At 43.4% G+C, this 144179-nt stretch overlaps 1 protein-coding gene and 1 long non-coding RNA gene across 5 annotated transcripts; one reads left to right on the top strand and one right to left on the bottom strand.

Moving 5' to 3' along the window:
* The first annotated feature begins 34158 nt into the window (after positions 1 to 34158).
* Positions 34159 to 109271, top strand: LOC144721043 (zinc finger E-box-binding homeobox 2-like). 4 transcript variants are annotated; one of them, XM_078598346.1, is made up of 9 exons: positions 34159 to 34332; positions 93088 to 93357; positions 95149 to 95214; positions 96963 to 97214; positions 99495 to 99655; positions 101319 to 101421; positions 101997 to 103828; positions 106328 to 106520; positions 107113 to 109271. In XM_078598346.1, exons 1-9 carry the CDS (start codon positions 34239 to 34241, stop codon positions 107820 to 107822), a joined length of 3681 nt encoding a protein of 1226 aa, XP_078454472.1. In that variant the 5' UTR covers positions 34159 to 34238; the 3' UTR covers positions 107823 to 109271. The 4 variants fall into 4 exon arrangements, with proteins under 4 accessions (XP_078454472.1, XP_078454471.1, XP_078454473.1 ...); XM_078598345.1 differs by having other exon boundaries at positions 34159 to 34635; XM_078598347.1 differs by lacking the exon at positions 34159 to 34332 and adding an exon at positions 80049 to 80213.
* On the bottom strand, positions 76102 to 79447 carry LOC144721044 (uncharacterized). Its single transcript, XR_013585832.1, has 2 exons — positions 78817 to 79447; positions 76102 to 78464 (listed from the first exon to the last, which is right to left on the bottom strand). It is a non-coding gene; the product is annotated as an uncharacterized LOC144721044 (long non-coding RNA).
* Positions 109272 to 144179: the final 34908 nt, after the last annotated feature.

The following is a 144179-nucleotide window of genomic DNA, read 5'->3' as shown; positions in this document are numbered from 1 at the left end:
CATGTTCATATGTACTGTAAGCACTGTGCCATTGCACAGATGCCTTGGTGATGACACCACGATTGAGCAGTTCAGCGGTGCTGGGGAGTTTTTTTTTGTCGCTGTGCGGTGTGGAGTGCTTCAAGGCATTTGTGTGGGAGTGCTTTCATGCACGGATGTATGTGTGTACGCGTGGCCCGGACGATGTTGTATTTAACGGCCTTGTGAAGCGCACAATTAAATGAAATCGTAATTTGATTTCACAACACAATAGATACATGGGACAGAGCACTAATTGGAAGGGCATAAAAAATTAAATAGGACACATGCTGTTTCGAGCATTACAACAGCAATTGATTTTTAAAAAATTCCCCTTGCTAATTTTTTGCATCACCAATCCAACGTCTAATGAAAATGAAATACTTTAACAAAAATTTGGAGCTTTGGAACTTTTATGTTTGTAGAAATATAATACGATTAGATTATACCTGTCAGATTTCTTAAGATAGAATTAGTTAGGGTATGGTCCCTTTAAAGGTTGATGTAATCCAAATTGTAAACTGCATGTCTCCTTTGAAGTGGTTGCAGTCAAAAAAGGAATAACAGACGCATTGTAGCTTCCTAAATGGAGTTTTATCTTGATACTACTCACATCACTGACCAGGTAAGTGAAATAATTCAAACCTTGCGGAAACATCTTCAGGGACTGATTGTATTCTCATAGCCGATGCCTTTCTTGAGCGGTTGAGGAATACACAAGCATAACGCCATTTTGTGTCTCCACATACACAAATAAATATGCTGTTCAGTCAATCAGCCTGTTCGCATTCTTTTTCGAAATTATCAAGCAGCATTTGTCAAAACTGGTCCAAAGTTTCCTTGCCTAAATAAACGCCGCTTGATAATATTGGTCTCGAAAGCCAAGGGGCTGATAGACTGAGATATATATTTATTTTGCATAAATATGTTGAGACATAGAATGGGTTTCTGATTATATTTGTTTTAACCCATGATTCTCCCCTGCAATACATGTGTTGTGTGCAGTTTAGCAATTACAGTCTTTTATAATTAAAATCAGCCACTTATTTACCGCAAAAGAAGGGCCAGCACAAAAGGAAGATACCATAGTTTTACTTATGGAGAAAATGCCTTACATTTAAAGAGAGAATATCTGAGAGAAGTGACCCCCAGCTCGAATTGTATGGGAGGCTATGGGTGCTGATTCGTACTCCCCGATCCATGAAACGTTCTTATGATATAAATATTATTATCCTTGCAAGAGGGCCTTGTTCGGAGTGACCTTCCCAACAATAACATCGACACATTTTGTTAACATATGTATTCACTTATTGCTTCACGAAAGGTCACTGACGTAATATGGCAGTAGATTTAACATGAAACTACATTGTCCGTATCTGATCAGAAAGCTAAACAAAATAAGCTGGATTATGGTTTGTAGAAATTTAATGTTTTCCGATTGAAAGTCAAAGAAAATACTAGCCCTTCAACAGCAACCTTTCTAAAGCGCACAATGGCAAGCCTTATAAAAACACACAACACTATCATTTATTCATTCCATTCACTAATGCCTTACTACCTCCCAAACCAACACTTCTTACCAACCTTATTACCTATAAAATGCACATTCAAAGCCCTGGGAATGACTTTACGTATATGCGTATACACAAGGGTACTTAAAAATGATTAATTACTTAATTTTAGCTGTGTATTTGCAATGAATACCATACGATTCTGACCATCTAGGCCTCAATTTGGGTTGGTTACCTTTTTATTTAATGCTATTGAACACTGTCATTTAAATTACACATTTTTGAAGAGTAATAATTGTATGGTTAATAATATATTTATAAAACAGAGAGGATTTAAATAGGGTAACAAATAAGCCTACTAAAAAGGATTCCCCAGCTTAAAATACTCGCGTATCATTCAAAATCTGATTATAATTTTAAATCAAAGCAAATTTAAAATGAATGAAAATAAATCAGATGAAGCATGAGTTTGGATATGTCAAAGCTGTCTGGCCTGCATACGATGTTGAATTTTATTATTTCTAAAGATGCTTTGCTGGTGAAAATGATTGGAATCACAGGGTCATTGTGCAGAAAGTGAATGTGCATGCCAATATGTCAAATAGCCCACTGCACATGAATACAGTGACTGCTGTTTGGTTACAGCTTTTGCCTGACCTGTCTGGAGGGGCATTTCTTTCTCCCTAGATTTCCAAATGCCATTCCATCCCACCTCAAATTTTAGCCTCTTCTGTTGGTTATTGCTTTGGAGAATATTTTCCCAAACCAACAATTTTCTAAATGGCTCCAAAGATGAACAGTTCGAGCAGAAATGCCACATGGTCTGTTGATCAATGGATAAGCCATGCCAGCAAGTATTGGATTAGGAATAAAATATGTATACACTACATATGTGTGACAATAACCTGGGTAAGGGTACTCTCAAATAGATGAAATGAGAATATTCATTTAAGTATGTTTCTCTCACTACTGTATTTAAATACTGTATAGACATTAGCAAAGTGTCAGAAATAATGTCAGTCTTTTCCGCTCAGCAATGGACATTCCTGTAACGTTCGTTTTGATTTTGCATGACATATTGACAGTTTATCATGCAGTTGTCAATAATGATGGGATTTTGAATTGGACAATGCATGAATGTGAATGAAATCAGAAGCTATGCCAAAATCCACATCTCTCCTCTGACTTGCAGCCAAATTGGACCAGCATCTCTAATAGTGCGATAGCTTAGCTTGCAAAAATGTTCATCCACTGCATGCGTTTTATCACCATCGACAACAATTGATGTGTGTGACTTGGGCCACGCCACATGGATAGTTAACTTTAAAGTTGAACAGACAGCACTGTTTTTTTCTCCCAAGTGCAATTCGTAGCTTGCCAATTGACCTTAAGATTCGAGCAAGCTGGTTGGTATTGAACCAGATTTGACTTGCACAATCACACCTGATCCATGCTATCTCTGCCCCCTATGCTTTGCACGTATATTGTGTGCATCGGGGGGGGGGGCGGTTGGAATATGCCAAACTACAAGGAGCACAACATCATAAACGGCACAACTCGCTGCTGATCCCAGGGCAAGCTGCCCCCACTCCTGAACATGCGCGCATCGAGCAGCAGATGTTGTTGCTGTAACGAGGCCTCGATGGGATTGAGCGAGGCTGCTTTGCCGTGACGCGGCCAGTCTAACAAGGCTTCTCGCCTAATTATCCCTGCGCTGGAAGAAAAAAAAATCACCCCACTACAGAATCATCATTTGAGGACCGGCTGAGAGACACGTTGCATTGTGCAAATATCTTGCAACGTGCTTACAATAGGGGCCTTCGCCGTATTGTGTCCCACTTAAATAGAAATATAGTTTGCATTTTCCTTTTTGGTAAATTAATGTGGGTGCGTAAATAATGAAATTAAGGGAATAATATTTATTTTCCCAACTGTTCACATTTCATTGGGAATTTGCTTCGGGATTATAAATAGGTGCTTCGGGGTTATTTATTTATCTTTGCAATATACACTGAGTTTGTTTCCACATTAAATACCGTTGTTTGTAGCACATCGCATGCATCGATGTGAGTGACGAAGCTTTGCATAAAACACAGCCGTATATAAATTAACAAGACACACACCTGTAACTACGCAAACCTGTGTGCGAAACATTCGCGTTCGTTCATTTATTTCGGAATAGGGCAGTGAACATAATGGATGACCCACATCCGTCCAATATTCTCACTTCGAGCATCCCGACCGATCAGCTCTCCAGTCTGAGAGGCTCGCACCCATAGCGTGCGGACCAGGGGTATGCACTCCTCAATTGTTGGGCACACGTGTGACTGTGTCCATGCTTTTGTGCACACGTGTGTGCCAATGCATATTTAGGCAGCGTTTAAGTACTTGATCAGAGCCATAGTACCTGAAACGTCATTAACTGGACATTTATAATGTCGGATGTCCTTTTTGCTTTTGAACTGTTACCAATTAATTTCAACTACCGTGTATGCATAGAACTGTCCTGGCTTGAGCTGGAAAATACATTTTTCATCGTGCTTTTTGGCAATATTTTAAATCAACAATGCCATATTATGACCCATTATAACATCAGCACGAATTAGATGTGGAGGAATTTGCAACATGCTATCAACAGTTGTATTTTGCTTTCGAGCACAAGAGTTGACCTGTGTTTCTTAGATTGTTATTTGAAATGCACTGAACTGACGTTTAAAATATCATCATCATCACTGTTGTTAATTTCATGAACCAGAAATGGCCGTTTACAGCTAATCTGGCCATTTTACACCACGACATCTGCACACCATGCAGCAGATTTGTCCACAGTGATGACGTCGTCCCGCTCTATTTCAGACTTTGCAGCAGGTGGATCGCTTCACTATTCTGGCAAATCGCCCGATGATGCTGGTTAATGTAATTAGCAGCGAAACAGCGTAATCAAATTGTAAATGTTGCGAATTTACTTTCCTACACACCGGTGGGCTGAAGTAGTAACTAATTGGCGCGTTGTTTACGTGACAACCCTTACTGGCTGTGTTGGTCGGTGAAGGGTTACGACACATTTAAACTTACGCGATCAAACCCAAAAACCTTTATTATGGATACCATGTACTGTTGAAAGAAATGGTCTGAGACTCTCTGCGAACTAAAAACAAGCCTGTGTTCTGCCACTTTAAAAGAAAATAGCTCGTTAATAATGCAAATGGTGGCATCGATTGTTTAATACATTTGTGCAACTTTCGTTGAAGTAATGTTAATTCAGAAAATATTTTCTGCATATTATATTCAATAAAGTATACGTTCTGCTATGTCAGGCTAGTATTTTGACTTAAGTCTCGAGCAAATATAAGCATCAAGCCACTACAATGTGGAGTGGGCAATATACATTGAAATAGGTGCCATGTACAACATGAAATAAAACTACGACAGTGTAGATAGGTTTACTTTATATAAAAATGCGTTTATTTAGAAAAACTTTTTGATTCGTGAACGGTTTGTCTGCTTTTCAATAGTTACTAAAGAGTAACTATTCATTTATAATGCCCCTTTGTGTACCGTATAGCCTCCAACTATAATGCACTCTATCGCTCTCACCATCTCATTTACGTCCTAAAAAGGGGTGATTGCCCGAAACGTCGCTGGTTATACATTTACCTTTTAAGTCAGTGTCATTGATGAAGGTGCTGTGTTGTTGTCGTCATAATCCACGGAGGAAGCTTATTCAAACATATTGAATTATTTTTATAGCGTCTTGCTCTTTACTCAATTTATATATTTCTGTGGCTGAAATTTACTGCCAGTAGCACGGCAAATAGGCCGTAACGAATGCACGAGAAGGAATTTTCTAAAATGTCACAGCTGAGTTTGAAAGCACGTGAACAGTAAGAGAGACTGGCTGTTGTTTACACGCTGTGTGCGTCTATATATGCTGCTCAGCTCTGGGAACACTCGTGTCCATTTAAACGCCGCTGTATGAGAACCAGGTGGCCCCCACAGGCACAGGAAGGAACACGGGCCGATTCAAACCACGTGTGGACGAGCTTTGCTGGCAGGTTATCGCAGAGCCCCCCCCCACCCCACCCCTTATACTCAACCAATAGGTAACACGTGCCCATCATACACACTTACAAGTTTGAAGAATTTGAGATAGCCTGCATGTACTTAAATAGCCCGACACGCTACAAAACATACAACCTCCTTCTCTCTACTCCCCACAAATATCCTTTATGCCGGTATCTCTTCGACACCTGCTTAACTCGTTCCAGTCTATGTCATATTTTTTCTACTCTCCATGTTTCCTAAAGCCAACGTGCACATAATATAGACAGATGCTACAACAACGAAGCTCAGGAATTTTGGATGGTCTGCATTATCATGATTTTGTATGGCTACGTCTCTGCACACACACACACATTCCACACAGTTGTAAAAAAAAATCATCCCCCCAACACATGCTGACAAGCATGCACCGACACACACCTTCCTCAATATAGGTAATATATGCCCGGGTGGACTGAGTTACAAAGCTCGAGGAATTGCAGACACGTTACATCCACTGAAAGCACCCTGGTCCACTCTAACCTGCCCCCCAGCATCCAGTCTGATTGCAAACCGCCGTTGGGAACCCCACCTCGCCTGTTAGGTGACACCTCTGGGCGATGCCAGTTGATGCTAAGGATTTTTCTTTCTTTCGTGAACACCGTTTCCACCCGCGCAAAGGACACGTGGATTTAATGGTAAGGAATATTCTGCGTTAGCACAGCAACAGGGCAAGCAGATGTTAATATTTAACTTATTAATTTAGAAATATTTGTGTGGTTCCAATATGCTGCATACAGATTCTTTACAGTCAATGTTGAGAGGTTTTTTGTTTGGCAAGTGAAAAAAATATTGTGATGGACTCATTTTGGTCGTGAATTTGGCACACAAAAGCTTCATCTCAGGAAAAAATGCAATGCGATATTTGAATGGCTATAAGAAACATTGTGCATTTCTCAATATTATCAGAGGACCAAAAGAGACGCTTCATGCAATACTCAGCTAAGACTCAAGGCTGAAAAATCAAGGTCTCTGGAGCACAAATCCATAAAGGAAGGGGTTTCAATAATCACAATTAAAGTCGTAAATTATAAATTCACAACAAGCAGATACTAAAGCCATGCCTTAGATGACCAACATTGATTCTGAAATTGGCAACACTTTAGTGGCGAAGTGCTGCCACTTCAGTGGTGAAGTGTTGCCTACAATGTTGCCACTGCCAAAGTTACTCGAAGCAGTTTTAGAGGAATTTAGCAAAATGTGAATTCGTGCTAATAACTGTGTGAATTTCTATTGGGAATTTCTATAAACTCGTGCAAGAACTATTGCTTTACTCTGTAACAAAACAGTTCCATACATGCGTTGGTGATGCATCTTAAAGTGCAGAGAATGTTAGCAATCTCCTAATGTGACAGTCCTGATTGTTGGAATATTTATGGCCACGATGTATTATTAGTTCAGCAGAAGAAAAAAAAAATTGGAACAAACACACACTCTATTGACCAAAGAGTCTTGGTGGGAATGAAAATAAACCAGCAATGCTGAGGCTGAGCATGATTCAAGGAGTGATAATACTAAATTGAACGTGATACTGACAGAATGCAGACATGAATGCAAGTTCTTTTCGAACTTTTGCTTTTCTTAGTAACTGTCTGTTGAGAGACACATTTCCATATGAAAATTATATAAACTGCTGCTACATGTGCAGCACATGCATAGCGTTATATGCATTAACCCAATTGTAAATTACTCTGGTTTCTTATAGGTGGATAAGGCTCGTGTACAAGCATGCGTTCGTAAAAAAAAAGCTGAGTGTTTCCTTGCCCTTGTGTTTCATCAAATTGATATTGTCCAACCTGGTTCCATTTAAAATAGGGAAATACCAAACTATATACATCATTTAGCAGGGACATTGAAACAAAGGTAATGTTTTTACAACCCTACAAAGGATTGTTTTGTTAAAGTGCTTTAAATTGCACCCACGAGTCAAGATCAAGGTCTCCAATAAAATTATTTATGTGTTGAGGAATTTAAATGAAAAACGAGTTGAATTTTGTCGTCATTACAGGCATTAAATGTAACTAATTGGCTGTTATCAGTATAATCAACATGATTACACATGATTCAAGCGTTTATACTGTTGCATTTTCAACAAGTATATTCTGTATATAATTCTGATTAGTATTTCAGCATGCAGAATTGTAGCTACTGGTCTGGATTTGCACTCGCTGTTTGGCGAGCACCTTTTGCACGGTAACCTGCACACAAGGGTGGTAGTTGTGGCAAGCGAGATGCCTGTCTGCTCATTGTTGTCCCAGCGAGTGCTGATATGGACACCACACACCACCAGACTCTGGTTCTGGGCCAAGTTAACCGAGGAGAGGTGACCAGCAAAAGAGAAGCGTTTTTAACTGATGTGCTTGACGAGGATTTTAATATCGCTTCGTGGACAGTGGCGCTGTACTCGCCACTACACCACAGAATTATAATCAGAATATGTATTAATACTGGAGGAATCCGATGTGCGATCAAGCTCTTTTTTCAAAGATGTCCAGTAGTTTCACTGCACTCCCACACACACACAAGACCCACATTTGTGTGGGAGGAAACTAAACTATCCTCCCTCTGCATTGGCCCTGTATAAAATTATTGCTTGGTGAGGAACTTATTTTGGCATCTTGAGGTCGTCGTCTTTCACCAGTCCCTATTCGTATCAGCCAACACACGAACCTCATTTATTTTCCTTCTAAAAATTATTGAATCGACAAATTTTTCCTTTTTTTGTGAGGAAAAAAATGGCCGGGCAAGCCAAAAGAGAATAAATATTGTCACATTAAGATCTTTTGACTGTTATACCACTGTTTTATTTGAATAGCGTTGCGTCTGTATTTTAGACACAATATTTTTTTAAAGCCTGGGCTTATTCATTGAGAGGCCACTGAGTTATAAAAGTGCTTCATGAGGCCAAAAAAAATCAAGTTAATGTTTGTGAGCTGTTTGTGAGATAGCTCTCCTGGGTTTAGGGCTCCATGGCAAGCAAACATTTGTCCTGGCCGAGGGCCCAGGTTTGCATCAGGTACTGGTAGGAGGTTGGTGGTTGTGTATGTGTGGGCGTATGTGTGTGTTGTGGGGATCTTTGTCTTTTTTTTTGTGGAGAGCGATAGTGTTGCGGTTAGCGTGCTGCACTACGAACCCAGTGGTCCAGGTTCGATTCCCGCTCACGGCCAACACTAGTTGCAATTAGCTGAACCAGTCCTGGGCCTCCCCAAGGTCGACTCAGTCTCAAATGAGTACCTGGTGTGGTGTGTAAACATCACCACTGGGGAGACAAAGGTGGCTGGGCGTGGTGCTGGCCACCCACCCCCACGTGTGCCACTAGCAACGATTGCTCCAACAGTCTGTGAAGGCTATATTGGGGATATTTGTCTTTGTATATGTGTCCACATGTGCGACAGGAGTGGTAGTAGAGTGGTTAACACACTATGTTACGAGCCTGGTGACCCAAGTTCGATTATTGCTCACAATATACATCGCTGACAAATCTCTGAACTGATCCTGGCGCTCCGTTAGGTGGATGCCATGCCGGCCTTAATAGGTGCCCGCTAACAGCGCTGGCCTTTGCATTCATGGGGTATAGGTGACGAGGTTGCTACAATCTCTGCAAACGGAGCATATTGTCACTTGTCTTTATGCTTTAAATGTTGAATATTGTGTGTGATTCACAACCTGTAGTGAATAGCGAGTCGTAATTGTTTTTGCATTGTCCCCTTGTATATGCGAGTTTATTCAGGATGCCCTTTGTTTTCCTCCCACACTCAAAAAAAAGTACTCATTAAGGAACTGAGCAGACAACCCAATTGGAGGACCTTCCTAAAAAAAAGTCTTGAGACTCAGCGAGGCTCTTTCTTGGGTACATAAAGGGCTATTATTGTTCATAATTCGTTTGAACAATGCACATCACTCACAACGTGATTAAACAGCTCTTGCGCGTTCAGCTCTTATGTATATATTCAGCCTAAAATTGATCGAGTACCTGTTGTGCGAGTGCTGAGGAGATGGAGGTTTGCTGGGTGTGGTTCTGGCTCCACCGTCCCCCCCTTGTGCATTGTTGCTGGCAACGAGTGGTCACTCGCAGCACTTGCCCCGAACAGTCTCTTCATGCTAACAAGAGAGGCATTGTCACTGTGTGTTGATGTGTGTGTGTAAACGGTGCACGTTTGTGTGTGCCTTTGTGTGGGGGCCAATAGTGCAGTGGTTAACGCACTGCTTTTAAGTCCCACCAACCTGGGTTCAATCCCAGGCTATGCACACAACAGGCAAATGCTATCTGAACCTGGTTTGAGCTTCCTATAGGTCAACTCAACCTAAAACGAGTAGTTAGTGCGGTAGATGTCATCACTGCTGCCAGGGTTACGGCTGGCTACACCAATCTCGTGTGTGCCAAGCTGGCCTTAATAGGTGCTCGCTAACCGCACATGCCGCAAGACTCTGAAATGCTACCATGCGTGTGGTCTTTGTATCTTGTATGTGTACAACCACAAATAAACTGGGCGCGTACGCAAGTACATGCGTCTCACCCTACATACGCACATGTGTACACGTTTGTATTCAAGTCGGCGTGTGTGCGTGTGTGGGAAAGAGCAAGTGTGTGTGTGTGTGGGGGAGCGACCCGAGTTCGATTCCCACTCACTGCCATCACCAGTGACGATTATCCGAACCGGTCCTGGGCCTCCCCTAGGTCAACTCAGCCTCAAATGAGTACCCAGTGCGATCGGTAGAACAAAGTTCGCCAAAGGTCGGCCAGGCGTGTCGCTGGCCACCCATCCCCTCTCGTGCCACAGCGCCGGCCTGCATAGGGCGCTCACGAATAGCAAACTCGCCACCAACAGTCCGTTCAGTCTACAGCAAGTGTGTGTGTGTGTGCGGGCGGGCGGGCGCGCTGTGCACACGTGCATTCGAGAAGGTGTGGAGTAGTGGGAGAGCCATACCAGGGGTTAATGGAAACCATCTGGTGCCAGCGGGCGTGCAGACAAACACACCTTCACCAGCACGCCTTCGCGCCCGCGTGTGAAATGCTAAGTGCAAACCGCCAGCGTTAGGTGAAAGAGCCCCTTGCTTGCTTGCAAAGGGGCTCGAACCGAGCGCCTTCTGAAATGCCCCACCTTTGCCTTAAGAGAACTGGGGGTAAGCCTGTTCGTTTGGCCTTCTCTAGAGGGTTATCAACTCCTTTTATTATTAAAATCACGCGGCGCTTTCTACAGAATATGCGTGTTCTCGCAGTCGTTACACGGTGTCGTTTTAATACTGCTCAACGTGAACGCTTATCCACTTGCAACAACAACAAGAATAAAAAAATTCCCCCGAGTGTTTTTTTTGGGTTAACAGCAGCGGTTTAGGTAAAGTAGATTTAACACTAAATCGTCCATACAATAATTGAATGCACAACGGCGCAATTTTCCAACACCTGTGATGCCCCCACAATATAGCTTGATTGCTGCATGTATGCAGGTGTTTGAATTGATTGTGGAGAAATACACTTTTCAGAGGATTACATTGCATGGCATCATGATCCCCTGCAGCTATGCTGCTGACAAAAGACTCATCCCCCTGGGCCCTCACCTTTGTGCATTTAAATAAGAGACATATAGCATTATATATATTTTTCTTGTAACACTAGCGGAAACAAATCACAACCAATATATTAAACAATTTTAATACCCCCTTACTAGTTGTTTATTTCCCCGGTATTATGCGGCTCTTTCAATTCCACTTAAGTTATGTTTCACGTGAGGCAGATGCCACCTGGGTTTGAAAAGCACTCTCAGTATTTCTTGGTACAGTTACTTTGGCTGAAACAAATGACACAATAATACAACTTCAATGCCAATCTTCAAACCATCACGGGTGCTTAGGGTTCATTGTTGCAGCAAACAAGATTTGCTATGCGCTCTCTGTTCCTCTGAAACTGGTTGCGTCCCTTTCGAACCTGCGAGAGCTTGTGGTACAGATGTCCGTAGTGATGTGGAACTCTCAATGTATTGGGGTATAGCGATGCCGGGAGACGTTGCATTTCAGTTGTGCACTCTTCAATACATATGGCGAACAATTAATCGGGCAGTAAACACTGTGAAACTAAGTGCAATGTATATGTGCTGTATGCAATGATTTATTTAATTTCACTTTACACTTTAATTACATTAATGAAATAGTTTTAAAGTTAACAAATTTCCAATTTTGCATAATACCACTGACGAATACGAAATTGCAATACTCATTTTATCCAATCCTCTCTGCGTTTACCATTGCACAATATTTTATTTAAATGCTTCCATCTGGCCCTGTTCGTACGTTCAGATGTTCCACTCTGCCAAATGCCAATAACCTAAATGCTGCGCTGCTTAACCTTTGCAGTTTAAACCCCCAAGGTTGTGAAAGCTCGCCAAGTGCCTGAGTTATTTGGTAGCAAACATTACAGGAGGTAAAAATAACCTTTGCTGCCTCAATGTGTCTAAACTCTAAACAGGGCAGCAGTTCTCAATTTGGCCTCTGTAATATTGGACTCTTTTTTTTTTCTAAGTCACCAAGTGGCTGTACGTGTACTAACGTAGATGTTTAAATGTGTGTGTGTGTAAGCTCATGAGAGCTTCGAACGCTGCACTCTAATCCCAAAGACTCAAGTTTCCACGAATGGCCACGGTGCAGAACACCATTACCACGTTGTGTTCAAAACAGGCCCCGGGCCTCTTCTCGACCAGCTTGGCTTCAACGTCGGTGGCTGGTGCACAGTGTCAAAAATCACCACTGGGAAGACCAAGGCAGCTTGGCGTGATGATGGCCCCACCGTGAGATTCCTGCACTAATAGGTGCTTGCGAGCAGTACTTTCCTTGGCAGTATACAGGACTAAACAGGAGATTTTCTGTCGCATGTTTGGCGTGCATGCGCACGCATGCGTACGTGGGAGGTTCGTGAGAAGACCATGTATGGTGATTGGAGGTATCGCACATGGGTAGGAGTGGAGGGGTGGCAGGAGGTGGTGGGGTGAGATGAGCATGGTGGTGGTGGGGGGTGAAATTGAAGGGAGGTTATAAAACAAAACAAGGTAGGTGTGGAGGGAGCTCTGTCGTTGACACGCCAAACTATCACTCAGGCTTATTAGGCCACTGTGAAAAATGCCATCACTTCCCACCTAGAGTGGAGTGGGCACATGCTAGCCCTCTCAGGAATGCCATTCCACTCGCTGCGTTCTCACGCAACTACACTCACCGCACCACTGAAGAGGTAGTTACCATGGAAAGTGTGGCGACGGTGAAAACCTAAGAGTTTTGAAAAATAAAACAAACTAATATGCAAACACGCGCGTACGTAGGCACACACTCACGCTGATACAAGTGTTCACTGTCTCAGCTGCAAACAAATAGCATTGCTATCAAACCTAAATAGACCGCAGTTCTTTTGCTCCTGCTGGTAATGCAATTAACTCCTGGGCATAAGTAATGGCAGTGTATAATTGGCATTGAGGGGTGCAATTTATGCATCAGGTTGGCTTACGTTACACGTAGTCTTTATGAGAAATGTTACCAATAGAGCTTGCATAAAAATTCCATGAGAAACATAATTCTAAGTGTCTGAAAAGTCAGCAAAAACCCTATCCAATACATCTGCTGTATGTTAGGTTAATTTTTTAACTGCATCAGTAACACTGAGATTCCAGAAACTAAATTAACATGTTACTCCAATATTAACACACATGTGTTATGGGCCCGAGTGAATTAGGCTAAGCAGATTTTTTCCATCCCAGTAATAACTCTGCTAATGCTATGAATTCTATGTTCTGTATACTACTGTTTAGTATGGAACCATGTTTGCTGTTAAAATGTTTAATATAGTTTATTTAGAGGGAAACATGGAAAGTTCTCATATAACAGTGATATTGTAAAATTATTGTATGGTAGTTTGTTTATACATCGTTGCAATTATAATGTGTTTTATTATGTGTCCCATCTATTGAAATGTATTAGAATGCAATTTGTCAAATAAAGGTACTGTGTATGTGTTTGCAGACACTGTATCTTGAAAGCTTGCATCTCTAAGACACTCCAAAGTAATGGTGCATACATTACCTCAATGAAAGTGAATGATCGTGTGTCTGGGCAAGTTACATTTTAAGGGTAAATATTTACAATAATAATTAGACGTCTTGCCAGTGTGGAAGAGCAGGCTAAACTATCCCCCAGAAGGGCTCTTTAAAGCTCCCTCTAGTGGAGGTCATTCTGCCAGCATTGGCGTGATTTACCAATTGCAGTGCTGTGCCTTTACCCCTTAGACCTGTTTAAAATAGTCATACTTATGTTAAACCCCATGTCATTATACTGCTTGATGAAGCCCTCATTCTCTCACCCTGTTGGTTATGCTACGTTGTTTAACCGTACTTCATCACAATACTCAGTGCGAATTGGTGAATTGGGTGGACCCGAGACTGGTCCAGACATCACTCATCATTGATGTTATCCATGGCTGAGAATTAAGGGTAAATTAGAAGTAACAATTGGTATATGCAGGGTCACTATACAGTCAATCGTGCTATGCTTGGACCATGCCACTCACAGTCCTGTAATAAATTGACCATGATTGTTTTTTAAGGCAGTCAATATGGGTAGCGCGGTGGAGAGAACGTCTCATAATAATGTGGACTTTCCACCAATGGATTGGGGCCATTAGAGATAAACTGTAAACTATAAAACTGTAAACTATTCTTTTTATTTGACCAGGTAAGGACCACTGAGTTATATAGCTCTTTTTCGGAGCGACCTGGCCACAAATAATAACTCAACAAAGTGGCTTATCACGTAGACATTCATAGCAGCCAAATGCTCTAAAGGCATGCTGATTCTAAAGGTGAAGGGAAAAACCGGAGGACCCAGAAAAAAAATCCACGCGATCATGGGGAGAACATGCAAACTTCAAATATACAGGCGTTAGGGTCAGGATTGACCCCACGACCTCCTGTATACCAGGCGAGGTAGTTAACATCTCCTAGCCACCGTGGCGCCAAGATGAGCACTGCCTCATGCTCATTTGAGCAATGAGGCACTTTGACTTTGACATCTTAAATCACTGCCATATTTTACATTTCCATATATAATTAGTGAAGAAAGCAATATCATATGCCATCATGTAATTTACTATCCCCTCATATTAACCCATCTCAATGCCGGCCACTAAGTTGTGTTATAGTTACAGGGTATATATATGGAATTACAGGAGGTGGATTATTATGCCACATGATCGTGATAGGTGGCAGCTTGGTAAGGCCTTCATCCAGCAGTGGATTGACCATGGTTGATGATACATTTATTATTTTAATAATCTGGTTGAGCAATGTCTATTTTTATAATCTGGTTGAATCTGTCTTGAGACCAGTGCATTTTTAAATCTCAGAACCTTTCATCGTGCACACGCACCAACTATGAGCAGTGTAGTGGTCTTAGTATTGAGTAGTTGGGCTACGTCATCAAGAGGTTGGTTGTTTGGTTTTTTCGGTAAAGTCACGTAGGTAAATTTTTTTATTTTTTTACCTACGTGACTTTACCGAAAAAACCTAAGAATATGAATCCTTGCAGTCACGAAAGCTTCAAATCTAGGAGGTTGGTTGTTTGGATCCTGGAAGGGAGGGTGCATGGCGAGCAGAGGAAGCTGCCTTCAAAATAGGATGAGCCGCACAGCACAGCAACATTAGTGTTTGTGGTCAGGGAAGATCATTCTAGAAGCGTATAAGACAGTATGATGAGAATACATCTGTGTATTTAATTCAGTCCTGTCCTGGGGTATGTTGTCTTAAATATCAAGAGTTTATTTAGGTTAACCGTATCGTTCTACAACTCATGCTATATTTCGATTTAAAGCTTTCGTGACTGCAGGGATTCATCTTCTTGGTTCTTTCGGTCAAGTCACGTAGAAGGGAAATAATAAAATAATATAAATAAAACATAATAAAGTAATAATATAATATATGTTTAATTTATTTTATTTTATTATTTCCCTTCTATGTGACTTTACCGAAAGAACCAAGAAAAACTCATGCTATAAAAGATATGTACTGTAACTTCAAAATTCAAGCCTGTACTTGCGAATTACGTGATGTGTGGCGCAAGTCTATTACTCGACAAGCACACATCGTTTTACTGGGGGTGAGAAACACGAACTTTGAGTGTTGCACCATTCCAGACCTACAAAAAAAGAACACAATCATGACAAGTAATTAAAAAAATGCCCAGGAAGCCACTTTAGTCTGCACAGGTTATAGACGACGTGTAGGATATGTTTTGTTTAATGTTCGTTCCACTGTGGATGGGGATTTGAACCTCCTTTTGGTCGCAGGAATGGAGTTCATCATCTGGCTTGTATCAGACACAAGGAAGCGGAGGGAGACGTTGCTGATCAGTGTCATTAAATTGTGCAGTGGATGGACAATAGCAAGCCTATGTCTTAGCAGAGATACTGCATTGCACATCTAGGTAGCCCTATGGGCGCGCCACGCTTTGACATGAACCTCATGGTGCGCTGCTATTTCCTTCATTAGCGTAATGGTCTTCCCCATACACCTGCAAAATCAGGTGACATCTGATTCCATCACATGCCTAGCTGGTTATGCCCACTACACCTAATCCAGGCGTAAGCTCATGTGACCACTGAACTTGCACGCGCACCGGGAGCCCTTTATAGTCCACGATTGGCCCGAGTCCAAAAGGTGTTTGCTTGGCCTGCCATTTGTAAAGCACCGATTCCCAGAGTGGCGATAAAGCTTCTTCATTTCTGCCAGCAACAGCTGATAAATATTAGCCTGGCATTTCTCGGCGTCGCCGAACAGCAGCGTCTCTGTGCGAGGACTGTGCGGCCCTGTGGAGTGCGTGAAGCGCTATTTGCAGGAGCACTGCGAAGTGCTTGTTCCGTATGCCCTGCCTTCCAAAAATGCCACGCGAAATCGACTTCAACGTGTCGCCTATCAAGCTCAACTTGCGGAGAAGAGCATTTAATTATTTTTTTTTGGGGTGGGGGGGGGGAAAGTGCATCAGTTGAACGCACGTGCCTACACAAGTTTACCCTCTCTCTCTCAAAAGCACACGTGACTGCACGTTCCGTTACACGCAAATGTACGTACATGTGTCACTCGTTTTTTGTTTAAACTGTTACCCGCATGATAGCGTTTGCCGTAATTATTTATTCACGTATGCTTATTTGGGTTGGAGTGATGGTGCAGTTAGCATGTTGTACTGTGAACCCAGTCACCTGCGTTAGATTTTCTGGGCATGAATAAGATCAGCAGTGACTGGTATCTGAACTGGTCATGGTCACCTTCCTCCTCCTCCTCCTCCACGTCCTCCTCCACCCCCGATCCACCAATCTGCACTGACCAGCGTGGTGATGTATGATAAATACAACCCTCATGCCCAACATGGTCCAATAATGGATGACAACATTTCGTAAATTATTATTCTGAGTAGTATAGCCTTGTTTGCTTATCTTTTTAATATTTCCATTAATTTATGTGGACAATAATATTACATTGGGGAAACTAAGCGACATGTCTCGGACCATGTTCGTGAGCATATGGCAGATTTGAAACATGGTAGGACCAATACTTCTGCCGTGGCTGATAATTATTTTAATGCGGCTGGCTCACACTGAATTTATTTCTCTAAGACGAAGGTACTTTGCAAGCCTACTTGCTATCAACAAAGTTTCGTTAATGAAGCCATTCATATATACAGACACAGACACAATTTCAACCGAGAGGATGGTTATGAACTCAGCAATCATTGGATAGATGTCATCAAGCCATTTGGGTCATGAATTGATTTGTGTTTTCTTGTCAACCTCCACCGTCAGCAGTGTGGGTATGTGGAGCGCGGTACAATGATTGCCTAGCGTCCCTTTGATTGGTGGAGACCCACTGCCGGTATCGTTGTTTTCTCTACATTAACATTAGCTGCCCCGCCCATGCTGCTGACACACTTGGGCTACGCCCATCTCTAAACCTTTATAAACAGTTTGCCTTTAGAGGCCAACCCCCCTTTTCCTGATGACGACCGCTTGTGTTGCGATCAAAACGTCGTGGGTTTTGTTTTCATTTTTATTTATTTTATTTTTTATTACCGAAAGAACCAAGAATACGTCTACATTATAGACTGCCAGTACACTCACTAAACTTAATAACCATTGCTACAGTCGACATTATAGACTGCCAGTACACTCACCAAACTTAATAACCAGGCTACAGTCTACATTATAGACTGCCAGTACACTCGCTCTGATTAAGCACCAGGCTACAGTCTACATCAGTGCTTTTTTTTCTCCCTTTATTTTGTATTTTTTTTTTCTATCTACGTGACTTTACCGAAAGAACCAAAGAATATGAATTCCTGCAGTCATTATTTATTTTCACTTTTGAAATTGTACCCATGTCCATGGTTCATCTCTTTAAGAGTATTGTTTTCTTCACTTGATTAAAATTATATACAACTAATACCTTACCGTGTCTAATATAGATGTGCACTCTTTAGCATACCACATGTGGTTATAGCTTTACACGAGTGTGTGCATATATATACTGCCAATGATATCTGTATTGGATCTCAAATGTTCTTGAATTAATTAATTGGTTCACTTTGAATGGTAAACCCACAATCATGTCCACTAACAAAAATAGCATCCTTGTACAAAGCTCACTCTGATGCAGCTGCTGAAATATTAATCGTTAATTAAAACAAACAAAACCGTGCAGTCGCAGTGTTTTTGTAACAGCTGTGCATCGCAAAGTTATGACCTGAATATTTTTTTAGTTACAAATATTACAAGTTAATTATATCTTTTATATAGGTCAGGCGGCAGGAACTACAATTTGTGCGAATGCCAGCCAGCCTGCTAAGTGTAACATGCAGGGCCGTATAACAGAACAATCTGGCACGTAAGATGTAGTCTACCAAGGTTTCGTATTCAGTAAGATCTTAGCAAATAGGTTTGAAATACCTGAATGTAATCTGTACAAAAACACATTTTCGGTCTAACGAAGGCTGGTTCAATTATGCAGTTTAATAGAAGCCTTTTACATCAACTGCACATTTAATGGCTTTTCATAAGCTCCATCCCTCCTGCTTCTTTAGGCATAATTTGCCAATGGAAGCGAAAAGGTCTAAAGAAATATGCACCACCAACCAAAAGTTCTCATTTGCGCTTGTACAGTATATATATAAATCATCATAAGAAAGAAAGAGTCTACCCACTGCTGGATGAGGCCTCCCCAAGCCACCGCTGCATCTCATGATCTCGTGATATAACGGATTGTCGAGCTCCTACACACGAGATGATTGTATCGTTCCATCTCTGCGGTGTACGACCTTTGTCTTCCACTCCAACATTACTCTCGACCCACGGCTATCATCTATTCGAGTGACCTGTCCTGCCCAAGCCCGCTAACTTTTCTTCACAGTCGCAGGATATCAACATGATATCAACATGATGTTCTCGTCCTCTCAGTGTCACCCCAAGCGTGCATGTGTCCATGAGTCTTGGCATACTTTGTTGAGCAAATTGTTGCACGTGACATTTGTTTTGCCCATATTTATCTTCAGCCCAACTTTGAAGCCTTCTTTCTCCAAGAAGTTAATGCATCCTTTCCTGCATTTCTTTTTTTTTTGTTTATTGGTTGTGATAATCAATACGTGATTGGCAAAAAAAGAGATGGCAAATATATTCCCCGTTTATGTTGATGCATTCATTTTTCCAATTTTTCACAAACATCTTCTCGTATTGCTTTGAAAGCGCGCGTTCCTGTGTCGCAATGATCACCGGGGACAGGCAGAAGAGTAATAGGCCAGCCAAAAATGTTCTGCAAGCCGGGTTTAGGAGAGGTTTCTCTACCATCGACCCTATACATATTGTATTATAAATCAGACTTCCACGTTCTCACAGACAAAGGTTTATATAAATAGATAGTCAATGATTATTCTGGTCATTATTTAACATTTTGTAACACATTTGAAGTACCATGCTCAATCAATTGTTCAATCAATCAGAGCCATTTGTGGACATTCCAGATTCATATGACAGGGACTAATCGAATATATACCATACGTAAATAATCACTGATATGATACGTATTATACATTATCATGTTACCAAAGCATCCATTTATTCACAACCTAATATCATTCCACTGATGAAGGCCTATCCATGCCGTGTCAGTCATGGTGGTTGTTTAACCATATTTCACCATGTTGGTCATTTCAGGTTGGTGAAGGGGGGGCCCAGGACTGGTTCAGATGTTCCACGCCTCTGATATTAGCTGTGGTCAGGAATCAAACTTGGGACCCTGGGATCATAGCACACTATGCCAACCACTGCACCACCCGTCCACTCCAAGTATACGTTATGTACATTTATAATACATGATTAGCATTTAATATGTTCTCAAAGGCATATCTTTAGAAACGTCTTTAGTTATTCTGGCTTCGTCACAGTAGCTGCAGAAGTGCCAAGTCCAAAGTTGATGACATGAACACAGCTGTCAGGTTGAATGTTTTAAACAAAAGCTGATTTTGCCACAGCAAGTCATTCTCTGCAGAGAATGTACCGAAATGGGACCGCACGTCCTCATCGCTAAGCTACGGCGATGAATCCTGGCAACGTTGATGCATTCATAGTGACCCTTGGGTTGAACGTGTGTGGAGTAGAGAGGGCCACACACGTTCAAACTGCACGTGCCTGGCCTTAAAGTGTATGAAGTGATTGAGACCGAAAACACTTTAATTGAAGATGGCATTCATTCTGTTGGCAATGGAAAAAGACGAACTGTATAAAAACCTTATAAGCAGTTAAAAGCCTCTTCAGAAAAAAATGTATTATCAAATAGCATGCATTGGGGATAAATTAAATCAACACAAGGAAATATTATAAACCCATATTGAAGCCCAAGACCAACATACTGTCAAGCCAACATTGAATCTTAACTTCCTAAACTCATCTTATTTCCATTCCATGTTTGATAGCTATATATACCCCAGTTGTGGCAGTTGAGAGTAACGGGGCTGTGTTTTTTTTTTGTTCAGACAAAAATGGAACGACCCATTAAACTTTGCATGGGAGCAGATCTTGTCTCCCCGTGCATAAAGCTATCGCTGTCTCCCATTCGTACACGAGTTTCACTTTCCCAGCGAGGAAACAAACCACCTCCGGCCGTCAGGCAGTCAAGAATCCGAGCACACACGCACGTGCACGCCAGTGTTGTCGTGCTGCCAACCTGGCGAATGCACACCACTTAAATCATACTCGCTTAGAGAGATTTAGGCTTGGGAAAATGTTGGTCATTCTGAGAATACCCCAGGGTTGAAGCTGAGAAAGTGTGGTGTCTCTACCCTCCCCGCTCACCTCGACTCCGCAAATAAACAGCCGTCCACATAGCACGGCCCTTCACTCACCATAAATCTGATTATTATCGTCTAAAATATCTCCTTGTAAGCACAAATGTGTACTTGTGTCTTTTACTAAGAATGTACAACAACAACAACAAAAATGCACGATGAACAAAAATAATCATCAGATAAATATCGTTCAGGACTGTAATATAGAAAATGTTCCTTACCAGTCTCCAAATCTGTGAAACACCATTGCCTGTGAGTAAGAGCACAATAAACTTGACACAGCGATAATATATGCAGTGCGGTACTGTGATAATTATCTTGCATGCAACCTTTTAAAATAGTAATTATTATAGTAACAAATGCATGGTGATGTTTATTACATTTGGTTATTGCATTGTCAAAGGTATCGGCAGAAAAAATGTCTAAATAAAATTCCCACTGCGCCAGCCTTGTTAATAGCGTACAGTACTGTGCTTCTATAAGTCAAGCTCAATTTAAATGTTATTATTAAATTGTGGATAAATGTTTCATCCTGTATATCAAGCCGTGGGTCGATCCATGTTTGCATGTTGGTGGAAACATGCACAAATCAGTTGAAAATATTACTGATTCGGCCAAACATGAGCAGAAACCGTTATTCGTCAAAAATATGAATAAGGCTTTTGCTTAAAAAAAAGCACGTTGAATTAAATGCATTTGAAAGTGCATTGCATATTGAATGAATGAAATAATGCCTCATCTAAATAAAACAGTTTAGAAAATGTCCTACGTTTGCTCTGGACTTCATAACAGCAGGACATACACAGTGGCAGAGGTCAGCCTCGTTGTGCCCAGTTTATTTAATAGCTCAAGGAATATTTATTTTTTAATTGCAGGAATGTCAAAATATTTCGTTTTGCTTCTTACATCTGATGTGGAATACACAAAATTGGCATGACATGTAACCCCTTAGCGAATATTTCTCTTCTTCTCTGTTCTGAGCAATTCATGTCCGCGCTTTACTCCAGAAGCATAGATGTTGACAATGTCACAATAATAAGAAAACACAGCTATCGTGAGGAGTTTTGTAAGTGTTTGTTTATCTGTTTGTTTATTCTACGTATTCTCCCAGAGTCTACACGTGAGATGCACCATTTTGTTTACAGTGCGGTAATGGTAGTAACGTTAGGTCATGTGCCATTAGACATGACTCATAGGATATGTTCTGGATGCATTATGTAAACATGACATCGCATAATAAATAATATATGCAAGGTTAAGTGACTTACTAAGCCTGAAAGAATAGCAATGGAGCATATTTTTTTCAAATGTATATCCCATTGTTTCTGGCATGTGATTTTTATCCATAACGAACATGCATTTCTCCCCTCTCCCTTTGATTAAACAATCTCATTGTGTGATTCTCAAACTCTTTAACATGACATTTTAGGTAATAATTTGGACAGTGTAGCGCACGGAAAATACATGCTCCAATACATCTACTCTACAAACATGACTATAATTAAGCAATGAATGTAGTCTAAGATTTAGTTAAATGGGAATGTTTTGGATAGTAAATCAAAGTTAAAAGTTATTATTATTTTTTGATCCAACAACTCTTATGTATATATTACAGGTCTGCATCATCCGCTGCTTATCTGAGATATTTCATATATATGTCCATGTTGGCTGAGCCGCATTAAATGAAAGCATAAACTTGCTACCGGACACCGTGCTATGGCACTTAGCACACGGTCAGCAACACCAACGAACAATGGAAGTCTTTACTCTCCGGTTCGTTTCGGTAAAGTCACGTAGATAGAAAAAAGAATAAAAGAAAACAAATCAAGAATGAAAGTCTTGTTAATAATGTTACAGATTGATGTCTCTTAATTGCTGGATGGAGGTGTTTGACCATGGTCAGTGTGGTGTTGCTCAGGACATCTGATCTCAGGACAAGTTCAGATCTCACTCTTGAACTGGTGATAAACCCATGGCCAGCAATCACACTCAGGTCATTGGGTTCGTTGCAGCGTGTTCGAGTACAGGCTAGTCCAGATGTCTTGTGACTCCCCCATTTAATTCTCGAAAACTTGATATTTTTGAAAGTAACGTTTATTCAAAACAGAAATGAATATGCAATGGGGAAAAAAATGTTAGAGGTCAATTAATTGGGTGTCACGAGACATCTGGACCACCATGTACATTTCGCCAATGATACCTCGATCAATAGCATGACAGGAGAATATTGGTTGGACTCATCCGATGAGGACAGTAATCCATATCGTCTTCGCCCCATCCCCAATCCCTCACCCTTTCTTTCTCTTGTTTTCCAGTTCCCCCACAGCATCAACCACTGCACGGGGCTCTATCCCCCCCCCCCCTTTTTACGAAAACCCAAAGCCCCGACCTTCCTGTGGAGAAACTGGCTCACTCAACCTGCCCTTCCCCTCCCGAGCACGTTAGGATGAGTGATGGGGCTTCCTGCCTTTCTTCCTGGCTCGCTGCAAGGTAACACAATGCTCGCGCTGACAGTGCCGTTTCCCTTGCGTGCTGGGAAAACACCTCCACCGAACTGGCCACGACAACGAGGCGTCGTGTATATTATAAAAAAAATAACTTTTATCGCTTTTAAGAGAAACCAGCTCCGGAGGGATTATTTGAGGAAGCTTCTGCGGGGCAGGTTACCTGACCGCACTCTGTAATGGATGTGGTAATGCTGCTTATGTCAGCTGTTAGCGAATTACAGCATTCCTTTGCGCCCGGTGACTGTGTTCGGGGCCCGTGAGACACGGAGGCATGCAGAGGAGCACTGCTTTGTCTAGAGGGAGGGAGGGCTGGGGAGGAGGAGGAGGCGTGTGGGAGGTTTGGGGGCGGGGGGGGGTCGGCAGGGAAATGCAGCATCACCATGGCAAACTTAGGAACTCATCTGCTTATCATGCCGTGTGTTGCCCGAGGAGGCTATCCGTTACTGCAAAGTTACGTGCCTCTACAGTAACTTTTGTACACATCTGGGTGCCACGTCCACTGTGGTTTTTTAAAAAAGAGACCGTTAAACACTGCAGTTATCCATTGACCTGTTTAGCATGAAGTTTATCCACTCCTCCACGATCGCTTTGCGGAAATTCAAGGGTGGCCATCTTATGGGAAGACTGGATCCAGTCATGGCAACGTTAAACTCCCACTATTGTGGTCCAGGGTCACGAATGGACACGAGCACACCACCATTGCCCGTTTGACTTGTTTAGCTGCTTAGAATGAAGGTTTGCGAGTAGGACAAAACAATTCAAAACGAACATTGACTTCTCATGGAATATTGTAACATGCGACTGACCACCACTCGCCGCTTAACACAATCGAATCTCGAGTACTGCACCTGCTATATTTGTCATAGTAAACGTGCAATCCTGCAGATATTCGCTCACACGACGAAACGCTTCCACGAGAAGGAGCTCTTGAGAACCCACCTAGGGTGTATTTGGCCAACTGTCATGGTGGAATAGGTACGGAGCACCTTACCCCATCGCACAGAACCTGCCGATTGACGGGGTAACCATTCCAACTGCTAGCTGTACAGAGGTGGGATCTGCGACCTCTGGATTGCAAGTCCAGTGTGCTAACCATTGTCAAATGGCAGCATCCCCATAGCATCTGCAAATTGGACCTATACCAGTATTAATCACCATTGGTCGTGCATTATGTGTAGGCCTTCGCTGTGATTTAGTGACAACAAAGCCACTGAACGTGTTATTTGGTCACAAATATGGCTGTTACGGTGCAATGTACGAAGCGATCAAACTTGAAGTCTATTTGGGCAATGGATAAAAGAGCATACGTGTTTTATAAATAAAAGCCCCATCGGACAAAAAAGCAATTTGCGTGTTATAATCTTCAATTAGCAAACAATAGCTACAAGTTGATGGACCGTCTTGAATTCAATAACAAAATAAGTCCGACCACTGTTTCTCAGTGAGGGCCTTAACCTATACACTGGCCTATAATGCACGTTCCAAGTTCACCATGATGGATGAGGATACGAGTGACAATTGAAGAGTCCCTTTATGCTCGGCGGTGGGTCTTCAGGGGGGCGGGTGGAGGGGGTCATAGCGAGACACCCTTATTTAAAACAGTGTAGTTCACAATAAATGTCTCACACCTTTTTTGATGCAGCCCAGGGGTGACACGTTAAATGTGTTGTGCACCCTTTATTTATAGATGTATCGGTCACAATTGCCCTCTCGATACATCCGCCACTGTGTAGTATACCAGTCTATTCACAGACACTCGATAGTGAAGGACGCTTATTAATTGAAGTCACTGCAGATCATTACGCCACCGAAATGTGGGGTTGCGGAGGAGCTCAGCTAATGGCAATGTGGCATCTATACATCACTTTTTTTGCACGTATTTACATTGCTATAAAATGTCACGTAACCCACATTTTATGAAAGCGAGTTTCAACATTGCTGGCAGTGCATTTAAAAACTTACAGAAAAAAAATGACGTCGCCTAAGTGAACAACCTAAGTAAGTGCACACGTCTACAAAAACAAAACAACCGTTAAAAAAAATAAACCCACGCTACTTGATTTTTCAATGTGACAATGTCAATATGAGACGTCAACCCGTAATATTTCTCTCCTTACCTCCTACTGGTTCAATAATGAAGTTAAATGTAATTACTGCACATATCAAAGGACTATTATTGGGAGTGAACTGCCTATTACAACTTGAAAGGAATTCCTTGCCAGCTCTTGCCTGCACTGCAGGTTCATTGGAGTATCACGTGGAAAACAACTTCGCCTTATCTACGCCATAGCAGACTGTCCTTGCGTTTCACATTATTATTATTATTTTTATTTTTTCTCCTTCAAATGCAGTCCATCTGACCCGCACGCCATCAAGGCTGTGCGCAGTGGTGTACCTTCACACGTATCGCAAAAATACTGGCAGTCACAGACGAACATAAAAGACGTATTTTAATGCTAATACAGTCGACACTGCTGTAAAGCATCCAGCTATGCACAGGATGATAGGATAGATCCTTTACTTATTACAATAGCATTATGCTATTTAGTACACTTTTTAGTTTCAAATATAGCATGATCTTTATTATGCTTACTCTTTGGTTCTTTCGGTAAAGTCACGTTGGTGGAAACATTTAATAAAATAAAAAATAATAATAATATATCACGACGTTTCTTTATTACGCTGTTTTGCATAGATTATGCATGCATGCATTTGTAGTGCATCCATGTGTTGTGTGTAGCTTTTGACAACATCGGAATTCGCCGTCTGTTGCCAAATCTTGAAAGCCAAGCAGGTTTTTAGGCCTGGATAGCGCTTGGATGAGCAATCACCATGCACAACAGGTGGCATAGGCTCTGGGGCTATGTCACACGCGGTCGAAGGCAGTGCAGAAACATCCATTGTTGTACTGTACGTCTATTCTCTCCTGCCTTTCCCAACTCAGACTGACCAGCACGGTGAAGTAAAGTCAAATAACCCTGAAAACATGTATGGCATGGGGAGGTTCTCATCCAGCAGTGGATTGATACACACGTGTGTATAAGTGCCATTTAATATCTGGTGTGAGCCCATTGAGATATTTTTCAAGGGGAAGGAGGTTTCTTGAAGAAAAAAATGTTTAAAAGTTCATGTTTTCATCATTTAATATATTAATACTATATTATCAAGCACATATTTCTAAAACACAATTGCAAGTACCCAAATTTCACATTTTAATCCCAACCTTTCTTTAGGACTTACTCTCTATGAGAGAACAAGTGTGTTCGTGCTTATTGTTAGCTAATTGAAATCTAAAGACCGTTCTCAAAAAACCCCAAAAACACCTTGACCGCTTCTCGTCCATATACTTTACTCGATACTGGAAGGATCATGAACAGGCGTTAGGCCTCTGGTCTGTCAGTGAATCGAGCCGCGGCACACGGCGATAGGTCTGATTGGGGCAGTTCCCTCCTTTAATTTATCGCATTCCTCCACAGGGAAAGAAGAGTGGTTGCCACTTTCTGCCTCTCGCGGTACAGTTATTCACCCTTACGCACGTTTTTAAATAAGCAAACAGCCCTGCCATCGCGCGCGTGTGTGTACCTACAGCGCGCTCGGGGTGTGGAAGAGGTCTTGTTTCCTGCAATGACTTGGAACATTCCAAATTAAATATTCCGAACCAAAGCAAGCCACGACGGCCTTTGTTAAGTTTAACTTTGTTGAGAAAGTACCCCTTTTGCTTAATGTCCAGTACATGTAATCCATCCACTGTTGTGCAGAGACACAGTACACAGCATCCACATTGGCATTATAGACGTAAAATGAAATTGACGTTGAAAGTAAGAATAAACGAATAAATAGCATCGCAATAAGTCACTGCAGGCAACGTTGTCGCTAACATGCCTTCACCGGGTTGTTCAGGTGGCCACTAATAAATGACCTTGAACCAACGCGCCAAATGCAATTTCAGGATCCCATTGTTTATATTTCTTCCCCAACGTTCGTAAAACATTTTTTCTTCCAGCAGATAAGGTGAGCACGCACACACGCACGAACTGGGAGTGCTGCTATCACCTCTACAGAATTCAGAGGAGACATTCCGAGCGCACCGCTTGCCCCCACCTCAGCCGTATAAGGACATCACTGGGAGGTTTCTTCAACAACAACAACAACAACGAGAGAGAGAGAGAGAGAGAAAGGCCACGAGTGAATTAACATCATCCCGTTGCATTGTCACTCGCATGTGTACGTGAAAGATTCCCCTCACTGCTATGCAGTAGAGCCTGATGACTGTTGGCATGTGTATGTGGTAGCACTTAGCAGGCGGGGGTTTTGACGTGGGACTTCTTCTCCTGCCGCCGAAGCCAAACTGGATTTAGGCAGCTAACCCCCATAGCCTCAGATGTTACCATTCTGGTATCCTTTCCCAAGTTAACAATCCAGCACTCACTAATTCACTCCAGTCACCCGGTCAGTCCCTTATCACTTTTCTGTAATATTGGTTTCGTAAACCTACCGCAGTGGTTACTTTTTTCCGTGAACCTCACTCATCGATTCCTTCACCTATTTTGAAGACTCGATGTTCAATCCGTACTCTGTTCAACCACCACGCAACTGGTCACAACGCTTCGCTTTCCGCTCATTATACCTCGCACTGCTCATCTTTGAAATTCCCTCCCATCGTCTCTTACCAGGCTCTTATACCTTTACTCAAGCCAAGAAACTTGGTCGTTATGAACTTTGAGAGTGCTGTTTGTTGCTGGTCACCTGATGTTTTGTGCATTTGGGCTACACTGAAAAAACTATGCTGAAAGGAAAAAAGTTTACTTGTGCCTCTTTTCCTGTGTTCCAAAAGCGTATTGCGATTAAGATAAAGCACGTTTGTATTAAGTTGAACATCTTGCCAATGGAAATGCTAAATCTGACATTGAACGATGGCTTCATGATCAAATGTGTCAATGGAGCACTTGTGAGTGCTTGCACTCCTTATGTGCTCTCTTTATGTAGCGGGGGCATTTCAACATTTTACACGACATGCCATATATATTCATCGTTGCAAACCACTTGAATTCCCAATACCGGGGAAAGGTGCATGTCAACAAAGTCTGACGACCTCTAGAGTGAGTGGCTTGCTTTGCCTTTTCACTGAAGCAACATATTCTACATCACGAATCTCCACAGCAAAGCAAAGTGTCTTGTATGCCCCCTTTCTTTCCTTCCTGGTTACGTTGGTCATTCGAAAGTCCACAGTAATGCCAGTGTCCGAGATGCATGCCTCTCTGTCAGCCAAACACATTTTTCCATGTGTATGTGTGTATGTGCGGACACATTACACGATGGATGGGAGGTATGGTAGTTTAACAAACGCGTGGGTCGGCGTGGTGGGCAGCACTATAAGGAATGGCTTGTTAGCTGAGTTCATGGGAGAGAGCAACACGTTGAAAAATGGTTTACAGCTTCACCTGTTCTAAGGACTGACAGATATTTTAAAAATGTTGATACATTTCAGGCTGTGGTAGAGACATTACAAATGGAATCCACAGGAGTGGCTAGAGTGGCATAACACAACCAATATTTGGTTTCTTGCATGACACTGCAGCAGTTGCCTAATCACACACAGATGTGTGATATTCAATGAATTATGAATAGGCCACAATAATTTCCACAATGTTTTCATACAGCGGAAAGGGAGCGCTGGAAGCGCTGGTAGCATTCGGCGCTCGGCAGCCCGCGGATAAAAACAAATCCCCGTGTTTTTCTGAAAACTGAGAAATTACTTGAGAAATGTTCACGTAAAAAAAGTAGAAAAACGAATGATACATACTTTTTTTTCTCACCTGGAGTGATCATTAACTGGCGGTAACTGAATTATGTATTAATGGCAGGTTATTACCGCCGTAGAAGCGCTTTTATTTGACTCTCATCACCCACACACTCCTGCAACAAGCTCACTCTAACCTCCACGAGCTTATGTAACAGACTCTCATTAGTCGACCTTTTCAAGTGTCACATACAGTATTCAGTTGGCACATTCCAGCCGGTGTGTGACTGACGACACTGAGTCTTATGACTCCATCCACAGCGGACACACCGCACTGCGAGTGTGTCATACTTGTCAAGTGTCAGAGCACTGCATGTCACTTTACCGGCTAATCCGCTGTGATAAGACCGAGTTGTTAATACAATAGTAGGACCGAATACAACTTAAGCAACATGATGGTTCAGTGGTGATGTGCATGGTAGTGATGGTGATGTGATTCTGCTGTACCCCTGGTGCTTGTGCTGAACATGCTGCTGATGGTGTAGTTTTTGTCCTCGTTGTTGTTAGTAGTGGGTGCAAAGCAGTGGCGTAGCGGTTAGTACATCCAGGCTTAAAGTCTGGGAATTCACCACAGTACCATATGCTGTCTGGACCTTCCCTAGATCAACTCGAAACTAAAATAAGTCCATGTTGTCAGTGTGTGAACATCGACACGAGTGATAAAAGGTGTCCAGGAATGACACTGGCCACACCACCCCCTCGCGTGCCATGCCAGCCTAAATGCGTACTTGCTAACAGCATTTGCTCCTACAGTCTGTAAGGCTAAACGGGAGATTTTGTCTCTCTCTCTCTTTGTCGTTACAGCTGTCTCCAACCTCAATGTCTTGCTCTCACCTCCCACCTCCAACCTCCCGCCCCCATTACTCCCAACCTCTCCTCGTCCTCCCGCCCAACTCCTGTTCAAAGCGTTCCATTTTGTACACCAATCAATACCCAACAGATTCGCGCGAGGCACATTATCCAATTGACGTGCGAGTTGAGCGCACGGCGAGAAATGGAAACGCGCATCGTGGAGGGGGGCCGCAACGTCCTGGAGTTTGGTAACCGCTCGTGTAACACGCCCCGCCCGTATCCAATGGCACAACACGGGGCTGGGTTTGACGGCCCCCTTTAACGTGAGTTACTCGCCTCACCGTCGCGAGCCCCAATGGCCACGAGATGCCCCATCTGATGAACTGCTGTGTGGGCTGCCAAATTTTTGACAGTAAATATTTCAGATTTACGAGAAATGCAAACAATGAACGCTCAAGCATTCTTAGCTGCAAGGGCATGGGATATGAATTCTGCGGCTGAAAAATAGCCGTGCGAACATATCGTCACATTAATAAATATGTGTGGAAAGTTAGATTTGGGAATATTACAGTATACTGTAGTCTCTTTTTTATTTTGTACAGTGTTTATTTACAATTATTAAGTAGAACGGTGGTGCAGTGGTTAGCGCAGTGAGCGATGGACGTGGCGAGTTAGATTTCCCAGGACGGCAAACATCAGTGGTGAGTTATATCCGAACCGGTCTTGGGTCAACTACCCCTTTCACCAATCCACACTGACCAACTTGGTCCAGTAACCCTCATGACTGGCATGGCCTATGGAGCCCTTCATCCAGCATTGGATTGACAAATGACTGTCAATTATTATATTTAAGTGGAACCTATTCACAACGATCCTCTCCTTTACTGTGCTCCATTTATTTGTCCAACTCTCTCATCTCAATGGGCTCCGTCCAGGCTCAAACTAAATTTAATCGAACAATTGCTCGAGTAGTGTGCGTTTTTCCAGCTCTCAGGTACATAACATATAATGTACGTATTGCACATTTAACAAAAAAACAATGCACCAATACTCGAACGAATGAAACAATTCGCGATGCACTCTGCAGTGAATGCTTCTCATTTTCCAGGAGCAGCGGTAACAATGCAATATCAAGCACGCTCCCTTCAACATCTGTCTCGGCCAGAATCGAATTAAAGAACAGATTCTGCGAATGTTACTGCAATGCACGATAGGGCAACGTTTTATGATGGTATTCCGACTGGACGAATTTGCGCACCTCTAGATACGTTTTTTTCTTAGACCGCGTGCAATGCAAAACGTAGAAATATGTCCGTTGCAATTCGAGTTTAATATTTGCGACTTTATAATCAATGAACGCGCATGCTTTAATCTCGGTTGAGCTGTGCGCAATGGGTCTATGGCTACTGCAGAGGTTTTTGAAGAGTTTCTTCTATTGCATTATCCGACGGCTCGTTCACTCTTTTGCACGATTTTGGAAACATGTAAAATACGACGCGTGAGATTACCACACTGCAACATCGTGACAGCGAGGCGAGGTTTATATCCACAGTTGACACCTCCTGCTAGGATAATTCATACACACAATCCTCCCGCAAGCTCAAACTATGGACGGCCGTTCTCGCGGTCACGTGCGTTGGTGCGAACATAGCGATTGTTGAATGTCTTTCGAGAGGGCGAGTGGAGGATTGAGGGGCAGTTGGGTGACTTAACGCGCTCGTAATGTTTTTAAAACGCCACGAGTGGCTTATTCTGCGCTTCACGCTGAAGGGTAAAACGAGTCCCGCCCACCCCCCCGTGAAATGACGCGACTCGAAAGAGTAGCGTTGGAATAAACTCAGGGACTGCTTCCACGGAGTAATATTCTCATACCCCCGGTTTGCGGGTTCTGCGTCACATTCAGTTACGTTAAATACATCTCGCATCGTCCGGAAAATGTGTGTGTGTGTAACTAGAGCTGTTCGAATCTGACCGACACATAAACACATCTACCGGATTATAAGATGGACTCACACATTTTACTTTAAATTAAGGGGGGGGGAGTGTGTCTTCTAATCCCGACAATACAGTCATAATGCGCAGTTATTTGTGTGTCCACTGTTGGATGAAGGGCTTCCCAAGCCGTAATTCGAGCTGATCAGTGTCTGGGAATCGAACTGGGGTCGAAGGGTTCACGGAACAGTGTTCTAACGACTGCACTACCGCTTAACTCCAGAGAGAGTTGTAACTTCTGGTGATGTTTTTTTTTTACTTGCCATGTATATAGAAATTTTAAAAAGTATTTTTTTTTAATACACCATATGTGTCCACGGTTTAAGATGCATGTATACAGAATGATACATTTAAAACGATGTTGATAGAAGGAAAGGACGTTTATGTTTAAAAAAAGGCTAAATATGCACTCAGACCTTGGGCTAAAACATGTTAGAATCCTGCATTCGGTGCAGCACATTGCGACGGCACTTTCAAAATGAGACTAAAATAAGTTTTCGTCAATAAAAGCACAAGCGAAGACACGCTGCCAATGTCGTTTTGACACCCCTCAAATGCGATATATCTGTGCAACACACCATGTACGATAACTCGCAAGGGATTGACCCATTTAAAAGCACATCGACTAAAATACACTCGCGTCTGTATGCTGTTATTAATGCCTAAGGCGATACGAGCTTGCAACAATCTCACACGGAAAATAAGCAAAAACGTGCTTGAAATAACAGACAGAAACAATTTGCTAGTGCGTGATTTCCAAGTAGGAAGATTATAAACGAAAAGACCAACCATCACGTAACAATGGTTGTGCACTCAGAATTAAACTTTTAATGTTAACAATCCAAATAGCCACTTTAAACGCATTTGTACAGCTAACATAGTTTAATTCTGTTTGCAATTGCACTTATTAATGTATCCGTGATACACGTGCAGAAAAAAAAATCAGTGCGCAATGCCCTACCGTGGCTCGCTTATTAGCACCAAATAAATGCACAACTAATGCCCGACACGGAATATTACAGCGACTATTCCACGGATTCCTTTGGCGCGGCTTCCCCTCTTGGCTTCGCGAAGCAGTTGTCATCTCCAGAAGTCCCATGGCACGTACAGCGAACAGCGGGAGCAGACGAAGGAGTAGGAGGAGAGGGGTCAGGAGGAGGAGCAGCAGCAGCAGCAAGAGCGAGGAGGAGTGCGCGCTCGTATCGACTGGTGGTGGAGTCACGGGTGCGAGACGCGCATCTACCACGCTCCGTGCGTAAACGTCGCTCGCTGCTGCCCCGCATCAGAGACGCGCAGTTCGCTCGCTCGCTCGCGCAGGGGAGGCGACGCGCCGCCCTTGTGAGCTGCGCGCGAGTAACGGTGCCGGGCGGAGGTAGCCGTTACCACAGTTCGCTTTAGAGAGAAAGGCGCCGGGGGGGGGAGCGAGAGACAGCCAGAGAAGAAGAGAGAGTGTGTGTGCGTGCGTGCGAGGCAGAGGGCTTAAAACACACACAAAAAGAAAACTTTCCGCTAGTGTATCCGCTCTACGCATCCCCTCTCTCTTCACCCCGATTGTGCGCGCACCCACGCGTGCGTGCGTGTGTGCGTGCGTGGCTGCGCGGGTCTGTTTCGAGATGACGCTAAACATGAACGCATCGTGAGCTACTGCTCAGCTTAATTAACTCGCTCCGAAAGCGTGCCTGCCCTTTTTTTTTGTACCGTTGTTATTTTGTTCATTAATTATTCGGGGTTGCTTTGCGTGCGTGTTGATAGTGCGCGGCTGGCCTCCGTGCGAGCCGGCTTCATCACGAGCGAACTAGCGAGCGAGCGAGTGAGCGTAACGATTGAGTAAGGATACTCGTCGGTATTAGTAACTCTGAGCTATAGTGGGGCGGGCGGGCGGGCGGGGGAGAGTACAAAACAGGCAAGACAACAGCACGGACGCATCCCCGTCCGAGGCTCTGCTGTATTTAAATGAGTTTGGCAAGCGGAGCGGGGCGCGGTCAACGCGAGTGATCTGCAGGGCGGCGGCAGCAACGGTGGGCGAGAGGGGTGGGTTAGGTGGGCGAGTGGGTGGGTGGGTGGTAGGAGGGTTAGTGGTTGAGGTGGTTGTTGGTGGTGGTGGTTGGAGGTGGCTGTGTGCTGGGAACACCGCGCGCAGCAGCTTCCGAGAGCTGAGAAATGCTCCGAGTTTTATCAATGAAGCAGCAGCCGATCATGGCGGAGGGACCGAGGTGTAAGCGACGAAAGCAAGCCAACCCGAAGAGAAAAAACGGTGAGTTTCCATCGAGCACGTGCTTATTACTTTTTGTTTTTTTTTGCTTTTTTCCGACGTACAGCGCTCGCTTTTTTTTGTTGTTGTTGCGCCGTTACCTGTGAGACGACACCGCCGCCGCCGCCGCCGAAGCGTTCCACGCACGGCCTGAACCGCGCGCTAACGGGACGGGAGGTGAGATGTGGTGGGTGGGTGGTGGTGGTGGGGGGAGAGTGGGGGGAGACCCCACGCTTCGCTACGAACGAGGTGGCAGCGTGTTGAAAACACGCAAAAAGTGCCACGGGCAGGAACAAACGAACGCGGGTAAGAAACTCAAAAAGTTTTGATTCGAGTTGCGTCGTTGTGGTTAGTAAAGTGTTAAGTTGGTGTTCCGCTGCGGGTGGGTTTGCTCCCAACGGCGGATAGCGGAGCGGTGAGTGCCCGTTATGTTCCCAATTGCTCTTCCGTACGTTTAAAGCCCCGCGTCACGGGGGAAAAAGAAAAAAAACCTCCGAGTTAGAGATGATGTTGTGCGAGAAGCGGGTGACGCTGTGCGGTGTTGCCGCTGTTTGTGTGTCGAAGCGATGGTGCGCGTACGTGCAAAGTACCGTGGCATTCATTCCCTTTGTAATTTCATTTCGTATTTCAGTGTGAGGCTACGCACGTTCTTAAACCGGGATTTCAAATCGGCGATGTAAGTTTGTGGCGAGTAGTTGTGCGCACATATATGCGTAGCCTAATAAATAATTGAGACGAATCTTTGACATAGTCACGTTATCTTATGCTACAATATAGGGGCACGCGTGTACATACGAAAGCCATGGCGTGTGCGTGCCAAAAGTGCGTTTGTTTCCGTACGTTCCACGTGTGACATGCGCGTGAAGGGTCCACGCGAGCCGGCTAGCAGGCTCGGAGCCGCTATCCACTTTCGAATAGCGGTCCCCTAATTCTCGGGAGGGGAGGAGCGGGGTACATTCTGCCGATCCAGCCCACGGGTAACCGGATACCTCTGCGCTGTCTCCATCTCTGAATGCCCCACGTCTCTTCAACCAGTCGCTGCCCCCCCCAAAGCCACCCGCAGCAGCTCCTCGCGACAAACCAATTTAAATTTTGGGCCGAAGCAAAGCACTCAAAAAAACAAGAACACAAAATATATCCCCACGATCGCTCCGGGCAGGACGCTGTTTATTTATTTTGTAGTTGCCGTCCCGGCAGTGTTGGGGCGCTGTCAGCGCCAATTGAAGCGAACCAGATGTGTGATGGAGACGGCTCGGGCTCGGGTTACACAGGGGGGAGAGAAAGGGGTCTCCGAGACCCCGGGAGGGACGGGGACCCGAAGCTTCTGTGGGCACCGCACACAAAGACAAAGATCCCCCGCAGAGCCTTGGCAGGCTGTTGGGGGCAAGTGCTGCTAGCGAGTAGCACCTTATGAAGGCGGGCACGGCGCACGAGGGAATGTGTGGGTCAGCACCACGCCCGGCCGCCTTTGTCTCCCGAGTGGCGATGTTTACACGCCGCAGCAGGTACTCATTTGAGGCTGAGTGAACCTAGGGGATGCCCAGGACCGGTTCCGATAATCACCGCTGATTTCAGCCGTGAGCGGGAATCCAACTCGGCCCGCCTGATGTCGCAACACCGTGCGCGAACCACTGCGCCACCGCTCCCACCTCTCACACACACACGCATGCAGGCAGACACACCAAGCGGACACCACTTTTGCAATCACGCCTCGTGGCGCAGTGCAAGATGCACGGTGTGTGTGTGTGCAATGTGCGTCGTGTGCATGTGTCTGATAGTGTTTGTGTCTGCCGCTGCGTGTTTGTGTGTGCGTGTATGCGTGAGCGAGGCATCAGATAACACGAAAATAACAGTGGTTGTGTCGTGCCGCGCAAGGAGGAATAAAAGCCCCCTTTTTTGGGCAAAAGTGATGACCGCCGCTTAATGCTTGTTGCTGCCCAGTGTAAACAATCCGATGCGATGCTCTGATTGGAATTAGCCAAACATCATCAACGGCGGCAACGACGAGTAAGTGATGTCGCTGCACTGTACAATGAATGGAATTAAAGTGGACATGAACGCTGGGATGTTTAAAACACACGAAAAAAGTCCCGTGATTTCTTTTCTCACAAGTGGGTCCGCCGTGCTAAAAGCACCTTCGGGTTTTTTTTTTTACAAAGTGATCCGCAAGTGATTATTTTAAATGACGTTAATTATAGCAACTTGTTAACGAACCAACGGGCTGCGTGTATATTTGTAACGCGTCTACGTGCACTCTATTTCTGCCAGGGCGACCCCCCAGACGCAGAGTTGTGTGCATTGCACCACCCCGCCTGTGACATGTTTGTCTTCAGAATTTCGCGTGGCGTACACAAACTCTCGCCAAGAGCCTCTTGTGCCGAACCTGTCCCGATCGATGATTGCAAAGTTGATCTGAAACGTCTCGCGCGGACGCGTGATGCAAGCTGCACAAATTTGTACGTGCGAGGGATTTGCCCCTGGCAGAAGCGACAAACGGAAGGGAGACTTCATGGCGCGCTATTGTGAACACGTAAACGTGACATTTCGCAGCAAGCTTTCACAGAGTGTCGTTACACTTCTGTTTTACCTTCGCGAGGTTACTCGTCAGTATTATCCGTACAGGCGAAACGCGGTTTTCTGGCGCTACATTTTAAATAGGTGTACTTTGTAATTGTTTTTGTTCACTACGGTAAATACGTTTCGCCATGCGATTAAATGTAATACCACAGCAGTAGAAGTAATAATACAACTACTGCTGCTGTTGCTGTAAATATGCCACGCCTCCCAACACTCACAACCCCCCGCTGTCCAGCAATATCGCCAGCAGAGGGAGGCTCGAAATGCTTGGCAATGAAGCGACGACGGTCAACTAAAGTTTATTATCAGGCGCGTCCCTCTCTCCTCCCGAAAGACACACCGACAGCGTCGATACAAAGGATCGCTGGCTGAGGAAGACGGCCGTGTAGGTACCCAGCTGAGCCTTGGCAAGCTACAACTTCAACCGGTTTACTTTAAGTCACATTAAATGTGTTCTATTGCAATGTTATCCTCGCTTTATTTGTGGACGTGCGTTTTTGCAGCGAGGCTAGTGCGAAAGGGGCGGTTGTCTGTAAGGCGATTGTCTCTTTGTGCGTTGTGCTCATGATTGCCTCCACGTTCATTGAAACAAACAAAACATGAATCGCACATTATGACACGCTAATCTAATCTCATATGGGCACGGTGCTGTGATCGTAATATTGAACAGATTTTGAACTCGTTGGTCAAATTTCCATGTTCAGTGCATATCTCACCAATTAGATGAACAAAAACATCCGTACGCACGAACGCGTGCTGCGTGTGGTTACAGACAATACCTACACCACCAGAGGTGGACATTGCATGGCCTCAATAAGTCAGGAGGAGCGGGTTTCATGTGTGAGTGTCCCTCTGGCGTGCATTGCAAAGCTGTATTCATATGCACACATACAACACTTGAGCATCAGATTACATTCACGAATTTCTCTTATCGACTACCTGCGCTGCATATTTAGCGCATTGTTCAGAAAACTGGAGAATGTGGTTATGTATGGTGGCTTTAAACAAAAGAGTGGGCCTCGTATGCAGTACACCGAAAATTAATGCCAGCTTTAATTTAAAATGCAATTATGCGCAATGTATCTAATCTAAAGCACGCAATTAAACATATACGTATGTCCGAAATTGCTTTGGCATTGAACAAGGAACCGTGTTTTAAAATAGAGATGAGCTTTCCAATATCATCTGCTAATCCAGCAGCATTTGGTTAACAATCCTGACACTGCTGATGAGACCCAGAAAGTTAAAACCGTTCCAGAGTTTGCTTTAAACAAATACTGATTGTTAATTTTGGTCCGGAAATATAATAATATGGTGATGGACTAAAACGTATTTGTATTTATATAGGAAGACACAAAATGCATATCTCCTCATATTTTCTTTTAACTAAAAATAGAGCAGGCGTTTTGAGATTGTAACGATTATCGTAAGACACTTTAATAGACCCTTGGTAGAAGTTCCTCAGTTGCAGTCGTGAACGCTAGTATATATTTTTAAACAACAACACAAAAACGCGTAAAAAAGCACTCAGCCGTTATGTATCATACCAAAACCATCAGCGGTCCCTGCATAATGCACATAGGCTGAGTGCTTTTTTTGCGCGTTTCTTTTGTGTGTGTGTGTTTCGCTTGAAACTCATGGTTTTCCGGCCCGCACTGGGGTGGGCGAGGAAACAGCGTGTGTAGCCGTGGCAGGTGCGCGAGAGGGTTCGTGCCACGTGCTGCTTCTGCCGCGGAGAGCCCGGCCCGTGGCACGAGAGCGCGCGGCGTGGAAGAGGCGCGCGCGCGTGTGCGCTCCTCGAATAACGCAAAAACCGCATCGCCGCCCATTGCGCCGAAGACTCATTGGAGCCAGGGGTGGGGGTCCGAACTTATATGCCCGGGAGGGTGAGATATCGGGCGGTGCCATCAGTGGGGTCTAGTGGGTGTGAACGCGTGTGCTTTAACAGGATGCACAAGTCAGCGCTGTCCGTAGTCTATAGCAAGTGTTGGCCTGCGGCAGTTTTGTCCAGAGGGAGTATAAAAAGCCCGGCGTAGGGACGTCGCTTTGGAGTGATTTATACAGAAGTATGCTGATTGTACGCAATGTGCAGCGCACGTGTGTTGTGTATCTTATATTGTGGATAAGTAAACATGCCCACGATTTCATATGCACGATCTATAGAATGTTTGTACGAATCTTTTCAAAAAAAATTATATGAAGAGGAATGAGTTTGCCGATTGGCGATTGTTACTCCTGTGCACTGTTGAATGACAGTAGTTTGCCTTTATGTGCATTGTTTCAGTGTGTGCCATTTTTACATACTCCTATTAAAAACAAACAATGCCTTTTCTTTTCCGACTTACTGCTGGCTCGGCTTCTCTACACCCCAACAGTAACTCTTGTTGTGAGTGGCTGCGAGTCGTTGCCACCAAAGCTAGCCGGGTAACTGGCTGCACGGGATTTTTCCATGGAACAAATAAGCATTGAATTGAAACGGCAGCAAAAGTTCGGAAGACATTTCATAGATAACGACATGGAAAGACGTGGGATTAACTATAACAGAAGATTGCCTGCTGTTCATTTAAAAAAGCTCTCACTTTTCAAATTGTGCTGCTGTTAATGTAATTATTTTGGCAGAATACTCTTTAAATCCTAGAGAATATGAAGAAATGTTAACCTCGCATTTTATTACGTAAAAGAAGAAGATTGCTTTCAGGAGGATTGTGAGATGAGGATGACAATTACAGCCGTCTCTTATTCTCCGTTGCAGAGCAACGGATTCTCTAATCGTCCATTCTAAAATAATCTTAGTAGTACGTGTAAAGTTCACAAAACTGCACGCGTTCATTACAAACATATCACGTGTGTGAAATGGGTACTAGCAGAACGTAATGATTGTGGACACGCTGGGAGTTGAAACGCGTTTAAATGTTTCTTGCCATTACGTTACGCTCATCGCAAATCGTGAGTGTGCGCTTTGATTATGGCAGGAGCTGCATGCATTTCGAGGTACCGGTGCATGCATTGCTCCCACTGGCATTGCTAGTGTACGGGTGGAGAAATACACGAGTATTTTAATCACAGTGTCTCTTTCTTTGAACGCAGTACTCGTTAAATTATAAAACATTCGTCCTTGGACAAATAGCACCGCGCTTTAACTTACGTGGCCATCTCTATTTTGTGTGCTGCTAAGATCAGAGGTCAGGTGTCGTACTATATACGAACTTGTAACACGAGCACAATTTCACTACGCGAATATGTTTGAGAGTGAAATCCATACACGTAAAGTCTATCACCTATCCCACGTATTCGAGCGCATTCGAGAATATGTCAGTGAGTTTGCTGCGCTTTTTTTTTATGTTCATATGATTTGCCGAGGACGTATTCGTGAAAAGCATTGGATAACGGTACGCAATATCAGACATGCTCTCATGCGTATTTCTTTAGCTTTTGTAGTAATGCACAATACAATCGCACTAATTTTATCACTGAGAATGATCAGCCCCAGAAAGGCGAGACTGCAAATGAACATGCTGTGCTTTGCGTTGTGTTCTTTATTTGTGTGTTACTTTCAACAGGATTTGACCCACGCGTGTGTGTATATGTATATTTAATTGTATTTATCGCAAGCAGGATTATCTTTTGCTTGAATTTTTTGGGGGAAAAGGACTGGTACACTTAGGATTGTGCAAATGGTGATACTGAGTGGATATTTAGCGAAATAATACAACTTAAGTAATATTTATTATTAAGTGTGTTAGTGGGTCACGTATTTGCATTTGTATTCACGTAATGATAATAAAATAAACTCTAATCATGAGTTATTAAACAACTTACACGAATGGATATCAGCCGTTCTTCGTAGTGCCATTGGAAATATGGGCACTTTGAATCTCTTGGGAATATGATTCACTGACGCACATTTGAGTGACAAGGAATTAGAATGTTTCCATGGAAGGATGGGCTCGTAATGACTGTCACGCCGTCTCCCCGTTCACCTCAATGGCCATTCCTGTTATCATCCCAGGGCCGGCTTTCCACGGAAGGAAGTTGTAACTCTTTGTCATTTCAACTCAGAAGCAACTCCCATATTACCATCAATTCCTCTCACGCAAACGTTCCTTGGGGATTGTATAAAAAAATGTTTTGCCATGTATCTCGATCACAAACTTTGACCCCATCATTTTTTTCAGGGCATCCATGTTAATTTTAAGTATTGATAGGTGGTATGTGCATCACCGCACATACGCACCGCTTTCTGCATTCTCATACCTAAAACTGCGTCCATTCAGCGGTGTTTTTCGACCGCAAACACATTGCGTGCCTACCAACGAATGCCACGGCAATGCCTTGTGACCTGTGCTAAGCCTTGGAGCCTGATCTCCTTTATACCCTTGGTCTGGCCAGGTGTAGCCTTCGGATGAAAAAAAATCAGCGTTGCCTCGCAGCGCGCATAAGCTTATGCTATAATCCCCGGTGGCTGTATGATCTGCTTAGCTCCCAAGCTCTTGTGTGTGAGGCAGTCTGGGGTCTTGGGCATGGGGTTATGGGGGTTATGAGAGCTGTGGCGTGGGTATGCATTGTCTCATGGGTATGCTTGCTTGTCTACGTGATCCCTTCGCCAACCGTGCCCCTTTAATATCCGAGTGGGTGCAATGTGTGCTCACCGCACACCGAATGATTAAAATCCGGATGACACGGTGAGCACTTGTTTCAGCTGCCCTTGATCTAGGAGAATGTTCCTCATTCTATCTGAAAATCCCACTGGGTGACGCGGAGCAAATACAACATTACGAGATGGTCAAACATTATGTTTAAGGGATTCATATACGGTTCGATTGAGATTTGATTCAAGAGAACCTTGTGTGTAGTTTAGGGTCGCTGTGAATAGTCCAGCATACAGACCTAGCAGAGAGCTGCTGCAAAACAGTGTCCTCTTTAACTGGCTGTTGTCATCCCCGCTCAATCATTTTCCTTGCAATATTGCAACGTTGGAATAAATTATGAGCTTTGACTACATGTGAGCAGTAACTTCACACCAGATTATACAAATATATATGCGTGGCGTTGAACACATGGCAACGTGCAAACCTAGCATGTCATTGTGTCGACAAGGACTGATATTATATTCAACCAAGTTAAATTGCATTTCAAAGTGTTGTAATAGGGAGTGCTGCTGAAGGGGTACTTTATTACTGTATGGCTCAAATTAAGTGTAATGAGTTTTTTTTTGCACTCTCTCAAATGTATAAGCCTGTTTTTTTTTATTCAATATATCTTTAACACTGGCTCGGGGAAAAAGTAGTGTCCTCTGTTCGACAACTTTCAAATCAAAGCATGTGGGAACTTTACTCAGTATGGTTTCGGAATGTATGTTGAACTTTTTTCGCACCGCACGTAACCAACCGTGCTAATCGGAGGTGCGGGGGAAGGACAGCAAACTAAAGACAAAATCAGAGTCATCATCGGTTCGACTGCAAAGTCCTGCAAACCTACAGTCTGGCCACAAAAATACACGCCAAGAGCATGAGTTTGGGGGCATCGTGGGTCAGGTTAGGATGGACGGTGGTTGAGGTTTGCTTGGTATTGTGGTTTTGACAGAGGGACCCAGGCAAGAGAGGGAGGAGGGGGGTGTGTGCGAGTGGAGAGAGCCACTGGAACATTTTAGGAGAAATAGCGAAGGTGCCTGCAGCCATTGTGTGAACCTCCCTTGGTTACAAGCCCCCACAAAGACAGACAGTTGGTGTGGAAAGGAAGGTGAGGTGGTGGGGAGGTGGGAAGCCACTTTCATGAGCCATCTGCCAACACGGGTGGCTGGCTGGCTGGCGTGTGTGTGTGTTTTTGCAGTCTGCTGATGTGATTGCTATCCTGGTTGACGTTTGTGCGCTATTTGCGGCACCGGGGTGGAATGCCTTTGAAGGCGGGCTTGAGACGGTAGCAGGAGGTGCATCTGATGTTCCGAGGCTCATTAGGGCTTGTGGGCGTCTCTCCATCCAAGCCTTGGCATCACATGAGATCTGACAAGCACGGCACTCTAATGCTAACAAGAAGTAGGGAGAATTTTTATTATTATTATTTTGAATGGCATTTAATTATTTCATTTAAGTTTATTATTGGTATTTTGTAAACAGTGTACACCATGCTGCGATGTAATGTCATGAGGTCTGCTCAGTTATTGGTCGCTCTCAAGTCTTGGAAGATGACAAGCTCCATGTGCCTATGATACGGAGAAACATGTGAATGCCCAACTTGTTCTGTTGAATGACATTCATCTGCTGATTAAAAAGAACCCGACACATTCCATAATAACCCTGTAGTCAAGGTGCCAATGACGAGGTAAAATATAGTTTAACAACCGGCAGTTTGCTCTCTGTTAAAAAAAATGGATCGCTGCCTGATCAGAAGTTACAATCGGCTTTTCTCAAATAAATGCTGCTACCTGGAAAGGTAAGAAAAGAATGAACCTGCACACATCATCGGAATTGTCAAAACAGAAGCCCGCGTATCATGAATGTCCACGGCGTTTAAATACTTGCGCGTATGCATGTGTTAGGCAGTCTTGCATTGCTGCCTTGCGAAAGGCAAATCTATGCTGGGATGGTTCCATGATTCAGATGACTCCTGATGCGTAAACACCTTGTGACAAGGGGGAGGATGGTGGTGGTGGTGGTGATGGTGGTGTTGGTGGTGGTGGTAATGTTTGGGGGGGACGGGTGGGTGGGGGCAGAGGGGGGGCCACTCTCTTGGCGAGCTCTGAAAGGACCCCATTGTGGGGGCGGCTCCGCTGGCGGTATCGCACGCATTGATTGTCCTGGGGGTCTGGCCAGAGCCAGCGTGTGATGCTAACGCGCTGTGAAAGGCCCAAAGCATCACCCCTCCATGATGCAGGCTGGCAGCAGTTTGCCTTTAAAAAAAAGAGATATATTTCGAGTACAGCCTTTAACAAAACAGATAACTTGAGCTACGGCTACTGTGGATGCCAAAAATATTGATGTTTTTCTGGGTGTATTTTTAATGTACTATTAATATTCACAATTACTGCCGTAATGGTTACAAAATTGAGCATGTCTTTGGAGCTGTAATTGTCACCGTGGTTAATAACTTTGTATAATTGTTTCTGATCTAACAGACAACTGTGCATACGGTGTTTCGGTCCAGAATGGGCAGCTAGTACTTCATGTTTCAAGAGCAGTGGCACGTGATTTAATGATTTATATTGTCACTGTAATAAAAGCTTCGGTTTAAATCAATGCTGCAGAACACAAGAGGACATGCGGGAAAGCGGTGTGTTCTAAATTACGAATTATATTTATTATACCTCCAATGTTGGCAATGAACTGTTTTTGAGAATACCATTCTATTAACTTTCAAATAATTAGGCACATGTAAAAATTCCCAAAATGATGTCAATTTAGCATTTAGATGCAGGTCACAATGATTATATAGCTTAATAGGCACAATACGGCAATGCTGCATAATATTAATAACAATTGAGAGTTTACATAGGTCAAATATGTGTTTATTATGTAATCAAGATCACACATCTGTTTATTGGCAACAGCACTACTTTAAAACGATTCTGAGTAATTTTATAACGGATGTGCGGGCATGTGTAACATTTATATGTGTACTGTACAATACCAGTTAAGAAGCCTTCATCAGAACCTATTAGCATCGGTACGTAAGTGCCACAAGTAATTATTTCCCACAGATAGATCTTATTAACCCCTTTGCAAATGTAATTTGTCTGCAGTGAGGGCCCCAGCTATTGGCTCACTGAACATGTTTTGATTTTAAGAACTCGTTACTAGCGCTTGATCCCCACTTATCTTACCTATAAACTATATATTTTTTTATTTTAGCAGGTACAGCCAACTGAGCTGCATAGCTCTTTTTCAGAAGTAAACTGGCCACAAATGAAAGCTCAACGAAGTGGCTTATTACGTGGAAATGTATTGCAGCCAAATACTCCAAACGCACGTTGATGCTAAATGTTGAAGGAAAACCGTAAGAGAGAAAAACCCACGCCACCACGATGAGATTAAACTCCAAGTACACAGGTGTTCAGGATTGGGATCGAACCCATGACCTCCTGTATACCAGACGAGGTAGTTAACATCTCGCCACCTTACCCCTCCTCACCACTCCGCCCCCCCCCACCAACCCTTCTCTTCACCACCCCCCACGCTCATCATCATCATCGCTCGCCCCTTTAGAAACGGCGGCCCCCCCGCACCCCACCCGACCCCGCCCACCCAGGGCAGGTTCCACATGGCCTCCTCTGAGCTCCACGCCCTGACTCAGTGGCCCCCATTCACCCTTCCATCAAAAGGCCGCCAGGAGTTTACCATTCACGTGGCCATTTTCTCATGCCCGGTGCCCGCGCCTTGTTTTCCAAAGAAGAAGACGAAGAAAAAAAAGGGGAAAGCGAGAGAGAAGGGAGAGAGAGAGAGAGAAAGCACGCGGAGGAGGAAGGAGCGAACGAATGGGACGCAGAAAGGAGGAGGGGGAGATGGAGGAGGGGGAGGAGGGGGGGAGGGCAGCCGTGGGGCAGTGGAGGGGGGGCGGCAAAAGGTCCGATGTTTAAGCGTGGGGCGCATAGCGGGTGCTGGGGTGGGTTAAAAGCGATGTGGGGGGTGTTGCTGTGGGGATTTCATTGTCAGTCCCGGTGGGCGAAATGGGGAGGGGGGCTAGCAGAGGCGCCGAAATCTCCCCCGACGCTGTCTCTCTCTCGCTGTGTCCCTCCCTGTCTACCTTGTGGTGCGCCCTGTGGATGAGAGAGATCTCTTCGCGGAAGGACCAAGACCCGTTAGCCTCGGAGCATGGAGGTGGTGAAACTGGCATGTCGCGGTGACAATGACAACAGATGACGAAAGCAGAATGCAACGCGAGGACTTAACAAATGCCATTTCTTACTGTTTGCCGTAGTGTTTTAGTTTTGGCACTGCATTACACTGCTTTAATTTAGCGGTTAGCATTCATGCCGTCGACTAAACATCGAACTCCGCTGGGTGTTTAAGGAAATATTCGTGAAATTATGATAGTTTTCGTTGCATAATTCCACCTTTTTAAATTGACCGTACTTTTATCACTGAAAAACTAAATAAATTATTGACATTTGTAAGAACTACTACTTAAATGCACTCACGTGGCTCAATAACAAAATACTGCAATATTTTCTCGAACAATTCCACGTCAATCATTGCAAGGAAATCTGTCCTTGTGAGCTGTTGCTTGTCAGTCGCATTTGGGCAGTCGGCACTTTACTCATTAAAGAAATCTGCTAAACCGTTAATATGTCACTTCAAGTCTCACACGTCCGCGCCGTGTGAATAAACTCATTTGTTTAGTGTCCACCCCAACGGCGAATCAGGGCCGATGTGCCGGCTTAGAGGGACTCACTTTTCATTCTCACAAAGGAAGCAGTGCTGGAGAGCGCTCGTGACAATCGGCCCTTCTCTTCCGCTCATAATTACAGGCTCCGCGAGGTGAAGTAGGCTCACACGTGACCCCCCCGTCCCCCCCCCTTCCTCTGGGTGGCGACCTGCCCGCCGGGCTGTTTCCATACCTTTGACGTTCCAGTCCAGCACGGTGCGAGATAGCGGGTTAAAACACAGAGGCACATGCAAAGACAGAGACAAAATGACCCACCCCTCCCCTCCTCTCCCCTATAGCCTGTAACAGACTGTTGGTGCAAGTGCTGTTAGCGAGCACCTATGGAGGCTGGGCACGGCACACGTGGGCGTGGGTGGCCGGCAACCACGCCCGGCCACCTTTGTCTTTCCAGTGGCGATGTTTACACACCGCAACAGGTGCTCGTTTTGAGGCTGAGTCGATCTTGGGGAGGCCCAGGACCGGTTCAAATAGTCGTGACTTGTGTTGGCCGTGAGCGGGAATCGAACTCGGGTGGCCGGGTTCGTAGCGCAGCGTAGCGCTAACCGCTGCCACTCCACACAAAGGCACATGCAAGCGGGCAAAGGCAAACTCACTCGCACGTTCTTTCACGATCGCAATACGTGCACAGCTGCCTGGAAATCCACCCTTGCATGCAAAGGCACGGATTAATGGATACGCATGTAGACTTTAATTGGAGAACACTTCCGCTGATTTTTTTAAAAGCACAACTGCTGATGACAATCGACTAAACTTTTGTTGTGAACTGTCAATGCTCGGAGTTGAGTTTGCTATCTCGTTGAGTGAACGCCTGCCCTGTGGCTTGTCTGAGCTTCTGAAGCCAAGTCCTGCGGCATAAGTGCAGCTGTAAGACTCGATGGATTGGCAAGTGATTAAATATTAGCTGCAAATCAGCACTGACAGTGGATGCTCATTTGCAATTTACTTACGAGTGCTTTGTTCTTCGCGAAAATATGTGCATCGCTGTTGTTGTTCAAGCACGTGTTTGTAATGGAAATAACTTCGCAAGGAATATTGTTTAAATACACACGCGTTTGATCATACCACTCGGACTGACGCGTTTATTTCACTACCACGATGAGGAAGTGCCTTATTACGATAAAAAAAACAACAAAATATTGCAGCCTGAAATGAAGTGACAAAGCGCGCAAGAATGCAATACCTGGCCCGTTATTATACATGCGTGTGTCACCGCGGTGGCATCGGCGTTCCTCCGTGCGCGAGTGGGGCTTGTAGTTTATGGTTGCTGTAATCGGTGCTCCCAGAGGCCACCCTTTAATGACTTCCACATCCTGTGCTCTCCCCGGGAGAGGGCTGATTTTACCCGTGCTCTCTGGCGTGTTTATTTGTCCTGGGCCTGAGCAAGCAAGGGACCCCGCCGTGAGATTCCAAACCGGAGCGGGGCAAATCGAGCAAAGTTTTGCCGAGAATGTGGCACGCGGTGATGCAGCACGAGAACGCAGAGCGGTCGATACCTGAACACCTGTGCGCTGGGCAGTTAGAAAGGCAGATACCATTTCGGCTTCACGTGAATATGCTGAAACAGCATGAATATTGGTGTACTGACTTCGGTTTGTTTTCTCGGCCGTGTTTTGTACCATCTGCTCTGGACAATTTGAATGTAAAATAAACCTCTGTGCCAGGTCGTCACTTTAGAATGTTAATTCACGCATGTCACAATGCTACCATGATTAACTTCCATGTCCTGTCTCTACAAAAAAAGAAACATCGCACCGATTTTTTTTACTTTGTCGATGCCACTTATTTTTGTTATGCGCAATATGTATTGAAAGTGTTCGGTTTATCTATAGATCTGTATTGGCATGTGGCTCTACACATTCAACACGAGCATACTTGGGGTGCCTTTGTCAATTTAGTGCTGCCATGAATTGTGAAGCTGAATTGATAGTATATGAATTTATTTTGATGTTTCGTGATTTCATGGTGACTTGCATTTGGTGCAATGTCTGTTTTCGTTGCTGTCAAGTTTTTGAGCATATTTCAAAGGCACGTGTGTGCACATATTTCTTAATTACATGCTTGTAAATTGAGCCAGACCTGCCGGGCCATGAGGTGACTTTTTTTTATTTAACTGTAAGTATACAGCATCTGAGCACGGCACAACATTGCCTAATTAATTGTGTATTCACTTGTAGTTAACAATAAGATCACATTTCATGTAAAGCGCTCGTAAAAAAGGTACCTGTAACAATGTGGCGCGGAGTATTTGGAATTGGAGTCATTAATGTAATTTGCTTATATTAGACTCTATGAATGCTTTGGATTCCATTCCCTGAATTCCATACGTGCTTTATTTTTTCTCTCTCCTAAGCTCGCATTCACGTGAAGAGCTCTTTAGCGTTCAAGCAGCGGTGAGCAAATTCAGATGTAAAACCATTGTTTTAAATGTAATTGGATTTCAATGCCGTAAATTGGGACGTAAAGTAAAACGTGGAAGAGTGCCAAAGCAGTACTTTGATACTGCAGAAATTATTTCACGGACAAAAAGATTGTGTATATTTTTTAACAGCCACTTTATGGGTATGCAATATACATTAAAGGGATTTTTAGCCCCAGTAATACACATTTAGTCTTTAACAAACTTCTCTGGGGACTTAACTTGAAATTTTCATCACTGTTTCATGAGCTGAATGGGATTTTAAATATTTCATTGGCCGTTTTTTGAGCATGGGGAAAGAGGTCATTTATTCCTGGAGTCAGAGGTTGCATGTTGGTGGGTCAATAGATCAACTGTCAATCCCCGTGCCTGATGTGCGCTGCACTTTGGGGAGAAAGAGGGAAAAAAAATCTAAACTAAAGAACTTAGCAAGTGATGAATTACTTTAGTGTTCCATTTGTTGCCACAGCTACCGCAGCTGCTAGATAATTTGCTACTGGCCTCCAAAAAAGGTTATTTATAAGGCAATGAAATCACCTAATGTTTGACCAAAATTGTTTAGTTTTAGCAAAACAAAAGATTCTTTTATATCGAATGTACAGGGCATATATTCAGGCTCTTTTGTCCGAGCTTACGACGCCCACTGTGACTTCCTTGTATGGGGGCCATTGGTGAGCTGAGGCGTTGGTGGGGCAAGGCGAAAAAGACGGCCATTGCTCCTGGCTGCTGGTTACGAGACTGTCACTCTGCCGTGGCATGGCGCAGATGGGGGGAGGAGGAGGAGGAGGGGGGGATACAGAGGCGGTGGCCAAGCGACGGAAAACGCGAAGAGGGTAGCGTTTGAAAAAAAATCAATTCCTGACGGACGTGGACAAGATGGCGTGACTTGAAAGGTGACCTTGCTGAGTTTGGGAGTAAACCAGCGCTTCAGATAAAGTTTTGGGAACATTCCGTGCTGTTCAGGGAACAAGGAGTTTCCTCGTAGGTACCGTCTGTTGTGGGCGCATTGACGCAACAGAACAACACGTGATTGTCGCTTGTCTGCCGTGAATAATGGCACGTGTGGAAAAATAGCACGAAAGTTACTTCACTTGTTGTATAATAATAACAAAAACCCATTAGCGACTCATCAAAGAGTTGGGCCTGAAAAAAAGTGTTTTTCAGTACATCGTATTAACGTGGAAAACAACAGTTTGTTATTTTCCGTCGTGCATTTCAATCAATATAGCGTTCATTGAACAAATTGTTTATTGTAGAAATTGTATATTTCTTAATTCCCTGCACATAAAATTGTGCCCTAAAACTGATTAATCTCTCAAACAATTATTTAAAATTAATATATGTGGATAGTAATTTTTATTACCGTACAAATTGGTTTTCACCATTAAATAGATTAACTACCCTGGAAAGCAAGTATAATTGAGATTATTTATGATGTACCAGGATAGGTATACTGATCTTTCTGACTGCAGTATTATGATGGATTATTGGAAGCCACTGAGGTCACACCAGGAATGGATCTGTTTTGACGTCGTGCTGTTCAACAAAGGCAGCTTGCTTGCTCTAATTATTAAAGCATGCACTCTGCTGTTGCCAGACCACACCATCGCGATTCACGCGAACAAAGCATGCGCCACCATGGCTGGACATTGCGGACACTGAGCTGCTTAAATCCTCGGCAAATTAATTCTGTTCGGCTGGGAGAGCAAGCAGTCTGTTTGGAGATGACAAGCACGCAGCAAGTATCTCACTCACCACGTGCAAGCGTTCGCAACCCATAATAAATGGACACACGCGTACAAGGATTACACTCACTTGCGTGCGTGCGTGCGTGTGTGCATGTGATCGCGTGTGCGTGTGTGTGTGTGGACGTGCACGTAAGAAAAAGTGTTTGGAAGCTTGACGGGCGGAAGAGGGAAGCACCACGGGTTAAACGATGGAGCGTGGTTTAAAAAAAAACGCCCAACACAAATGGTGAGCATTTTGCTTTTGAGCATGCCGCACCACGCGGCAGACCCAATCGATAGCCAGTTGTGTAAAGCCCTCTTGAGGTTAGGCCAAGCTTGTTGTTTTAAAATGAAGCAATTTAAAGCGCACTTTGAGCACTGTACACCTGCCCAGTGATCACGGCCTGTAGAGACCGGACACTGATCCGGAGGTGGGGGTTGTGGCTGCAGCCCATTTCCTTGTAAGTATAAGCATGTGCCAGAGTGGATACATCAGATATGTGATTGCCTCTTAAAGCACAGGTGTCAGCCTCTAATTGTGGAGAACTACACCTCTCGCAGTGTAAGTTTGTGTCATCTACCAATGTGCCCTTCTGCTGTAACCTTCTTCATCAGGCACTGCTGTGATTCGTTTATTAAATATATTTTAAATAAATGCGTTTGTGTTGGAATATGAAATGATTTGACACAATAGCTTTGCAGATTGTGAGTCCATAAACAGCTTAATTGCAATTGTTATTTTTAGATGCTTATCAGTTTTGCCAGTTGATACAAATCACTGCATGAGTGGGGGAGACCAATCCAACGTCCCTATTTAGTTTAGATGCAAAAGCGTATTAAATTATACAGGAAAATGTAATAGCTTTCCACTTCCTTATGTATGCGCAGTGGTTGAGTAATGCTTGAATTTGGCCATCATTTCACTTGGGTGTATAATAATAGTAGGACTTTCTTGGTGGTTGTCCTTTAGATACTATGTGTTGTACAGGAGTAATGTGGAATTTACATGATTATCTAAGGGCGCCCATGCTTGTTATACATGGAGGCACTTTGACACAAATTTGTATTTCTGAGGTTTAATGTTTAGACCGAACGGAACAGCTGGCAGTGTCTGTCATTGCTTGTGGATGTTTGTGTATGTTACACGCACACGAGTTCATCTGTGACACTCAAACGGGTTTTGTTCGGTTACTGTTGCATTGAGAGATACTGCAGCGTGGCAATACGTGAAGAGACTCGCTGAGTCACGGACACAGGGGCTGTAAGTAGCCCCGTCAGCTGATGATGAGTCAGTGCAGCGTTAGCTGTCTCTGGAGTGGGTCTGACATCACGGCTCAACTGATCTAGCCGGGACGTGAGTCAGACGACAAATATGGGCCGCATTAACCCTTTGAGGTCTCAATTTGTCCGTCGAAGCGTTGAAGCGGAATAAGGACTGGCCATTCTTGCATGCATTTTTCTCCATCGAAATGCCATAACTCAGACCTCTGTATACATATGGCCGTGTACAAATATCCATCAACAACAACAACAACAACAAAAACCCCACGTGGTTCGCTTTAAGCCAGCAGCGATATAGGGCCATTTGGAAACGATGAACGAGTAGCAGGCGGCAGTCAACAAATAAAAGCAAAATGAAAAAGCAAATATGTGGATGGAAGGATTAATGTGATCCTGCATTGGAAACCAAACGCTGGTTGCAATGAGCGGGCCCACGGGAACGCAAGTGCTACATTACCTCTTTCGCCACTCCCACCACAAGGCTGCAGACGGCAGGGACCACGAGGGACGCATGGGGAGACGGGGAGAGAACGGCGGAGGTGTTGTCATGGAAATGCCATCCCATCTCAGGTCATGTCCTGGGCTTCTCCCAAGCTAAATCACACTAAAAGCATGGGGCGGGAATTTTGGTCATTTTTTCCACCCCCTTTAACCGCCCCCTGGGACACGAAGCTCTCATGGTAAAGCCTATTGGTGAGACCCTGCCAAATTGAGGATGGGACATACAACAGCTTGTTGTTGTTATTTTCCCCCTTCTCGGTATCATCAGATGGCCTAGTGGTGAAGTGCTTACAGCAAAGAAACTCACGGTTGGAGAGTAAGTGAGTTCAAATACCAGTGGTGGTTGACTCAGCACTTCATCCCTTTTCAGGGGTCAAAAATTCAGTGTTTTGTAAAGTTAACAGTCACTGTTCATGGATAGACTTGATCCCGTCATAGGAATTTGGAATTTACACTCCCTGCTCAGTGTTGTAAACAGTACGTGAGCATCGTCCCATGGCCGTTTAATTAGGAAACCAGAGATTTAAAACATATCCTTATCAGTTCCTTAACATCTACAGTCTGTGATTATTTCATACATTTAGAGGGCATTTTTATTGTTTACTCTAGATCAATTATTAAATGCCAAACAGAGGAAAAAATGTGATTCTTTCCCCATTTGTAATTACATTGTTTCCAGTCAGTATTCATCGGGCTGTGATTATGCCTAAATTATTCATAAAATAAATTATTGATGTACAGTATAATGGCCTTAATTTAGTATTGTCGCTTTAATCTTCCAGAATATAAAACAAAGAAAAAAAACAGCTTGCATCTGAGCATACATCTTACTTCAGAAAGTTGTGCTGTAATGTGGCTTTGCACTCGTAATGATTTTGGCTTGCATGCAGCAATGCCATGGCGAATTCAGCATTAATGCTGGCGCCTCCTAGTTTAAGATAGGCCTTGACCTCAGCCGAGGCATGTCCCAACATGCGTTTCCCAGGAGTCCGCATGAGTTGGAGCCAGGATTATTTGTGTTCATGCCTCTTTATTAAAGGCACCAATAAAGTGGAGAGAGAAAAAAAATGTAGGGAATATACAGCAGAATAATAATTCGGTGTACGTATCTTTCAGAGAGATATACAATCCACTTCTGGATGAAGGCGTCCACTACGCCATGTCGATCACGGGAGTTTCACCATTCTTCATCACACTGCTCAATGTGGGTTAGTGAAGGTGCAAAGATCTGTGTGGACATCATTTGCACAACTGAGGTTAAAGCTGTGGTTTGAATTCGAACTCGGGTCCGCCAGGTTCGTCGCGCAGTCGGATAACCACTGTGCCCACTGCTGCCCGAGTATGCTCCGCACAAACATGAAGTGTCCGCATCAGTGGTGACGATACCGTCACCACTGATGCGGAACTAACGCATGCCTGTCACCAGGTGGTGTGTGGTTGGTGTCCACTTGCTGAGTTATAAACAACGCAAGCCCCGCGGTTGAAAGTTGAAGAGTGCATGAAGCCTGCAGATCTCATCCCACACAAATCTTTGCCCCCTGCCCTTCCTGCACTGCACGCTATGTTTATGTACGTAAAATCCTCCCGCCTTTAAATCTCTGTGGCAGGAGCTGTAGCATGCAACAGCACCTAAATAAAAGCCACTAACTCAGACCTTAAATAGTCGTGTCTCTGCACAACGACCACATTCAATAATTCATTCAGAAACTTCTTTGTATGGGTTATTTGCCACGGGGGTACAAGTACCTTGTTTATGAGGTGACCCCGCTGCAGAAGCAGCCATGCAGTAAAATGGACATCAAACGCAGTGTGCAGATGTATCGAATCAGCAAACAATGCATACGAGTGACATCTTATGGACTGCATAAGCAGAATACGCTCCACTTTAAGCGGTGTCCCATGCGATTTTAGGATTTATAATGCAGTTTAGTGTTATAGTATTTGATTATTCATATCTGTCGCTTGTGTTGGGGTAACATGTGAGTACTTCTACTTATTCAACGATGTCTGGCTAGTGTGGAAGAGTAGGCCAAATACCCTCTAGAGGTGCTCTCTAGAGCTCCGTCTAGTGAAGGCACTTCTCCCTACGGTGACTTGACCAAGCAATTGAAGACCCGCTCCTTGACCATATCTGGCTAAAACATAAACTTAAGGTAAGTGAATGAAATAAAAATATAATATGAAATAAACATAAATCAGTGGATTTAAATGTTATTTATATAATTTGTGCACTTTTAGAAGAAGAACAAATCGCATTTGTAACTTTACAGGATAAACATTGTTGAAACAAGCCCAGTTATTTCGCTACAAATTTGATCATTAAAAAAGACATTTAAAAAATTCTAGTGGAAAATTATCAATTTCCTGTCACGATGATGGATAATTTAAAAGCAAAATATGTTGAGTTATTGTGTGTATGTACCTGTACTCTTGAGCGATAGAGTAGCAGTTAGTGCGTTGCACTATCATCGGAGTTTGATTCCCGTTCAAGGCCAACACCAGTGACAATTACCTGAACCTATCCCGGGTCTCCCCTGGGTCGACACACCCTCAATTGAGTACCTGGTGCAATGTGTAAACATGGTCACGAGGGAGACAAAGGCGGCCGGGCATGGTGCTGGTCATTCACCCCCTTGTGTGCTGTGTCAGGCTTCATAGGTGCTCGCTAACAGCACTTTTGAAAATGACTGAACAGCTCTCCTGTGCCATTGTTATGTGTACACAGCATTGAATCCCCCAGATGGTAACAGTTCCATCTCGTCATTGCTACCGAGCTAGTCCTGCTCGCACGGTGAACCTGGTGTGTGATTCCTCGCGACAGGTGTGGCTAATGGGGTGAATGTGCGTGCAATACTATAAATGCATGCTTCATTTAATTTATTGGGCATGCCTGGCACATAGATTGTTTTTAATCAGTGGCAGATCAGTGTGTAGGTTAATCTGCAATGTGTGTCCTGCTGTAGTTGGCGCGATGTTACAAGTGAACCATGAGAGTATCTTCGTCTTCTTCTCAGCTAAAGTCATGCTTTTGAACCTGCCCTGGTTGTTATCGATCTTTTAGCGGTTTTGGTTCACGTAGTGGCTTGTTTAAAGCACTAACGTTCTTGAACAGCCATTGGTAATTGGGGAAATAGAACTGTCAGGAACATTTTGGATACCTGTATTGCATTACGAGTTAATTAAACTAAAGTAAATTAGTTCATTGTAGGACAGGATATTTGTTTGTAAATCTTAAAAGTTAATTATGCAGATGGTTACACATATATGTTAGTTGCTATCAAACTTTCAGTATACCGTACATTATTTGGTCTCTACAGCTAATGGTATAGAAATCTATCCATGATATGTGTATAACGTTTCTTAGTGATTTTTTTTTTTTACAAAAACTATACACACAAAATAGCACGGAAAAATAGTACACAGTACAATGTTATCCATTGTTTAATTCAAATGTATTTATACAGTCATTCTCTGGATATCGAATTTTTTTTTACCATTTTATAAGTGCAACACATTACCAATTATAAAGAAACTCGAACGAACTTTGTTGGAACATAATATGGTACAGTGATGCAACCGGAGGGAAAATAGCCCCAACAAACTCGCAGGATTTTCATCAATTGCTATTCTTCTAAACGCTCTGTATCAGAATATTTCTATTCAAATGTTTTCCATATACATAGTTCACATACTGCTGACCCACTTATCACTGATCTACTTTGACATCATATTGGTCCCAAGCCAATGCACATGCATCGCATTGCTTTTACAGCACAATACAAATGGATATAATATAGGATTATTAATTGCTACTGCACAGTAGTCTTCAACATGTTTTTTTTATGTTATACGTTGAGGCTTTACAGAATGGCTAAATCTGGCTTTCATTAAGGACCAAATAGGCCCCATATTGGTTATATTTGGCTGAATCCGATCAAGTGATTGCAGGAAACAGAGAGAGGGCGAGAGGTGAGGGGTGGTACCACATTTTATAACCCTGGTTGACACATGCATCCATCTCTATGTCAGTGATCACGTGTGCATCATTACAATAGCGTACCTGAGTGTATGCGTGCAGACAGCGTGAGCAGTAGCCCAGCAGTTAGCGTAACCGCGTAAATGAACCCGGGGTGCCTGAGTTCAACTCCCGGCCATATGTAAAAATTGGTAAGTGATTATCTGAATCAGTGCTGGGTATCCTCAGGTCGACTCAGCCCGTGAATTAGTACCTGGCGCAGTGGTGTTCACATGTGCGCTGCGGCGATAGAGGCATCGGGGAATGGAGTTGGTCACACCTCCGCATGGGTTGTGCTGACTTTAGCAGATAGTGTCTTAAAGTACTCGCCCACCCCACAATCTTTAAGGGAAAACGGGCGATCATTGTCTTTGCAGTTAGACATTCTGTTGTGGATGTGCAAGCCATGCGGCCTGTATGTTTAGTGTGTTCGCGTGCATGTGAAGAGTCTGTGTCAGAAAAATGTACAAGGCATTTTCTCAGTGAGTGCTACAGATTTAAGTTAAAATTTTTTCTGAACTCATTACGAAATATCTGACCACAATGGAAAATATCTACCATCAATAAAAATGTAAATACTCCTTCGCAAGGTAATTTATATTCCTTCATGGCATCGAGTGTAAACTCTGAAAATAATTAAGACATTATTAAAAGCTACCTGAATATTGTTTTTTTTTAGACTGCAAACTGCAATTGAAACATCTACATCCTTCAAACTTTATAAGATGTATTTCGCTGTTCTCCATAGTACAATGAAGTGAAGGAGAGGCTTGCATCTACACGTACTGTGTGAGAATAGTAAACGCAATAATTAAACTATTTTACAGCCCTTGTGGTGTACAAAGGCCTCCACACTGCGTGTTGGTCGTGGGGGTTGTTTGACCATACTTCACCATACTGGTCAGTGCAGGTTGGTGAATCAATATGAAGACTGGTTCATATATCCCTTGCTAATTATGATTTCCTGTGGTGAATGAAAGGTAGCTATGACAGATGCTGTTCTCTAATAGTTGACTCACTACTCGTGTTACCCATGGGCCGGTATCAAACTCAGGACGCCGGGTTCATGGAGTAATATGCCAACCACTCTGCCACCACTGCAATGGGCATGCATTGCCTTAAATGTTATATCAGAAAGATCATCGCGAATTTTCATTAAAATGGTGATGCTATTGCATCTTCACAAAATCTATCGGGATCTTAACACGTAATTAGACGCTGATATTTAAAAGTGTCCATTCCGACGTTCCGTGCACTACTTGCATAATCATCCTATCTCCTAATAGGGACTTTTTTTTTCTATTGTCGATATATTTAATGGTTATGAAAGTGTCTTCGCTTGTAACCATTTCTCCCATCTGGCATTAATTACGTGATTGATTTTAGCCGGGCCCTAAAACTCAATCTGTGTGATACCCAGTGACACAGCTGAAATAACAATCTCTGGAGACCTGGTCCACCTGCACTGATCTTACATTTACTTGCCTTTCTCCAGCTGTCTGTGTGTGTCCCCTCAGAGCATTTTGGCCTAATATATATTTTCAAACGATACAACACTTTCTTAAAATCTACACAAAGTTATTTGTCCACGTGATTTTCATTGAATCATCTTTTTTTCCAATCAGAAGCTTGGTTCTTTGCAGAGCATTGCTAAGCCCTATTTCAGAAACCGTGTTGTGTGTCTGGCTAATTTCTTCTGGTTGTTGCTTGCAATCCAGACATCGTTTGCAATCAGATAGCAGTCTCACGATTCAGTTTCTCTTGGCCATGTGATCAGATTCCTCGCTTTTCCTGAACTACGACAACATGGTTCCTTACTGGAAAAACAGCCCCATAGACGGCTACTAATATTTACTCCGGTAATATACTTATGTTCTGAGGCTGTAATGTGGCAATTAGAGCATAAAAGGCTAATCAAGCACCAACTCCATGAGCATGCTTTCACTTTCAAGAGCCGAATGGCTCACAGGACTATACCAAATAAATGTAACTGAAAACTGAAAAACTGAAACTTCTTAGTAAACGCATTTTTTTAAACTACAATATTCAGCAGTTTTGTTGATTTAAATTCCAACAACCTCTCTCTCTCTCGATGGGCTGCACAGCGCTCTTTGAAGCACAATTGTTGAGTTGTGAGGATGCGACTGATGGTGAGCACCAGATGCAACTGAAGTGTTGGTGAAACGTTCGTATGTCAATTCATTGCAACCTCTCCCCTAGCCATACTTTAGTCATCGTTGAACATACAATCCCAACACAAGAAGTCCCGACTACTCGTTAACAGAAACGTTTTGTTCCTACAAACCAAAGCGTTACATTTCCAACAATCGCTTGCAAACATATGAGCACGTTCCATTACACATTGACAGAATGAATACCTGTGCCATATGCATTGAAACATCTACAGAGGATGTGTTTGTGCACAGACCGCACAGCCTGGGCAAGTGTAGGCCCTGTACACTGTGCAAAAAAAAGAAAGCATCAGGCCAGGCAGCTATTCAAATAAATCCCCTCACGTTCAGCCCTGTGTGAACAGAGGTACTGGGATCTCATTCGCTTATGCCAACTCGCCGCCTTTGTGTCTCGGGAAAGGAGGTGGGGGAGGGTTTTTGTGTGTGTGTGTGTTGCACCAGTTCACGATATTCAGCCAGAGGTAAAGGAGGGGGGTGGGTTGTGTGTGTGTGTGTAGCGCCAGTTCACGATATTCAGCCAGAGGGGGTGCGAAAGGATCGAGAGGGGGTGGGAGAAGGGTTTTATGGGTTCTATGGGACAGTGTGTGACCTGTGGGAGATTGGTAAGGCCTTTGTGAGATGGTGCGCCTGATGGCAGGAGGTTGAGTTCCTGCTGTGGTGGGTGGTGGAGCTTTTTATTTTTTTAGTGGCTTAGACAAATCAGACCTGGGCACAAAGACACATCTCAACTGCCATCATTTCTACACAACTCTGCTTTCCTTAATGATAACCTACGTTCTGAAACGTCACAAAATCAAGGCGACGTATGCAGCAATGAAATCTGCTTGGACAGTATTGTGGAGTTTCTCCAAAAGCATTTTAGGCAAGGCGACAGTTGGGGGAATAGAATTATTCCATTGTTAACCTTTTTACCCAGTCATTGTGGTTAACATATCGTTAGTTTATGTTTCCCAATAGAGCACTGTACATCAACAAATGTTGAATAATTTCACGTTTCGGTGAGCATCTGACATAGAGTTTCACCGAAGTGGAGTTACAAGCAACCTTGAACCCTAATGAAAGCAATTAGCTGTCATTCCATGAATTTTACGTTCCGTTCAGTTCTTCTGCTGCATTGCATTCATCCACAGCCATTTTTGACGTTTGTCAAAAAAGTGTAGTGTTCTATAAATTTTAAGGCTGTAAGCCAACCCTCCATTAGCATTGCAATCTGAGTGTATAGTTTTATGCAAGAGGACCATGTTTATAGAAATAAATTGTTTCTTTTTTTGCAATAAACATTTAGTTTATAACATTCCACCCCCCCAAACAAAAAATGTTCAAGGACATTTTTATGCATATCTTTAAAAGGCAATGGCATGTGTTCGCATTAAAATAAATAAACGCAAGTGTTACCATATTGGCACTACCAAGTGTAAATTATGAATTTATTTCTTCATCAATGTGGGAATTCAGTTTTATTATTCGCCTAAATGCCCCGTGTACTGCAGCAGCTCTGTAAGTACTGATAAAAATTAACATGATGATTAAGTGACATTCCCAAAAAGCCACTCGTCCTGCCAGTCACTGTATACTAATGTAAACAGATAAACAAAGAATGAATCAATTGACCTACCTACAGTGTATGGGGTTCCTGTGCCCTGCACAATGTGTGCAGTATATTGTGTACTGTGCCACATGTGAAATTATTTTTTTTGTTCAAACAAAGAGATAGGGATGATTGGACGGACATGTGCCCTTCCATTTGAATGCGCGCTGTGTGGCCATGCCAGCCCCTGTTGTACGCTTCGTCACCGTGGCGTGTGTCTTTGTGTGCTAGCTCCTCTGTCCTTATCGCTGGCATGTGGACTCAGCAGTTTGTGCTATCAGAGTTCAAACACACCGTGCTTTTCATGGTAAGCAGTTTACTCACTTTCGCTTGCTTACATTCTATTAGTTGTCTTTTGCTCGGGATTGTTTGCTTCATTTCTCAAGGTGAATAATTTCATTCAGCGGAAGGTCGGCGTAGGGGTAACATGTGTGCCTCATAGTTGAAAGGCACTGGGTTCAATTCCTGACTCACGTGCCTTTCTGTGTGGGGGGTTGCATGTTATCTCCCGTTCCGCATGGGTTTCTTCCAAGTTCTTCAGTTTCCTCCCATCGCTAGAAAAACAACTGCGATTTGCTAAACATCCCAATGCTTAAAAATGGCATGCAAATTACTTAATTGTCAACCATCACCCCTTTTGTGAAAACTTTGCAAGTCCCTCCTGAAAAATAATCTGGAGGCTCAGTGACACTTCCTTGGCAAAAACAACCATACCTTTAATACATTTCTTAATAAAAATGTTATATACCAAACATTCAGTGTCCTTTATTTACATTACGCAAGTTTAAGTACACAGAGTAAGTACACAGAGTACACAGGGTATTTTAAAACATTTATACTTAACACATGTTGACTAAATTGATGCAATTATTTCAAAACATTTTGAAGAAGGCAATAACATGTTATTGCAAGACAATCATTAATATATTGACATTGCAGATATTGAATGTGGTCTGAACATGCCTGGAAATGTGGTTTCAGGTTTTCTATGTTATTTTGAATTAAGTTCACTATTGGGACGTTTAGCACAAATAATGCACAAATGACCCGATATGAATAACACGGTCTTGTTTTGCTTAAAATGTACACCTCTCAAATGTCGCAAAGAGATAACATTCCCCACACTGGCAGTGTTCTACATTGCACCAGTGTTGTGATAGGACACCTTTCCCTAACACAGAGCCCGCAATGTTTCATAGTGGTTTTGTTCAATGCATGTATGTTACATGTATGATGATCATATCTGTTGTCGATTACTGACCCTTGGTCATTACCCATAATGCAATGTTAATTCATATTTTATTCCAGAATAATTATTAACCTCATCAAAATGGTAATGTGCAGTACGTGGAAAAAACAACCGCAATGGCTTTGATTACTGAAACATCATGCAAGGTTTGTATGCACAGTATATATACTTTGAGATTTATAAAAAAAGTATCAATTACCAATTGTGTTTCAACAAATGTAGGGTGGCTGCTTAAAACTTAAACGCACGCTCAGGCCACTGCTGGTGTGCAAGAGCCTCCACTCGAGGGAGCTCTGGAGAGATAGGTACGGCGCGAAAAAAAAGAGTTAAACATCCACACAGGGGCATTCGGCCCGGCTGTTTCACAGTGGACGTCTTGGGTGAAAGTGTGTGATGGCTCACATTGCACAAACAACACGCACGGAAACTGCCGCAGATCAAGGAACCGTAGTGTCACGGCCCATGTCCAACCACTGGCCGGAACCCGCAGGCTTGGTGGTGATTTTAGCAACTTCGTTCGACAAAGTCGCATTGGAAAACATAAGAATAGGCGGTTACCCTTTCCGGCAATACGTACAGGTGTTTAAGATGTTCAAACATCAAATGGAATCGTAAACCTTTTTTTTTTTTTGCCAGGAATCGAGTCTGCATTAAACCACACACGCAGTACTCGGCTGTGAACACGCAAACAAAGCATGCTTTGATAATTAATAAGATGCGTCGTCTTCGACACCGCTTGGCATACGCCAGAGATGTAGCAGCAGCAGCCTTCATCCGTGGCCTCGTCTCAGCAGCAGCAGCAGTGTCAGAGAGCAGAGAACAACCCCCAAAGGCGAACCAAGTGCCAACGAACGCGGCAAAAGGTGATCGCGGTCAACGTGAGTCCAAACAATTCCCCCCCCCCCCCCTCCACGATCGTCGCGCTCGACTCAAGTAGTAGGTGGCAAAGGTGAGGAGGTGATGGAGGTGCGGGGTGGATGGGCGGACAGCGACGTACACAGTCTGATGGACAGTTCGAGACCCCGCAATCCGTACACCTGTCTGACAGGTAGATCGGTGCTCTTTGGGTACAGTCACGTAGGTATAACAATAAAATAAATTAAATTAAATCACAGTGATTTTTTTTTATATACCTACGTGACTTTACCGAAATAACCAAGGAGTATGGATCCCTGCAGTCACGAAAACTTCAAATCTAGGTAGATCGGTGCCTCGGCATTTTTTAAATTCAGGTGGTAGGGAGGTGGTGGTGGTGGTTGTTGAGAAATGGCAATCTCATTTTTTTAACGGGTGAGGCACTAAGGACGAGAATGTGGATTGGGGGTGGCCTTGCCTCTGTGTTGTTGTGTGTTTGCTCGCTAACAGCACTTGCCCCAGCAGTCTGTTAAGGCTATACGGGGGGGGGACCTTTGTCTGTGTTTGTATGGGGGAGCGGTGGGGTAGTGGTTAGCGCTACGCAGCGCTACGAACCCGGTGATCCGAGTTCGATTCCCGCTCACGGCCAACGCCAGCAGTGACGATTGTCTGAGCCGGTCGTGGGCCTCCCCTAGGTTGCCTCAGCCTCAAACGAGTACCTGGTGCGGTGTGTAAACATCGCCACTGGGGAGACAAAGGCGGTCTGGCGTGGTGTTGGCCACCCACCCCCTCGTGTACCGTGCCGGCCTTCGTGGTTCTCGCTAATAGCACTTGCCCTAACAACATGTTAAAGGCTGTACGGGGGATCTTTGTATGTATAGCATCGATAGGGTGGTGCAGATGTCTTGTGACCCCCCCCCCCCCCATTTAATTCTCTTAAACTTGATCTCTTGTTTGTGTACAGCAATGAATGTGAAAACAGAAATGAATAAGCAAAAGGGGGGGGGGGGTTAAAACAAATTGTTCGGGGTAAATAAATTTGGAGGGGGGTCACAAGACATCTGGACCACGCTGTACAGTCCGTGTACACGTGTGTGCGTGTGCACGTTGCGGGTGAGCGGTGCTTGTCGTGGTTCGTGCGTTGCATCCCTGGAACTTAGACGACCCGAGCTTCTTCGATTCTCACTCTGTGACCAAACGGCGTCTGCGGCAAACATCTGAAGCGTGCCAGGGCTCCCCCCATCTCGTTGCGCGAGAGTGCCTGGTTTGGCATTGCGAACGTCGACGATGGGAAGGCAAAGGCGGCCCAGGTGTGACCCCTCTGTGTGGTATCCTCGGCCTTTTAATCGGTGCTCACGAACGGCATTCTCTCCAATGGTCAGTCGAGATGTAATATAGCATGTACCTAGGTGTACGCGCGTGTGTGGAGCGCTGCGCTACGAACCCGGGGCTACGCGGCCAACACCGGCGACGATTGTCTAAACCGGTCCTGGGCCTCTTCCCCTAGATCGACTCAGCCTCAAATGAATACCTTGGTGCGCGGTGTGTAAACATCACCACCGGAGAGACAAAGGCGGTCGGGCGTGGTGCTGGCCACACACCCCCTCTTTGTGCTGTGCCGGCCTTCAATAAGGTGCTACTCGCTAACAGCACTTGCCCCTACAGTCTATTAAAGCTATACGGGGGGATCTTTGCCTGTGTCCACATGTACATCCAATATCATGAAAAGGATGGCATTGTGGTTGTCTGGAGTGAGAGGAGCAGACTTCTTTCTCCCAGACCATGGATAATGAGCTGTATGAGGAGGTACTGTTTATCCCTGATATGTTTTATCCAGATGAGCACTCTTCTAATGGACATTTGAAACGATCTCGACAAAATTCTACACCGCAGGCTTAGCCAAAGTATAAGCGTCAGAGCACAAATGCCCCGATCACTTACCATTGTAAATTCAGAGTCGGGGAGCTCACCGCCTATCTCCCTCCTCCTTCCTGCACCACGACCAGCCCGCACCCACCCACCCACCCGATGTTATTGTGGGTGCTAGCACAGTTGGAAATCTCTTAATTGAATTATTATCTCACGTTCTCTTCTATGCGTCTGACGGCATATACAACTTCGATTTTTTTTATTTATGCCTTATGACATTCCGATGGTGGCTTCTCAACGTTGAGAAGTTTTGTCTGGATTTCTGTTATTTATTTATTCCACTTAGTTTGTCAATTTAGGAAAAATATAAACTACTGTCGGAGGAATGTCATAAAGCATGCAATGGAACGTCAAAATAGAACTGAACAAGGCTGTGCATGAGGACACTGGTTCCTACGGTATAGTGAAGAGACATGTCCCAGAAGTATGGCACTCCCATCGTTATTGTCAGAGTGCATTGAGTGTGGCAACTCCAAGTGTGATTAAATGTGCAGTCCTTGGGAAGGTATGTTGAACCGGGGGAAAACCCACAATTTGCAGACATTGAAGGTTTGATTTTTTTTATTTAAAACAAACCATTTGTGTGTGAGTCATTGCCAAGTTAAGTACAGTACTGTGCTGAGATAATTTAATTAACTTGTGAAAAAAATCAGGTGCCCTTAAAATACGGTTTTCGCAGCGCTACCAATTTGTAGATGCTTTGGAAAAGATGGCATTCCATTTACTGGGTGGAAATTCCCAACTCGTGCAGGAAATCCCCTCCAAAACAAAATTAGAATATATTTCTTGCCGAGCAGTTTAAAAAAATAATATATGAATGTTACAATTGGAAAGATTAGAGGAAACTACAGGAAGCTTGCGGTAGATGCATAAATACAACATGTGTTTCTCATTTACATTTTGGCCATAACACTGATGATACTGGTTGATTGTTTTAACTTCATCGTCATCCGTGATCAATCCACTGCTAAATGAAGGCCTCCCCAAGTCAACCCCCTTCCCGCATGATCCCACGATGCAACAATCAACATGAGCACCTGGCCATGAGCCGATTTCATTGCTCCGGCGGTGCAGTGGATCTCTTTCCACACGCATCCCGTTCCTTTGGCTGCCGCTGCGTAATTATTCTTGACCCATCGACTATTATTCCTTCAAGCAAAGTGTCTTACCGAAGCCCACTTACCTTTCTGAAGTCATAACGATGTCTTTAACCGTGTGCATGTTCTCTAATCCATCTACTTCTCTTTCGGTCTCCATGTCATTCCAAGCATACATCGGTCCACATTTTTTTTACACTTTTCAGCTTTGTTTAAATCATTGATGTCCACGTTTCTGAGCATTGAGTCATCCCAGGTAGTGCATATTTACTAACAAAAAAACTATTAGCTCGTAGGCGCAATATTATGCTTTTAATTATTAAGTTCCGTTTTTCAAGGGCGCTATAACTTGCTCTCGTTTTGATTTCAGCCCACTTTCAGTAGCTGTCTTAGCAATAGACCTTCCGTGGTGGTTCTGAGCTGCATCACTCTGACGGATATTTCCAATTGGTGAGCAAAGTTGTGGTAAGTCACCTCTGTGTTTTTCTTGTTTATCCCAAACCCAAATTCGTGGCCTTCTTTGTTAAGTTCTTTTAGCATTTTATGCACTTAATTTTTCTATTCGACAGTGTAATGAATATTTCGTCAGAAAATGTGAGGTGGATTTAATAAAATAATAATAATACATTGAATTTCAAATAATAAAATGTACGTGTCATTATATCCAAGCAGTTCGAATTCTTTTAAGACACCAAAAGCACCTATTGTTCCTTGCCTCTCTCCAGGCCACAATTATCCCATGGGTTCATTCATTAGTCACATTTCATATACCGCTCCATACTGACTTACTAACCAACACGAGCACTAAATGGTGAGGCTTGTTTTATCAAAATAAAGTGAATCCAGCTCGATGTCCCTTTTGTCTTGAGGATGCATAAGCTGGCAGCTCACATGACCCCTTTCCTCAAACCAGGCTGCCACATTTGACAGCTGTTTACAATCCCAGGCCCTGCATAACACAATGAAGAAGTTTGACTTTAGATAAAATACTAGAATCAAGTTGTGGCAGCTTCAAACCCACGGAGGAATGGTCTTATACACACTGCTGTCTCTCTCGGGGATCATATGGGGCTCCCCATTTTCCAAACAAAATCCACTGACTTTGTCCATACACAATCATACTTTTACAATGACCAGCACAAGCCACTGTGTGCTTTAATCTACGAATTAGCGACTGGTTAGATGGCTCAGAGGTAGTGAGCGGCTTGCAAGTGGAAGATTGTGAGTTCAGATCCGGGTTAGAGGTTAACTCAGGCCATCATCCCTCCAGGGTCAATAAAATAAGTTACTATTTTGTGGAGAGGTCAGCACTGGTTGTCCTATGCGCAGAGTCGCTCCCGCCGTAGGAATGTGGAGTTTCTGCCAATGACTCAGGGCTGTCAACCGAATATGAGCACCACTTAAATATGTAATTAAATCCGGAAATCACTTAGACTTTTCTTTTTGAATGAGGAGTGTACTTTTGGATCAGTTCGGGTTGGTAAAAGGCCCAACGGAGGTTGTCTTCAAGCATTATTTGGTCACGCCCCGATGGACTGATTCGATCCTTTTTTGCATCCAGTCATGAAGAATTAAAGATGGTTGCAGGAGTCATGTTTGTTTAATTATTACATGATATGTAATAATGTGTGGTTCTATGCTTTTTTTTTTGTCGCACAGAGTTTGAAGATATTGGGCCACTAAATAATAGCACAAGGAACTACTGTGTCGTCACAACATGGGGGTAGATGAGAGTAGAGTACTACTCTCACGACGTGAGTTGATGAAAAGGGCAGGCGGTGATTCTCGTGGTGATTAAAACGTGATGTATTATTGAATGTTGGCGTATGCTTTTGCAGTAAATTACGTGGAGTGATCATAATCAACGATTTTTGGTTTAGATCGCGTTATTTATAAATGTGTCGTAACCCTCCACCACCCATTTATAAATAACGCGATCTAAACCAAAAATCGTTGATTATGAACAATATTGGTCGCGAAAGCCTACGTGTTACGTGGAGTGATTTTGCTGAGTTTGTTTATTAGTCATATATAACTTTGATGTTACACACATCGTTGAGAGCTTTCATTGTCGCTGAAGTATTACACAGTTATAAACTCGACTAAAACACACACTCATGAATAATCTTGTTAAATGTTTTTAAAGCAATGTAAGTATTGTTACGTGCATAATAGTAATCAATAGTCATACAATACCAGTAGCAGATGCGAATGTAACAGTTATGTTTAAAATTCAGGCAACTTATATAAGAATGTTATTGCTATTCTCAGCACATTTTACATGGAAATTCTTGAGACGTATTACATTACATGTTCAGTACGTGCATGTTGCACCGTTTTGTCATTGGTGAGAGTGGTATGGGTAATACCTTCAGCAGTGTGTGCTGAGTATGCAGGAATGCACAATGCCCCCCCCTGGTATGGGTGTCTGGTCACCATGGTTTGAGTGTGTGGAGGGTGGTGATGCAGATGGTATGATGTCACGATGGCATTCTGTGGTAGGCGAGTTTTCCCAAAAGAATGTGGTCAGCCTCAGGACATCACGTCATTCCCCCAACAACAGTGCTTTTACTATTACACGGCGATTACTCACCGCCAGCTCACAGTTTTTCTGACCGTTACTTTGCTCAGGCCCGCCTGCCACACAGGAAGGGTAATACACTCCAACACGGCACAAATGGAGAGCGTCTATTGAAAGAACGAAAGGTGTAAAATCACTAGAAGCCTTAGAAGACTGCAGGTCCTTTCACCATGGAAGAGCCGTAAGCCGACCACTCTCGGTCTGTGTCAGGTTGACTACTACCAATTTCATGTTTGGGACAACAAGCACCAGTTTCCCTTTGTAGTGATGGAGTGGAGGTGGGTTGAGGGTGGGTGTATAGAAATGACACAGGACACTTTTCAACATTTACCGTCAATTTTGTGTTTCTTACCCTGTCCTTTAGCTTATCTAGCCTTTTATTCGGTACCATGAGAGGCTATGTTTGGCACATTCATTGGCAGGACTAAATCCTCTACAAACTGCTGAGAGCTTTATCCTTGCTTTTGCCATTTACTTCTGGCCAAAAGACAATTAGGCTTAACTCGAATTTGTATTCCAAACTAGTTCCTGGTAGCAGAGTTTGCACACTTGGTGTGAGTTTTTGGCATCACACTCCACAGGAGGTGAATTACTTGGTTCACCGATAATAGGGATTGAATATTTTTTTAGTGTACAACAGGAGACCTATAGAATTATATAATTTAAGGCGAATCCTGGTTTTACAATTAAAACCAATCAACCTCTGGGCGATGATTTTTGGAGACCCGACAGATTTTTCTAAATAATAATTACAGCCACAACCGTATTCGTGTAAAATGTTCATCTATCTAGCCCTTGCAAAATTGTATTAGCCATTACTTCATTCACTTGGTCACACTGTTTGTTGCTGGCTGCTTGGCAATATGGGCCTTTGGACCTGTGCTCAGCAAGCGTGATATTAAACAAACAAATCATCTGTACCCCATATATACGGTACTGCCATCGCGACAGCTCCGAGTCCTGTACGCGTTCTCCTGCAAGAGAAAGGCGACACAAATGACCATTTCACGGAAGCTGCTCGTGTATTTCATTTTGTTTCGCAGGTGCGTGCTCGATACATTAAAAAGCAATGGAGAAGTCTCACCGTGAGGGTAGCGTAATGACATAGTCTCAAGTTCCTCCAGGGCTCAGTGTAGCGTGCTACCGGAGTAATGACCTGTTGAGAAGTCCTCCATGATGCCATACCAAAAGGGGTGCATCATAAGTGCAATACGTGAATGTATACCTCGTAATCAACATGGATGCAAGGTTTTCTGGTTTGTACTTAGGTGAAGGAGATGTAACACAGTGAAGGTGTTACCCATAGAATAACAGGGTTTTTTTTTGTACGAGCATTGCATTAGGCAGCGTTCTTCAATAATGTACAGAGGGGGGCCATTTTCGCCGATAAGGAATCATCAGTGTGAGGGCCGCCACACATTTGAAACCATTGGGTTTAACAGCACGATGATGGGCGGTGTTGTCACGTGTTGTGTATTGCCGGGCGCCGCACGTCAGGGGAAATACTAAAGGCCACCAGGGCCAGCCAGTGGCCCGCGGGCCTTGCAATGAAGAACGCCGACCTAAGGGGACAAATAGGTGAGTTGGTTCAAAAGCTTACGTCACTTGACTGTGGTGGTAACGTATTCCGAGGAAGGAGGTAAATGGGCCTCATTGCACCATTGGTACCTCATTTGCCAGTAAAACATATGATAATTGTTTTTTTACCCTTTTATTTGGCAACAAAACTGACACCTTTTTTTACGAGGAGTCATGTTTGCATAGACCACAATACCTGCAGTCATAATGCAAAAAACATAACTCTGATAATGTGTGCACTGTCCTTGAAGTTGATTGGGCCTCATTGCAGTTTTGGGTTGCTTCTGAAAAAGAGCTATATAGCGCAGTGGGCCTTACCTGGTAAAATAAATGAAAAAATGCTAAAGTCACTGTTGGCAGAATAGGAAGCTCTGGAGAGCCCCAGTTAGAAGTATGATGGCCTACTCTTCAAAACTCATTTGTTTCTGAGCTGCACACTTCTTGTTTTTTTTTCTGATCATGCATCTGTCTGCTCAGTTACATCGTTTCTAGGGAACACAGGTGTTGGCATACTACTGTATAACACTGGCAGAATCTGGTCATGAGACCAGAACGGAAAGAGAGGGGGTGGTAAAATTGTGTAGTTGAGGTGTTATTTTGTGAATTTCAGAAACAGAACCGATGTGATCGTTTCAAATGTTTGCCTTGAGTTTGTTATTTTAGGGAAGTACGTCATGGAGGCTCTGTTTATCAAACAGCATTGACTAATTTTATTTCTGAGGAACCCATTCACCTTGTTCCTCCAACACCATATTTTAAACTGTCTGCATGTATGTATTAACCTGTCTGCCTTTCTCAACCATCTGCTTTGCTCACTTGAAAGTCTTGTAATTTTCTTTCTGTGTGGGAAACTAGTCGACAATAATATAATAATATACTTGGCCCATAGCACATCCCTAATGTGAATCACCACGTGTGTTTCTCCAGAAAGCTTGGCTGGTATTAATCCACAAGAGGGCTCTACTCAGGGTGTACCCAACAGTCAAGTCCAGTGTGGTACTGCCACATTGAGCCGTGCTTTGGAGCCATAGATAGAATTGTCTTTTCCTAACATAGTGATGATTTCAGTGAGAGTGACCCTGTCCATAATAGAGGTAACTAAATGTGTCGTTAAACCCACCACCACCCGACACAGCCAATTAGTAAGGTTTGTCACGTAAACAAAACATGCCAATTTGGTACTAGTTCAAGACACCTGTGTGTTGGCGAGTGAATGCGATCTAACCCAAACACCTCTTATGGATGATATTGGTCGCGACAGCCTACGTGTTAAACTGAACCCACAACATTTACAATACGAGTACGACGTTTCACTGGTAATTACAAGCGGCCTCATCAGGCTACAGCCAGATTTGACCCTGTTTTTATAGTTGCTGGTATTGGTAATTTACTTTGGCTAAGATATAAATATATGACAAAAACCTGTCAGCAAAAACAAATGGAGTCTCAATTTCATTGAGCACAATTTGTAGATGCAATATTGTTTCTCTATAAATTTGACTTTTGGGAACGTAAAGGTAACTGAGACTGAGGTGGACATACCCTCTTCAACTAGCTAAGATGTGCATTCTACTATAGTATTCAAAAGTATGGTCAGTTTACATGCTGGCACACTCATGTAATTCAGTGCATTGGAGGCGATGGTTGGTAGATCAAGTAGTCTTACGAAATGTACACACGCAATGGGTTGCAAGGTTGGAAGGGAGTGGTTGGAGATTTTGTGGAGGGGAGGAGAGTGAAATGAGAAGGGCGAGGTAGTAGAGTGCGTGTAAGGGAGTAGAGCTAGATGAGACGGGAGAGGTAGGAGAGTGCGTGGAAGGGAGTAGAGTCAAATGAGAGGGGTGAGGTAGGAGAGTGTGTGGAGGGGAGTAGAGTGAAATGAGAGGGGTGAGGTAGGAGAGTGTGTGGAGGGGAGTAGAGTGAAATGAGAGGGGTGAGGTAGGAGAGTGTGTGGAGGGGAGTAGAGTGAAATGAGAGGGGTGAGGTAGGAGAGTGCGTGGAGGGGAGTAGAGTGAAATGAGAGGGGTGAGGTAGGAGAGTGCGTGGAGGGGAGTAGAGTGAAATGAGAGGGGTGAGGTAGGAGAGTGTGTGGAGGGGAGTAGAGTGAAATGAGAGGGGTGAGGTAGGAGAGTGTGTGGAGGGGAGTAGAGTGAAATGAGAGGGGTGAGGTAGGAGAGTGTGTGGAGGGGAGTAGAGTGAAATGAGAGGGGTGAGGTAGGAGAGTGCGTGGAGGGGAGTAGAGTGAAATGAGAGGGGTGAGGTAGGAGAGTGCGTGGAAGGGAGTAGAGTGAAATGAGACAGGAGAGGTAGGAGAGTGCGTGGAAGGGAGTAGCGGGAGGAGAGAGGGTCTTGGAAACCGTGAGTGCGATCTTCAAATTGATTTGGGATTTCATTTGGAGCCAGTGGAGTTATTGGAGTACCGTATTGTGAAGTGGCACTGCTTACTTTGTATTAATACTCATGCTCTGCTGCTTGTTACTGGAGACGTACACCCTCTGTATTGTAGTACAGTGTGTTGTAGCATTAAGCTTTGACCATAAAGCCTATTTCTAATTATCACCACTTTCATACCCCCCCACCCCATGACTCGCCCCCTTCCCCCCCCCCCCAATTAACACTCTGCTCGTTTGTGAGATATGATTATGTTTATGAACGCACCTGCGCACACTGTCATGGTATATACCGCTCCAAATGTCTATGAGAGCCAGGAAAAATAATGTGAGTCAACGTGAGTCTCGTGATCTGATGCTGTGAACATTTCCATGTCAACCAGTATTAAATGCAGGTGCATTTAATACCGGACACACACACTTTGCAATGATCGACTGATCGTCGCGTTTGTAATTGAGTATACATATTTTGTCTACTTGTTTAACGAGGGAGAAATGCTCATGGGATACTGTGGTGCTGGAAATACGCAGTCAAACTATTCCATCCACTCTGGGATGGTGACGACGCAAACGTCATGTGTCTGAAACCATCGGCTCGTGCCATATACTACAAGCCATTTTTTTCAATCTGTAGATATTTACCTTTCGAAAAAACACCCAGGATATATTATGACGATGATGATGACGATGATTGTAAAATGTTGACTGTGAAGTTGCCAAGTTTGCGGAACCTGCCCTCCCAAGTGTTGTATTGAAGCCCAGTATACAAGGGTGCAGGCACACACAGCCACGGAATGCCACACAATGCGTTTTCCTGGGTGTAGGCAAGGGGTTTGTGTGCTTACTATCTACGGAGCAGGGTAAGGTCGAGCGGTGAATAAAGGACGGAAGTCCTGATAAATATATACCCGTTTGTAATCATGCTTTCACAGAATATCGCAATTTCTGCGAAATGTGCATTTCAGTGTAAAGTTTTCGGGGACCCCCCCCCCCCCCGTAAATCTAACCTGAAAGACTATTCTGGTAACGTGTGTGTGTGTGTTTAACCTTTAGTTCGGCACGAGCTAAAAATGTTAACTCTCATAATTTAGCACTTTGATGTACTGTGGGAGAAAACAATATAATCGGATGTTAAACTGCTGTTGCAGTAGGTGTGCTAGATTGGAGTGCTTTGCCTGCAAGCTAGGGTTAAAAAAGTAGTGCAGATATCGACCATTGCCAGCATGGATGATAGAAACCATGATTACATGCCTTACCTGAAAATGTTAACACTGTGGCCACAACCATTATGCAAAGCGTACACAAAAATCCAGTCATCTCCATGAGGTGTTACTGATTAGGTAGCCAAAGTAAATTAATTATTTAGTCACTTCTAAATGTTTTCATCATTTTTAGCAAACAAAAAATAAAAAAAACTTGGCATACAAAGCAGGCTGTCACCAGTACAAATATGATATACTATCCACGAATTTAAGTACATCGAGCTAATTTTCTCCTGATATTTTTATTATATTTGTGTTTTTTTGCTATTTCGTTGTAATGCACATCACGTCTACCACACTAGGTTCAGTGTGTGACTTTAAAGTTCCAAGGAGACAGAATGTTCCAGAAAAACCCATATTTTACTCAAAAACAGCATTTCCAGTGTGTTTTTTTTCGTGTGTGAATTAAGTATAAAACAGGCAAACCTTACTCGTAGTTAATTTGATTTAACTTATATGCACTGCTGGGGCTAAAATGCATGTGCTGGATAAGTGGAGACCTGCAAGACCGTTGTGCTCGTAAATAATCCTATTTAAGTGAACATCCATTTGAGTAGCAGCTTGAAGACAGTTATGTGTGCAGTGAAGAGTGGCGTACAGTGGTCATATTTTAAGATAAGCCCTCGCAGCTATGAAATGGTGTCACAACAGGTTGGGATGCTGAGGAGTGATGATGATGATGATGCGTGAGCTGCACGTTGCTTTCAGCAGGTGTGTGCTTCCCCCACCTGCTAATGTCATCGCGTGCACCGCAACAGAAACCCTTTCATGGCCCAGTCGAATTTCCAGATCAGCATATAGTGTGCTTTCATGAGATATATGTCTATGCATTATATATATTAATGTATATACAGGAATAGTAAATGTAGTTGGTAGAAAGTCCCTTGTAGAGTTAATGGCAAAATGCATTTCAGGTATGTACTATTTGCATAAAAAACAATTTCTTCATAACCATACATAAATAATTCAGCATTATAATGCGATGTCGTTTTTTTCTGCCGTAATTAAGGATATGCAAATGTGGAAATGTATAAAAAATAAACTGCCACGAAGTTTTCTACGTTCGTATGACACTAATCATTTGCACTTCGGCAAATGTACTCAACATTGTACCCTGTATGTATTCTTTCCATGTATTTAACCAAGATCTCTGCTGCATAATTGTTTTTTTCTGAATGGATTCTCACGTGGTTATTAATACTCTGCTCACCCGACTAAATACGTCCGTCCACTGCAGTCCCATGTTCCCAGTAATCTACAGAATATTAGTGCATTAACTGCACGTTAAATGGAGGGAGTAGGAATGTGTTCCTCGTGTGCACTCACGACGCAAAACGAAGGCCAACGCTTGGTGTTTTCCCATGGTTATTTTGCCAAGCGTGCAATAAACCAACCCACGACATTAGATGGCCACTCCCGATTGGTCGGCCAGTGGCACATGCATAAGATAAGAGGTGAGCCACCCTGCCTGGGGTAGTTCACTCCTGAAGCACTTTTGAGCAATGTTTACACTCGCACCGTTATCCGCTCCATCGCTCCTAAGTGAGTGGCTACAAGGCACTAACATGCCTGCAAGATACCGCAAGGCCAGGACCAGCAGCATCGTTATGAAGTAGCATTCATTTATAACACGTGTAATTTGTAGAGCAGGAAGAACATCGTTGTAGAATGTATTACATGCTTGTACACATCTTTTTTTATACGATGCAGAAATATTGCAAACCTGTAAAAATTGAAATTTCATTCTTGTTGTACCACAGTTGTGAGATTAAAGGTTGTTTAACCTGCCCTGATTCACTGCCGTTAATGTTTAATTTTATGACTCAGGTGCCCTCACTGAACTTTTCAAACATCTGGCAGTTCATTAGTTCAAGTAAGCCTGAATGCTGATGAGATACTGAATGTTGTAACTTGTTCAAAGTATGCGCGTGTTGGACCAATGCTGTTGAAATTATACACTCCCAGAGGCCTGTGTGGCTGATGTGTGAAAGATAGTTGTTGTTTTACGTGGAGGGACAGATACGTGGAAGGATAGATATGCATAGGGTCACTTGGATTGGAAGTCATAACCTCACATTGGATGCATACTTCACAGAGATATTGGTTTAGTGTGTTTGCTCACAAAGTAAAACGACATTCACATTGTCATCATCACCTTGAATGCACAATTCACGAGTCTCGATGTGTGAAAGTGGAAAATTCCCAAAATGAAGTGATGGGGATTTTTATTGTTTTTAACCTAACTGGGGCTCTGATTCAACACTGTGGTGTGTGCCTACAGTCTAGCCAATGATAGTATCTTTTAAAGTTTCCTTAAACAAGAAATCTGGACTTGTACAATTTATAATCGTTAAGTACCGACACCACACCCTTCCCCCTGTTTTGTAAAAAAAAAACATTGCAGGACATGTTTGGACTGTTCAGACCAGGATGCAAAAGGTCCTGTATCTAATGATTGTGTGCTGTGACTCTGTCCAGAACATCGCTGGCCAACTCCGTTTGACTTCACCCACCCTCACAGGGGGGGAGAGGGGGGGGGTCCTTGTGCAAATCTATTCATCGGGTAGGTTTCAGCTCTGTGAATAAAACGTGTTGACATCGGGAACAGATTTACTGGAAGGCATTCGCCCCTGGCCCTCGTTTTGGCTGTGCGAGCCCGCAGTGGCTCTCTTGTGTTCAGCGCTGTAATGGGATGTGAAGTCTGATGCCCCAGAGTCGAGTTAGCACACAATTGTATACTCACTTTGCCCCGTGGCAATTGTAACGCGCGCACACAACGCAGCCTGCTTCAGCCCCGATGGATGTTAGCTGCGCCATTCCTTTTGTTACCTGCAAAGTCCGGCTGCGGTGTTTGTGTTAGTTAGGTATAAACCTTCTCTTATCCTATGTAACAATATAGTAAAGTGTAGTGCAAATATGCATGTACATGCAGTGTAAGCGGGCTGAAGGTAATGGACAGAGTGAGAATGCTTATCAAGAACTGGATGAAATTACACACCGGCCTACAGCGGTGAGCATTAGAGCAGGTACGTACACCGAGAGCAGGCCAAGCAAGCGTTTGAACCTCCCAATATTTCCACTTCGTTGTTGGCGAGTTATTTTGGGACCACTTTCACAGCAATTTAGCTAATAACTTTGTGCCAGCTCACACAGGTGTTTTAAATGTGCACCGCCAACCATCCCGTGAATTTAATTAAAAGTTGGCAAACGGTTTCAACCATCACACCTCGTTCTCGTCAGGTTTGCTGGTGCGAATAGTCACACGGAAAGTAGAGCAGCCTCAGTCCTTGCTTTTTTTTCACTTGGGTGTCTGTTTGCCAAAACTTAGCTCAATGGAGATGCTGTACTGTATGCATATTCTGCACGTGGACTAAACTTAGACCCTTGCCCACACTTTCCATTCCTAAGCGAGGTTTCCATGGCTCTGTGAGCCGTGTTTACCCCATTGTTATCCCACCGTAAGAAGCTGCCATGGTTTTGAGGCCCTGTCAGAAACAATACCCACGCGGAGAAAAATCTGTACACTTTCCGTGCCAAAAAAGGATAAGTCCCCACTGATTCACAAAACCTCATGGCTGAAGAAAGTTCCCTGAAAATGTTTCTGTTTAAATGTGAGCTTAATGCAAAGCCCTCTCAAGGGTGGCCTGCTTGAGGAGGCTCTGCTGGGAGACCTGGATGCAGGCTCTCTTTCCGGCTCACAGCAAAGGCTATAAAAGACTCGGGCTGTGTTCTTGTATTTATCTTGCATCGTTTTACGGGGGTATTCCCATGAGCACGATGATGCTCTAGCTGTGCTACTATTAAAGTGGGCTCAGGCAAGCAACAGTGGTCCCATTCGCATGGCGAGCGATGCTTCTCTCATTGTACTTGTTCACCATTAACAAAGACAATGAACATTGTTGGTCAAATATAGATTATATCCTGTTTCTGCACGTAATTCTCGACTGATTTTTTTTTTCTCCATTGGACAGTTTTATTCTTGTGTATAAATTATACGTAGTTTTTATTTTATTTAGTAAAACGCCAGCTCAATAACTATTTTCTCGTTCATAATCTCAGGAACATCTTCAACAGTCACTAGCTTAACCGTTCGTCACTTGAATGTGGGATTGGCATTACCTAAACCGCCAACGTGAGTTTCATGAGTACGGAGTTAACAGCCTACTCTGGTGAGCAATTCTACTGACAAATGTGGGAAGGTTTGCTAGGGTCTTTGGTCCCGGGTTCTTCATCCTCGCATGCAGTGGAGGCTCCTGGAGAACTACAACCTGGACAATTATTGAGTAACTGACTTAACAAATAACTCAGACCCAATATAGTCCTCCCGATGACGTTGGTACAAGGACAGACACAGCTTGGCTGAGTATCTTAAAGAGTAGTAATAACAGACATTGTAGGCCCAGCGATCGTCACAGCCACTGCTGTTGATGCCCCCACACCTCACCATCACTACCTTCTCTTAAAATCTGAAGCCATTGCAAAGTTGGCACCTGACCACCATAAATTGATATTAATTGGGTGGCTAATGTCTAAATAATAAGACGTATGATTGGTCCGAAGTTGTAACTTGTACACATTAAGCAGATACACATTCCATATTGACCCTTAATTGTATTCCTCAGCAAGGCAAAATATTCAGCTTAAAATACAAGAGCACCTGGTGATGCCATTAACAGCTAGTAACACATTTCATGTACACGTACGTATTTTCCTTACTTAAGAACAACACTGTTTTCCGCCTATACGTAGTAGGATGTTTTTGTTGAAAATACCGAAGCGTTCATGTAACCGCCCCTCTTTGGAGAGCACACAACTGTTGTTACGTGTTGGGAAAGTTGCCTATGCTAAGAACAGCTAGCTGCTCCAGAGCCCCATGGTTGTTATTAATCTTGGGGTGTGTGTGTGTGTTTTTTTTCGTGTTACGTTTTTGCACGAGGTATTGGGGAGCAGCTGGAGAGCGACGGAATTTCCCATGAATGTAACTTTCTGGAAAAGGGCTGCCATCCGGCCCAGCGAGAATGAGAGAGAGGATTGGTGGGGCAGAGGTTGGGGGGGGGGCGGTGTGGAGGGTTGGGGAGCGGTGCGTGTTTTCGGCCCCGAGTTCAGGCTCACCGTTATATTCCCCGCAGACTCAACCCTCCCTTAAGTGCGATACCCACCCACCCACCGCCTCCACAGCCATACCTCCCCTTGTACACGTACACATCCCCCCACGGCCTTCCCTCCCCCGCATTTCACATGCGGTCGGCATTGGAGCCTCTGCCAGGTGTAGCGTGGTACCAAGGGGGACCTAATTGAAACCCGATGGCGGTGGCGGCGTTGAGGTGCCCGCGTGGCTGAGAGCGCTGGAAAGTGCTCACAGGAAGTCTTGCAGACCCGTTCTCACGTTCTGTCTGCTCCCTCGCAGAAGGCAGGGGGGCACGTGGCATGCGTTGCTCATCCGCCCTTCTTCGGCACCGCAAAGCGGAATTGCTCCGCGGTGGTGACCGATGATTTTGTCCGCTCTGCGTCGACCGCCGCTGGCGAATGTGGAGTTTGGACAACAAGAAAAAAATGCGTGAAATATCAGGGCAATGTAATTAAAACAAAAGGATGCGTTGTTGTAGTTCGTTCAACGGGGCCCCGTGTAAATTTTCATTCCTATCGGTGATTCATTTTCAGTATTGGTTGCCACGTGGGGTGACTGCAACTGCTGGCTTAGGGATATCAACGGAGATGAGTGATTGTGTGCGTGCTTTTATATGCTCTTTAACATTTAAGACATACGTCTTAAATGACTCACTTTAAAACTGCCTGTCTAAGTTTGCGTGCAGATGTGTACTCTGAACCTCACATTTACGACGTGTATTCGTCGTAAAAAATGGACAGTACCTTTTTTTGTGTCCACGAGGAGGTCGTGTTTTGATCTTCAAACACCGCACGCAAGCTCCTGCGGATGAGTGACAAGAAACATAAACTCGTAAACGCGCATAAAATGCGTGCGTGCGCGCGCACTTTCTTCACACAAGCACTTACACTCAAGTCACATCGTCTGCTTGCATTGCAATTAAGACCTGTGGCACGTTCTGCGAGCTAGAGCTTTTAGAAATGCAGGTAAAGTAGGCTGATGAAACCACCTTCTGTTACCACGGCTGAGGCCGCTGTCACTTGATACCTAATACACTTGATACCTATTACACTTGATACCCACGGTATGTTTCTTCTACTGGGTTAACCTAATAGAGTGCCCATGTGCCCGTGCCAGGTACTGTGCTGTTATTCTAAATGGGCGCACATAGCCCAGCATCAGCCCTCGTAAAGTAACGTAAATAAGTTGATGGACCATCCCCAGCTTATACTCCACAACACACACACACTTTTAAATACACTATGTATACACCACGTGTACAAAGCCGATATACAGTCCACGTTTAACAAACTCCGTTGGGAAATCATGATTGGGCTCTCGCAATCCCGTAAACTGCCTGTTGGCTTATCTCATCCCAGATGGCAAATCACCAGACGTATTGGCCGTTACTGTACCCTTTCAGATATGTAAGTGTCCGGGGAACGCACGCTATAAAGTTACTAATAACCAGACGGAAGGTGAGGGTTGTGTGTGTGTGGGGGGGGGGAGGCTGAGGCAGTTCCAATGGCTGTGACCAAGCCAACAACTGGTGCCTAATTCGAGTGGCTGCCCGACTCACGGACACGCAGCAGCAACAACAACACTCACACGCGGAGCTCTGAAGCGCATTCACTCGGGGTGGCCGTGCGCCTCTCCGCCCTCTCGTCACGTTTCCGGGAAACCGGTCGGGTCATTTCTTTCACGGGAAAGAGGTGACTGCGGATGCCATCGCGGCTCCCTTTACCTTGTGGAGGGGTGTTTTTTTTTGGAAAGTACGGTGGGAAAGCGAGTTTGTGACGGTTCGTGTGTTGTGTGTCTTTTTTTTATCAACATTTATCGGGGGCGAAACTGCCGGGGCGCCAAAGGGGGGGGGGGGGAAGGGTGGTTGAGATGCTGGGTCGTGGAGGAGGTGGGGGGGGGTGCTAGGTTTGTGTTATAGTGCAGGAATGTGAGTGGGTGGTGCCGAAAGTGTAGGGGGTGGCTTCGTGTTCTTGAACGCTATATTAATAGAGCGAGCCTCGGTGCCTAGCTCACGTTATTTCAACTTGCCCATGGACCTTACAGAGATACGCGCCTCTCTCTCGCTTAGCTCACGCTTTGACAATGCTGTGTCTGATCTCCAAGAAGCTTGGGATTCAGAGAGAACTGCTGAAATGTTCAGGTAACGGACAGTTTCTCTCCCTCTACGTTTGCTTCCAGTTTAATTAACGGCGCTTACTTTGCTTTTGGGCGGTGGGACTTCAATTTAGCTGTTTTCCCTTGAGTGCGTTTGGTTTTTTGTCCTGGTGTGTTTCTGCCTTAGCTGGAAGTCTGTCACAACTGCAGCGGGGGGTACCGTATATGGCTATAATATGATCAGCGTGATAGGCATTGAGAACTGACACACGCACAGTTGTTATATTTATTTTCTCTTCTAAAGTTGTGCTAGAGGAGTCCTCATGGCCGAGACTATATTGATGCTCTGTTGTATAATCCACTTCTAGCACTTAATTCTGCCAAAAGGTTTAGTATTGTAATGGGAACGTATTGAGTTTAATTGAAAGAGTAATTTAAACTCTAGACCCTCTGTCGTTTATACGTCACCGTTACAATTACAGTTTTTATATATATAGGGCTTCTGGGAAATGTGGCAATGTTAGAACTCGCCCCCACACGGACGTTCTGAACATGCTGATGTGTGAGCAGGATGTGCTGACAAAGGAAGCACCTCCTTGGAGGAAATAGCACAGTCCGCATGTAAGACTCTACACCTGTGCCTATTTATGAGCGGTGTTTTTTTGGCAAATGCCAATGTGGCTCATTCATCGGCTTTGGTTTTTATTTATAGAACTGTTATCTTCACTCTCCAAAACACTTTTGCACTGTGCAATGACAATTGAAATTGTGAATATTGCGAACAATATCGCATTAGGTGTGGCTGTATCCTGTTTAATTTAATGTTTTGTTGATTTGTGTCTAAGGCTTTGTGCCAAAAATATCAATATTTTGTTTATTTATAAATGCCTTAATAAAATACCAGGGAGATATCACAGAGAAAATACAATTTGATTTCAAAACTTCGACAAGTCTCCCACCAATCTCAACAAACTCAATGCGCCTTTGAACACTCTCCTCTCTAAGATAGGGAGCCCATTGCTTTCGCAATACTGATTCAATCGGTGTTGGGAAGAAAGTAAGAGGGTCCATAGAAATCAGTGAAGTATATATGAATGGATCATCACGTATAAGAATATATTGTGATATAATTTGATTTAAAAAAGTCATTGTGATGGTGCATTCCTGTGATGCAGTCTTTTGGAGGAAATAGTGGCTCATGCAGATTTCGGAAATTCCCAAATCCACTGAGCAGTACAGCAAATTGACTCTTGAATAGTGGTTGTACTGTATAACTGTTTTGAAATTTGAGTGTTACCTTCTAGTAAGACAAACAGTAAGTAATGGAATTGCCTTAAACATCCCAATACTAGATCTTCCTGAAAATTTATCTTGAGGCTTAATCTTTATCCGTTATTTAAATCAGAAATTCTGGAATAAAACAGCAATGGATTGCCATTGGTCTATTCGCACTCATCAGTAAACCACGCTTGGTTACATTAATTACTGTGTAATAAATGGTAATGTACATATTTTTGTCACACCACTGGATGGATAACACTGTCGTCATTTTGTGTCGATTGTGGGGGTTATTTTACTATACTTCTGCATGGTGGTGAATGAGCCTTCATGAAGGGGGGCCAGGACCGGTTCACGTATCACGGACGCCGGCGATTGAACTCATGTGATCGGGTGAATAGCGCAGTGTGCAAACCACTCCACTGCTACTCAATCATTGGGGTTTCCATTTTCTACCCAGACCAAACCTGCACACATTTTTATCAGCCAAAGTCTATCAAAACTGTGCATTCAATTGTAAATAAAGTTCAACACAATTCCACCAGATCTCGGTACAAATTCCTGCCACCCAAACCCAGATGCCATTTCCTGGACTGTCTGGGTCAAATATAGTTAGGTGGAAACTCTAGCTCCACCCACCTACCATTTAACAGTGAATATAAGACGAAATATAGCTCATGCAAAGCAGCTGTACATTTTATGAGAAAGCGGTAATATTTTTTTTAAACCAACTGTGTTTCAACTGCATCGGTAATTAGTGCTCACATTTGTTCACGCTTAGGCCATAGGCCATAAAGAGGCTTCTTGAATCCCTCAACACATTAATCAGGCACAGGAAGGAAAAGTACATTAAATGACAAAGGAGGAGCAGTGATTTCTTCCTCCCACCCTTTTCTGGATTATAGCACTCGTGACTTTGGGAGGGCCGTACTGGGGAGTGGCTGGACAGGAAAGGTAGAGCACATAACGCCTCCTGGCTTGCAGGTGGCTGGGAAGTGGATGCTTACACTTGCATGACCAACTGCAACCCAGCGGGTGGGGGCTCATTTCCGTCACAAAAGCAAGAGGAGGTCTCCTTGCTCCCCTGAGCCCTTTGTTTGGTTCCAGCTGGGCAGCACCTGGGACAGGTATGTGTATCGGGGCAGGCATGCAGGTTTGATGGGGGTCAGGGAAGCACCTTGCTGAGACTTTGTTGCGGAACATTAATCAGCTCCCGCTTGCCTGCTATATTGCTTTCACGTGTCGCAGGACTTTTCCTAACGAGCTACCAATTCACAGAGTCCCACCGAAATGTTTTAAGTTAGCCACACTCCTTTATGCGTACGGTGAGCGAGTGCAGTGTTTAGTTTCACTCATGCAATAACGGTTTAAGGTTCTGAAGCCTTGCACAATCTACGTCATGCGCAACACGTACACGCTGACTCACACACAAAGTGATTAAACTTGTGAGTTATCGAAGCCTGACAAGAAAAAAAAAGCAACACGCATATGACTTGGCATTACGCTTGCATGCCTTTCTTGGTACAGCTCATTTGGTGAGTCTTCATTATGTGTCGTGGGGTGAATACCTTTCAAATTTTCTGTGAGTCACATTTTGAGTTTTGACCTTTTATAACGAGTAAAGGTTAGAGGTCAAAAGGTGCGAGGGTCTGAAAAGCGACTGGTCAGCCGGTTTTGCCAAATGAGCTCCATCTGCTGCTCTTGGAATTGTTGATGCAATTAAACAACAAAATAGAAACAAAATTCTCTAAACAATCTATTCATAATTTATTTTTTAAGACCTATCTTCTCAAAAGCCTCGCTTTGCTCTTAGCCACAAAATCTTAAGTGATTACATATACAAACGCCTGTTCTTTTTGTGTATATACTATCTTTTCTACGGTATTTCCTGCTGGCGACTTGAGTTAAATAAAACAAAATGATGTCCTTTTTTAAATGTCCCCGACAGTGCTTGACATGCGGCAAGGCCACAGAGAATGTGGGGCAATTGACAGTTGTCTTGGGACGCAGCTGTTTCAGGGTCCCAAGGGGAGAACGTATTTGGTGCCTGAGGGTGCACAAAGAGGGTAGGGACAGCTTGTAGCCCGGGGTGGAGGTGATGGGCCGACGGGGGCCTACATCTGGATAATTGTATCCCATGCTCAGATTTTAGCATGCTTTCCCCTATATATGACAGAATTTCACGATGTTTTCCACGCAGGAATTCACGTTACCCTGTATACAGGACGTGTGATTACCCACACGCACGTTCACAGAGTAGTGTTGAAGATAACGGCAAAGTTGCAGCCCTGCACTTGCTTTCTCTTGCCACTGCTGGTGGAAAGTCCTCCACTAGAGGGAGCTCTAGAGAGCACCTCTACAGGGTCCTTTGGTCTACTCTTCCGCGCTGGCCACACATCTTGGAGGGAGTGGTCGTATCCAGACGTTACTCCACACACACGCAGCCTGTCAATCGACTGTGGTCCACTACTGTACTTGCATAAACATTCCTGATGAGAGGACTATCTCAACGTGTCAGCCTACCTGCCATATTCGGGCAGTATTGAAGTTGACGTTGAGAATCTTAAATCGTATTGGTGGGTGAAGTTGGGTGGTGTCAGATGATGAACTCACCATTGCTGATGAGTCACTTTGCCCAATTGAGTCCATCATCTGACTCAACCCATCACTAAACTTTACATGACTATTTGTGACTCTCAATGTAAACCTCAGTATTCCCTGAAGAAGGCAAGTTGGCCAAACATTGAGTATATCCTTTCCTGTCAGTGACAGTATTGAAAAAAGCTGTTATTTTTAATAAACCTGGTTATTTTGTGCATTTTGACTGCTCATTCTCGTCGGGACTCAATTCCCCCACACTGGACCTAATTGAGCTCTGTGCATGATTAACATGACTATGCCGCTTAATTAACAAAGCACTCTGTCAGCAATTGCCTCAATTTTCGACCGACAAACCGCAGCTTTGCAATCCCTGCTCTCGGAGTTTGAGGTCTTCACATGCAGCGACCATGCTCCTCCGCCAGCCACGCCGTCATCAGAAACATTTCGGAGCTCGGGCTTCTTCGCTCTTTGGCCCTTGGATTTGGAACGCTCCACCTGAAGAACTGTGCCTGACCGCTGAGATTCTCCCATTTAGAACGCAACTGAAAACCTACCCATTTTCCCATTATATAAACTAGATATTTCATTTTCTGTCTTTCTGTACTGCGCTTTGAATACCTTAGTTGGGCGTGTTGCACCTTCTAAAAAAACGTTAAAATACTAATAATAACTCCGTACAGTTTTAATTTGCGGTCAAACACAGCGCTTAATTGGAGCCGATCAGCTATCACAGTGGAGGTTAATGTGCGTATCCCAGCATGCCCGTGGGGCTATGTGGAAGTCCTGAACGGGTGGACCTCTCACGGTGGAGTGGGGCGCCATCAGCCTTGAGGCCCTCTGTTACACGCGCTATGAAACGGCGCTCGTATTTTTGAGAGGGATCGGCCCTCCCACTTGTAGCGGCAAACAAATCTGACAGCTGGCGAGACGCAAGCAAGGATCGCCTGGGGAGGGATGCATGAAAAAAGGCCTTCCGTATGCTCGCAACCACACGGACGCACATCTGCCGTGGGATTTGCATATTAATTAACCCGCATTAACTCTTAATTGTTGAATACATTGAACTTGCTAATTGCGTGCTGCCTCACTGGCAGTCCCTTGACAGCCACTGGTATGAGAGAGATAACGGAAGGTACTTGTGTGCTATGACCATCATCCTACTTTATTTAATATGCTGTGGGGTTGTTGTTGTTGTTGCTGCATGGACAGTATTATGTTTCAAGTTTGTGCATGGCTTACACATCTCAATAGTGAGTAATTTGGGTGAGCCTGAGACATGTACAATGGCTTGTTGGCTGTTTAAACATCTTGAATGAGAACCTATTATTTTAAGACTGGAAAAGAAATTGCGTTTTAATTGGTACCAGTTAGCAGCTTGAGTGCTGGCATTACTAAATGAAAGGAAGCAATTCAGTGCAGTGGCATATTCTAGAGTTAAATCTAGAGTAGTAATAATTCCTCTGCGTGAAATAAAATTAATCAGAATTCACTTTCTAACGTAATTTTATCCAAAATGCAAATGTACCCAATATCATGTATTATGCAGCCACTTAAAAAAAATAGGTTTGACGGATGTAATTCCTCACCTGTATTCAATACATATTCAATAAAGTATATATTTTCACACTCGCATTAATATGTTCGGCTAATTTAGCCATTTAGTTTTTTGGTTTATATTGAATAATTAAATACAAAGTGGGATATTAAACTATAATACTCTTAAACATAATTGCAAGCTCATTACTAAGCATTGTCTTCATTCTGGACATTGACGTTAGTGTTTCCTATGCAGTAAAAATAAACGAAGGCCGCGCATATGACTGCACAATTAGAATACATCCTGAAAGCCTTTGGGCTTTTTCTTATATGGCCTTGCTATATTAAAGGTTATAAGAGTATAATAATAAATGTTTGAAAATTAATAATAAAAATTGCGTTTAAACCATACATTTGCACTATAACCTCTGTAATGTTCACATGTTTTTTTTTTTTACAAAATACAGCAGTATAATTTAATTGAATTAGTGTTTTATTCAGGCCAATGATTTTGATCTCACAATATTAAAAGAGCATGCTTGATAAGTGCCAGTAAAGTTTAACCATTTAATCAACTAATCTGTACATAAGAAATACTTATAACTTCACAACAGGTCAATCATAATGCTTCCATTCATAGGCTCTGAAATATGAAAACTGTCTCCCAGTGTTCAACATTCACTCGGGACATGTAATAAAATGATGTGGCACAAAACAAGGACCGAAATAAAATAAGACCAAAAAATAAAATAAATTGTCCACAAGCATTTTAGCATTTTGGGCACAGATGGCGCTTAATGAAATAAGATGATGCTGTCAGTGAGAGGGTTAGTGGTAACACACATGGTCGGACTGGATCCTGTGTTCCGGCTGTCACCTTGGCGTAAAGCGCAGCATGGATCAAACACCCCTCCAGGATATATGCATGAACCTGAACAGATGGCGTGCTTCGAGGCTCGGCACGAGGGGACTCGCAGGGGTCGTCCAAAATGCCACAACCTGTGCTGTTTGCCCTGTCAGTCCTGACACGGGTGATCAAGTCTGAAATGGTTGCTTGCTCTGTAAACACACTGCTTGTTGTTACAAAGCTCTGCCTCTGCGTGCCTGCTTATAGTATTTTGAGAGTCGTATGGCCCATTCATGTGTACAAGCCTCTCCTCTAGTTATGTGTGTGCCGTGTGTGTATACGGAATATGTGCGCTATTCTGTGCATGTACATGATTGATGTGTGCACAGTGCATGTGTATGCAGTGGTATATACATGAGCGGTAGTGTAGCGGTTTCACGAGCCGCGCTACGAACCTGGCGACCCGAGTTCGACTCCCGCTCACGGCCAACACAAGTGACGATGATCTGAATCGGTCCCGGACCTTCCCTAGGTCGACTCAGCCTGAAATGAGTACCTGGTGTCGTGTGAAAACATCACCACTCGGGAAACAAAAGCAGCCGGGTGTGGTGCTGACCACCCACCCCCTCGTGTGCCGTGCCCTGGCCTTCATAGGTGTGCGCTAACACCTCTTGCCCCAGAAAGTATCTTGAAGCTATACAGGGGATCTTTGTCTTTGTTATATACATGAACACACAAACTGGTTGGGGTCAACGCAGCCGATCATCCCTCTGGAGTTCATAAATAAGCACTACTCGTGGGCGTCAGCAGTGGTAACCATGGATGGACAGGCAGCTGTCGTGAAAATGTGTTATTTCTATTATTGGCTGAAAACTGCCAATAATTCTCAGTTGAGCATCATGACACATGTATTTTACTTTTTTAAAAAACGTCAGTCTTTTGTAAAAAAAAAAAAGTGCGGTCTTTTAAAAACTTCCAATTGTTATAGAAGAACTTACTAAATTCCACAATTTCCTATTTTTTGTTTTCATTAAAGGATTGATGAGCACATTGATTTTTTTATTTTCTTTCACATGGCTTGCCAATTATCCGCACTTAAGCCACATAAGGAAGAGATTAAGCCTCTAAGTCTGCTAACGTGCTGTTGTTTTAAGGAGTTTAGGCCTCGGTGTGAAGGGTCCAGATGAAAAATCTCAAGTGCCCGTGTCCCTCTGTTCATCTCAGCAGGATGTAGCATGTGCAGCCCTCACCCAGCTCACACTGGCAGCTTAGAACGAACGTAAACAGACCTGCTAAGGTAAATAAATGGGGAATCACAGTTTTCAGTCAAATTCGAGAGGTGTTACCTGCTCTGCGCTACCTTGCTGCAATTAACTTCAAGACACTTCACAGAGGATGCAAGTTTCACTGGCACTTAGGTGTACGTGCGCACAAGTGCACAGGTGCAGACGTGTGTACGTGGCACGTGTGTATATTCATGTTCTTTTGTGAGCACAACTGGAATGGACACTCTAGTGTCAGATGGTGCAATGAGTCAGACCCCAGTGTGTATTGAAGCCCCTTTGGGATGTGGGGGGAGGAACAGAGAAGGGTAGAGCATGTGGGGTGTTTGGAGAGGGGCGAGGGAGACAGGGGTGTGTTCGGGGAGATGGTGGGAGAAAGCAGGAGAAACATTGAGCGGGGGAGGGTGGCGAGAGCATAGAGCCAACCGCAGCAAGAGCCAATCACAGTGACTGTGTTCTGGAAGCATCCAATTGCAGCTAACCTGCCCACAGGCTACGCACATTTAGCATAGCCCCCCTCCCTGAGGCTCATGCTAATTTTCACCTCCTGCCCGTGCCGATGGCAGGTGATCTGGCTCAGGTGGCAGATGAGGCCAAACAGAAGGTAGAACATGTGTACCCAGGCATACATTATTCTGCACGTGGGGACACAGTTAGGCAGTCCAGCATAGCTTGGTCTTAAGAGTCAGTCTTATGTCTTATCATCTACAGCAATGGCATGGCATATGTGACCGTACGTGGATTTCTCGTGCAAGTTATATAGGTTGTTTATCCTGCATCATTTTGGGACCTCTTTATTAGTAGCAGCTCTTATAGAGTGCTTCAACAAAACTGAGATTTTGGATCACCGTTCAAAGGCCATGGCAGTTGATCTTCAGCAAGGTATGTAATATTATTGATTGCATAAAGTAAAAGAGAATGTGTTTTATTCAGTTCTATTTTGAAGTTAACTCTGTGTAACTGTTTGACTTGGCAACAAGACTGCTGGCTGGAAACATTTGTGCTCTGAACTTATGAACTGCATTATGACAAACAGGAGAGAGAGAGAAAAAAAACTACAACATGTCTTGCTGATCTCAACAGTTTTAAATTAAATTAAGTTTTGTATAACATCCATATATGTACACATACTTAAAAAGGTTTGGTGTGTGTATGTGTGAATAGTCTCAATCAGGAGTGTTATTGACACGGGGCATATTTTATCATCAAAGTGAGGTTAAAAAAAAACTTCTGAGTTTTTAGTGGTGGTGGGGGGGGGGGATCCCCCCGCTCTGATGCACTGCTTAGATTTGGTTTATTTAGACAGCCTCGTGTTCTGCGTGGTGTGTGCAAGGGCACGCGCCCGGTGGGACTTGAGGTATTAAAGCACTACTCTGGCCACACAGAGTCCATGCCTGTCCCTTCGCGAAATTCAAGGAAACATAAAATTCCTGTTGGTTTGTGTCTGCGTGGAGAGCGGGGGAACTTGACCCGAGCGTGTTAGCGTCCACTGTGCCAAGAATGCTTTGGGAGAATAAGCCTCAACTAACCCTCTGGAGGTTCCTTCTAATCAAACCTCTCTTTTTTTGTTTTCTTCACCTGTTGTGATCACGAGCACACGGGCCGATGGTGTACACGCAGTGCCGTAATGATATTATTGTTAAAAGGGATTGCTACTCGCCTGTAAAATGTACCGTAATTGTTGGAATGACGTACAGTTGTTGTTGTTGTTGGTATATTGCTCTGCGGAAGAAAAAAAAGAAGCCTGCGAAATCAGCGAGGGCCATCGTTGTAATTGAATCACTTGAGTCCCGATGGGATTGCTTGCCTCGTGTTACATGTTGTGCAATGTTTTTTTATGCAGTTATTTATATCATTTTTGAGTTTACCCCCCCACGCACACACACGATTGTCGGTTAACACACACATTAATACAAACTCGCAAAACAACAAAAACAAACCCATATCTATGAACTGAGAACAATGAAAGTTACTGGTTGGGTCAACATTTACTAAGAGTCTAACATATAAAAGCTAATATTACCAGATGCCTAACTCTAAACGCCACCCCTTGTGACCCGTGACCCTAACTGTAACCCTATACCTTTATTTTTTGGTATTAGTCTTGAAAAAAGTAGACCTACAGTTGAAAGGACCAAATACCATTTTTTTTTATTTTGAAAATTAAACATACACATAGAGTATGTACTTCTAGCCTAAAATCAACTGCATTACATTGAACACTAAATTACATTTTCAGTGGCACATTAAGGTTTTCCAATTTGTGCAGAAAGTCCTACAATAAAAAAACTGTCTCACATTTTACAGTAACCAGTGATTTATTCATTGAAGAGCAAAGTGTTCCTCTAAAAGTATTGCCAAGACAAATACACGCTATTGAGTGGTGCGTTGCATGTTGGATAAGAGTCGAGTCTTTGGGGTCGCAGCGAAGACCACACAGCTTGTACCAAGGCAGGAAGCCCGTACGTGTCAGCTCTCTGTGCCTGATTGAGTTCGGGTTAACTTCAAACATTCTGGCACCTCTGGTCTCCGTGTGTGTGTGTGATGCTTCATGCAGGTGACTGCCCGGCATATGGATTGGCTCTTGAACATTTGCGAAGTTCTTCACCACCAACTTGACTCCCCACCCTTTGCAATTCCCCACCAGGGTGCGACTTAATTTGCACCTGTTCCTGGCAGGCGGCTGTTACTGCGTCGCTTGTGTATCTGTGTCCGTGCGTGCATGTGTAGGCGCTCGTGTGTGCGCGCGCGCGCGTGTGTGTGTGTGTTTGCGTGCTCACGTGTGCATATGCACGCGCGGCTGTTCACGCCAGCAACAATGAGCTTTCTGTGTGCTCGCCTTGTTAGTTAGTGCAGATCAGTGAGCTTTGGGAGCGAGTGGATCTGAGATCCCTGGGCTCATTGCCGCTTGTCGGCTCTTGGAACGAGTCACAGCAGGTGCCAGAGGAGGCATGGAACGCTGCATATAGCAAGGTGTCTCAACACCGCTTTACATTTTAATGAACTCGGGTCACAGCTTCAAGGCAGTGAAGCAATGTGGTTTTGCTGGTGTGTGTGTGTCATGCTGTAGTCATTTTTTTCTTTTTAAGGCAACGTTGGTGACAAGTGTGTCATTTTTTGTTTGTTAATTTTTATTTGTAAAGTCATAGGAGTGGCAGGAGCGGTACAAGATTGTAATAATTGGGTCACTTCCATATTGACTTGTTTTTTGAGCATGCGGCTGCCGAGGGAATCTTCATCATGAGCAATGTTTAAAGTTGCTGCTGCCGGGTACATTTCTCCAAGCCAATGCCACAGGCCCATGGTCAGTTACTCGGGGCATGTTGCCGCAATCAATATCACTGGTACATGTCCCGAGAATTCATCGTTTTATCTCATCTTTGGTTGTCGCCTAATTCATGCTATAAATCTCTTTGCCGTTATATAAATCTCTTTGCCGTTATTGGGTCACTTGAGATTCGTCCATCGGTTGACATTGCTGTGAACAGTAAATGTCCTGCCAAGGTCCGGTTGTGTGATCGTGATGTTTCGGGTTTTAGATTGTTTTCTAAAATCTAAATTTCTTCTTTCAGCTTTACACGTCGGTACAATTTGTGCTTGTTACTCTGTTTTGTGATGTTCGGGTTTTAAATACATGATAGTGATTCATATTACGGCGGCACTGATTCATAGGTCATAGCTGGCAGCCATGACTACTAGATAAGCAATCAAATGATATTGTGTCTACAAATACAACACTATGTAGTTTACAAGAAAGTATGGAGTGCACAAAACACAGTACCAATTAATATTGTTGAAGTTTAAGATAACCACAATAGTCTCAGCACAAGAATAGTATATAAAATATAGCATATGAATCATATTCTTAGGTTTTTTCGGTAAAGTCACGTAGGTAAAACACGGAAGCTTGTGTTGCCTCCGAAACGTCGTGATTTTTTTTTATTTTACTTTTATTAATTTTAATGTTTTACCTACGTGACTTTACCGAAAAAACCTAAGAATATGAATCATTGCAGTCACGAAAGCTTCAAATCTAGAAACATATGAATCATGTATTTTTTTCCATATATTTTACTGTGGGTTTATGGCAAAGAAATACAAGCGTACAATGTGAAATATGCACGGTGCTGTAATTCTATAGTCAATCAAGCAATTGAGTTACATAAGGCCCTTCCATGGATGTGGCAGCTTTCGTGGGTTTTAAATTCATGACCCTACTAAGGCTTTTGCAACACAATTCTCGGCCGTATTCAGGGCCGTCATAAATTTAAATTGCTGATGCGAGCAGCGTGGAAATCTTCAATTCATGACGGCAGTTGAATTAAAAACAATAATAATTTATGATGCCGAATTCACGTGTACGTGGGAGTGTGAATTTGCAACTTTTAAACGACTTGCCTTCTGTTGAAATCCCAATAAGCGTCGAGTAGATCGAACGATATCTCTTCCAATGCCACTCTATTCATAATAATCATCAGCATCTCAAGCAGTTCTCAAGATTAAAGTACGTGCAACTAAATTGTGGTTAGTTTGTCGAATATACGAAAACACCTCAAATCTTCAATCACTGCACAAAACTGTTTACAATATGTTTAAATGTTGCTTCATTACTATGATCACAATTAGTTGCATTGACCTGTTGAATTACTTTGGGAATTTTTTTATGGAAATATATTTGACTCTTTTGAATGTATTGGCTTTCTCAACGTTGGGAAAGTTTGGCCATTTTCCAACCTGACTGACGACACATGGGCAGTTGTGCCATGTCAAGCCTCTAGACAAAAAGGGGACAGGGATTTTCATTGGTGCAGTTCGCTGCAAGGTGCTGACCCACTCTCTATCTCACCTGACGTCAGCGCACCCATGGAAACAGCTAGATAAGAGACACTTTATCCCACTACAGAATTATATACATAAACAATGCCTGGCAAGTTAGCAATTTCAGAATGTTTTCACGTTTTGTCCTTTCTGATTTTGCATGCTGACTGGAATTATTTGTCTTAAAAAAAACGAGAACATTATTGAGTTGCTGCCCCTGATAGTTATTCAGCTATGAGTGTACTTTGTGACAGTCACTTATAGAACTTAGAAATCTACACCAGGGGTCACTTAATTTAGATATATATTATCTTGTCTTTGGCTGTTTACCTTTCGACTGAGAATGTAACCTTGTTCCTCTTGGATTATAAAATACATCACGTTGCCCGTCACAGCATGCTGGCTTCTGGCTGCTGCTGCTGGTGCCACCGCCAAGATACGCTTCACGCTGAGAACGGCAATTGGGGTAACTGACACGTGCTCAGTAGATGTGCTCTTGCGTTGAACCGCATTGCTGATTTGTGTGCGCCTGGTCCCCCTCGTGTGTCACTGCGCAGTGGTGAGCTTCGAGAACGTGGTGATGCGAGAGTGTGACCTGGAGGAGGATGATGACCGGCTGCACATCGTGGAGGACGTGGAGGACCAGGAGGACGAGGATGATGATGATGATGGGCGCGTGGGGATGAACGACGGCCAGAGCGAAACGGCCGATGGTGGCGGTGAACCCAGCCCTTCGCAACCAGCCGAGATGGCCCCTCTGGTCAGGAGGAGAGGCCGGAGGAGAAAGGGAAGCTTCAACTCAGATGAGAAGGACCATGCTGATCATGGTATGCAGCAATGCTTAAGCTGGAGTCTTCGAGACATTCCGTTACACATGCATATTGAAGTGATGTTTTGGTTTGTTGCACAGCAGTTGAAACATGGTAGTACCCTATTCCCTGGATTATCATTACACTTTTTCCTGTGTGTTTTTTAATCAAAAGTTTGGATTGAGTCTTATAGTCCAGAGAAAACATTTGTCTTCTGGAAGACTTCGTTTAATCTAGTTGTTTCGAATTATCATCTGAAAAACGATTCTCCATACCAATACAGTATCACCCAGAGGGCCGAAGACTAACACCAACCACTCAGAATAGTTTTTAAGGAGACATTTGTCCCAATTTTAAATCGGCACGTTGATAATTGTCTTTTGGAAGATGGCTCTCCCTGGTGCCATATTCTTGCGATGGCAAAGCACACTCTCTTTTTTCTCAAAATAACCCGACATTTTCAGAGTGCGTCTTACTTTCGTAATAAATTCAGAGAATACACGAAAAAATAATGCCCTATTATTATTCGGGAAAGCTTCACTCTCAGCCTCAAGACTCTTTCATTAGGGTCCTGTATTGTGATGCTTGGCCAATTCTTTTAATGATTGCCGAGTATGTAGGAGGAAACCAGAGTTCTCAGGGCAAAGCCACTCGTGCACAGGATCGCACGCGCAGCTACGACAGAGAAAGTAAAACGAATTTTCGTACTGCCATCTCCTGGTCACCTCCCAGCCCAGAGGGGTTTGGGAGTTTCACAAATATGCGTGATCCACCGGCCTTCAGCTTGCCAAAGTTCTGGACCATAGGCGTGCACCTTCAAGCCTGGCTCTGTTAACACAGCCGGAGACAATGGGTTGCCAACTAAGTAAAGAGCAGGCAATGAAGGTAAATGGAATAATGTGACTCATTCAGCAGAGTGTATACATGTTTGCCCCAAAATAACATTTGAATCAAATCGTGTGTTTGATGTCTACTTGCAAAATAATTACATTGGGGAATAAAGCTTCCAGGGAGAAGCGAACAACTTGAACATATCAGCATGCAGCAAGGAGCTGTTAAAGGCCTTCATGCAATTATGTATCTATGTTGTAAGGGTAATAATAATGCTGCTTCAATATGTACTTCAATAAAGTATGTCTAAACCTGTGTACGTGGTGTAGCTCATGTCGGTTGTTGTGAGTAGTTACGTGTTGATTTTTAATATTGTGTTTTACTTTGTTGGAGGAATGTTGTACTTCTGTCACTTGCATGTGCTGTGGATCCTAATCCCTGTCTGGTTTATTGGCTAGATAAGCGTTGAATTGCTTTGAACTACGCGCACTTTTTAATATCCCTTGACAACAATGAAGTTTGTTTCTGTGCATTTCCATTCATGTGTAGGTGCAAAGGCTGTTCTTGCATTTAAATTTCAGCAAGTTATTATTACTTATTTTCAAATCCGTGCTGCGAATATAATTTTTACAAATATATTTGCATAATGGAATACAAAGGATTGTGTGTGTATGTGATTGCAATATGAAGTGTTGAACCTAAGGGATAATACTTGCACTATTTATGCAGGTATGCAGTATACTCCATAAAGGTGGTCAGGTTAGTGGTCAGAGTGTCTATTGAAGTGACCCATCTGCGACCAGCCAGAGGGACAATAACGACTCAGTTGTCCCTAATAATCAAATCTGTGTAAGCATGGCCAGGTAACTGCACAGGTGTGCTTAGGCAGGTGCAGAGAGGGTGATGTCTATTGGGAATTGACTCGCTTCACCTGTTCACACAGGTCAATAGTCACATCTCTGTCTCTCTTTTGTGCAGAGCATGTGAAGGATCAAAGTGATGGCCTGGGGCTTGAAAATCTACTTCTGTCCCAAGTGGAGCCAGGTAAGTTTTGCAGAGAGCTGTTCTTGCAGTGTTCTGAGCTCACAGGTTGCATATCCACCGCTTGAACAATGGCTAACCTGTGATGTCGCCATCCATCACAGTCCTGCAATACCAGTATCCATCAGTGGATTATTATTGATCGTCAAGCACATGATGCAGGTATCAAATTATATGCGTAAGAATCAATGTTTCTCCATTCGTATATGTCGTAGGTCATGGGTTCATGTGATCCCTCCAGACACTAGATGCCGCTAAATTGAATAGGATGTAAAAAAAATATATGGATTCTTTAATCGAATCGTGACCCTGCATTGAGAAAAAAAATTAATCACAAGGGGTGATAAATTATTCAATCCCAAAGTAATTTTTTAGAATCTCCAAAAATATACAAACACAAGCGTAATTTTACGACTAAATAAGTAAAATTGTGGAATAAAATAAATTACCAAAAAATATTTTCCCACTGGATAACAGCTCTTGTCAATGAAATTTCGTAGAAAAATGCTATCATACTTACTTATGTGCGGTGGGGAATGTTGAGTTTATAGTGAATTAAACACAAGTTCATCACATATACATACCACTTGCTTCATTTAGACATTGTAAATATATATTTTGTTAATATGCTTAATTTGTCGGGCAATATGTTTAATCCAAAACATTAAATGTTTGATGAAAATTGGTGAAAACAATTGGGTGCTCATCACAGAACTTTAGCATTAATATGAAACGTCATCCCTCTTACTGGAAAAAAAGAAATCGGAAAAACTTTCATGGAAAATATTTTAACAGTGAAATCTGCAACTATAAATATTTGGCCCTGTTCATTTATTGATAGTGGGTCTGTAGACATACATTAATAATAAATGTGTTTGATGTGGCTGGATGGCACCAGGGGCCAAGGCTATGTCTGAACGTCTGATTTCAGGTATTAAGCAAACACGCTGAATTCCTGCATTCAGATATTCCATTGGAGACAAGACCAGGTTCTTCATGAGTTTGACGGTCTGAGTCCATTAATCAATTCGGGAAGATAAGGAAAGATGCAGCTCTGCAATTAAATTCTCGGAACGCTGATGGAAGAACGGATTCTGTGAGAGGGAACCCTACAAGACCCTCTCGAGGGAACGTTGGCCCACGTTTGCATGCTGGCTAAAAGTCCTAATTTACTGCACACAAAAAAAAAACAAGTATACATTTGACATTGCACTCATTTCTATCACCCCATTTCTAAGACCTTAATTGGTAGTGTAAAGGACCACTCACTTACCTGCAGAGCTAAGGAAACATGGCTTTTAGGGCCAATGCATGGCATATACTTAAAGCATTTAAACTCAGAGCCTGCAATGCATCTGTCTGGCTCTTGAAGAGAGACAGATTCCTCTGAGTGCAAATGGGTTGCGAGTGTGAGTGATAGACAATAAAGCCCTGAGCCGCAGATCACCTTGTGTAGACTCGGTTGCATTGTTAATACAAAAAATATCTCCATACTCAAATGCAAAATGGGAGGATGCTCATCTACATGTGTGATGCTGGGCCACTGGTGGAAACTCCAAATTCCCTGAGAGAGGGCTGTTGTCTCCACAGGATGACAACTCAGTCGTTTCCATTCTTCACGAATAACATCCTGAATCATCCTCAAACCGGAAATCTGTGAGGAATTGAACAAAGTATAAAATGTGAATCGTCACGTTCAGACACCATAGCGCAACTGGGATACTATGTGCCTCCCCCCCCCACACACACAGCGGTCCCATCGGAGGAGACCCAGGCTGGGCCACACGAGGCAGAGAAGGAGTTGGAGGCGGACGCGGTGGAGGCGGAGGGCGAGGACGAGGAGGCCATGGGGGGTGGCAGCCCGGGAGCCACCGCCCCCGTTGAGGGAACCCTCGCCGAGTTCCTGCAGCGGCACGACACGGCCATCATCTACCCCGAGGACCCCGATGAGGTGTCCGGAGGGATGCCAGGAACGCCAGAGACTGGCGTGCGAGATGACAACGGTGAGCAACGCACACAGTCGCCCTGCCGCTGTCCTTGTGTGTGTCGCGTTGCCGAGTGGCATCAGAGTAGCCTCATGCTCAGACGCGCTTTGGGCTGCTCTCGTCACGTGCGGAGGTTCTCAGACAGTCGTGGAACATCTGAGGCAGTCTCTCTCACCACTGTTGACTTCCCAATCCAGCAAGTTAAATTATTCATGTTCATTTTATATATATATGAATTACGGCCCTAACTTTGACAGCGTGAAGTTTCTACTGAGAGAGGGGAGCATTGTTTGGAATAAGGCAATACAACAGAAAGAGGAACACATGGAAGCAGTGGACAAAAACATTTGAGATATCATGTTGACTGCCAAGGAACGAAAGTGGCGCTTGGCCAGGACGTACTGCGAGACGAGATGATGGCTAAAGGATGAGACTGGTGATGGAATGGCAGCCGAAGGAGGGAACAAACCCTGGGAGGATGCCCACCGCAGAGATGGAGCGATGAGATTGGCTGCGATGGAGGATCAAGAAGGACTGTGGCATTGCAGGAATGTGTGGCCTTCATCCAGCAGTGGATTTATGATGGCTGATGATGATGAGTGCTTATGAGTCTCTGTGTATTTTTAATGTGACACTTTTAAGCATTCTTTTACCACTCGGTACAGACGTATGTATTTATCGGGGGCCATATAGCAAGCCAAGCCAGATGCTAACTTCCATGTAAATTAAACTATGATAAGACATTAAGATGCAATCCATTATATAATACCTTGCATGTTACCATTACTCTCTTGACTAATTAATTAGCTGGGCAAATTAGAGTATTTGCGAGGCAATGGCTGCCTTTGCCTTCTGCAGATTCCACAAGCGTAGCCTGTAATTACACATTTTTAATATTTGATGGTATTATACAGTTAATTACTGGCAATGAAGAAGGCAGTCTTGCATCAAGATACGTCTATTCCTGTGGAAGGTGATAGCTATATTTCCGTAATTCCGACATTCATAACTGTTGCATTTTCAATGTTAGGCCAACGTGACGACAAATTTAGAAGCCCACAGTTCTCAAGAAGCAAAAATGGCACGATGCTCCCAGAGAACAGGCTGCTATTTGGAAGATGCTAATAACCTTCCTCCACCATGGCTACAATGTGAATGTGAAAACCCCCTTGATAGATTCTGAGCTGTAGAAGCAGTATAATTAATATGTAATGATTCATCGTGTTGGCTTGGCTACATTGTTTCCGAGCTCTCTCTCTCTCATGCTGCTGTTAACACACACTTCACTAAAATGTACTGCATATATTAGAGCACAATGTACTAATTACCCCTGCCACAATAATGCATGGTAAAGATTATAAATAAACTCATTGAATTATCTTTTAATATTTTTTTTAAACATATATAGCTATAACAATGCTTCAATATTCCTACCATATTCCAGTCATCACAGATTCTAGTATGAGCTGCTAATGATCAGACTTCATATTCTTTGGGTCTTTCGGGAAAAGTCACGTAGATAGGTTCAAAGAAAATAACAAAAAACTACGACGTTTCGATCACAACACAAAGTGCTCGTTAGCTTCTAAAGGCATTTTCAACCTTTATAAACAGTTTGCCTTTAGACGCTAACCCCGTTTACCTGATGACGACGGCTTGTGTTGCGATCGAAACTTCGTAGTTTTTTGTTATTTTCTTTGAACCTACCTACGTGACTTTACCGAAATACCCAAAGAATATGAATTCCTGCAGTCACGAAAGCTCTAATTCAACATTTAATGACCAGACCTTTGTTAATTAATTTACTATGCTCTCATTATCCTCTTTCATTGATCCAAAAAAAAAGCAACAATAAAAAATAACAATTATGCACGTTCAGAAATTCCTTTCAAAAGGAAATGTGAAAAAAACCCACCAGTAACTGTGTGTCTGCGAAGGGTGTGTGTGCATGCATGCGAGTTTATGTTGTCCTCTCGAAGAAAAGTGTTACTGCAGTAAGCGCATTGCAGTAGGAGCCCAGTGATATTCGTTTTAATCCCTCTTACGGCAACATCGGTGGAAAATTTCTTTTCACCAATCCCGAGTTCTCCTCTTAAGTTAGCTCGGCCTTAAATTAGCACCCCGGTGCAGTGTGTAGCCGTCAGCGCTGTGGAGACACGCAGCGGGCGCGTGGTTTTCTCCGGCCACACCACCTCCTCGTGTGCATCATGCTCCCCAGCAGCACTTGCCCCTACCATCTGTTAAAAGGCTACATACGGGGGGTGGGATCTTTACCTTTGTGCGTTGTCGCGTGCCCAGGGACGCCAGACGCGTTCGCGGGGCTTCTCGCCTGCCCCTACTGCAACCGGGGCTACAAGCGGCTCAGCTCCCTGCGAGAGCACATCCGCTACCGGCACGAGCGCGCCATCAACGACACCGCCGGCGGCCTCGCCGACAGCCACAAGCAGCAGCGTGCCCAGGTGATGGCTCGCAGCGTGCGCAGGGCACGCACAGTGCCCGACACACACACGCACGCACGCCTCCCTCCCCCCGCCTTGTATCCGACAACTAGGTAGGGCATTGCCCGCGGTGTACGAGCTCGCACCAAACGCACCGCCGCTGCCGTTATCCCTGCCCTGTGACTGAAAGATGCGCACCGCGGAAGGAGGACACTCAGGACACAAGCCTTGCTTACCTATGCTCTGATGAAGGGTTATTGCTCCAAATGTTAATCTGCTATATAATTTTCAGATTTTTTTTTATATATATAGCTCCAAATTTACTTTTGTTTGAGCTACTTTCTTAACGAGTTTCTTTTCATCTACTGCTGAAGTAGTCCTCCGTGTCAATGTGCCCTCTGTTCTCCTGATTCGAAGGAAATCCTTACAGCCACAGTATACATATATAGCACATAGCTAGATATATTATTTCTACACTTCATGCTTTATAGTCGTAACCAGGATGGGCTGTGCGGTTAATTTGCACATTATTAAGAGCTACCTATGGAATTGCTAACATGCTGTTCCATAGGTATCTATTTTATTAGGCCTCTGTAAAGTAGTAGGTGGATGTAGGGAGTATGAATGGTGCAAACATGACCTGTGGAGATGGTCATGGCTCAGTGGGAGAGAGTTTCATGGTGGGCAGCAGGGAACAGACCCAAACTCTGAAATGCTATTGAATTCTGATTTGCTATAGCTTTGCCAAATCTTCGAAATGTAATTGCAATACAGCCACCGCCTCGCAACCCCAAATGTTATTTCAGAGAAAAGAAAATCCTCCGATCTAAAATAAGGAATATGCTTAGTCGGTTGAGCCACTTCCATAGTCATCGCTGTTGTTAAACATTGGATAGAATTTTGGTTGATTCACTTACCAAACTCTTGTTGTTGTGCAATTTCCTCATTGTCAGGGTGTTCTCACATGCACAGAATCCCACGATGTCCTGTGTTACAACATTCTCTTCTTGCCTGCTTTGGAAAAAAGAATACTTTGATTTATTGTGTGATGGTAGTATAATTTTAATATTTGGGCATTTACATTTATTATAAACTGGTTGGGGTTATACAGTTATTATTAGCAATTGCTTCTGTGAATTATAGTGAGCATAGATCATGAATTCATTTTTAAGTCCATTACAATTCTTCAGCCTTTTGACAAAGAGGTGCAGTTAATGGAGTTAATTAAAATACACAGTGTTTACATCAGGAAAATGACTCATTAATCAATTCTTTTTTTTAGATCAGTGGGGTTATAAATATAGTTTTTTTTTAAGGCGGACCCTGGGAATACTGATACATGTGAGAAGTAATTGCTTTAAATGTTGTAATATTGTTTTATATTCTTCGTACGATTTTGTGAGTAGTCGACGGTTGTCTCATGGAATTGCCACAGTAATGTGTAATTACAATCATTGACTCAGCACCACCAGTATAAATGAAAAACCACCGTACACTTTATTCAGTGGACTTATTTTAAAACAAAAATTCGGAAATGTATAGAGCCACTTTCAGGGTAGTTTTTTTTTACTGGCAGTTGGATGTCACTACTAATCTTTGCAGCGTCTTGAAAGCACGAGCAGTAAAAGAAAATAGTTTCTGAAGTTTACGTATAACAGTTTGTTCCCAACGTCTTTATTCACAGAGTCAACCGCAGAGCACTGGGAACCGGAAATTTAAGTGCACAGAGTGTGGAAAGGCCTTCAAGTACAAGCACCACCTGAAAGAGCACTTCCGCATTCACAGTGGTGAGTCTCCTGGGAGTAGCCCTCAAGTTGAGGGTGTGTCTGCTCTCCCTGATAATAATTGGCATTTATTTTGGAAGCAATAAATGTGACACTGCTTATGAGGTGGCAGAACCATTGCGGGTCACTTTTCTTTATGGTGTTAAAAAACAGTGTTTCTGAAATGTAAAAGTATATGCATGTACACACAAGTAGAAGTTACGTTGAAATAAAATGGCAATAAACGATTGCGTTGGCTAGCATGCACACACACACATAAGCTCGTCATATTCATTATTAACACTGCTTCATAAATGTGATGGACAATACGCCAATCACTTTATACAATGGCTCTCCACATTGCTGGCAAAGGTCCATTTTGCCAAAACATTAGCCAAGTATACATTTTCTGTGAATGAGGCAGTTAATGATAAATGTGGAGGTTTTTTTTTGATTACGTTCACACACCTTCAGGAAAGAACATGAATGAATGCTTGGTATCTTTTATTCACTTTCAAAGCACTGCTTAGATGATCTTCTGACAGGCGGCGCAAAAAATCGTGACCACTAACCGCGATTCCTTCGCCTGTCGTGCGCAGGTGAGAAGCCATACGAATGTCCCAACTGCAAGAAGCGTTTCTCCCACTCGGGATCCTACAGCTCTCACATCAGCAGCAAGAAGTGCATCGGGGCTCTGCCAGCCAATGGCAGAACACACGGGGGCAGAGCGGGGGCTTCCGCGCAGGTGTCCGCAGCTTGCCTTTCCCCTTCCGGCTCCCCGGCCGCTTGCAGCAGCCCGCCCTCGGAGGGCGCGCGGCTCGTTTCCACGGCAAGCGCCGTGACCGCCGCCAGCTCGGACCTGCACAGAGGCGTGCAGGTGAAGGCGGAGCCGGTGGACTACCCCAACGGGGACTATCGCGCCATGGTGGTGATGGCCTCGCGGGGGCTGTCGGGACTCGCCCCCTTTCTGAACGGCGGCATCCGGGCGGCTCACTGCCTCGGCGTCCCGCACTATGTGGCCACCGCGACCGCGTCCGGGGCGAAGTCCGGCGCGCGCAAGACGCCCGAGGTGGCGTACGACCCGTCGCTCGAAAAGCGCAACGGCGACTTTCGAGGCTCGAACGGCAGTGCCGAGATGTTCAAGCGGGAGAATTACTCGACGGCGGCCTCTCCGCCCCACATTAAAGGCGGCGGTAGTGCAGCGGTCGTGGCGAAGAGTGCAGAAGGCCCTGCACGCATGGAAGAAGACCACGAGAATTGCACGCAAAGTGACGCGGAGGAAACCGGCGGGATGACTGTCAAGATAAAGACCGAAGCCGCAGAACCTGAGAGCCATTTGCCGGTGACCAGAGAGAGGCCCTGCTATGCCTGCCAGTTCTGCAGCGAATCGTTCGCAGGCCCCATTCCTCTCCACCAACATGAGCGCTATCTGTGTAAGATGAACGAGGAAATCAAGGCCGTCTTGCAGCCATCGCCACCACATTCCACTTGTCCCACACCCAAGAAAAAGACAAAGAACTCAATCACCTCACACACAGCTGGAAAAGCATTGGTTGGAGGCTGCCATGTGCCCACTATTGATGACCAGCTCGCATTGCTGAAGTCATACCTCTACGCTCGAAACATCGAACCAAGCCCGGAGGAGCTCATAAAGATTTCTCTAGCCATGAGCCTCCCGGGTGATTTGTTGCGGCAATGGATGGACAAGAAAGGACCAGTGACAGATGCTTTACCCAGCTACTGCACTTCAGGAAGTTCTCCATCGTACAACATCCAGGAGGCATCACAGAGCCATTCTCCAGCCAGGCAGGGTGTGGGCAGCAGGGGAAGCAGCCCGCTGCAGCGCTCCGGAATGTTCTTGCCGAGCAGTGATGGCATTCCAGCACCCACAGCACCGACGTCATCCCCGCACGGAGGGAGCGCGTGCGTGAGAAACGGCCACCCCAACGGCCTGACCAACGGGCTGCAGGATCAGTGCGAGCCACTCGACCTGTCGGTGCCAAAACTGAGCCAGGTGAAGCGGAGGGGAAAGGAGTCCCCCCCCAGCCACCGTTTGGGTGGCCACGGTGGAGAAGAGCAGCCGTTAAACTTGACAACCGGCACAGGCGTTTCCAAGTCAGTGTTAAACTCCTTTCATAGTTTGAAGACCTCGCCGACCCACAGCACCGATGATCTTCCAGAGAATAAGCCTGTTATAAGCGTGGCATCCGTATCAAGCTATGCTCCCGGCGGTCAGGTGTTCACGGGCTTTCCCCCACCTCTGGGCTTAATGCCGACGCTCCACATGGGCTTTCCAGGGCTGGGGCATTATGGAGGGATGGACACAGGTTCTTTTCTTCCGAGAATCCCGCCCTATGGAGGCTTGGCAGAGGCAGCATCCTTGACTGATGGACAAGACAGAAGAGGCCTGCAAAGACGACACCTCACACAGGTGAGCTGTGCAGACAATAGGTTTTGGGGACCATAGAAATGTGTGAATGCATTTGCCTATGAGAACATTGCATTATTAGTATTAAGTGGCAGACTCCTGTAAAGGCTGTTTATGCTAAACGGAACTTTACCGATATTCTTTGAGATGCTTCCATTTGGCGCTTTGCGTTAAAGAGTCACTTTCACCCTGGTAAAAGCAGTTGTTACCCTGGGGTGACATGGGGGTGATGTACATCCCCATTGGCATCTCTGGTATGGTCAGTATTTCCATAGAACAACCACTGTTCGGCTTCCTGCAAAGCGGTGGATATTTTACAGACACTGGTGGGATGATAGGCTGATTAAACTCCCAACCTGGGTTCAAGCTCACGATGTGTCGATTGTGAGTTAATCTCTCGAGCTGCCGACATCATCCGGCCAAATGTTCACACATTAATGCACTGCACACCAGTGGCGGTTTGTGTCTCGAGGCATGAGGAGGCCAACGGCAAAGTTCACCTTTGGATTTGCAATCACGGACGATGCGTTCAGGTGGACCAATTGGTAATTTGATTTGAGCACAAAGGCAGCGAGCGGACGCGTGTGGTGATGCACCAGCGCTGGGCTCCTACCAGACCAGGCCTCCAGGGAAACCTCACGGCCTGCGTGTTGGCCATGCGATGGAACAAAAAAATGGCTTTTGTTGAAGCCACCGCCAGTGCATTCCAGTTTCTCGCTGGATCCACCTACACGTGAGACTGAAAAACCCGAGGCGGACTTTGTTTCGTCCTCAACCTGGAGTCATAAACTGCCACTGCTGCACACTCAGTGGATATATTTTGTGGTTGAATCGAGAAACGTTGCCCTGCGGCTATTTTAACTCAACCGAATGTTGTATCTAATTGGAAGCATTATAGAGGCAACCGTGCTATATATGTGAGGGCATGTTAAGCTTAATTAGTATATATTTGTAGTTTTTACATATCACAATTCACAGGATTGACCATAAAATGTAGGCAGTGGTGTGGGATGCTGTTAATTACTATTTTCACCTTAAGCTCATCCAGCGCAGGCAAAATCTAAGCGTGCATTAACGCCTACCCCTAAACCATATCTGCCACAAAATATGTGTTACCTGTTAATAAATTAGTTTTTGAGACACTTAAATAAAATTCTAACTGAATTAGACATAATTGTGCCATATGTATATTTAACTTAAAATTGCGCCCTATCAGCCCATTTGGCAACTACAAATTAAATGCTTAATACTAACTAAAAAAAAAGCATAACTTACATCACGTTCAAATTCTATGAAATAATTATCAGGGTTTAAATTAACCCTCGCGAACAGGTATAATGTAGCCCTTAAACATAATGAGGCAGCAGTCACTGATGAAAGATGTGATAATGCAGAGAAAAGGGCATTTTGGCAGGGCATTCGAGCATCATGTCAATGCATTTGAATGGTACTGCCAAAAGCATTACTAATTGCAGGCTATTGAAAACTAATTTGACATCCTTTAGCACATTACCTCAGCCCTGATATCCAAAAGTCACGCGATTCTGAATGCTGCTAATGGGGTTCTTTACTCAGCATGGGTTGGATCACGCACATTTCATCATGCACGAGATACTCCGAAGAGCTCAAGATGGTCAGTAGGTAGAAGTACATCGAGTGTGATCCTGACCTATCCTCATAGAATTTTTATTCCTACATCCACACTCGTTAAAATAATTGGCCACACATACCGATGCGGGCTATAATAATTAAATCGCGTACGGCCGGCCCTTCATCCACTACTGGATAAAGGTCATGGGGATTTGTTCGAGCGTGCACTTCACGAAGCTACTCCGTGTCGGTTGATCAAGAGGGTGGAGGGTTGCCCAACAGGATCAGATATCACGTTTAGATTACTTAGATAATTTCCCTGCTTTAAATTTGCACGCGATAAGCCACTTTGTTGAGCCGTCATTTGGACCAGGTCGCTTCTGAAAAATACGTTAATAGCTCCGTGGGCTTTACCCGCTAAGAAAAACAATAGTTTAGTTTTATTTGTATATTTGTTTTAAGTGATTTGTTAGCCTTGCCTATACTTTGCACTCCTATCGTGTTGTTGTACTCTTTGTTGTTGTAACGTTCTGAGCCACCCCGACTGGACATCAAAAAATAGCTTTGTAGGTCATCTGATTCCTCCAGTACGAATAAGATATTATGATTCTGATCACTCACCACTGATGTTACCCATTGCCGGGTATCAAACTTAGGTCGCCGGGCTTATAACGCAGTGTTCCAACTACTCTTGTCACCACTCCATTGCAAGGCCCTTGTGAATAAGACTCGTTGAGTCATTTATGACTTCAAGAAAATATTTTCGTAAAACGAATAAAAGAGACTCCTTTAAATCTGTCATCAAGTTACTGCAAAGCCTTAGCAAACATGTGTGCGTGCCAACTAACAGACCGTTTGTGATGTCCACGCGATGAGTTCGAGATAATCATGCTTGTCATCGTGTCTGGACAGGCGGATTCGCCAGAAGAAGGCATGGGGAGTCCTTTGGGCTCAGATGAGGTGACGGACTCCGAGTCGGGTCTCTCTGTGCGCAAGCGTCAGAAGAAAGGGGAGAGTGCACTGGGGGGCTCGTACTCCTGTGACCTGTGCGACAAAACCTTTCACAAGAGTAGCTCGCTGCTGCGGCACAAGTATGAACACACGGGTATGTCTCATCGCGTGTGCCGCCTTAAGCAAAGCGTATCGCAGCAGGCCTTCGCAACACCATTTCTTAAACGTGCCTTTGCGTCGCGATGTCACTGGCAGCACGACGAGCAGCGATCTTGATTCATGGACGGAATTGTAACGTCGTCTAATGAATTTTTTTTTATTAAATTATTAAAAGAATCCCAATTTAAATGCTGGAGTTACTGTTTTGCATATTCATCTGACAAATTAGGTAATTGATTCATGATCCATTTTCATGTGATTAATAATGTGCTTAAATTACTTTTCATTAGCCACGTGAAAATAATATCGGGTTGCTCGAACGCCTGCGATACCGCTTTGCAATTGAAATATTTGCTTGTCCACTGATTATTAAATTGTTATTTACACAAATGCATATTGGTGCGGTGTCTTCTTAAAAATAATATTGCTCGTTATGAAAGTCAACTAGGCGCGTGGCACTTACTACCTCCGATTAGTACGGTTGGCTACGTACGGTGCAAAAGAAGCACATCGCATTGCAAAGATCGCCTTTCGTGAACGGGAGTTCTAACACGACGCTCGATTTCGCTCTTTTTTATGCATTTCAGGCAAGCGTCCGCACCAGTGCGACGTGTGCAACAAGGCGTTCAAACACAAGCACCACCTCATCGAGCACTCGCGGCTGCACTCGGGGGAGAAGCCCTACCAGTGCGACCGCTGCGGCAAGCGCTTCTCGCACTCGGGCTCCTACTCGCAGCACATGAACCACCGCTACTCCTACTGTCGGCGCGGAGAGGGCGACCGGGATGGCGAACCGAGCATCATGGGATTGGAGCGAAGCATTATGGGAGAGGAGCGCAACGTGCTGGGGGAGGAGCAAGGGATGCTGGGAGAGGAGCTGGGCATTCTGGGAGCGCAAGAGGGTGCCTCGGTGGTGGAGGATGCCGACAAGGGGGCGGTCGGACAGGAGGAAATCATGATGGAAGAGGAGGGAGGAGAAGAGGGGAGTGCCACAGAAAATGGATCAAAATGTTCCCAAGAGGAGGCGTGGGGAGAGGAGGAAGAGCAGTGTACGAAGGTGAATGATTACGAGCGACAGGGCTTTGAAGACGCCGCAGACGAGGAGGCCGAGGAAAAGTGTTCCGAGGCAGCAGCAGAAGAAGGGAGAGCAGGTAATGAAGATGAGGAAATGGAATTGAGCGGGGAGTTGGACAGAGGCATACAAGTAGGACAGACGCAAATAAAGTGTGAAGATGACGACGACGACGACGATGATGATGAAGAAGATGCAAGCAGCAGCTTAGGGGCCTCTCGATGATTTTCCAGCTCCTTGTTGTTGGAGCCGTCTCACTGGCCTAGAGGCCCAAGACTACCATTATTGTTCTAACCATTGCTGTGCCTCAGCTGTCCTCTTAAGTTGTTTTTGTTTCCTTGTTGAGTGAAAGGATGTGCCAGTGATGTTCGAGCGAATCAATGTGCCAGTGTTGTTTGAAAAGCATTTGATTGCAAACTTGCCATATCGGGCTAAACTTCTTGCAATTCAACAGGCTCTCTTGGACTTTGTTGGACTTTTGGTTTTACAAAAAGAAAAAAGTATGATGTACCCTAACCTGTTAATGTAGACATTTAAGCATAATACTTTGATCAGTGTATGGTAGATTTTATTTTGAAGTTGTTAAGCCTGAAGGATAAAATGAAGAGAAATTACCTTAAGTGAAAAAGGTAGAAAAGCCTTTAATATGCAGAAATTTTTGTACCATTTTTATCTGTGTGCCACTCTTTTGTAAAAGCAGTGTTATTTTTTAGGCAAGCCAGTTTAAGTAGCTTATACTTCCAACACTACATCAGTATTCAGTTCATGACATGCACCGGCGTTATTTTATGTAGCCAGATTTTGTGCATTGTACATTGTTAGTGCAATTTCACATTGTCGCCATTACACTAAGTCTTCAAATTAAACTCCCAAATTAGTGGTTATTTTTCTTAAACAATGCTTCGATAACTTTTCTATTTATGTTTCTTAATTGTTGTTTTCATCTCTGTAATTTATTTCATACTTTAGAGTAAACTAGATGGTTTTATAAATAGATGCTAGAATTTTATGCAGTTCATGGAGAAAAAAATGTTTCACTCTTCTCCCCGTGATAATGTACTTGCCGTAACATTTACATGCAGTGTTAACCTCTGTTTTTTAAAATTGTTGTTTATCTGCCCAACAGTATTTCCCAGCTGCCCAACCCTTTTTAATGACCTTACATTTCATCGCAGTTTGTTTACTGATGCAGCCAAATGGCTGACACTTGAATTTGTAATTTTAACTGTGGAAATAAATACCAGCCACACAAGGCCCCCTTGTAGCACGTTACTTTTCCCCTCGAACCATTCGGTCTGTGCTTTTACTCTCAGCTTGGGTTTCAGTTGCCAGGACATCTTGGCATAATAATAATAATGTATCAAGCCAAGGGTAAAGTCACTGCTTGCCTGCCCAATGCACAGCCCGTTAGCGATTAACCAATCCCCATCCTGCACCTCCTCCTCTGCTAAGCATCACTTTGGTTGTGCCTTCTGTATATCAATTGTTATTTTTGTTCATTTTTCCCAAGCCAATGTGTCCTGTTGACCAAACCCCATCTGCTGTCAGTTTTTTTTTTCTTTGCTAAGTTTTGGATGGGCCAGAAATGTCTATATTTTGACTTGTTTCGGCATCACCGTTATACAGTATTAACATTTATTTAATTGACAATAAACTTTCCGAAACACCTCTTCATACTCCGGGTCAGTCTTCTCAGTTTCTTGAGGTGAGATTGTTGAGTGCCAAAGGAATAAAAAAAGCCGCTGCTTATCTTTTTTACTTGATTACAGCAGGCGTGCTGTGACGGTTCCACCTGAAGACGGAAGCTTGTGTTGCCTCCGAAACGTCGTGATTTTTATTTTATTTTTATTTTACTTTTTATTAATTTTGATTTTTTTTTACTTACGTGACTTTACCGAAAAAACCTAAGAATACCGCTGCTTATCCACTGCTACTCGTCGAGGTAAGTAATGTTAAGGGCAAAGGTCAATATGTAAGAATAAAAGGACCAAACCTCTGCGCACCCATGATCGAGCACACCTGCATTTTATTACTCATTAAACTTAACACACTATTTTAATGAGGCATGTAATCTGCACCCTGTCATACTATCTTGACATGCGGATAGTTCACAGGCTCACAAAAGCAATTAAGAAAATCCCTCTGATGTGTTTCATTTAGTAAGTTTTCAAAAATCCTGTCGGCACCAGTGAGAGCAAAGTTAAAATAATTGATCTAAAAATATCTATGAAAAGTGCCATATGATAACGAGCTCATTTCCATCAAAATAAGCGGCTGTTAGTCTCTAATAGTTCTGCACACTCGTTCCCTGGTAGAGAGGAAGAGAAACCCTTGACGCCGAAATGGCCTCGTGTTGAACTTTTGTGTCCGGGGAGCTAATAACATACTGAACATATCGTACGAATAATTTTAACAAATTTTGTAATGGTCCGAAATGTTACATTTGGAATACGTTACCGTTTGATTAAAATTTTCATAAACAGCATGTTTGTTTTAGGGCTCCTATCGTGTATTTGTATTTAACTCTGAAATGGTTTAAAGGTCACATTTTCTTTCAAATGAGGCAATGTACTTTACCAAATCTCTTCCAACTTCACCCTTAAACTATTTTAAGACTTAACATTTTCTCAATATCTACATTTTCTTTTTAAGTAGTACCACAGTTTCTGGCAGGTACACATGTACAATGAAATACAAAATAAAATGCAGGTCGCATTCCCGAATTGCTTCATTCATGACCGCAGACTAAAAAGTCTACTCCCGCGCTGAAACAAAAATCCTTGCTTCCCCAAGCGTGATATGAACTATATAGACGCACGGCCTCGGGTCTGATCTTCTTTTCGCGAGACACCCGTGTGCTGGCTCCGTTTCAAGACTTGCGTGCTGCTACGGTGGAGTGTGGAGGGGGTGGCGTGCCTGCTCCTCGTGTCTGCGGGGGCATCCGGAGGAGGCGTTAAATGCCCGACATTAACACGTGGCCGCTCGACACAACCGTTTGGGGGACGCGCTTCTCCGTGATTCGCCGCATCCGAGAAGTCTCTGCAATTGCGTTGCGAAGCATGCGGCAAGGGGGCGCATTGTACTATTGCATCATAAACATCGTGGGGGGCGGGGGGGTAATATCAACACTGCAATCGAGTTGTAAGTTTTTTTTTAAGCGCACGTAGTTTTAATGGGACCCTTAAAACAAACATAAATTCTGTGAGATTGTTTTAACAGCATTAATATTTGAACCACCTGATTCAATAATAAAATATTATTTGAATGTAAAGGCTCTTCAATCATGTCTATAGTACTGTATATCCAGATTTAGTGCAGATTTAGTGCAGATTTAGGGGCGCTGCAGTGGCGAGACGTTGCCTACCATTGCCTGGCATACAGGAGGAGGTCGTGGATTCCATGACGCTTGCATATTTTGAGTTTGCATGTGAAGTGTGAAGCCGTTTTTTTTCCTTCCACATTTAGAAACATGCGTTTATAGTATTTGGCTGCTATAAATGTCCACGTGATAAGCCACTTCGTTGAGTTTTCATATATGGCCAGGGCGCTTCGGACAAAGAGCTGCATAGTTGAGTGGGCCTTACCTGGTAACATAAAAACAAGCTGAATAGTTTAGTTTATCACTGCAGTCTCATCTCTCTACAGCCAACGGAGAAGTTAGGGATACATAATCTAGCTTCCTCCTTGTGTTTTCTAGTAGGACTGTGTGTTGTTCAGCATCATGTCCGATGCCTTACACTGCCATGCGCTTGGAAACGTCTTCAGTTTCTGAGAGCTCTAAATTCCTGAAGAAGCTTCGAACACGTGGAACGAAACGTCGAACGTCACGCCGAGCAACACGCAGTAAAAATCTGACAACACATCGGAGATCCATAAGCACAAGCGCGGAAATCTATGCAGTAACTAATATGTATTTACAGAAATGTCTTCTCCACTGATATTCGGCAGAAATACATGCAAATCACGCAAGAAGCGACAATCTGCCCTTTTTTTACCCCACCAAATGTCATTGCAACCCGTTCTTTTGCCAACGTGTAATGTGGGAGCATCAAGATCACTCTCGTATCGCAACAGGATAACGTTACAACACAGAATTGTCCTAAAAGCAAAAACAAGACGTGGATATTTATTTATTTATTCCACCATCCCCCACCCCACGCCACACAAAATACCTTGAGGGCATGGGTCCCGATGCTCATTTGTTTCACTAAAGACTCACGGCACATGTGGCCTCGCGTGGCCACCGCTGCCGTTCTTCTTCCTCCTCTGCGCGCACCTTGCGAGCCACGGTCACAAGCAGCAGGGCCCCACGCGTCTGCGCACCTGACCACAAACCTGATATTTGTTTTTATCTGCCGGGAAACAAAAGTCCCTCGCAGCAGTAGCAGCTGTCGCCTGCTTGCTGCCTCCTGTAGAAGACGGCAACGTAGCACGCGCAGATGTGTTACCAGCCAGCAGACGATGGGGATAGAGCGTGAGGGGCAATGCCTCAAGGCGTTGTTGGGGGGCCCCACCACAGGACCCCGGCAGCATAATGAGGCCGCCTCGGGTGCTGCACCGGAGGGGGGTGGAGGAGGAGCGGGGAGGGGCCTTCCTCTCCAGGAGGTGCCACGAAGTTGGAGGTAACGCTCTCGCTCCCCTTCGTATCTCTTCAAGTGGGAGAAGCATGTGGGCTCGCAGCGTCACCTTTTCGGTGGTCCCACAGGCCGAGTTTAAAAGGGCAAATCTGTGGGATTTCGCCTGTGTGCCGTGTCAACCTAATTCCTAGTGACATCAAAGCCGTGGAACAAATCTCTCTCCCTCTGTGGCAAAACAAAAGAGTTACAATGGCAGCGGTGCTCGGGCAATGAGAAAGCTTTCCCAGAAATCGAGGCTTGTGGTGGGGAGGGGAGGGGTGGCAGGAGCAGAGGGGCGGAGGGAAGGCGCATTTCATGGCTCTGGTCCTCAATAAAGGTTAATTGCTACATCGTCGATTCACTTTTACAAGTGCGGGCGTTCGGAATGGGGGCAATGCGTGAATGCATGGACCCTGAGAATGAATTGCGTGTCCTTTTTTTTCCTCCTCCGCCGATAATAAAGTAAAAATGCAGCGCTTAATGTGCTTGCAGCTTGACAGGTCCCTGTAATTATACTGTTGCTAGTGCTCATTAAGAAATGCCACTCACCTTTAAATGCACAATCAGTTGTCAGGTGACATCCCCACAGATTAATATTCTAAAAAAAACTGCTGCGGATGACAGTGGCGCAACTGTTAAGTGAGACATGAGTCATAAATAATCCAATATATGCCCTATTGTGTGGCTGAGTTTTAATGATCTACAGCAATGAGGTGTGCTCAAATGCTTGTTAATCAGCCGCAGAGTGTACTTCTCACGAATAACAGTATCGCTTCATGTAGTGCCATTGATTGTTTTGTGTCGTCTGATTGCTTTCGTGCCAGCCAGTCTGTTAACTATGAGGCGGACGATGCAGCGTGGAGCGTAATGGAAGAGTCGGGGCTTGGAATGCGAGGCAATGCATCAGCAGTGGTGCAATTGTCAATGTACTGAGAGCAACGGCATTGTGTTAACATAGAAGTGTAGGTAGAAAAGTGTTGACAGAACCGCGAGTTTTTTACAATTCTCCAATTGCTGATGCACAATTCCCCATTTCTGGTGCATTGATCCGAACGCTCACGAACAATGCGTGATTACGAAGACTTTTACAGGCCAACTTTTTTTGTTCGCTTCACAAAAGGTGAAAAAGCCTCGAGGCTCAGTGGATGCACTAAGCTCACACCGCTAAAGTGTTGCTCGGAGGAGCAAGCGGACTTTATACATCATGAATGCAGCGTCGTTTGTACAGCTCTCATGCCGGCATTGTCTGGGTGTTTGTAAAGCCACCTAAAGGAGTTATCTCTTCAAGGAGCACTGTGTCGGAAAGGTTTACGCTGACTCGTTTCCAGAACCCGCAGCTGGAATGGAATCCCAGTGGCTGTGATGAACCCAGCAAAAGCCGGCAAAGATAGATTAATTAGAGGGCACGATCTCTGACAATGCGCTTCTTTGACCAATTTGGCAATTGCACAAGGCACCCCCCCCCCCATATAACACATATGACGCAATACATGTTTGTGCAGCAGATTAAATTTTTTTTGCAACCCTATGCAAGAAGGAGGGGGAAATGCAACCCTTGTACTTAAATCAATTTCCCAGCTGGAAACCGGTACCTGTTTCCCCAGAATTAGCTTCTGAAACCTGAGGGACACATTGCCGATCAACTTTCAATCTGACACTGTACTGCGTCGTTCTAAAGCTGTGTTTTTTGGGACCATTGGTTGCATCAGCGACCTTTTCAAATCGCCATCAAGCGTAACACAAACGTGCATAAAAATGATCGGAGCGTCTTCGTGCATCGCTTTGGCACACGCCGAAACGCCAAAGACTCCACCAGGGGTTAATGGACCGAGTCGACTTTTGAGGTTAGTTCAAATGTGCACATGTTACGAGTCACCCTGTGAGAAACGGCTTTCACCTACTTAGAAATGTGACTCGCCCAACCCAGAGGTGTAACACACATGGCGGGGGTCACTTCGTCGCGCATCGCTTAAAAATTGAGCTGTAAAATATTTCGGACAGACTGTGCATGATGTAAATATTGATGTTAGCTTGCGTCCAACAAGGTGCTAAAGGGGAGACGTTTTGCATCGCTGGATGGTGAGAGATTGCGACGACTTGGGGGAGGAATTCATCCAGCAGTGAATTGAGGATGATGATGATTGCTCTATGCAAGTTGAATGTGTGCATACGTGGTGCTGGTGTAAGCTATTGATTTGTGTGATTCTTCCGTTGATTGGCCACCGCATAAGAGTTATGGTACATTTGACGGGCTGCGCAAATTAATGTAGCGGTTTCTCCATTTTGTCTCACATTTACCACTTCTAAACAGGTGAATGGAAAGAAAATAACAGGTTTGTTTTATCTGTATACATTTTTTTTTATGGGAAGCACAGACACATGTATTTTTAAAGACAAAATTGAAAGTCTTCAAATGCATTGCAACATATATTTGGAGACGATTTAAATTGAACATTATTAGATACCTATCTGCATATATATATATCTCAGGCTGGTTTGTTTAATCAGACAGCCATGCCTGATATATTCCAAAGATTAACATCGGCTACTAATCCGAATGGAATTAGTTTGTTATATTTTTTTACTCCTATCCATGCACCGGTACACCAATTAAGCACAAATTAATAATGTTATTGTTTTTGTATAATTAGATTGTATTTGCATTTGTTTACCAATTTTCATATTTGAAAAAAAACATGTAAAACTACAGATATAGCCTCGTGGGAGGTGCATGTATTAACATGCAATTTGTTAGAATGTTTCAGGCCATTCAATTTTCATTTGCTGCATTTGTTGAATTCTGGTGTGTATGCACACAAATCAAATATCTGCACATATTTATTATAAAATACCAAGGGTAAAAACCCCATCACCTCATTGCCGACACTGTTATGGTTGGATGCAATTTCCAGAGCTCGGTTGACACGGCATCGAGACGACACATGAGTTGGGCCTCCAATAGAAACAAATGGCAGTGACTCAGTCTCGAGTCCAAAGTAAAATGGGGTAGTCAGATTACTTTCTTAAAGGGCCATTATGGTGTATTAAAATAAGCCAAGATTGAGCTTCTGGGGCAACAAATAGGTAGAACGGGCCCTTGAATAGTAATGTATCCAATGTAAACTACTGATTTTTTTTTATATATATACTGCATATATATGTATAAAGAACCAGTGTATGAGAAAAGGTAATGTTTGTTTATTTGGCTGTGTGCTTTTGGTGCCACATTTGTGAGAAGCCTGCCCCAAGTTTGTTCCCAGCCATGGCTAATATCAGTACAGAATGGTATCTGAACCAGCCTTGGACCTCCCCATTCACCAAATCTCACGGTGTTGGAAAACCTCAATCCAGCGATGAATCGTCAAAGGGCTGTAATTTGGCTTCTTCATTCTCGCATTTCCCACACTCACGAGGAGTCTATCTCCACTAATTCCTGTCCTGGCCAGAATCGACATTTACTCCTAGCCTGGTTCACCAATAAAAACAACATTCTAGGCCTGCCTTCCTGATATCCACCCTGGTGTTTACACGTTCATCATCTTTCTTATTTCGATGGAATTTCCACTTTTCTTATGGCACGTCTGGGTCATCCGAATTGACTTGCCTTCAGTTTGTGTGAAATGGGCTTGTTGCACTGTTCCACTCTTCATCGCTCTTCATTTAAACACCGATATAGCCCTGCGGTCCCTAAGCTCCATCTCGCTGTCCTCATTTCTGCCGTGCACAACGCCTGTTCCTCTCGATTTCCATGCAACGTTCATACCCGTATCTTAATACTGGGTCTGATGAATGCCTTACATCTTCAACCAGATCTGGATGTTCCTGGCATACATCTCTTCACTGGTTTCTCCCCATTCCTGCGTTGTCTTTTGGAGACTCGCTTCGATATCCTTGTCCAGTCTGCCATTATTCTTCAATGTGGTCCACGATGACTTGAACGCTTTGGCTTTCGGCAAAGTTGTCTGCCACAACATCACCACGTTTTTTTTCACCTTGCTCTTTCTATTTAACCCTAGTTATCAACTAATATTTTATTTAATTAACCCTCATAACATGTTCTTTTTTTCTTCTTCTTCTGCCATGCAGTTACTCTTCGTGTCGAGGAGTTGCTGCACCGTTTCCCAGCTTGCCCCACATTGCACAACGTCGCCCGCAAACGACGTGCGCCACCGTCTATATCCCCTTGTCGAGTGCAAGCGAGAAGCGGGAGGAGCTCAGTGCTGGAGCCCTGATGCCCTCAGACTCCCATAGCAAAGTCTTCCGTGCTGCTCAAGGAGATCTTCACAGAGGTGCTTGCTCTGGCCAACCTACATGTCTTAGACTCGCCTCACTTAGGTTTCAGGGATCCCCCTTTCTTCTCAGACAGCTCCAGGGTCATTTCCATGGTACGACTGTACACTTATACCACATCCATAAAGACCATGTGAAAAAAATTATCTCCTACATATACGCTGATATTCAAAGTAAGAGATGGTTATCTTTAGTCACACTTCCTGGCGTGAAGACAAATTGGTTTTCATTGGTCTCCACTTGTGTTTTCAATTTGCTTTTCAATCACCTTTCCCAGCAGTTTCAAGGTATGACTGGTCAGTTTTGCACTTTGATAGCTTGGACATTCCTTGATCTCCTTTCCCCTTGAACAGAAGAAGTATGAGAGTATTTTCTTTATTAATACTTGGCATGGTTTTCTTCCTTCATGAGGAACCTCGTCAGGGTGGGGTATCCCTTCTCTTCCTCGTCTCTTCCACACCTCGACTGGTATTCCATGAGGGGGCCCACTGCCATACCATTATTTAGTTTGTTTTAATTATTCTTCCTCAACCTCTTCTACCTTGACTGCATATACCACACCTTTAATCACTACCTCCTCGGGTAGTTTCTGCCTGGAGTTCTCGTCATTTCGGAGTTTGTGAAAATACCCCTTCCACGTGCTCTAATCGGTGCTTCGTTTCCGATTGGCTCTCTATCTGAAATCTCTCATTTGGTTTTCTCTCGTCCTGGTCACCCTGTACAGTCACGTGTCTCCTCGTTGTACCGTGTGGCATGCGCAGCATTCATTTTGGAATTGTATAATTTCTTATTTGCACTCCTTCGTGCTGCAAGATATTGCTGAAGCTCTTCATTGAAATGAGAAATGATTTCACTTCTCGAAATTCCATTTATTTTCCTTCGTAAAAAAAATGTTGGACATCCTTATTCCACCATCATGTTTCTCGATTGGTTCCTCCCGCCCCCCCCCCCCCCTTTGATTTTTAACAAGGCTGTTTTGTTGCCACTTCAAGCATCCTCTCTATTATTTCTGTCCAGGTCTCATTGTTGACTTGAAACCACTAGATTTGCTTTAAGTCCCTTCACCACCATGTCTGCAAATGTATTCACACCGCTCATTCACTTGAGTTTCCACCACTTCACCTTCAGGTCACATCTCCCTTCACTTTGAAATCTCATCTCATATTCCATCATGAGCAGTTTGTGTTGTCTCTAAATGTTTCCCCCCTTACCCACTCATTGCATGGCCTATTTCACTGCTAGGCAACTGCTGTTTATTCAGTGAACTTTTAACCACATTTAGTATGTATGTTGAACTCTTTTCGCACCGTATGTAGCTAACAGCAGAGGTGGGACAAAGTCATTGTTATGCAAGTCCAAGTCGAGTCGCAAGTCATCAAATTCATGACTCGAGTCTGACTCGAGTCCAAGTCACATGACTCGAGTCCACATCTCATAGGTGGGACAAAGTCATTGTTATGCAAGTCCAAGTCGAGTCGCAAGTCATCAAATTCATGACTCGAGTCTGACTCGAGTCCAAGTCACATGACTCGAGTCCACACCTCTGGCTAACAGTGATAATTGGAGGTGCGGTAGAAGGACAACAAACTAAACACAAAACGCATTTCTACAGAAGTTAGTTAAATATTTGAATATTATTCTTACACGGTGGCCTTCTAATAGAGAGACAGGTCTCTTATTATGAGAATGTATAATTTGCAGCAATGTCTCAGGACTGCCAAGAGATGTTTTGTGGCAGGGATATACTTTGATTTGTATATCAATGCAGTCATTTTGTCAACTTTAAATTGTACCCACATACTGCGTTACGTATTTAAATGTAATATTCTATATGTCACACTGCTGAGAAGTGCATCTCATTTACATAATACAACAAGTGTTAAGGACTATTTTATTGCACTGAGCTCCTATTTGTGAATGCTTTTGGTAATGTGCCTTTGCATCATCTAGCACTCGTTTTTTGTGTGTTTAGTTTCCATGGGTGCGAGGTGCATTTATATCTGTATTTACCACCACATACATATGTTGTGTAATGTCAGTGTCTGCACGTGCTACTTGGCCTGTTCATGTCCATTTGGGCGGCATTTTCGTACATTGCAGGTAATGGGAACGTGATCTGTATTGCAACCGACCTCTTATTGTGCCCATACGTAATGTAAATCGCACATGCAGGGACTTCAGTTATTAATTGCCCTCGTGTATGGGCATGTTGTTTTGTATAAATAATGAAGTGCGTTTGCTTGGGTACAAACCAGCATATTTTGTGTTTGTGCAGGTTATCATGTAATTCACAATTGCGATAAGCAAGACAGTATCACGTGGCGTCCGCAGTATACATTGTATAGTTGAGAGACTGTATACACATCATACATAATCATTGCTGCTTTTAAAAAAAGCACATTTTAATGGGGGAGGAAGGATGCATTGGAAGCTTTGAGTTCATGCTTTTGTTAACCGTGCAGCCAGTCCGTTACGGAGCATGCAAAGTCACGTTCGAGTGCAATTGTACAATGGTCACAAAGTTATCTTTCGGCCCAGTTTCTATTCAAAAAGAAGATTGAAACGACGATATTAACCTTCTTGGTTCTTTCGGTAAAGTCACGTAGAAGGGAAGTAATAAAATAATAAAAATAAAACATGATAAAATAATTCTCACGACGTTACGGCCACAACGCAAGCAGCCGTCCTCAGGTGAAGACCAGGTCTGTCGGGGAGACAGCGTCTTCACCTGAGGACGGCTGCTTGCGTTGTGGCCGAAACGTCGTGAGAATAATTTTATGATGTTTTACTTTTATTATTTAATTACTTCCCTTCTACGTGACTTTACCGAAAGAACCAAGAAGATGAATCTCTGCAGTCACGAAAGCTTTAAATCGACGATATTAACCTTTGGCCGTGGCAAGCTGGATGCTTGTATTGCAGAAACGCGGTTATTCTGCGCGCGTGCATGAAGATGATTCGCACATCATAAAATTGCATATTTCTTTACTGGATTTTTTTTTTTTACGCTTTCATAATTTTTACGTGGATCAATAGGTACAGCCCCTTGTCAATCCACTGCTGGATGAGGGACTCTCTCTACCGTGTGCATTGTGGAGGTTATTTGACCAACTCGCCGGTCAGTGCGTGTTAGAAAAGGTGACGAGCATGCGCAAGGGAGCGTAGAAGTAACGTTAAGCCATGCATTTTGCTGCGCTACCTCCTCTGCTACCCTACGCTGCTAGGCTCCACATAGCCTCACAGCAGCCTGCAACAACGCTATCGTCTGCGGCGGTCACCCATCGAAGCACTATCCAGCCTTTACCCCTGCCTATGTATGTATGTACTGTATGTTGAACTTCTTTCGCACCGTACGTAGCCAACCACGTTAAAGTACAGGTTGTCTTATTCAATACAAATACAGGCAATATGTTGTAAAAAAAAAAATCTCCACTGAAGGAAAATTGTGGGTTATAGTTTAAGTCCATGAATGACGCTCAGCTCTGGCATACCCATTCTATTCCTATACCCACGCCTGATTTGTTTTTTTGTTGTATCAATCCTTTGATAACGATTGACTGCATAATATTACCGTATTCAAGTGGAACACTCCAACTGCACATACGAATGTATTTATTTCTGGCTCTTATTTACACAATCCATCTGCAATTAGGTTTGTTTTAAGGAGTGGATGCTCAAAAATGTTCATCTTCCCTTTTTTCTTCACAGCACATCGCTTTAAGGGTCTGTTTTGAGGACTATGCGGCTTTGTGAATCGTCAGCATTTTACAGAAAATCTTAAAGATCAAAAAGCCAAACGGATCCGTTCAGCAGTTGTTGTATGTGAGACAGACTAAAATTAGTAGCTATGTTGCTCATTAAAGTAAATTATCGGTAAAATTCCCATGGAACGAATTGTTAAAGGAAGTTGGCTGCCAATGCTATCCTTCCATTGCCTCATTGAAAACACGGCTATTCCCCAGGGCTGGTAGTACATGACTTGAATGCGTTCCGAACTATTATTGCTTTTGAAGTTAAACATCAGAATTCTCTACGGTTGTGTTTACCAAGCGCACAGGAAGAAGCCACCTTGTTACAAACAAACAATTTTGTACGGAGTAAACTGCCCCACACTGGGGTTGATCTAACCGCCCTTCAAAAGGTTCTCTAAATTATTTATTCCTCTCGACAGAGCGCCCATAGTAATGTTTGCTGCATAGGGGCTTGTAGCTGTCTACCGTGCAAGAGTGTAATTATTACGTGCCATATTTCTGTGTGCATCACGACCGTGTTTATGTTGCCAATTGATGTAACTTTTATGAAAAATTAAATGCATACGTGCTTCATGTAACCTTATGCGTATACCACATTGCACCAAATGAGCGCGTGTTGTTGCAGTATTTTTTTTTTTATTACGGTTCAACCAACCAATGCACGAATAGACAGACGGGAATATATTTGGTTTTGATTTGTGCACTTTATTAGTGGGTGGGACCCAGTGGGGTAGTGGTAATCGAGCTGTATTCCGAACCCTGGCAATCTGAGTTTTATTTTCCAGCCTACGGCTAATATCAGTGGCGCATTTTACCTGCATCGGTCCTGCCCTTCACAAACCCACACTGACCAGGGGACTGATGTATGGTCAAATGCCCCCCATAGCTGATACGGCCTTGGGGAGGTCTTCATACAGAAGTGGATTGCCGAAGGACTGCAAATTATTATGTATTATTGTATTCATTAAGTTTTAAATTCAACAGAAACGTTTTGACATTTGTGTTTACAAGTTAGGTAGTAAACAGAAGCAGTACTTTCTGCGGGACATAAATCACTGAATTTGGTTGAATTATAATCAAGCAGCTTTAAATATTCTGTTTAAAGGAATATGAACTATATCTGATGTTTTGAGTGAGTGGTTGCAATTATCTCGAGGAGTCCTGGCGTATTGCGAGGCTCTCTGGCACCTTGTTCACATTTCACGTCAACTTTTTTACATGGCCTGGTCTTCTCATTCAGTGATAATGCGAATCGCCGAGAAATGAAGCCCTGCCAAGACGCAACGTAGAGATGTTTTTGCCCCTGATATTGACACTGTTCTATACACGCATCGCTGCAAGGGCATTTTTGTGCACACACGCATAGACCGACAAGGGCTAGAAAGAATCACACAAGAACATCAGCATCTGCATATAAAACAAACTTCCCTCCTCTATATTTTGCCCGCTTTTTTTCACACGCTCTTGATTTCTTTCTCTTAGATGTGGCTCCGCCGTGGGTGTGTGCGATGGTATGCGGTTGATTTAGAGTCGTAGGAATCGGCACTAATGTGATTTCGTTTAATACTTGGGTCCTGACAGGCCTGCCCTTCACCCATCAAGCTTAGCTCCTTCATACGTCAGTCTACTTCAACCCTGAGCCCTTTATGCCTTTGTATTAACACAGCTGCCTTGTGCATCCCTGAATGTTCTGCAGCTCCTTTTGAGATGTCAAGCTAACATCTACAGGGCAAATTAGCTCCACACTCTTTTCAAATTCTCTTTCACCTTTCTCGGAAAGTACCTATGGAATTCCTTCAATTTCCACAACCTTGTAAAAATGTAGTGTCTGCAGTCTCGTTAACAGCAGACCCTTGCAAATGCTTTATTGGCCACCATCCTTCTCATCATTGTCAGCGCTGAATGTCTTCTTTGCTTTGTACCGCGTGCCTCAGATATACAAGGGTTTAGTACATTCCGGGCCTGTTTGGCACACGAGGAAATAATGCGTCTGCTAGCAGGCTGTCATGGGAAATGTAACGTCGGCAGGCATACTAAACCGCTGGCTTAATGTTGCCTTGGAGTCTGAATGACTGAAATCAGTTATTCTGCACAATGCACCACAAAAGTGCAACCTAAAATCTACTGTAGCTGCTTGGGGCTCTCTGGTTAACTGTGAACCTCTTGCAAATGCACGAATTAGCGGCCATTATTTTCTGCATATGCCATTTTTTTTTGTGTGCGCCAAAATACTGATGTGCATTTTCTGGGAGTTTTTTTGTTGTTGTTGCTGTTCGTACATTTATTATTTGCTTCTATGAAACACGGTTTTTGCTGGAGTGAATGTGCCGTTTAACCATCCCATTGACCCAAAAGAGCTTTTGCTGGAAAGGAATACCAAAGCCAAGCTCCTTGTACAGTGGGTGTCAAAGACAAGGGTTTCATCTACCTCCGTGTGTAGTGATGAGGCTACATGTCCTCTTTGATCAATCAAAAAAGCTTCACTGGCTCTAAGCTGACTGGCTGACCATCTCGGCCTGCCTAGCTGGTGCATGTACACCTTCAGATGGATTCAATGCAAAAGGTGGAATAGAAATGTTAGATGAAGATTCCATTGATGATGATATGCAAACTGAAGATGAGAGATGTTACTTTAATACGCGGAGCAGGGAGAGGGGCAAAGAGAATGGCTGAGAAGGCGTTTTTTGATCAAGTTGGTCCAAGGTTAGAAGGTCACTACAGAGGGCAGACTGAGTCTGGAGGCTTGTTGGACAGAGGGATATAGATCACAGTAATTAGGTTTAATCAATCAATCAATCGATGTCCCTTATTTAACCAGGTGAGAGCTAAATGTGATTCATTATCTCATTTTCAAAGGAGACTTTTGGTAACTGAGCGTACATGCTAACATATTTTTCCTTTTTACATATATTTTTGGTTGTGACAATTCTCTTCTTTGACACAGGTTCACAATGACCTGCGCCTTGGAATAACACTGCAGGCCAAGGGGGTCTCTAAGTCTGGTGACGTTCATTTCACAGCAGAGAATGCGTTTGTTATGTTGTAGGCATTGGTGTAACGAGGCACAAGGACGCGAGTTTATTCGTACCTCTGGAAACAGCGTGGCATTTACAAGCAGGAGCATCGATGGCTGAATGCTGGACTTAAAAATGGAATGACTGAGATGATCACGTGATAGATGTTTCTTTTTTTTTGCAATGCACTGTTTGTTTACAGCAGCATATGTAGGTCCAGGGTCAAGCGAAGGGTCGCGACGGTTTAATGAGGCCACAGTTCCTGACATTAACACAGTTAAACGGGCACGAATGTGTCGGGGAATTGCGTTTGCTGGGTAGCAATAATTATTACCCAGCGCCGGATCGATTGCTGGATCGACCGTGGGTGGCAAGTGGGAAAGGCTCCGATACTCATACCTCGAGAGAGATGTCAGGGAGAAGCTAGTCGCACTGCACTGAAGCAAACCTTGGAAGGGGCACATCGGCGGAGGGAATCGTCATTTAGTGTGACGCAATGTAAAGTTTGCATTCAGTTAACGTTGAGCATTGAAGGTGCCCTCTACATTGGCATGGAGTAGAAGAGAGCCGAGTGACATGAAACTGCATACTTCACAAATCCCCGTTGCATATGCCGTCTGGAGAGTCTGGATGTATCGTCTCAATTTTACAATACATATACAAATGTTTGCCCGATTAATTTATACTGAGGGTTCACCAAAGTTCTGTAATGACAAATGATCAGCTTTTCCTCTTAGAAATATTTTTTTAAAAATCACTGGAAAAGCGAAAGCATCTATTCTTGCTTAATAGTTTGGTATCATTCGTAAATGAACTCATGATTGATGTTTCCTCATAATGCATGACTGTATATTCTGTCATTTAATTTCCAACCTTGTTTAAACAATCCCAAACAACTGATGAGAAACACTCCCACAAATCGCCTGCGTTCACTCTCTTTATACAGTAAATCTATTGTTCCATAAATTGTGCTTGGAATCTCCGATCAGCAAGTTTAGCATTATTCAGCGCGGTACACATCCGACAACGACGCGTTATTTGTTGAAAGCCAAAGAGCGGCGCGTACATTTCGACCCCTTCCCCCCCACCACCACCCACACACACACATACCCTTTGCAACAATAAACGGATGGAGAGATGTACACCAGAATCGCGAACGGTAATAATTGCTTTTCGTTGTGCCCCGTATTGATCAGCAAATGCTGCCCCGGGTGGGTCCCTGCCTCTCGTGTCACCCCGGGGGATTCATCGAGCCCTCTGCGTCACACGCAGCAAGGTCACACAACATGCAGCGTTTCCTGTGGCTACACTCCCACCCGCACCGCAGGCGACACGGACTCACCGTTTAGATACTCGAATGTGGTAAGTGTCTGGAGCACACCTTTCCGTGCAAGCTCGCGATGGCTCAAAGTGACTTTAAGTGCTTAGCATATGATCCTCTGATCGCGTTCAGCATTGTACTGCACGCGTTGGCACAGGACTTGTGTTTCATACCGACTTGCTTTCCGCATTTGCACGAGTTTCACAGGCTCCACTGATGGCGAATCAAAGTCGAAGACTCTCCCTGCTCGAATGAGCAATTGGGTGATGATGATATCCGTTCACAGTCCTGAGCCAAAGATGAACATTCAACGTCCGTTTTCTGCACAGTACGACCACTGCGGACTTTGCCACGAAGTGATCATCCGCCAAGGGCTGATGAAAGTTGTTTCCCGACCGGGATTTGAACAACACGCACGCGCGTGTAACCCTTGTGTCCACTGCTGGACAACAACCTCCAACACCACCACCACCCCAATTTAAACGTGGCTCGTGGGTGGTTATTTGACCGTAATTCCCCACTCTGGTCAGTGCGGATTTGGTGACGGTGGGGGCAAGGAAGTCGTTGGAGCATAGTGCAGTACAACAATGGGGGCTCTATCGCCACTGCCCCACAACGCCCGTTCGAGTCACGTTGGTCACGATCCCAGCACTCTCCAGGCTCAACTCTCCTGCTCGGCTTCGGAGATCGAATTACGACGATGAGGTTCATGAGCATGCACGTGACAAGTGCACGTCACGAATCAAGACAAGGTGGCACCATGTTCAAGACAACTACTGAATGAGGCGGTGCTCATTTCCATTGGCGACATGGGTGGATATTCCACATTGCTGTGGCCGGGGTCAGTCCCTACATGGGCAATCACTCGTATAATTGACTCCAGTGGGAGCAATGTGCTGAGTCACTCCCAGTTTGCAACCTTCCATTTATGAAGCCAGATATTGTGTAAGAAATATAATGTACAACCCACGATGGGCTATGTCAGTCACGGGCGTTATTTCACTATACTTCACCAACCTGGTCAGTGCAAGTTGCTGAAGGGCGTGGGTAAATACCGGTTATCACTCACTACTCATGTTAACCACGGCTGGAAATGTAACTCAGGTTTCCATTTTAATAACACAGTTTTCTATCTCCCTCAATGTATACTCGACTACAGTATATATATATGACTCATTAATGTTTTAATCAATTCCTTTGCCCAATTCAACTGGCCATCCAAAACAAATGTTCTCAGTATTGCTCAGCTAAAGCATATAACATTTCTCAAACACTAACCGCAGCCTCGCACATAATTGATGTGCCCCGCCATGCAATAAGGAGACATTGTGTGTGTGTTTTGCCGCAGTGATGTATGTTACTGTTGGTGGAAACGCATTGTGCTGCAAGAGTAAACTTATTGCATTAATTTCTACGTCCTAAATTATTCAGTTCGCCTGTGTGTTTCATATTCACTTTCTCCCCCTCCGCAACGGGTCCTCCCTTGTTATATCTTAATGCCAAAGGGATAGGGTATATGAACAGCATTTTATCTCGCGTAAAAAAAAAGCAGCTCCAAATCCTGCCCTATTCTAATCTGCCTTTATAACCACACAAATGTAATCCAGGGAACGAACACAAAACAAAAGGTAGGGATTACTGGATTTGTCAGTACATGCTAATGTAGGCAACTAGACAAAATGTTTATTTTGCTCTACATGAGTATTTATCTCTGCTTATTTATTACCTTGGCATTCAGCTCACATTTTATACATTTAAATTTTAAATTGCTTTTCACGCAGCCATTTATGAAATGTTCATTATACATGAAGCGACTGCGCTTGTGCAGAGGTTTTATAAGTCTTTTGTAAAGCTTGCTACATGGGCAATGGGTTTTTTTTTCTGGTGGAACTGAGGTTAAAACAATCTGTGGTCTCAAGAAATATGCAAAGAAAGTCAAAGTGATTTCCGGCTCAAATGAGCATAACGATAGAGCCAGTCTCCTGTTTACAGCCCTGAGCCAGTGATGGAAACTCCATACTTCGACCACAGGTGTGAGTATATCCATAGGACACCACGTTTGCCTCCGCCAGAAAGTGGTTCTCATTTTATTAACGGGCTAAGTTAACCCCCCCCCCAACCAGGATTTGAACCCACATCCCTCCGATTGCGCATTGCTCGCTCTACCGCTGAGCCACCTGGCTGGATATGGGGAAATCTTGCTGTCTGCATTTCAGTGATTTGGAGTTGAGCTTGGTGAATTATGCCGAGATAAGGAGTACAATGGAACCTCTAGGAGACCGTAGACCAAGTTTCTGACAAATCTCAGGGGAGCTTGGCCATTTTACTCTGATATACATTAAGTATTCAAGGTTTCTCCCAAAATTAAAATGCTAAAAAGGAGAAATATTACAAATACTATGAATAGGAGTTACCGGAAAAATAGTATAAAAGGAGTCGAACATCTCTGTAATTCAGTTTTCTAAGATATGTATGAGCTATTTAAATACCTTGTCTTGGAGATCTGTAATTCTTCAAATCAGTTTGTCTTCCATTTGGGAAATACACATTTTTGAGGCATCATTGCATCATTCAATGAATACATTTCTGTGTAAACATTTGGTGATTAGGTCCACTAATTGTATTTTAACAGCTGGTCCCGCTTCTCTGATGATGCCTACACAGTTATTCTATCTGGCATGAAAGCTGTATCTTTACTCCGACTGTGAATGTCAGTGAATACGTATTCAGCTGTGACATCTATAACACCATCCTCCTTATCAGAGACATTGCTTTTCTCCTATGCTATGCGATTGTATATTGCTATAGATAGTTGCATACAATTATCCCAATCGTTTTAGGATTCTGTCTCTATCATGCTTTATGGTAAAAAAAAATGTTCTCTCTAACAGCTAACATTTATGATTTACCAATCATCAAAATTGTATTGCTTTCATGTCTCCTTGTTTATGAAAATAATCGATAATTTGGCCACCGTATTCACTGATTTTTTTTCTCATGTTTTGGTAATGGTTTTATAGGGTTCTGTATTTTCTAAAGAGAAAGTTTACAATCACTACGTATTGCCAGTAATGACATGTGGATGAACAATTAGCTATTTACAGTATGACAAAAATGTAAGGTGGAACTACATTTAAATCCGTTAATTTTGCTAGCGTGAGATAGGTTGCACAATTTCTGGACTGCAAGGGTTGGTGATGGCATGGGCAGGCCTTCATCAAGCAGTGGAAAGACAGATGTGTATGTTGAACTTCGTTTGCACTGTACGTAGCAAACCGTGCTAATCGGAGGTGCAGGGGAAGAACAACAAACTAAACACAAAAAGCAGTTCTAAATAATAGATTTTTCAGTCTAGACCTAAAAGTACATAAACCCAGTGGCTACCAAATATTGGAAGGAAGAACGTTCCAGACGGCCACAGAAGCGCATCTGAAAGCGCGCGATGCGGTGACCGTCTTTGTTCGCTGGCCAGCCAAAAGCCGCTGAGAGGATGACCGGTTATGCTCCTTAACGAGATTAGCATGAACACACATACACCAAAATCAAATATAGTCACTTCTAAAATCAATTATGTGTATGATTATTGTGTACACGGTTGGATTCCCAATGAATCAAACAATAAGTGCTGTATATGCAACTTCGTTTTCAGTATCTCGCGCTCTCATATTATTATTATTGCCTCTTAGATAAATGACAAAGTATTATAATACAAGGATTATATGTGAATTCTCAACAGTTGATATGGTAAGTTAAGAACTCCACTTAAAATCACTTTGAACCATCTGAGCATTTAATTTAATTGTTTATTCAAAACTATAATTATTTTAAGGGACCTAACCGAATACTTGCTACCATATTTACAATGTGATTTTTTGTGAGCCGTATTATTATTATTATCATTAATATTCTACCTTATTACACAATCATCAATAGATTCCGGCGAGAGTCGTAATACACCGACCCACCTTTGTTTCACGGTTTATTGTTTGCGTGAGGTCGAGGTGACACAGTTGGTGATTGTGAGATGGGCGTTGTGTGACTGCTCTGTTGGGTGTTTCTGAAGTCAGTAGTGCTCACGATCCGTGGAGACGTTAAGATGTGGTCCCGTGACCATGCTGATAAACACGAGTGCTGCGTCTTAGCCAGGCTTCGGTCCATTTATACTCATGTCCACCATCGAACATTCATCAATTCATCCTAAGTTTGTGCATCATTACATCTATCCATCAACCATCCATCCATCCAGCCTTTCATTCATTCATCTAACATGACATTGCTCCCATCCTTCCATAATACATTAATCCGCCCATCCAACATTTCATTCAACCATCCGTAAAAAAAAGCATGTGAAATGAGCAAATGTCAATGAACAAAATGTTTATCTATCTTAGAAGTGACGAAGGGCAACCTGGCAGATTTTAATTCCAGCGAGCGTTCTTATCCATATACACACACAACTCTTGAATTTTTTAATTACTACAATGACAAAATAACAGACTTGTGTTCTTAAGAGTGTCTGAGGATTTGTGTTCATTCTCCTTCCTTGCTTTCCACTTGCCCTTCACGTATTCTTTATATCCAAGTCTAGTCTTGATGAAGGGAAATTTTCCTCTCCTGCATATCCTGCTGCGCGAACGGCGTTCTGAAATGTGTGTCAACTTGTGAAACTCTACATTCTAGTTATATTCGTCGATTAAATTTATTTTTAAACATGCTGCACATTATGCAGGTGGTTACATCACCTGCATTACGCGAAAGAGAGTGAAACCACGTCACAATCAGCTCTTTAACATACGAGTGTGTACCTGGAATTATTATTTGAAAAAATATCATGCAAAAACTATTTGGATGTTTTCCTAACATCACCTGATGCTTCAAAGGTACACAAGCCACTTAAGGAAAACATTGCATTGTTTAAGAGCAAAACAACCTCTTTTATTGTTCCACATTGGTCAAAAGGAATCTCATGTGAAGACCAACACGATGATTGTGGTATGAATAGTTTTACTAATGTTATCAATGTTTAAAATCACACACTTAACTTTTGTCATAGTGAGCCATATATTGGTCTGCTACCAAAGGTGTTTTTAAGGCTCAGTGGGTTTCCCCCAGAGTGGCACACTTCCTGTGAAGGCTTAATGTTCAACACAGCAGTTAGCAAGCCCAGGAACATGCCGGGCAAGCTGCCATCCCAGCCACTCACTGGTAGCACCTTTAGTGCAAAGTGTATTAATTTGCTGAACTCCGCACAACGCCAGTGCTGCATTGTACATCATCCATGGGCCATTACGTTCTAAAGAATTTAAGTGTGGAATAGCAATCGCCAATTGCTCCGCACTTTGTCATTAGCCCACGCCGACCGCAGATAAAAGGCCATTTTTGTCATGAAGCCTTTGTTGGCTCATTTATTGCAATTGCAGTTCCATTAACCTAATTCTTTTTTAATATTTCTGTCTAATGGAGTGTGCAGTCGGGTTTATTAAGCTGTCGGTGAAATGGGAGTGGGAAGTCGAAGGCGCGCTGACAGATAGGGCGAGGGGAAGCGTTTGTCACGCTGTCACAGCACACTGCTTTTCCTCCTGTGTACAATCTCTCTCCCTCGCTTGCTTTGCCGCTCCCCTCTCTTTGCTCTGTTGCGATCCTGTTCACTCGTACACACAATCTTTTCCTCTGCACCTCTCCCGATTATTCTTTATACCCCCCCACCACCACCTCAATCGCCTGTGCAGCTCTCTTTCTCTATCACTGTGTCGTTCACTCGCACCTCCTATAGATAGCACCCTTCTTGAAATATGCACTATGCATGCAATTGCTGTCACACGGTTGAGTATTTGAATATGAAGAGAACAACTGATTGCAATTTGACCGCTGACCCAGATTTACACAACTGGTCCTAACCCCCCCCCTCACCCCTTACCTCACTAAACGACGCTGGCCAGCATGGTGAAGTATGGTCAAACAAGCCTCGTGACCGACATGATGTGCGGAGGCCTTCATCCAGCAGTGGATTTACGGCAAAATTAACGAATATCCATTTAACACACGGTGAAAGTGCAATGTTTGCAGGTATGGCCGTATTTGTTGGCATTTACAGTAAGCACGTTTTAGTAGGCTTCCAGGTGATATAATTTGATGCAAATGTATGCTCTGTCTACATAGTCCCACAATGCCTAATTACAACCTGTTACCTTTGTTTTATTATACACCTCAGAGAGAGAGAGAGAGTAAAAAAACACACAAAATATGCAACCTTTAGCTTTAATTTATCTGTTGCACCAAACAGTAATACGCATTAGAATAAAAAATATACACAAGTTCGTAAGTGTCAGAGAGATTCATTGCAGAGTATATTGCGGAAATAAATGTGCACTTTTGAATTTGTGTTATGGATGCAATGCTGTAAGTGGTATTACCATATTCAATCTGTGAACAGAAATGTGGGAGTCTGTAATGTCTTAGAATCATGACAAATTTCCCGCGATACACGCACCTTTGATTTATTAAGTTCCATTACATTATACAACGGGGGCATGATGAATGTGAGAGGCTGTTTTTTTAAATTACCAGCGTGCTTGTGAGGTGCGGCTGATTGTTATGTATTGTACATCCACCCAACGCGAATACGCACTCAGCGGTGTTGCGCACTTACACGGAAATCAGTAAATATGGTTTTGCTCGGCAAACATCACTGCGGCAGTGGCCTTTACACTCACTGCCAAGAACCCCAGGTGTTAAAATAAAATATCTGACAGTAATTCTCAAAACCCCATAAGGTTTTCGCATATTTTAAATAATTAATTTCAAATAACGGCTGCGGCAAATAAACAGCCATCCATCTGTCTAATGATGATGGTGGGATTTCTGCACGCGCTCCCAGAACCCCGTTGATTGGTAAATAGCCATTGAAGGTGCTCTGACACTTATAACGGCGATACCTCCCATGAAAATTTAAAACAAAACCAGCTGGACAGACCAGTCCATTAAATGAGCCTAATCCACATTAAAATTTTAAAGTTTGAATTCAAATGTAAACGACTCCTGTGCAACTGAACACATTGGCGAAAAAGCAGTCTGAGCTCGTTAAAAAAAACTCAAGAAAATGTGTTTCCTTTACAGAGCATCGCACAAGGACACTGAAATAAACAAAGTAACCAGTTCGTCTGCGGACCAATATTAAAAAGTGTGTTTGCTAAACGCTCCACGGAAACAAATATACACACAGACAAAAATCTCCAATTTAGCCATTTGCACTTCTGTATAAGCAAAAGTTCCGGCGAGCGAACACCCAAAGCAGCGGTGGAAGTCACAATCGCACCCAGCAGCTTTTATCTCCTCGGTGCTAATGTTGACACAATTCACCAGGTGTACATTTAAGGCTAAGTCGACCTAAAATAGGCCAATGACAGGTTATTGTATCTATCTTATACCTCGTCTTCTGCCTGCTCTTCAACTCCGACTCCTCCTGCCCCCCACCTTACCCCAAATCCTTCCCATTATTTCCCCTATACGACCATTCCCACCGCTTCACTAATTCACTTACAATGAATCCCCGCGCTACTTTCCTTTTGCAATTCATCGTAAAGCACCTTGACGAATAAGGTGCAATATATACATCCTTGATCAGATAATATGACCTGGAATCGAGCAACACAACAACCTACCTTCATGCCTCGTTGGTAATCAGTTTGTCATATGTGCGCTGAAAATGTATTTGGCTGTATTTAAACGATTAGAGTTCAGTTTTTTTATTTTAGTTGGGGATCGGGGCGCTACTTGCTGATGGAATCGTTATGGGGTGCATTGATCACCCAGCGGTGTGTTTTTGGATGAGCTGCCTCAGGCATTACAAGGAGCACATGTGCGGTTGAACAAAGTAAGCAAATCAAAGCCTGCACCTTAGCCTCCACATTCTTAAATATATGGGTAGCTATTTAAGAAGTGATTTTATTTCAATGTACATCACAATTTTATAAACCACATAACATTGTGACAGTAAATGCACACGAGACAAAATGTTCCCCTACACATACATTGAGGGTGGAGTGGTGGCACAGTGGTTAGTGCACCGCGCTATGATACCTAGCGGGCAGAGTTCAATTCCCGACCACGTGTTAAATTGCTGACATTGGTGACGAGCTTTATCTGAACCAGTTCTGTGCCCTCATTTCACGAACTCACATTACCTAGCGTGGTGAATTTTGGTTATACAACCCCCATGATTGACATGGCAGTGAGAGGCCTTTATCCAGCAGTGGATTGATGACAAAGCCCTCTAAAATAAATAGTTTAACGATTACTTACATAGTACATGTTTTGGCCCTCTTCATAAACTAAGACATTAAAACAAATGTAAGATTTTCTGCAAAAACATTGGAAACTGGCGCATACTATTTTAATTCGCAGTGCGTAATGTCTCAGCGTGGTTGCACGTGATTTCTGCAAGTGATCACCGCAAGCCACATGCTCATTAAACATGCACCACATTAAAAGGTTTCACACTTCGCTTTCAGTGCTCGTAAATTCGTGAGCCCGGAGCAGATGACAGATAATGTGCTGTGCATGAGGAGCATCCCATCAGATTAGGGCGTGTACAGTATAAAAGCAGGTTCGACTCACAAACGCCACCTTTCTCTACCTTATTGATTGCTCAGACCAACAATGAGAATTGTTGTTGTAAAGGGCCGGGATGCTTGTAGCAGGTCTGCAGTGCAAATGCCCCGAGTCAATCGGCCTAGAATATTTAATACCAGAGGGAGGGATGGTAACAGCAAGGGGCCAGCAGGAGCGATCTTCCCATCTCTCTCATTCTCCCCTTCTTGCTTACCCGCTGCTCTAAGCTTGCGTACGAGCTGCCTCCAGGCAAAGTGTGCTGACAGAGATAAGAAGCCAGGACCCGCGTTTAACATAGCTTGCAAGGAAGCGGAATGCTTGCGCTGTTAAGCACATGCAGTGGCACGCCAAGCTCAGCTAATGACTCGGGCTATCTGCATCTGGCTCTGTTGAGGCGGTGGGGCCCTTATTAACCTGCCCATGTTATTAACCCATTCATATCCCCTTGCTCTATCGCTCCTGTCCCGCTGTGGAGCCATGTGCATTACGCCTCTCATCCCCAGTAACCCCCCCCCCACTATCTTCCTCACCTCCCTCCCCAGCTTCCCTAATGATGGGCTCGCAAAACCTCACCATCCGCCAAGTGCTGGTTTCACCCTGTTATTAGCACTTATCTGAGCCTCGGCCAAACGTTAATTTGTGATGTTCGTGCAAAATTGAGGCCGTGCACCTGTGCCGTGGGTTGCAATAACAGCCGCTTCTGGAGCTTACGAAAATAGCAACGCGGTTGTGCTGGCAATCATTCTCGACTGCGTCCTGTGCGTGCTCACGTCACAGTTAAAGAACTAAGTTCTAGTGACGAATATTGCTGTACGCATGTGCATCGCGTGTGTTAAGTCGCGGACAAAACAAGTATTTTATACATTTGTACGGCAAAAAAAAATGTTCGATTAAAAAAATATAATGGTAATGTGTATGAGCAGTTGACTGCTTTGAAATCAGTGTTTATCATAATTCATAAGAAAATTGGTACATTTTGGTTGTAACATTATAATTGACACTCCCACGTGATGAGGTTTTAATTTCCTGATAGCAGTCTCGTATTTTGGAACCTTTTTCGACGCATAGGTCAAATACACGTGTATTCAATCTACTAACAAAGTTTGTTTCTTTGGAAATCTAGAGGAGAGAAGAAGAAGAAAAAGAAAATCATAATACTTTTTGGATTGTTTGACATTAAAACCTTTTCTCATTTTCAAATAAACCAAGATCTGTCAAGTCCTTGGAACTTTTATTCCTCACAAGAAACCTAACATCAAACACCCTCACATTCTTTAGCCCTTCAAAGGGCTTTTTTTTTCATATGCTGCCGTGTGTTTGTGTGCTTGCACGTGTGTGCGTGCACGCGTACGTGTGCACGCGTGTTCACGAACATGCATTGGCGTGTCGCGCCGCATGCTTTGCCCGGCTTCTGTCTGCGAAGGGGACGCCTTCACAGTCGCCCATCGCTTGTTTCGTCGGCCGAGAACGTCTCCCGAGTGGTTGGTTCTTTTCACGAGGACAACCTGAAGGGGTCTCCCTTGGCCTGCCTGCCTGCCTCCTCCTCCTCCTGTTTGAGTTGGAACACGGGGACCAGGCGTTGAGTGACGGATTAGCCGCTCCATTCACGTGTATCCGCTCAACGCCCACCACATCCATGCCTAATCACAGCCGGCAACACTTTCATTGGCAAAAAAAAAAGAGAAGGGATTTCGTACGGGCTTTAGGTATGACGCCAAAGTTGGCGACCCCTCGTCGTCACAGCCTCCTTCCCTGGGGTGCCGGTAATGAAGGGTATTGTATTGCTGTGCCCTATTGAATTGTGGCCATGTATGCATGCATGGATTGCTCACGTTTTATTCGTGTACACGCATGCACGCATGCGTTTTTTGACGTGGTTTGACGTGGTCTGTTAAGCAGACCTTTACCGTAACTCGACTCTCTGGTCCAATGTACTCCCGCGGCGCGTAACCGCGTGCTCTTAACGGTCGCGAATTGTAAATGTTGACATTTTAGATAGCGACAGTATATGTTGGACGTGCATACACTCCTAAACGTTGGTCAACATCTTTGTGTACGTATCATCAGCAGCTCTGCTCAATCTGCTGCTGGATGAAGCCCCCCCCCCACCTCCAAACTTTCGCCTCCTCTCACGATCCTGTGATGCAACAAACCACACGACACCCATCGCCACATCTCCTCCATGGGCGTCGCTATGATTGCGTTCTATTCCTTGAGGACACGTATAATATATAATTTATTGTATCATTATATTGATTCTTGTGAATATAAATCCGTGAAAAGTATACACAAAGCCAATTATAAGTATACCTGTTCAATGGTATATATGCTGATGGAAGTAATTATAATTATAATAAGTTTGTCTTTGCTTATTAACGATTTTTGCCGGAAAATATCATGTTGTCTTCGTGAGTTTTTGGTCTTGTAAAGATGTCTTTTCTGATTGTTCAACCATTTTGTCAATGTATTTTAATTTTGACAAATTGTGAATGAACCAATTTATCCGTTTTTTTTCTCCTAAAGTGATTGTAATCGAGAAAGGGGTGAATGTAATTTTAATTACATTAATTGATTATCAGCGTAATTGATAATGGGCCTGCAAATTACGACTACTAATGCCTGTATAATTATATTCAAATATTGAAGCATATTAATATTTATTTATATTATTAATATCCATTTTACTAAAAAATGCATCATGAGCACTCTTGTGCAATTAGTTGTATCACATGCTCTAATTGAGCTTACATGTATATGGCAGGCTAACAATATTGTTGGACAGAGCAACACAAGCGAGTAAGCTGCTACAAGGACATCCTCCTTGGCATTTGTAATTTTACGAGGCCTGGAAATGTGTTCTAAATTTCCACATCGTTTTTGGAAATTGCCATGTGTGGTCCAACCATATACTTAGTGAGCAACATCGGCAGCAGCATCGGCAGCTAAAGATAAGGAATCAGGCTAACTTGCAAAGGGAGGCTGTTGCAGCCACCAATAATTTAAAGCAATGGGGATGGTTGAAAGATGCTGTGTACAGATAAACGAAAAACCATGTACCGTCACTTAATATTTTTAAAGATGTGGTTAAACGTTTGGAGAATTAAATTAAATGATTACATAGACTCATGCATACTAGTTTATTCTTCCAGTATAGACATGTTTAACATGAATCAATGGAATCATTTATTATGGATAATACTGTGCTGGGCATGCAATGTTGAATCGATTCATCCATTAAAATCAAATGTTATGCTTATAATACATGCATAAAATTATGCATCTGAAAATTCGATTACCTACCTTTTATGCACTTTATCTACAAATGATATCTACAAATGATAGGCCAATGGTACATTGGGCTAATGGAGTGTACTAAAGCTGTACAACAAAGCCAGAAGACACGGCAGAGGATACCAATTAAACGCTAAAATTAAACCAAGTAGAATCAGTTCCTTAAATCAAATGAAATGCCAATTTGTGACAATTTAGCCATGTATCAATCACGAGAGATGGGTATTGTACATGCCCAGTTAATACGGAGGGGGCCTTTTAAAGATGCTCACATTGGTTCGTTGTCATGTCATTCGGAAATTTTACCACATCTTAGATATCATCCAAGTTAAAAATGTAAAGCATCATGTTGCACTTTTTCAAGGTATACACATCATGGCTACGGATACAGATGTTCCTGAGAGAAAAAATCTTCCACAGTACATAGCAATTTCAGTAAAGTGTCCTGTGGAATAATATGATTTGACTGAAATGTCAAGATCGTCTTTTTCTCTCATGTCATTAAGATAACAATGACGAATAACAACTTGCGTCATTATTCATTATAGTATTCATTATATATATGTTTTGTATGCTGGCACAAAACGTGCTAACATTCATTCTGAGTTTAAATGTGTGTCAATGGTCGCGGTGTAGAAAGTGCCCTGTGACTGCAATGTGAAACCTCGCAGCCCTGGGGTGCAGCAACATCGATGGTGAGCAATATCTGAGCCTGCCCCAGACACCCATTTACCAACCTCTTCTAATAGCCAGAATGGTGAAGTATGATCAAATATCTCCCATGGTCGATGTGGCGTGTAGGGACGCCTTCATCGAGCAGTGGATTGTCAAAGGGCTAAACGTTACTAATTGTACGATTCAAATTTTCGTTGAATAATTGGAGCATGCACTATAACAGTAAAATAAAAGCAAAACATTTATTTTACAAAGTAGCGTATGCTATTTAGAAATATTGACGGAGAAGGATAGGTCTTCAGAATAAAAATATGCATTTATACTGGAGGAATCACAGATGTGCAGTAAGGGCAGGTCAGAACATTACAGTAAATAATACAAAAAACATGATAAGAGTGCAAAGTATAAGAATGGTAAAAGCAAATCACTTTAAAATATATACAAACAAAACTAAACAAATTTTTGTTTTACCGAACCAGATAAAGCCCACTGAGCTATTAGCCAGAGCGACCTGTCTATCACAAATTATAGCTATTTTTATTTTACTTTTATTAATTTTAATTTTAATTTTTTACCTACGTGACTTTACCGAAAACCTAAGCATTATGAATTACTCAACGAAGTGGCTTGTCACGTGCTGTGGACGGCGCTTGACGGGTGTGGATGCAGGTGAGTGTGTAGCGTGGTGGAGGGGGTTTGGGGGTACAGCTGGAGTGTTATTATTATTATTATTTTTTTGCATAAGAAGCGGGCCAGGGAAATAGGGATGCTTTGCAGCCATTAGGGGGTCCCGACTTCAAAGCTGAATATCACGAGAATCCAACCGCCTCTGTCAGCTCAGTTGCCCCAGCCCAGCAAAGCGCTCCTAATGCACGGATTAACACACGGACGTTTAATTAGTTTTACAGCCGTTTTACAGTTCTTGAAACTTTGTCTAATCGACTTTTTTTCCCCTGCCATGCATAATTCAAGTCGTACATGCTCTGTGTGAAAATGAGTATTATGGCTTTGCTGTAAAGTGGCGTTAAATGACCTTAATTAACACTACATGCTTACGGTGCGACGGTTTGAAGGTGCTGAACTAATGAGGCATTAATCACTTTGAAGAATAAACTCGGATTTATAGGTAAAGCTTGGGATTTTCTGCCACATTAAAGTGATCAAACATGAAGTCAAAGTATGTATACTGCACTCCAAAGCAACCTATGGTTGAAATGTTCATAAATAGTCCCAAATAATGGAATTACATTAGAATTGAATAATAAAGCGGCAGTTTGGAATGTAAAGAATTCATATTTACATTACTTGCCTTGGCACCTTTGTTTTCATAGTCGTTAGAAAAATTCTTCAGGCTAAGTACTGCATTTGCAAAAAAAGCACAAAGAGCAATTAAAAGCTGTATTTTTTATATATATGTATAAAACACAAGATAACCTGTATAAATACGCGAGTACAATATGTTTTTGCCATAGGTTTCTACACATACGTGTATAGCATTTTTACCACATATAACAGTGTCTAAACAGACGTTCTAATTCCCGTTGCTATGAAAGTGCTTTTCCTCGCCTTTTATACCTTACTGCTTAAGGGCCCACAGATCTCAGTATGTTCTCTGTCTTTTCAGAATTTGCTGTTTTCAGATGGCAGGGATTGGTGAGATTTTGAATACGAAGACAAAAAAAACATAGAGAAGTTAAAAACATGCATTTAGAATACAAGTGCATTTAGAAGACATACTTCAACAACATGCAGTTGGCTTCATTGCACTTTGCTTGCAAATATAGAAATGGTGAGCACATGCACACCATTTCCGCTGAGCTAGAGCCTGAGAGAGAGAGAGAGAATTTATGAGTGCAGGCTCAAAGAGCAGTTATGACAACAGCATTATGAATGCATTGTAAAAACGCACGGCAAACTATTAAAGGTTGGCGATTAAGCCGTGTAGAAGTGACACTGCATTTTATAGACGTGCACAATTTCCACAAGCGTGGAGAAGTACAATACGCATTGCGATGTCAGAATATTTGCACGCGGCAGAGTTGTTAATGCGTGTTGATAATTCGGAGCAAACACTCCTTTTCTAAACCCTCCATTCTATTAATGGAGGTCCCATGTGCCCCTTGTTTGCAGACGGAAATGTTTATTTTTAGCATCTTTAACAAGATAAAAAAAATTAGCTGTGTAGGTAGTCATCCTGGTTCGAAAATTCATATTCATTAGAGCTACCTGTGCATCGAACTGTAACAGACGAGTCTGCACTCGCTGGGTTTTAACGAGGAATTAAAGGTTACGGGGTTAATTTCAATGACAGCAATTTACATATAAATTAAAATTAAAAAAGATTTGCAATTTGTCAAACACAAAGTGTCATTTTTTTGTCGGGAGATCATTTGATTTCTCGTTGCTGATTAAGGAGTAATTAGAATTTGTAAGTTTAATGAAGAGGACATTATAGGCTCATTTTCAACTTGGTTTGAAATTCAAACCTGCCTCTCGCCATGGTAATTTAGCATTGCACTAAAGGTAAAGTAACCGCAAAGCCATTATAGCATTTATGCTGTCCTTGTTGTGCCGTATACAATCTGTGTGTGTTTTTTTTTTGCCTGGCACAGGCTATGTTAACAAACCCATTATATCGGCCATGCTTAAGTTGAGATTTATTTTACAACTCTACAGAAGCAATCATTTTGCTCAAATCACTGTTGTGCATTTGAAAATATTGCCTACTACTTGATACATATATGATTGCAGTAGAGAAGGAACATGCTGAGATTGTTGGCATCATTACAGAGGGTACTTTATTTATATTTTGCAAAACATTTTTAAGCACTCAACATCTTTGAACTGCATGCGGTGTGTTTTCCATCATCCTGTGAAGCATTCGCAAAAAAAAGTGGGTGCTCTGCTTTTTGAGATTTTTTTTGTGTGCAAATTAATCTTGCTTTCAGATTTATTTCTGTCTCTGAAAATTGTAAAGTATTGAACAATGAAAATGGCAACAATAAAGTTATTTTGTAGACCATCAAAGATATTTACATTCCACAATAAGTTATATTTTACACAAAATCAACAAGCCATTTGGAAATGCTGAAAACTTTGAGAGTGAAACCTTGAAGGTTTTGGCTCAGAGAGGAAAATGCTAGACCTTGAGACCACCTTCAGTATTTTTACAAATGCGTGTTCCAGATGTCAGCAGCCAGCGGTTTGGCAGTGAGATTAAATTACAACTTGTAACATCAAAGGGAAACGTGTGGTGACAAAAACCAACAACCACATGCATTCATTAGCGAGCTACCATACACGATTTTTAAAAGCACGTTTTCACTGCCCGTATTTCCCGCTGAAAGATACCCCTGTGCTAATATACACTTGCACGAAAAGAGGCTTGCAATTGTGTGTTTAAATCGTTACTTTTTCCTCAATCATGCACACGTGATTGAGCAGTTATACATTCTGTTGCTGGTGTATATGTTTAAAAATATGCTGCTAATGTCAGACACGTTAATGAAAATCTCTGTTTCTCCTTGTTTCAAAGGATGTATGGAGTCGGGCATGCAAGTCAATGGGATCTTTGAGCTTAGAGTTGAAGTGAATGGGATTTATAGCCACGTCACTGTGGTAAGTAGGGGAGGCTGGATGGGCCTGCCATACAGAGAGGGCCGAACTTTCCCACCTTTGATAATCTTTCCCTGCGGGCAATAAGACATTAAGACTACGTGACTTTTACCGAAAGAACCAAAGAATATTAATAGAAAAGTAAAAAAAAAACCATGTCCATCTTATAGTAAGGGTTGTAAATTATAAGGTAAAAAGGAAGATGCAAAAATTGCCCTCAAACAAGCAAGAGAACATGCATTTAGTTTAATACTTACATGTAAGAACAATAAGTACATTTTATTTAATTGAGCTTTAATTATTGTCTGTGGAAGTTTTAATTAACTTAAGCAACAATGGGTTGGCAGAAGTTACAAATTGGGAGATTTTTGCTTATTAATTGAAAAGCCTTTGACCTTTTTGGCCCTGTTAAAATGTTTTTTACGAATTAATTATTTTTTGTATTCTGAGCCTCTCTCTCCATATGGCCCAATCATATACTGCTGCATTGACAGTCCCCTCAATCCCTCCTCTCCTTACCCACTAAATCCTCCTGTCACCTTTGCACACATGCCCTCCCCACTATACCCATCCCCATCCAGCCCTTGCCTTTAGTCCAGAACCGGTCAAAAATGTTAATTCCTTTTGATTGGTTCTCTGCAGCCGGCAGATCGGCAGAGAAAGGCTCCATGTGTGTGTGTGTAAATGCAGCAGGATATTAGCATGACAATTGTCTCATTCTCTTGCCTTCCCACAACCTGTCACTTAGGTGCTTTGAGCTGTGAATATATCAGCAGCCTCGAGCGAGGGCCATGGGTTGGCGTTGCTTACAATGGCCAGCGCTGCTCACGCTTATCACAATTTTACTTTCACTCTGGTTACCGCTGTACGCTCATGCTCTAAGATTTTTTTTAAAGCATTGTAATAAGAAATACAAGTGGTTTGTATGACCCTATTAGCATAGTCTGGAGCACATCCAATGTGCACAGCTGTTGACCTTTAGCAATGGCTTTTGCGGTGTGACAGCCGTGTTGTGAACCCCTAAAGGTCGCCATAGCAGGTATTTGTGGTGAGCATCTCAGCTGGTGTCAAAAAGGGTGTTCGGCCCATTCAAAGTAAGTCCGAGAGATTTTAGCAAGAGTATATATTTTTTGTTTACGATGTGTTGGGCTCTTTAAGCACGGAATGTTAACAGGTCATGACAACACGAAACGTTGTGGCACGTTAACATTTGGAAGTAGCACAGCTGCGTGATTGCATGGACCGTCCACTCTTATTCTTGTTACAAATTCATATTCATTGTACAGAAGATAATTTTTTAAAGGGGGGTAGGTCAAAAGCTTGAAATGCATTCAGAAAATGTTCAACGTTATTGGCCAAATGCAGTCAATGTAAATCAATCCCAGGCTTCGGGTCAATATCATTGAAATTGTAGGTAATGTTGCAGTTGTCAGTGTCATTGACCAACCATTCATAAACGGCCTTTAGCAAATATCGAACAGTCATTTTTAGATTGTCCACAATTCGCCGAATTAAACATTATGGAATAGTTATTAAAATCATTATACGCCTCCAGCTATTGTTGCAATTAATAATTTTGGGGCTAAATTGCATTCGTTGCATGAGCGTTACATGAGGGAAAGATAATGGTTACACGAGCTTCTACCTGCGGCTGTACTGCAGTAAACAATGTTTTACTTTAAAGCGAACAGGGCAGGAGGAACTTGAACATGTGTGTAAACTTACATGGCTCTTCAAGAGTCAATTGAACATAGCGAATTAGGGCTACAGTTGCCAGCCTTTCATTGTACTGCGTTTGATTTGTATTTAAAACCCATGTGATATCAAATAAATGTAAGCAACTGGTGAACAATGCTTTACTCGTAAGTGAAATAGATCACACGGTTTTGGCAGAACCTTTAACCTTTACACGTGACATTTTACTCAGCCATTAGAACATTTTTTTCGTGATAATGACTATTTATCATTTCACAAAACGTCTGAACATGGTTTTTTTCCAGCTATTACTGCTTGTTTAATATTGGCAAAACAACAGCTTATATTGCTCACCTCTGCGCTCTCATCCTTTTCACTCACCCCCGACCAACCCCCTCAAATACCAAGCCACAACAGCGTCTGCTCGTAAAGAGCGAGCTCGCAACAGTTCTGTGTTTAACATTTTGCAATCCGTTCAAAGCCTCGCCGAGGAAAAGCCAAGCGTTACAAAAACGCTAATTTTTTTTATTATGCTAATGTCTCTGTTAATCTCTGCAGCAGGAAATTAACGGTGCTGGCACTCCCAAGAGCGCTGGCCCATTGTTTTCTGTGGGGCAGCTCGGTGGAGGGTTTATCTCCCATTTCGGAAGCGTGAACGCATGTTTACTAATGACACATGCGCCCACACGGGCAGGATTTGGGCTTGCAATGACAGGATGAAATTCCATTAGCATTTTACGAGAACAGGCTTTAAACAGATGCAGCGGTCTCGTGGTATTAGGTCCACTAAGTCCGTCGCTTTGCAACATAGCAGGCAGCTTGCTCCCTGGACGGCCGTAGGAGCGGTGCGGATGGAATGACACTGAGTGTTTAAAATAGTTTTAATAACAGAAGCCAGTAGAAACCCACCTTCTATCGCGCTGTTGGGAATGTGAGAAACGCTTGTCGAGAAGCAGTTACCAATAAGAAGAGTTTAATTTCCATCAAGATTACATTCCCAGCGTATTTTACTTTGGTTTTGTTTACTCGACCAAAGAGTGATATAAACATTGTAAACTGAATTGCCAATTCAGTGCAAACAGAGATTTTACATGAAGCGAGCATAGGAAGAAAACAATATATAGATAAGGGAATACATTATTACATTTGTATTTTTACAATATTAAAATACAAAATAATCTCTAGATGCTGTACACATCTGAATAGGAGTTCATCAGCAGCGAGACTCAAGTAGAAACGTGGGATGTGTTTTTGTTTCCTGTGGCATGAAACACTATATTGCACAACTGCCATCACAGTGAAGTCAACAGGCAAAGCCGCAGTTACAAAGTTGCTGGGAAATAACCTGGCACCTACTATCTGTCACGGTTGGGAAATATAATATATATTTGTTTATGTTGAATAGATATACATCCAGTGCAAATTGCAAACAAATATCTTCAGATTATTAGTTTGTATGCCAGTGCGTTTATGTTACAGAATATTTCCTGATTAATACAGAGTAACATTCCCTTTTTCATCGCTATTATCGCCATTGATTAAAACTTACTTTAATTTTCATGGTAATATTTGACTGCTGAATGTATACCCAATTAAACCTGAGCTGGCATTTCAAATGCAATGTATAAAGTCACAATGGTATAAAACATAACTTTATCATTCCAATTATCATTGTATTATTATTTTACCGAATGTGCTATTGT

The sequence above is a fragment of the Lampetra planeri genome, chromosome 10 (assembly GCF_965212315.1).
Source record: "Lampetra planeri chromosome 10, kcLamPlan1.2.h2, whole genome shotgun sequence".
NCBI lineage: Eukaryota > Metazoa > Chordata > Hyperoartia > Petromyzontiformes > Petromyzontidae > Lampetra > Lampetra planeri.
Note: the sequence above shows the minus strand (reverse complement) of the source record. Positions and strands in the feature narration are given on the sequence as shown.

Excerpts from the sequence above, each read along its gene's own strand:
- LOC144721043 (XM_078598345.1), top strand. The coding sequence starts at position 34,512 with ATGTGGTGGGTGGGTGGTGGTGGTGGGGGGAGAGTGGGGGGAGACCCC. Across the intron at positions 34,636-93,087 it reads GCAGGAACAAACGAACGCGG|TGGTGAGCTTCGAGAACGTG; the intron begins GTAAGAAACTCA and ends GTCACTGCGCAG. Across the intron at positions 103,829-106,327 it reads AAAGACGACACCTCACACAG|GCGGATTCGCCAGAAGAAGG; the intron begins GTGAGCTGTGCA and ends GTGTCTGGACAG.